Source organism: Scyliorhinus torazame, chromosome 16 (assembly GCF_047496885.1).
Source record: "Scyliorhinus torazame isolate Kashiwa2021f chromosome 16, sScyTor2.1, whole genome shotgun sequence".
Taxonomy (NCBI): domain Eukaryota; kingdom Metazoa; phylum Chordata; class Chondrichthyes; order Carcharhiniformes; family Scyliorhinidae; genus Scyliorhinus; species Scyliorhinus torazame.
In genome coordinates, this window is record NC_092722.1 from 25,330,497 (window position 1) to 25,432,902 (window position 102,406).

A 102,406-nucleotide genomic window follows, 5' to 3' on the forward strand; every position below is an offset into this window, starting at 1 on the left:
TCCGCCCGTTGACTCTCGTTTCCCCGTCTCGCGGGGAACGGCTGAGTATTTCCAGCATTTTCCGGTTTTTAATTCAGCATCTTCAGGGATGTGCCGAAAGGCGCGATAATAGAGAAGCGTCTTTCGTGCGCGCCACCTATTCTTCTCGCTTTGATCTCGGCGCCGCCGGCAGAGGGCAGCGCCGGCGGGAGGAGTGAGGCGGCCCGCGAGGTGGCGGTGGTGGAGGAGGTGGAGGAGGAGGGAGTCTCTTGGCGAATGGTGACCTCCTTGGCGGGGCTGGCTGGCTGCTGGCCGGTGCCCCGCTGCGGGGGGGGGGGGGGAGGGGGTGCCGGGTGAAAGGTGACAATGGCGGCGGCCTTGGTGGATGAAGAGATTAATAACGATGACTTTTACGCGCTTTTGAACGTCAGGAGGGAGGTGAGGGGGTTCCTGTTCGCGTTCTCCGCCGGGTTCGTGGCCGTTGTGGGGGAAGGAGGGAGGGAGAGGACGGCACCGTCTTTAAACCGCCGCTGTGGAGGCCGGCCGGCGGCTTTCCGTTAACGTGCGTCGGGGCCCAGCCAACACCGTGTACTTGACGGTGCAGCGGGGCGAGAGCCAGCCCCGTTAGTGTATTAAACAGGCCTGTGCTTGGGTGGAGAAGCCGAGTTCAGTCACTATTAATCAGGCTGTTCAGTCTGTTATAAAGAACCCAATCGTGTGTTCAGGGCTCCCTGTGTGTCTCGTTTTATTTCAATTGTCTGGCGACCAGCGTCTCAAACCTTTACGCTTTGTCCCCTTTGCTACGCAACCGTCGATTTTTGCCCTTGTAAAGGTGTGACACGACAGGGACTGGCATCCGTCCAGATTCTGGGACAGTTTGTGCCACTTTGGACTGCCCTGTACTTATCCAGCCCTCCCCTCTCTCCCTGACCACTGAGGCCGAACTGGACTGTTGGAAATCCTTGCTGCCCTTTTTTGACCCCGAGCAGAGCTTCTGACCCCCTCCCCCATATCAACCCCTTTGCTTCAGTGCGGAAGGAGGCTGTTCGGCCCACTGTGGGCACCGGCTCCCCGAGCGAGCAATTCGCCGAGACCCACTCTCCCGTCTTCTCCCCGTATTCCTCTTTTTCAGATAACAGCTTAATTCCCTTTTGAAAGCTTTGATTGGGCGGCATGGTGGTGCAGTGGTTGGCACTGCTGCCTCACAGCGCCAGGGACCCAGGTTCAATTTTGGCCTTGGGTCACTGACTGTGTGGAGTCTGCACATTCTCCTGTGTCTGTGTAGGTTTCCTCCGGGTGCTCTGGTATCCTCCCACAGTCCAAAGATGTGTAAGGTAGGTGGATTGGCCATTATAAATTGTTCCTTAGTGTCCAAAAGGTTAGGTGGAGTTACTGGGTTATGGGGATAGGGTGGGCCGTGGATCTAGGTAAGGTGCTCTTTCCAAGGGCTGGTGCAGACTCGATGGGCTGAAGGACCTCCTGCACTGTACTGAAGTGACTCTGCCATACTCTCAGGCCGTGCATTCGAGACCTTAACCTCTTGCTGCCGAAGAATGTTTTTCCTCATGTTGCTTTTGCTTCTTTTGCCAATTATTTTAAATCTGTGTCCTCTCGTTCTCGATCCTTTCAGGATTGGGAACCATTCTCCACACCAGACCCCTCATGATCATGAATTCCATTATCAAATCTCCACTTGGCCTTCCTTTATCAAAGGAAATCAGTCCCAAATTATCCGATCTACCTTCTTAACTGAAATTCCTTATTAGAACCATTCTCATGAATCTTTTCTGCACTTTCTCCAATGCCTTCACATCCTTTCTAAAATTATCACCCACCTCTGCCTCATACCTGCTGCAGAAACCCTAATCTATACCTTTGTTACTCTAGACTTGTCTACTCCGAAACTCGGCAACCAACCAGCTATCACCCTGTACAAACGTCTACTTACCCAAAACCAGACTGCCCATATCCTAACCAGCACTGCTTCAATATTCACGAGAGAGGGACCTTGTTGCTCTTGGGAACAGCGTGAACCAGGTTAATAGGCTCAAACAGGTTGATATTCTGAAGGAGGACATGCTGGAAATTTTGAAAAGCGTCAGGATAGATAAGTCCCCTGGGTCAGACGGTATATACCCAAGGTTACTACGGAAGCAAGGGAGGAGATTGCTGCGCCATTGGCGATGATCTTTGCGTCCTCACTCTCCACTGGAGTAGTACCGAATGATTGGAGGGAGGCGAATGTTGTTCCCCTGTTCAAGAAAGGGAATAGGGAAATCCCTGGGAATTACAGACCGTCAGTCTGTGGTGAGCAAAATACTGGAAAGTATTCTGAGAGACAGGATTTATAATTATTTTAGAAAAACATAGTTTGATTAACAATGGTCAGCATGGCTTTGTGAGGGGCAGTTCATACCTCTCAAGCCTCATTTAATTCTTTGAGGATGTGATGAGACACAATGATGAATGTCAGGCAGTGGATGTGGTGTATATGGATTTCAGTAAGGCATTTGATAAGGTTCCCGTGGTAGGCTTATTCAGAAAGTCGGGGGGGCATGGGATACAGGGAAATTTGGCTGTCTGGATACAGAATTGATTAGCCAAAAGAAGACAGCGAGTGGTAGTGGATGGAAAGTATTGCGCCTAGTCGGTGACCAGTGGTGACCCACAGGGATCTGTTTTGGGACCTCTGCTCTTTGTGGTTTTTATAAATGATTTGGATGGGGAAGTAGAAGGGTGGCTTGATGATGACACGAAGATTGGTGGAATTGTAGATAGTGTCGAGGGCTGTTGCAGGTTACAGCAGGACATTGACAGGATGCAGAGCTGGGCTGAGAAGTGGCAGATGGAGTTCAACCTTGATAAATGTGAAGTGATTCATTTTGGAAGGTGAAATTTGAATGCTGAATACAGGATTAAAGGCAGGATTCTTGGAAGTGTGGAGGAACAGAGGGATCTTGGGGTCCACGTACAAAGATCCCTCAAAGTTGCCACCCAGGTTGATGGGGTTGTTAAGAAGGTGTGTTGGCTTTCATTAACAGGGGGATTGAGTTCAAGAGCTGCGAGGTTTTGCTGCAGTTTTATAAAACCCTGGTAGAATATTGTGTCCAGTTCTGGTTGCTTCATTATAGGAAGGATGTGGATGCTTTGGAGAGGGTACAGAGGAGATTTACCAGGATGCTGCCTGGACTGAAGGGCATGTCTTGTGAAGAAAGGTTGAGGAAGCTAGGGCTTTTCTCACTGGAGCGAAGAAGGCAGAGAGGTGATTTGATAGAGGTGAAGAAGGCAGAGAGGTGATTTGATAGAGGTGTACAAGGTGATGAGAGGCATGGCTAGAGTGGGTAGCCAGAGACTTTTCCCCAGGGCTGTCATGAGGGCACATAATTTTAAGATGATTGGAGGAAGGTATAGGGGAGATGTCAGAGGTAGGTTCTTTACACAGAGAGTGGTGGGTGTGTGGAATGCACTGCCAGCGGAGGTGGTGGAGTCAGAGTCATTAGGGACATTTAAGCGACTCTTGGACAGCCACATGGACAGCAGTAAATTGAAGGGGTGTAGGTTAGGTTGATCTTAGATTTGGCTAAATGGTCGGCACAACATCCCCTTTAATGAAACAACATCATGGGCTGAAAGGCCTGTGCTGTACTGTTCTATGTTCTATGACCCACCTTTTCTATGATTTCTGATCTCCATTAGCAGCCAGTATGGAGATACCTCTTAAAATTCAAAACCTCTCGTGGCTTTCCCTCTCCCTATCTCTGAAATCTTCTCCAGCCCTGCAAACCTCTGCGCTCCTCCAATTCTGGCCTCATTGTGCCATCCTGATTTTAATTGCTCCATCAGTGGCATTCATTTTCCATTGCATCCCATTTATTAGCGGTTTGGATTATTAATTTTTTAATTAAAGGGGATGGTAGTGAAATTGCCTCCATGCCTGAGGAATCTGTCTTTTAACTGTTTTGACTTGGCAGAATTGATAAGTCTCTTCTGTCTGACAGCTGCATGTGTCTAGTGTGAAATTATCCTGAGTGGAGCTCAGCCCAGTTTCAAATGGGCATGAACCCATAAACTGACTGTTGTTGGTTGTATTCCAAGTCAATGAAGTACTGACGTTTCAGTTTTGTTGCTGGTGATGGTTGTGATTTGTATCAATGAATTAATGCATTGTACAAGAAGTGTGTTGCCACAGTGCATTGGTATCAATGTTCATACTAAATAAATGTAGCGACAATCCCGAGAGTTATTGCCTTTGCCAAGTCCAAAAAGGATGGGGGACAATGATTTAAGACTCTGTTTTCTTTCCTGCTAACCAGAAGAAAAAAATCAATAGCCTTAATAATTAAAACCTCCATATCATAGGACACAGAAATGAGTGGAATAAATTGATTCCCATAATATACGATAGGCTTGGCACCTATTTATGTTTTAGAAATTTCTGGTGCAACATTTTGTAATAGCAAGCCTGTCTGCTCCCAAATCTGGACAAGTGGCGACCCCGACACCTCGTGGCCCTGCCATTAGTGACACGATCACTTAGAATGCTTTGACCTGAACCCAGTTTCAAATGGGTATCAATCCAGGGGTTGTAACTCGCCAGGGGACTGGTGAATTCATAAGATGCAATGCCTGCACGGGATGGAAATGTTATATTGATGCACAAGTTGCATCCTTCTGGTTTAAAAATGCACTGTTTCAATATAAGTAAAATATTGCAAATCTGCACCATGTTAATGGTTGCCCAACCATGTTGAGTGGGCAGAGAACTCTGACAGGAGCCAAGTGTATTTCCCCATTTAGTAACAAATCTGGCTAACAACCTCATTTGAGTGGATGGGGTGCTGGGAATTAGTGGGATGAGGAGGTAAAAATATATGTTTTAATTTTTTTCTTACAAATGCTCCATAATTTCCAGATCAACAATTATGAGAAATGGTGAACTTCTGTTTCACAGATGGTTGTCAGAGTCCAGCAGACGTAAAATACTGAATGTATTCTTGATTGAAAAATTGATATTGTAACACACGCATAATGACGTTCCCCCATCTTTTTGTGATGTGCCTTCTTCAAACAAGAAAAGCACTCTGGAAAAAAGTTACCGATCCTGCCTTCAAGATGGGATTGTGCCTGGAGCAATCGCTAGGATCCCAGCAAAATTAAATGGTCGAGGTGTTAAATGTTTCTGCTCGTATATATCCACTCAAACTAAAAGGCATCTAGCGATACAGTTAAAGAATTTGACAAATGTGGGCTGTATCTGGAAAAAGTGTTCTGATTTGTATAAAGTAGAGTAAAGTACAGGGGAAAACAGTCTTGTCACTGGCAATGAGAGCAATTTGAGATGAATGAAGAGGAGAATTACATAACATATTTGCAAGAGCACGGCATATTGGTAGCAATCCATTAAATCCAGTAGTGGATTGTTTAAAATATCGGAATATCCCTTTAGGTTGCTATGCTTGATATCTCCTGTGCTGCCTTGTGTGTAATGTTGCTTTGATTGGTCAAATTCTATGCTATTTTGAAAATGATTCAGTTTTGTTATCATTAAATGGTTTTTTTTCTGTTCTTTACTGAAGGACCAACTCTGCATGTGAACCTCGGGTTCAGGTTTTTGCCCCGTAGTTACTCCCTGAGGTCTTGTCGGTCATTTATAATGCGTCAAATTTTAATTGAAGAGAGTGGCAACTGTTTTAAAGATCGAACATTTCATATGCTGAATGCAGTAAAGGGAATGGAACATTCCCATGTGCATTACATCAAGCCCACACTGTCCCAGCAGACACTCCCAGGTCAATAAAGCATGGTTCAGATCAATAGCTCCCTCCATTCTACCTTCAGGAAACAGACTTACAAATTAAAATGGAAGACCAAACTTTGTTTCATTGCCAAACATGAAGTTGGTTAAGTTTGCAACTGGCCTGATGGGTAACCATACGACCATAGGACATAGGAGCAGAACCAGGCCACTCGGCCCATCGAGTCTGCTCCGCCATTCAATCATGGCTGATATTTTCTCACCCCCATTCTCCTGCCTTCTCCCCATAACCCCTGATCCCCTTATTAATCACAAACCTGCCTTCTCCCCATAACCCCTGATCCCCTTATTAATCACGAACATATCTATCTCTGTCTCAAAGGCATTCAGTGAATTGGCCTCCACAGCCTTCTGCGGCAAAGAGTTCCACAGATTCACCACCCTCTGGCTGAAACAATTCCTCCTCATCGCTGTTTTAAAGGATCGTCCCTGTAATCTGAGATGGTGTCCTCTGGTTGTAGTGTTCCTGCAAGTGGAAACATCCTCTCCACGTCCACTCTATCCAGGCCTCGCAGTATCTTGTATAAGATCCCCCCTCATCCTTCTAAACTCCAACGAGTACAGACCCAGAGTCCTCAAACGTTCCTCATACAACAAGTTCTTCATTCCAGGGACCATTCTTGTGAACCTCCTCTGGACCCTTTCCAAGGCCAGCACATTCTTCCTTAGATATGGGGCCCAAAACTGCTCACAATACTCCAAACCATGTGAACCCTAGCTCAACTGCTTGCGCACTGTGCAGGAAATCTTATGTTTACAGTTTTTTTTTAAACCAAACCAACTCTGACAAACAAAGATCTTTAAAACTGCTGATACTGTCAGCCACTACCCAGTGGTCCTCCTTTTTAAAAATTTTATTTTATATATTTTATTCAACTTTTTCGGCCAAACAAAACAGTACAAAGGTGTTTCTCCTTTTTACAACAGCAAAACAATATAAATAACCGTGACCGTATTTTAACAAATAAATAAATAATATATAAACTAAATGGCAACTGCCATAACAAAAATAATAGCTCTCCCAAATAATAAAATCAGCAATTCAATATACATAACCAAGTACCAATATCTTTACAATAACACCCCTGAGGACCCACCTGGGCCCTCCCCCCTCCCCTGGGTTGCTGCTGTTACCTTCCCATTTCCTTTATCGTTCTGCGAGGTAGTTAATGAACGGTTGCCACCGCCTGGTGAACCCCTGAGCCGAACCCCTTAGTGCAAACTTTATCCGTTCCAGTTTTATAATCCCTGCCATGTCGTTTATCCAGGTCTCCACGCCCGGAGGCTTGGCTTCCTTCCACATAAGCAGTATCCTTCGCTGGGCTACTAGGGACGCAAAGGCCAAAACATCAGCCTCTCTCGCATCCTGCACTCCCAGCTCTTCTGCAACCCCGAATATAGCCAGCCCCCAGACTGGCGCGACCCGGACCCCCACCACCTTTGAAAGCACCTTCGCACCCCCACCCAGAACCCCTGCAGTGCCGGGCATGACCAAAACATGTGGGTGTGGTTTGCTGGGCTTCTCGAGCATCTCTCACACCTATCCTCTACCCCGAAAAATTTACTGAGCCTTGCGCTGGTCATATGTGCCCTGTGCAAAACCTTAAATTGTATCAGGCTAAGCCTGGCGCACGAGGATGAAGAGTTTGCCCTACGTAGGGCATCTGCCCACAGCCCCTCTTCAATCTCTTCCCCCAGCTCTTCCTCCCATTTTCCCTTCAGCTCATCCACCATGTTCTCCCCCTCATCTCTCATTTCCCTGTATATATCTGACGCCCTACCATCCCCCACCCATGTCCCTGAAATCACTCTATCCTGAATCTCCTGTGTCGGGAGCTGCGGGAATTCCCTCACCTGTTGCCTCGCAAAAGCCCTCAGTTGCATGTATCGAAATTCATTCCCTTGGGGCAACCCATATTTTTCCGTCAGCGCTCCCAGACTCGCAAACGTCCCGTCCAGGAACAGATCCCTCAGTTGCACAATCCCAGCTCTCTGCCATGCTCCAAATCCCCCATCTATTCTCCCTGGGACAAACCTATGATTATTTCTTATCGGGGACCGCACCGAGGCTCCCGTCATTCCCCTATGCCGTCTCCACTGCCCCCAAATTTTCAGTGTTGCCACCACCACTGGACTTGGGGTGTATTTCTTCGGGGAGAACGGCAGCGGTGCCGTCACCAGTGCTTGTAGGCTGGTTCCTTTGCAGGACGCCATTTCCAATCTCTTCCACGCCGCTCCCTCCCCTTCTCCCATCCACTTACACACCATTGAAATATTGGCGGCCCAATAGTACTCACTTAAGCTCGGTAGTGCCAGCCCCCCCCTCTCCCTGCTACGCTGCAAGAACCCCCTCCTCACTCTCGGGGTCTTCCCAGCCCACACAAAACTCATGACGCTTTTCTCGATCTTCTTGAAAAAAGCCTTCGTGACCATCACCGGGAGGCACTGAAACACAAAAAGGAATCTCGGGAGGACTACCATTTTGATCGCCTGCACCCTCCCCACCAGTGACAGGGGCACCATGTCCCATCTCTTAAAATCCTCCTCCATCTGTTCCACCAATCATGTTAAATTAAGCCTATGCAAGGTTCCCCAACTCCTGGCTATCTGGATCCCCAAGTACCGGAAATCCCTTGTTACCCTCCTCAGCGGCAAATCTTCTATTCCCCTGCTCTGCTCCCCCGGATGTACCACAAACAACTCACTCTTCCCCATGTTCAATTTGTACCCCGAGAATTCCCCAAACTCCCCGAGCGTCTGCATTATCTCAGGCATCCCCTCCACCGGGTCCGCAACATACAACAGTAAATCATCTGCATACAATGATACCCGGTGTTCTTCTCCTCCCCTGAGTACTCCCCTCCACTTCCTGGAGCCCCTCAGTGCTATGGCCAGGGGCTCAATTACCAATGCAAACAGTAACGGAGACAGGGGACACCCCTGCCTCGTCCCTCTATAAAGACGGAAGTAGTCAGACCTCTGCTTGTTCGTGATCACACTTGCCACCGGGGCCCTATATAGCAGCTGTACCCATCCAATGAACCCTTCACCAAAACCATATCTCCTCAACACTTCCCACAGGTAGTCCCACTCCACCCTGTCAAATGCTTTCCCGGCATCCATCGCCACCACTATCTCCGCCTCCCCCTCTGGTGGGGGCATCATCATCACCCCTAGCAGCTTCCGTATGTTCGTGTTCAGCTGTCTCCCCTTAACGAACACAGTTTGATCCTCATGGACCACCCCCGGGACACAATCCTCTATCCTCGTCACCATTACCTTGGCCAGGAGCTTAGCATCTACATTCAAAAGGGAAATGGGCCTGTAGGACCCACACTGCAGCGGGTCTTTATCCTTCTTCAAAAGTAACGATATTGTCGCCTCCGACATAGTCGGGGGCAACTTCCCCCTTTCCCTGGCCTCATTAAAGGTTCTCGTTAAGAGCGGGGCCAGTAGGTCTATATATTTACTATAAAATTCCACCGGGAACCCATCCGGTCCCGGGGCCTTCCCTGCCTGCATGCTCCCAATCCCCTTTACCACCTCCTCCACATCCATCTGTGCTCCCAGTCCTGCCCTCTCCTGTTCCTCCACCTTCGGGAATTCCAGCTGATCCAGGAAATGTATCATTCCCTCCTTCCCTTCCGGGGGCTGAGCCTTATACAACCTCTCATGGAATGTCTTAAACACCCCATTCACTCTCTCCGCTCCCCATTCCATCTCTCCCTCACCCCACCTATCTCCCTCGCCGCTCCCCTCTTCCTCAATTGTTGGGCCAGTAGCCGACCCGCCTTCTCTCCATACTCATACTGCACTCCCTGTGCCCTCCTCCACTGTGCCTCTGCCTTACCCGTGGTCAGCAGGTCAAATTCCACATGTAACCTTTGTCTTTCCCTGTACAGTCCCCCCTCCGGTGCCTCTGCGTATTGCCTGTCCACCCTCAGAAGTTCTCTCAGCAATCGCTCCCTTTCTTTACTCTCTTGCTTCCCTTTATGTGCCCTTATGGATATCAGTTCCCCTCTGACCACCACCTTCAACGCCTCCCAGACCACTCCCACCTGAACCTCTCCATTGTCATTAAGCTCCAAGTATCTTTCGATACACCCCCTCACCCTTAGACATATCCCCTCATCCGCCAACAGGCCCATATCCATTCTCCAGAGTGGGTGCTGTTCCTTTTCCTCTCCTACCTCCAGATCTACCCAGTGTGGAGCGTGGTCCGAGATGGCTATGGCCGTGTACTCCGTCCCTGTCACCTTCGGAGTCAGTGCCCTTCCCAGTACAAAAAAGTCTATCCGTGAATATACCTTGTGAACATGGGAGAAGAATGAGAACTCCTTACTCCTAGGTCTGATAAATCTCCAAGGATCTACTCCTCCCATCTGCTCCATGAAGCCCTTAAGCACCTTGGCCGCTGCCGGCCTCCTCCCGGTCCTGGACCTTGACCGGTCCAGCCCTAGATCAAGCACTGTATTGAAATCTCCCCCCATTACCAACTTTCCCGCCTCCAGGTCTGGGATACGCCCCAACATACTCCTCATGAAGTTTGCATCATCCCAGTTCGGGGTGTATACGTTCACCAGAACCACAGCCTCCCCTTGCAGTCTGCCACTCACCATCACGTATCTACCCCCCCCCCGTCCGCCGCTATGGTCTTTGCCTCAAACGGTACCCGTTTCCCCACTAAAATAGCCACCCCCCTATTCTTCGCATCCAAACCCGAATGAAACACCTGTCCCACCCATCCTTTACGTAGTCTGACCTGATCTGTCAATTTCAGGTGCGTCTCCTGCAACATAACCACATCTGCCTTTAATTTCTTTAGGTGTGCGAGTACCCGCGCCCTTTTAATCGGCCCATTCAGCCCTCTCACGTTCCACGTGATCAACCGGGTTGGGGGGCTCTTTACCCCCCCCTTGTCGACTAGCCATCCCCTTTTTTACCCCAGCTCCTCACCCGGTTCCCACATACCCGTATATCCCACCGACGGTGCCCTCCCGCCTCGACCACCCCACCCCATAACAGCTCCCCCTTCCCCTTAGCAGCAGCAACCCAGTTAGCTCCCTCCCCCCCCCCCTCCGCTAGATCCCCCTTTAGCGTAATTACACCCCCCCCCATGTTGCTCCCAGAAGTCAGCGAACTCTGGCTGACCTCTGCTTCCCCGTTTGCCCTCGGCCTCTCACTGTGCGAGGTCCCCACCTTCCTGCGTCCCTGTTCCCGCCTTAATTACCATAGCGCGGGAACGAAGCCCGCGTTTCCCACTCAGCCCCGCTTTCCTACCCACTGGCGCCCACAGTTCCTCATACCCCCCCCCAAAACGAGGGGAAGAGAGAAAATTTACAGGCTTAAAGAGTTAACAATTGAAAAATCATCTCCCCCCCCCCCCCTTCCTCGTCCCACATAGTCACCCCACCACTTTGCCCCAGAAGCTCTTTCTCTCGCCAGACTATTCCAGCTTCTCGTCCACTATGAATGTCCACGCCTCTTCTGCCGTCTCAAAGTAGTGGTGCTTCCCTTGGTATGTGACCCACAGTCTCGCCGGTTGCAGCATTCCAAATTTCACCTTTTTGTGAAGCACCGCCTTAGCCCGATTGAAACTTGCCCTCCTTCTCGCCACCTCCGCACTCCAATCCTGGTATACGCGGATCACTGCGTTCTCCCACCTGCAGCTCCGAGTTTTCTTCGCCCATCTTAGGACCATCTCTCTGTCATTATAGTGGTGAAACCTCACCACTATGGCTCGAGGTATATCTCCTGCCCTTGGTCTTCCCGCCATAACTCGATAAGCTCCCTCCACCTCCAAAGGGCCCGTCGGGGCCTCCGATCCCATTAGCGAGTGAAGCATCGTGCTCACATATGCCCCGACGTCCGCCCCCTCTGCGCCCTTGGGAAGACCTAAGACTCTTAGATTCTTCCTCCTCGATTTATTCTCCAGGGCTTCCAACCTCTCCACACACCTCTTGTGCTGCGCCTCGTGCATCTCTGTCTCCACCACCAGGCCCTGAATTTCATCTTCATTTTCAGCAGCCTTTGCCTTCACGACCCGAAGCTCCAGCTCCTGGGTCCTCTGCACCTCCTTTAGCCCTTCAATTGCCTGTAGCATCGGGGCCAACACCTCCTTCTTCAGCTCTTCCACACAGCGCCGCAGGAACACTTGTTGCTCCGGGCCCCATATCGAACTGCCACCCTCCGACGCCATCTTGCTTCGAGCTTCCCTTCCTTGCCGCTGCTCCGAAGGATCCACTGCAATCCTGCCGCTATCCTCTCCTTTGTCCATCAACGTCCGGGGGGGGTTCCCTTCTATTTCACCGCACAGCGATTTTGGCCGTTTAAAATTGCCGTTGGGGCTCTTATCAAGAGCCCAAAAGTCCGTACCAACGGGAGCTGCCGAAACGTGCGGCTTAGCTGGTCATCACCGCACCCGGAAGTCGGTCCTGCCCCTTTTGATTAGGAGCCCTGATAGGGGCAGCACGGTGGTGCTGTCGTTAGCACTGCTGCTTCATGGCTCTGAGGTCCCGGGTTCGATCCCAGCCCCGGGTCACTGTCCGTGTGGAGATTGCACATTCTCCCCATGTCTGCGTGGGTCTCACCCCCACAACCCAGAGATGTGCAGGATAGGTGAATTGGCCACGCTAAATTGCCCCTTGATTGGAAAAAAAAGAATTGGGGATTTAAAACTTTAAAAAAAAGATTAGGAGCCCTGATGCTTCCTGATGTGCTGCATGTTATGAATCGAGGCACTGAAGCCCCTGTTATCTTAGAACCCTGATGCAGAAGGAAGCCATTCGGCCCATCGACTCCATACCGACCCTCTGAAAGATCACCTTACCTAGGCCCACTTCCCCATCCTTGTGACCTCGCTTAACCTGCACCTCCCTGGACACTAAGGGACAATTTTATCATGGCCAACCCACCTAACTTGCACATATTTGGACTGTGGGAGGAAACCGGAGCAGCCAGAGGAAACCCACAAGAACATGGGGAGAAAGTGTAAACTCCACACAGACAATGACCCAAGGCTGGAATTGAACCGGGGTCCCTGGCAGTGAGGCAGCAGTGCTAACCACTGTTGTAGTCTGTGTAGTGTACCCTCCATTTGAAGTGGCTTTACTACTGTGTCTAAAAGCTTATCTACTTGTTCTTTAGCTCTGCTTTTTTGCCCAGAAACTGCATTGCCTGCTGTGGGTCAAGCACATCCCTGGTCTCTGCTGGCCTGATGTGATGGGATATTACCATTAGTCTTGCTGCTGCTGGACAGAATCTAGTTGCAATGTCTCCTGCAGATCAACAGGCTGATTTGAATAAATGCTGCTTGCCTGAACATCGGGCTAAAGTCCCAGCCAGGCCCCAGATGGAAATTGAAATGAAACAAAATGAAAATCGCTTATTGTCACAAGTAGGCTTCAAATGAAGTTACTGTGAAAAGCCCCTAGTCACCACTTTCCGGCGTCTGTTCGGGGAGGAAATTGGAGGAAAGATGAAAATATGTGGAAGAAGGAGATGAGAAGAGAAAATGTCATACATCCTCCATTATCCTCTATTGAAAACCAATGACAATATGGTGTTGACTGATGCAGCTTGCTCCTGAGCTAGATGGTGGCAATACCTTGTACTTTATAACCACTTCAGGCGCAAGTCATCACTCATCGAGTATTGAACACCTGACCTTAAGGACCCGACTGTGATGGACGATTCAGCCTGCTGTCTCAATTAATTCAATATTCACAAGAAATGAAACTGTTCACTTTTATCACATAATCGATAGATTATTAAGCAATTTGTCAAATAGAGAGTGAAGGTCATTCGTGAAGTTGCCTATTCAGGGATCTCACTTCTAATTTAGTTTTATATTTATAACTGTGTGTAATGTGATTGGCTGCATCAAAGGTTCAGGTGATATTTTACTTTTCGTCTTTGATTGCCCTTAATGAAAGCTGTCACATTTCTTGTATATTTTGACTTTGTGGATGAACCCCTTCGCACGCGTGATGGGTGCAGGCAAAATAATGTAGGCCACTTTTTCCCCTGTGCTGTCTGAATTAATTGTCAGATATTTCATGGTGACCTTAACATTGACACGTCCCTTCAAGATTTGCCCTGGTGTGATGCCTTGAGCCCTGGTATTCCATGGTGTGGCTCGATATTGCAGAGTGATTTGTTTTGTCCCAGTCAACCTTTTTGGTCGGGTAGGTGAGCAAGAGGCAGAGCTTATGAAGGGCAATTGTCAGCGTTGACTCCGATCCAGACTGCCTCCACGTGCCCCGTAATGCTGACTAAGCAACCTTGGCTGGGAATACTGCTTGGTGTCAGGTGGGAGAGAACGAAAATCTTGAGAGACAAACCTTTCCAAATAATGACCTATCATTTTTTTTTAAAAACTATAACTACTGGTTATTTAACATTAGAGAGGGAAGATGGAATGATATTTTGGGGTGTGTATCGTTGGTTAGAACTGGAAAGTTAAACACCCAAAACAGGGTAAGATGGCTTCTGATTTTACAAATGCTGACTAGCTTCCAGGGATTACAGTTTCTAATTAATTATTTTCTTACAAAAAGTTACTATTTAATGCAGAAAATGGTCTGTTGGGAAACCGCTTGTTCAAAATCATTTTTACAAACAAAAAGCTTTGCAACAATATTCCTATTTGTCCTCTGATGCGCCTTTACTGAAAATGTTTATGTTGACGACCAAAGTGCAAACCAGTGTCTCGCTAAAGGGTTGTGGACGAAAGATCTGCAGGGTTATGGTGAAAGGGCAGGGACTGTGACTTGCTGGACATGATGGACCAAATGTCGTCCTCTTGTGCTACAACTGTCTATGACCTGATAACACTAGCTCTTTTACAGCTGAATCTTCAACTCCAATGTGGAGACAGCTGGTAAAAGAATCCTCCAATTGTTGCTCAGACATCCCTCTTGAGATATTTTGTCTTTATAATGGAGGCAGCCTTTGAAGCATGAATGAATTGTTTCTTGGGGTTTTCGAATATTTATTATTCCAACACACTTAGTAGATAAAGTGTGAACGATCTTTTTTTTGCTTTTGCCATTTGACCACTGCACTAAACTACTTGTGGTGATTAACACACATCTGCATGCGCACACATTTGAAAGCAGAGATTGGCAGAGAGACTGCTTTAGATTCTAACTTTTCAAAAATATATTTTATTAGGTTTCTCAAATTTTTAATGCAAACATTTTCAATGCAAACCAAGTCCAGTCCAGACCAAGAATTGTTGCATATATAAGAACAAAAAGAAACATTTCCCAAGAAACAAACAAAACAAAGAAAAATAACAAATAACTTAAAGTCTGTACCCCAAATCCCTAACAGCCCGAACAGTTGATGGTGTCTAGATCTTTGAAAAAGGAGATGAATAGTTGCCATTCCAGGTAGAATCTCTCAGTGGAACCCATGGTGGTAAATTAATTGTTTTCCAATTGCAAAAGGAAGCGAAGTCCCCATACCAGTCTAGGCACTAGGCACGAGACCTCCTACCGAGTAGCGCCTGCCTTCCGACTATCGATGAGACAAAGGCAATAACATCAGCCTCTACTCCAGAGTGAACTTTCCACCCACACAACCCAAAGATGTGCAGGTTAGGTGGATTGGCCATGCTAAATTGCCCCTTAATTGGAAAAGAAAAGAATTGGATACTCTAAATTTGAAAAAAATAGAAAATGCTGTGAAAACGCAGCAGGTCTGGAAGGATCTGCAGGGAAAGAAAATATAGTCAGCGATTCGCACCAGTATGACTCCTCTTCAGATGTTACCAGACCTGCTGAGTTTACCCAGCAGTTTCTGATTCCGTCTCTTGACTCCATTATCTTTCGCCTCACTAAGGTAATGCTCAAGGTAGTAAAAACGTACAGAAATGGCTTTTTTTGAGATATGGTAATGGCCAGTGTCTCTTAACATGCTGCATAAGAGCTGGGGTAGCCTTGACTAATAGCTTACTTTTACTGGAGGACAATATTGTTTATATGTCTTCACACGTCTCTTCCAGACCAGTATGAAGCAAGGGAAGGTTTGTGGACTGACTAACGGTCTGACAGGCCACAATGTGAAAACTTCTGCCTTGGCCACAACCATCTTTATACCAATTGATATTTGTCCTGTATGGTGGGAGGATTTCATGGGCTCCTACAACTTGTGTGGGGAGGGGGGGGCGGCGTATCCGCACTTCACCCTCCTGCTGTGATTATCTTGTTGGATGTTAACCAAAGCATGAACCTCTTGGTTCCGATCTCCATTTGCCATTGTTGTCTGGAGTGGGGGTTTAAATCTGGTATCTTCTTGCTCCTTGGTAGGAATGTTACCAGTTAACTGGAGTCACACTGCATCACACTGGTGTCATAGCTGGACAGCCAGTGAATGGAGTCCAGAGACACAAAGAGCAATACATTAACTGTAAGCTGCAGTCACAAATATTCACTTTATTATCACAACCAAAGGGTTTTTGAATAAGATCATGAAATGGGTATTCTTGATGGCCTAGTGAGTGGTGATCATAACAGAATTTTCCAGGACTGAGTATCCCCCATACTAAGATACTCATACTTAGTAGAATATCCCCCACTAACCCCGTCCAATCTCACCCATGAAAAAATAGTCGCTGGGTGAGGTTGCTGAAGCACATGAAGCTGCATCCTGACAAAATGTAGCCTGTTCTGGGAAAGGGGTAAATTATAGAAAATCACACTTCCAGTTTTATGGTTATTGCTGTGGAGGATTAAGAAAGCAGTGTTCAGACAGTTACTGTGACTCTGCTGATGCACTCCTCCAAGAGAAAAATGGTAGAAGAACAGTTTGTCTCTCAAGCGTCTGAGTTTTAAACTACTTATTCTACCAACAGGTTCCACACTCCAAATCATTAAAGGGGAAACTTTGTTGCAAAAGGTTACAAAAAAACTTAATTCACAGAATAACTGCAAAAAATAAATGTTACCAATATCTAAGCAGTATTCCTTTGGATCCTATTTCAGTCAATGTGTCAGGTGCCTGGAGGTGTATTTAACCTTCTTTAAGCTTTTTTAGTGGCTTGTTAGGTTTATTGAGTGGGAAGATGGGCTACCCAAGGATCATGGCTGGGGAAATTAGTTTCCAATGAGTACCAATGAGTTTGGATACTCCTGTAGTAGGGTGAAGAAACTTGAGTGTTTGTTTGTAAATCTGTGACTTATAACTGGAAAGTGGTCATCAGGCGAAGGCAAGATCGAGCTGGTGATTTTTAAAAATTCTTTCAGGGACTGGATGTTTATTGTCCATCCCTAATTGCCCTTGAGAAGGTGGTGGTGTGCCACCTTCTTAGACTGCTGCAGTCCATGTGGTGTAGGTACACCGTCAGTGCTGTTAGGGAGGGAGTTCCAGGAATTTAACCCAGTGTCAGTGAAGGAATAGTGATGTAGTTCTAAGTCAGGATGGTATGTGGCTTAGGAACTTGCAGATGGTGCTCCCATGCATCTATTGTCCTCGTCTTTCTAGGTGTTGGAGATTGTGGGTTTGGAAGATGCTGTCGCAGGAGGCTTGACAAGTTGCTACATATTGTATATGCTGGACATTGCTGGCCCTATACGGCAGTGGTAGAGGGAGTGCATGTTGAAGGTGATGGATGCGGTGACAATCAAGCGGGCTGCTTTGTCCTGGATAGTGTTGAGCTTCTCCAGTGTTGTTGGAGCTGCACGCATCCAGGCAAGTGGAAAGTATTCCATCATAGTCCTGGCTTATGCCTTGTAGATGTTGGCAGGCTTTGGGGAGTCGGGAGGTGAGTTACTCACAGCAGAATTCCCATTCCCTGACCTGCTCTTGCAGCGACTGTATTTATAAGTCCAGTCCAGTTACATTTCCGGTCATTGATAGCCACCAAGATGTTGATAATGGGAGAATTCAGTAATGGTAATACCATTGAATGTCAAAGGACGATAGTTAATTTCTCCCTTGTTGGACATACTCATTGCCTGGCCCCTATGTGGCACACATGTTACTTGCCACTTCTCCGCCCAAGCTTGATTGTTGTCCAGGTCTTGCTATGGACACAAACTGCTTCAGTGTCTGAGGAATTGTGAATGGTATTGATCATTGTGCAATCATCAGCGAATATCCCCACTTCTGACCTTATGATGGACAAAAGGTCAGCTGAAGATGGTTTGACCTAGGACACTACCCTGAGGAACTCCTATAGGAATGTTTTGGGACTGAGAGGATTAATCTCCAGCAACCAAAACCATCTTCCTTTGTATGACTTCAACCAGTGGAGAGTTTCCCCCTGATTCCCACTTACTTCAGTTTTGTCGGCGCTCCTTGATAACCCATTCGGTCAAATGTAGCTGCACTGGAGCAGCTTGGCGGGAATGGCTAGTTCTGAAGCACAAGACTTCAGGTGGATTAGTGAGGATGAGTTCCTCTTGGCTCTCTCACTCCCTACCACAGGCCCAGTTTAGCAGCTGTATCCTTCAGAACTCAACCAGCTTCGATCCAGTACTTTGTGTCCTTGCCTACTTGGTGCTTCTTCTCAGGGGTGTTCAGCATGGAAGAGTACTGATTCAGGAGGACAGTAGGTGGTTTCCTTGCCTATGTTTGACTTGATGCTGTGAGACTACTTGTAGTCAGGAGTCAATGTCGGGAGCAGCTTCCTCTTGACTGTATACAACTGAGCCGAATGCCACCTCTGCTGGAACTGTCTTACTGGTGGGACAGGATGTACCCAGTGGTGGTTGCGTTGGGGGCATTTGTAAAGCATGGCTCGGTGGCTGTGACTATGTTAGGCTGTTACTAACCTGTGGGCCAGCACTCCTAATTTTGGCGCAAGGCCCTAGGCATTAGTAAGGTAGGCTTTGCAGGGTCAATGGGGCTGGGCAGAGGGCATTAAGAATCAACCATATTGCTGGAGACCAGGCCTAGGCAAGACCAGACAGGAAAGCAGATTTCCTTCCTTGAAGGGTTTTTGTGAACCATATGGGATTTTACAATGGTTTAATTGTCACCATTGCTGAGATGAGCTTTTAATTCGAGATTTATTTTAAATTCCACCAGTTGCTGTACTGGGATTTAAACCCAAGTCCCTAAAGCATTAGCCTGGGTTTCTGGATTACCAGTCCAGTGACATTACCAGTACTAAACCAACTTTCCATGTATATGTATAAAACAGACTCCCTCAGGAAGCAACTGGTATTGATTCATTCAAATGTAAATTAGATGGACTTTTCTTGGAACATAATATTTGTGGGGGACCAAATGTTGTGATGTTCTCTGTTTTGTAAATCAGGATGTCTTGAGAACGTAGTGTGGAACAAAGAACATCAAGCTAAGTAAATGAACAAAGTTGATTTATTTACACTACTTGAATAAGATTTGAATAAGTTACCAAGGTAAAAGTTATTAAATTAAACTGTACGATATCTCTAACTACAGATCTCTCAACTATGCAACTAATCTTTCTCTCAGCTAAACACCTTCTCCCAGAATCCCAGGAGCCACGCAATATTTATATGAGTGTTCCTTATCTCCATCTGGTGGTGAGAAGTGTTAACGTCAAATTGTTAACCCTTTGTATTCCTTAGGATATACATATTGTTACATATGTGAATTATTTGAGACATAACATCGTAATTGTAGCATACTAGGAAGGAACAGATGACTTTGGTCCTTTGGACCTATGGTTCCCAAAGCTCTCTTCCAAGGGGGTATTCCTCACCACATGTCTGCGTTTGTTGTAGACTAATTGCTAAAGGTTCATTGTTGTGACTCATTAACAATCCATCATTGTGTATCAAGCAATTAGCAGGATGGTCAAAGGCAATTAGATAAACCATGTTTTCTTTTGTCCCAACAATTCCCATGAATGACCTGTCAGACTCTCTGTCCAGGGCCATACATAAAGCATGGCCCCTTGGATGAAGTCCCAGAGGATATTGGTTCCACGTGGAGCAGTAGCCCAGCAAAAATATGGTAGAAGGAGTAGAGATGAAAAGAGAAAAGTTGACAGAAGTCTGAGGAGATAGCTCCTGAGATTACATTTAATTTCAAGTCTTCAGAGATGTTAATTATGTGCCTGAACTTCCCTATGTTTCTAAGAATAGATTTGCCACATCCATTATACAATAAATGGCCTGACCGCCTCTTTAAAAGTGTTAGTTGAGAGGGAGCTAGCAAGTGTCAGCTGGCTGAGAGATGTGTCCCATCCAAGCCTAATTTTATTCTTGCGCTTCCCCTAACAGGCACTGAAATTGCTACTGTGGGGGACCCCCAGGTCAAACTTTGGATAGTTCAGATCAATACGCTTCTATAGCACACAATGTGTTACATTGATCCAAGGAACGCTGGAGAATGAATAGGAAGTTTTTATTCAATGTTCAGCTTTTCAGCGAAGTGAACAGTGTCATAATAGGTCTCCCCTGTCACCTGCCCTGCTACCAACCCCAGTGATCTTTACACAGATTACATAGAACCGAGTGACATACCTTCCAGCAAAATGTATCTGGAGAGCTAAATTAAACTCTTGGATCAGACAACAGTGCTGTCAGCTTGACTCCATACCAGGTCACTTTGGAACAACCTTTGCTTCTAGCTGCTTTGTGTTTAAATGTTGCTGATTTATCTGTTGATTGCAGGCCACACAAGATGAGCTCAAGGCTGCTTATCGTCGGTTGTGTATGCTCTACCACCCAGACAAACACCGAGACCCAGATCTGAAACAACAGGCAGAGACTCTCTTTAACCTTGTGCACCAGGCATATGAAGGTAAGTACCTTGGGTGGTAGAAGGAAAATGAAACGCACAGCTTTGATTTCCTCTTTCCATGTCCCCATCAACCACCCTTTTTCTCAGTTGACCTATTACGTATCAAATAATCCCAAATGATTTGCATCTTTTTCTTCCCTTGGTGCGCAGGTTGTTGTGAACCAGTTAGTGTGGCATGCCAATAGTCCATCTTTCCTGCGATCAATCCTCTCTGAAGGCTGTTATCGCTCTATTCTGTTTGTCGTCTTTTCTCTGCTCCCCTCCTATTCTGTTCATTCTATTGTGATCAAAATGCTTTCTTTTCTCATGCTTTCAGTCTTTTCTCTCTCACTGTCTTTCTCTCTCTCTCTCTCGCTGTCACAGACTTCCATGCCACAATTTTGTTTACAGAACCACATATCCTATGAATTGCAGAGTAAATCTAATAGTAATAATGCTGGGAATATGGTTTGGAACACTGTTGTGGTTAATATCTAATGATAGATTATACACATAACCGATAACTGCCTTTTGAAGTATAGACCAATGGATGAAACTTCTGAAAATATTTCAGAGCAAGCAAAATTGTGAAGTACTAAAGTTACACTTGGAATAAAAGGGGTTATGGCCAGGAATAAAAGAAGATGGTGATTTTGTGGAGAAACCTCTCAAACTGGGCAGCACGGTAGCATTGTGGATAGCACAATTGCTTCTCAGCTCCAGGGCCCCAGGTTCGATTCTGGCTTGGGTCACTGTCTGTGCGGAGTCTGCACATCCTCCCCGTGTGTGTGTGTGGGTTTCCTCCCACAGTCCAAAGATGTGCGGGTTAGGTGGATTGGCCATGATAAATTGCCCATAGTGTCCAAAATTGCCCTTAGTGTTGGGTGGGGTTACTGGGTTATGGGGATAGGGTGGAGGTGTGGACCTTCGGTGGGTGCTCTTTCTAAGAGCTGGTGCAGACTCGATGGGCTGAATGGCCTCCTTCTGCACTGTAAATTCGATGTTTCTATGACTCGTTTTTAAAGATCAGTTCATTCTAAATCTTTGCTATTTTTCCTGTTTTTCTTGACAGTACTTAGTGATCCCCAGAGCAGAGCCATCTATGACATCTATGGTAAAAAGGGCTTGGACATGGAAGGATGGGAGGTAAGACAATATTCTATCCCAGCACTTCTCCCCAAAGGTTGGATTTAAGCTCAAATTGAAATTAGATGGACTTGACTTTGCTGAGTCTTGCGTGAAAAGAGTTGGGGTGTTCTCAATCTGGTTCCTGGTGAGCATGAGGCCACAGCCCAAACTGTTCCCTAAACCAGCAATAAATTAATACGCTCACAGATTTGCTGGTGGGAGAACTGGTAAAAATTGTCACAAGAGGTGCAGCAGAATAAACCAAAATCTTGGCGACATTAGTGTTCAGTCTTAAATACATATTGCAGAAGCTTAAATCATAAAATCGTAGAATTTGTAGTGCAGAAGGAGAGCATTCGGCCCATCGGGTCTGCACCAACCCTTGGAAAGAGCACCATACTTAAGCCCACACCTCCATCCTATCCCCGTGACCCAGTAACCCCACCTAACCTTTTTGGACACTGAGGGCAATTTAGCATGGCCAATCCACCTAACCTTCACATCTTTAGACATAAATATTGCTCCCAGAAATGATTAATTAAACTGTTGTGTACAAACTGCTGCTTGAACGATACAAGATCCAGAAATTTGGAATAATTTTATTTTGTATTTTTCCCCTGCAAGTTATGGTTCAAAATTCCACTTAAGGAGCTAATAGTATGGAAGAGCGTAACAATCTTCTTTCAACCATCTCCATTTTGTAAAATATCACTCTCTGCTCAGAAACCATGTTCCCTGATCTCTGTGACCACTGTAGGTAAATTGCACATCAGGCCGACTTTAGGTCAACTTTAACTCTTAGATTTCTCAACTCTGCCCTTCCCTCTGTTCTTTTTTCTCAGAAAATATTTTATTAAGGCATTTATAGTTTTAACGTTTTAAACAAAGAGATCCAACACACACAACATACCCAATCCCCCCCCCCCCAAAAGCATAGATCCTAACTACCCATACATTAGATTCCCTGCCCTTATTCAACACTTCCATGCCCCCCCCACACACCTTGCTGACGGGTCAATCTTCCTTGAAGAAGGTGAGTGGCTGCCACCTCCAAGCGAACCCCTGTAGTGAACCTCTTAAGGCGAACTTCATTTTCTCTAGCCTAAGAAACCCTGCCATGTCACTGACCCAAACACCCGACTTTGGAGGCTCCAAGTCCCTCCATCCCAACAGAATCTGTCTCCGGGTCACCAGGGAGGCAAAGGCCAAAACGTCGGCCCCCCTCCTGGGCTCCCGGATCTTCAAACACTGCAAATATTGCCACCTCTGGACTCGGAGTCACCCTCCCTTCCAGGACCTCTGACATGACATCTGAAAATGCCTGCCAAAATCCCCATGGCCTTGGACACGCCTAAAACATATGTCCATGGTTCGCAGGACTTCCCCCACACCTGTCCTCCACCTCCTCAAAACTATTCATCCGGGCCACATGTCATATGAGCCATGTGGACCACCTTGAATTGGATCAGGCGAAGCCTGGCACACGACGAGGATGTACCGACTCCTCAGGGCCTCCTCCCATAACCTGACTTCCAACTCCCCTCCCAACTCTTCCTCTCGCTTCCTCTTCACCTCCCCTATTGGAATCCCTTCCCACTCCATCAGTTCCTTATTTATTTCCGAGAACCTCGCCTCCCCGACCCCTGTTTTTGACATCACTTTATCCTGTATTCCCCTTAGTAGGAGGCAAGGAAAGCCCGGAATCTGCCTCCGGACAAAATCCTGCACTTGTAAGTACCGGAACCTATTCCCCCCTGGCAACTCGAACTCCTCCTCTAGCTCCTCCAAGCTCGGGAAACCCTCCTCAATGAAGAGATCTCCAAATCTCTCAATCCCTGCCCGCTACCACCACCTGAAGCCCCCCACCCTGAGCGAACCGATGATTGTCACAGATCGGTGACCACACCAATGCCCCCTCCAGTCCCATGTGCTGCTCCATTGCTTCCCTCTGTTCTTAAACATACCACCTGACATCTCGGTCGAAAATTCGCCTGGTTGAGCTTCCCTCTCTTTCCTAATCTTCACCTCTGACGCACTTGACTCTATATGCTGATATTGTGTAGTTTAATGTATGTTATACTACCTTGCTTCTTGTTTGAGCCGATGCTTTGGGTGTTGACATGTATCACTGTCCTAATTGATGTGTGTGTGCGCACTTGCCATCAGGTTTAACCGGATCACAATCTGAAAGAGAACCGGTTCTTTTTAAAATATGTGCCCATTGGATGTACTGTCGATACTGACGAGGCGTTGGCTCCTATGCATCTGGAGGTACCTGAGAAGGTAGTGGTGGGCCATCTCCTTTAACTACTGCTGTCCTTGTGGTGATGATGTTTCCACAAAGCTATTGGGTAGGGAGTAACAGGATATTATCCCATCAATGATGAACAAATGGCAATATAAAGTCAGGATGGTAATGCTCTTGTCCTTATTGATGATTAGGTTTGCCAAGTAGGGGGAATCTTTCAAAGCTATCTTGATGAGTTTCTAATTCTCTCCCCCCCCCCCCTCCCCCAATTGAGGCTTTGGGCTATTAAATTGGCCCTTCCAACCCAGCTGAGATCGGCTACTTCCACATCAAAGTACAGAATCCGAGACCTCTCTGGTCTGGCTCAGATAAAGCTCACTGCCTCCCAGCTGAGTCATCGAGGCGTGGAGCTTATCAGTTCTGAGTGGGAGGGTAGTAAGTTATACAGGGCTGTTTTTTGACTCGTATAGAAAATTGCAAATAAGCCATGTAATGTGCAAGAAACTGTAATTCTGCAGCTGCTTGATGTATTTGTTTTACAGTTAGTGGAAAGGAAAAAAGCAGCGGTTGAAATACGTGAAGAATTTGAAAGGCTACAACGCGAAAGGGAAGAGAGGCGACTACAACAAAGAACAAATCCCAAGGTACATCAGGACCTGCTGGGTCATTTGGTAATGACCCACAGCATCCCAAGAGGAGAGAGGGGGGAGCCAGCAGCCAAGGCTACTGCTCCAGTTGGTGGGAGGGAACGTATGGGAGAGATCAAGGTCAAGATTGTCTGACAGCTACCACACTGGAATGCAACCAAAGTTCACCATCCAGGCTTATTCAAGGAGATTGTGAAATGAGTATGAAGCTACAGAACATATGCCATTTCTTGTGCGGTGGAATCTGGGTTTTTTTATTTTTAAAAATAATTTTTATTAAAGATTTTCATAAAATATCAAGAACAAAATGAAAAAGGAACCCAACAGGGTTAAGTACAAAACACAGTCCAGAAAAGCACCCCATCATACCCCCTTCCCCCCTGTACATAAATAATAAATTAACATTAACACCCCGACTTAATACAACAAGTATATACACCCTCTCAGACCCTCAGTGTAAATAACAAAAAAAACACAAAATTAGTTAAACCCCCCCCCCCCCCCCCCCCCAGCTGCTGCTGCCATTGACCAATGTCTACAGTTCTGCCAGGAAGTCTAAGAACGGTTGCCACCGCCTAAAGAACCCCTGTACTGACCCTCTCAAGGCGAATTTCACCCTCTCCAACTTAATAAACCCCACCATATCGCTGATCCAGGATTCCACGCTTGGGGGCCTCGCATCCTTTCACTGAAGAAGAATCCTTCGCCGGGCTATCAGGGACGCCAAGGCCAGAATTCCGGCCTCTTTTGCCTCCTGCACTCCCGGCTCCTCTGCCACCCCAAATATTGCGAGCCCCCAGCCCGGTTTGACCCCGGATCCTACCACCCTCGACTACGTCCTTCCAAAATTCCTCCAGCGCTGGGCATGCCCAGAACATATGGGTGTGATTTGCTGGGCTCCCTGAGCACCTAACACACCTGTCCTCACTCCCAAAAAACCGGCTCATCCTTGTCCCGGTCATGTGTGCCCTGTGCAGCACCTTAAACTGTATGAGGCTGAGCCTCGTGCACGATGAGGAAGAGTTCACCCTCCCAGGGCATCTGCCCACGTCCCTTCCTCAATTTCCTCTCCCAACCCCTCCTCCCACTTACCTTTTACCTCCACCACCGAGGCCTCCTCCTCCTCCTCCTGCATCACCTGGTAAGTTTCCGAGATCTTCCCCACTCCCACCCACCCCTCCGAGAGCACCCTGTCCTGTACTGTGTGTGGCCGTAGCCGCGGGAATTCCACCACCTGCCGTCTGGCAAACACCCTTACCTGTAAGTACCTGAAGGTGTTCTCCGGTGGGAGCCCGTACTTCTCCTCCAGCTCACCCAGGCTCGCGAACTTCCCGTCCACAAACAGGTCCCCCAACTTCCGTATCCCTGCCCTGTGCCACCCCGCAAACCCTCCAGCTGTTCTTCCTGGGGCGAACCGGTGGTTCCCCCGTAATGGGGTCCACGCCGAGGTCCCAACTTCCCCCCCTGTGCCGCCTCCATTGCCCCCAAATTTTGAGGGCAGCCACTACACCGGGCTCGTGGTATACCTCCTTGGAGGGAGCGGCAGCAGCGCCGTTGCCAGCGCCCCCAGACTCGTACCCACAAAAGACGCTGTCTCCAGCCTCTTCCATGCTGCCCCCTCCATCACCCACTTGCGCACCATCGTCGCATTGGCGGCCCAGTAGTACCCATAGAGGTTGGGCAGCGCCAGTCCCCTCCTATCTCTACTCCGCTCCAGGAACACCCTTCTCACCCTCGAAGCCCCTCGCGCCCACACAAATCCCATTATACTCCTGTTAACCCGCCAGAAAAAAGCCTTTGGGATAAACACTGGGAGGCACTGGAACAGGAACAAAAACCTTGGGAGCGCCGTCATTTTGATTGACTGCACCCTAGCCGCCAAGGACAGCGGCAACGTGTCCCACCTCTTGAACTCCGCCTCCATTTTCTCCACCAGCCTTGTAAAATTAAGCCTATGCAGGGCCCCCCAGCTCCTGATCACCTGGACTCTCAAATACCTGAAGCTCCTCTCCGCCTTTTTTAGTGGGAGCTCGCCAATCCCCCTCTCCTGGTCCCCTGGATGAACTACGAACAGCTTGCTCTTCCCCATGTTGAGCTTGTACCCCGAAAAGTCCATGAATTCCCCAAAAATCCTCATTACCTCCGGCATTCCTCCCACCGGGTCTGTCACATACAGCAGCAGGTCGTCTGCATAAAGTGACACCCTATGCTCCTCCCCACCCCGCACCAACCCCCTCCAGTTCCTTGACTCCCTCAGTGCCATAGCCAGGGGTTCAATCGCCAGCGCGAAGAGCAGGGGGGGGGGACAAGGGACACCCCAGTCTCGTCCCTCGGTGCAACTGAAAGTACTCGGACCTCCTCCTGTTTGTGGCCACACTCGCCATCGGGACCTCACAACAGCCTGACCCACCTGACAAACCCCTCCCCAAACCCGAACCTCTTCAGCACCTCCCACATGTACCCCCCACTCTACCCTATCGAAGGCTTTCTCAGCGTCCATCGCCACCACTATCTCCGCCTCCCCCTCCCTCGCCGGCATCATGATAACGTTCAAAAGCCTCCGCACATTCGCGTTCAACTGTCTCCCCTTCACAAACCCCATCTGGTCTTCATGGATGATCTGTGGCACACAGTCCTCAATTCTCGTGGCTAAGACCTTCACCAGCACCTTGGCATCTACATTTAGCAAGGAAATCGGTCTGTAAGACCCACATTGCAGGGGAGCCTTGTCCCGCTTCAGGATCAAGAAGATCAGTGCCTGGGACATCGTCGGGGGCAAACCCCCCCCCCCCCCCCCCCCCCCCCCCTCCCTTGCCTCATTAAAGGTCCTGACTAACAGTGGGCCCAACAGGTCCATATATTTTTTATAGAATTCGACCGGAAACCGTCCGGCTCCGGTGCCTTCCCCGCCTGCATACTTCCTATCCCTTTGATCAGCTCCTCCAGCCCAATCGGGGCCCCCAATCCCGCCACCAGTCCCTCTTCCACCTTTGGAAACCTCAATTGGTCCAGGAAGCGGCCCAGCCCTCCCTCCTCCTGTGGGGGCTCGGATCGGTACAATTCCTCGTAAAAGTCCCTGAAGACCCCATTGATGCCAACCCCACTCCGCACCACACTCCCTCCCCTGTCCTTAACTCCCCCGATCTCCCTAGCTGCGTCCCAATTCCGAAGCTGATGCGCCAGCATCCAGCTTGCGTTTTCCCCATACTCGTAAATCGCCCCCTGGGCCTTCCTCCACTGCACCTCCACCTTCCTGGTGGTGGTTAGGTCGAATTCCTCAACAATCCTTCCTCGGGCTCCTCCGCATACCTCCTGTCTACCCCCACCCCCACCCCCCCCCCCACCCCCCGCTCCCTCCGCTCCTTATGGGCCCTAATGGAGATCAGCTCTCCCGTCACCACCGCCTTCAGTGCCTCCCATACCATCCCCACTCGGACCTCCCCGTTGTCATTGGTCTCCAGGTACCTCTCTATACTTCCTCGGACCCGCTTGCTCACCTTGTCCGCCAACAGCCCCACCTCCAAGCGCCACAGCGGGCGCTGGTCCCTCTCCTGTCCCCTCTCCAAGTCCACCCAATGCGGGGCGTGGTCCGAAATGGCTATTCTCAGTATCCTCTACTCTCGCTATCAGCGCCCTACTCAAAATGAAAAAGTCGATTCGGGAATAAACCTTATGGACATGTGAGAAGAATGAAAATTCCCTAGCCCTCGGCCTTGCAAATCTCCAAGGGTCCACCCCTCCCATCTGGTCCATAAACCCCCTCAGCACTCTAGCTGCCGCCGGCTTCCTACCCGTCTTAGACCTGGAGCGATCCAGTGCCGGATCCACCACCGTGTTAAAGTCTCCCCGCATTATCAGGCCCCCCACTTCCAAGTCTGGGATCCGACCCAACATATGCCGCATAAAACCCGCATCGTCCCAGTTCGGGGCATACACATTGACCAGTACCACCCTCTCTCCCTGCAACTTACCACTTACCATTATGTACCTACCGCCATTATCTGCCACAATGCTCGACGCCTCGAATGACACCTTCTTTCCCACCAAGATCGCCACCCCTCGATTTTTGGCATCCGGCCCCGAGTGAAACACCTGACCTACTCACCCTTTCCTCAATCTTACCTGGTCTGCCACCTTCAGGTGTGTCTCCTGAAGCATAACCTTGAGCCCCTTCAGGTGCGCGAACACGCGGGCCCACTTAACCGGCCCATTCAGTCCCCTTACATTCCAGGTTATCAGCCGGATCAGGGGGCTTTGCTGCCCCGGCCCCGCCCCCTCCAGTCTTCAACGCAGGTAAAAGCCTGCGCTTTCCACCTACCAGGCCCCGCCACCTCTGTCGCAGCTCCGTTTACAGGCCCGGTCCCCTCACCCCTGACCCGGGCCTCCCTCTCCGCCGCGGGGCCCCATCTCACCGCCATCCACCCCCCCTGTTCCGTTTACCTACCCCCCCTCCAATAGCCCCCCCGACCAACCCAACCAAAACAGTGCCCAGCCCGCCCTAGCCACCCTTACCGACCCGAAAGAGAAAAACACAGAAAAAGAAACCCGGAGCAATACAAATTTCAAACAGGTGTTGGTGGTGAAAAATTGAAAGTGCTTCAAAATGTGTATGTATGTCTGAGTTTACATCCGTAGTTATGCTAAAAAATGTGTGGGGGAATTTTGTTAACGTTTTCCATTATAAATTCTTGTGTGTGCACTTAAGTGAAGTATCTTATAAATTTGTCATGTTCTAGTTGCTATCCCCCACCACTGGAGGTGCTGCAGTGCCTCAACTGGTATGGTTGGAGTGTGACTAGTGTACGTTGTTTCCTTTACAAATGTGGGCATAGGAATTTATAACCAGATCATAAAACTACAGATTTGCTGGCTAACCCTATTTCCTCTGGAGATAAGACTTGGATTTAAGTACTTGTGCATCATTGCATGAAATGGACAGGTACATATGTCAGTTTAAGACCTGGGGTAGTTCTTTTGAATAGTTTCAGGAGTTGAACACATTATTTGATGCACTGTCACTTTAGAATTGCACATAAAACAGCAATAACTTGTTTAATCTTCTTGCAGGGTACGATAAGTGTTGGTGTGGATGCCACTGATCTGTTTGACCACTATGATGAGGAGTTTGAAGAGCCAGGCAATCGCTTTCCTCAAATCGAAATTAATAAAATGCATATATCACAATCTATTGAAGTAGGTGGCAATAGTCAAAAGTTTCTCTTTGTCACTTGGTGCCCACCTTGTGTTGGTATATGTTGTGGGTTAGCATCAAGTTATAAATGTGAAGTTTAATTGATTTAATTGACATTCATTTCACCCAGGCTCCATTAACCACGACGGATACAGCAGTACTGGCAGGGAGCCTCTCAACACAGAATGGCAATGGTGGTGGTTCGATTAACATTGCGTTGAGACGAGTCACCTCTGCAAAGGGATGGGGCGAGGTAAGGGCTGTATCTTTACTCCTCGCAGTAGCAAAGTGTAACCTGCCACTCTTGGGGTTCCTTTGCAGTTATTGTTCAGAACCTCACTCCCGATCTAGGATGCGTTTGCTAAGGATTCTTGAGCTTGGATCGTGCTCGGATGTCAAGGTTGCATGAAATTCTCATAGGGACAGGACGGATAGGGCAAAGACAGACCGACTGATCAAGGAGATCTTACGGATAGATAGGAGGTATGCGGTGACCCCGGGGGTGGAACTGTTAAGGGAACGCCGGAGGCTGCAGGCTGCGTTTGGAGTGCTGTCCACGGGCAAGGCAGTGGAGCAGCTTAGAAAGGCGAGGGGGAGGTTGTATGAACATGGGGAGAAGGCCAGCAGAATGCTGGCACAGCAGTTGAGGAAGTGGGAGGCGGCCAGGGGAATTGATAAGGTGGTCGACGGAGATGGGAACCTGGTAGGGGATTCGGCTGGGCTAATCAGCGGACTCTATCGCTCGGAACCCCCCACGGGGCCTGAGGAGATGAGACGCCTTCTGGAGGGGCTGACTTTCCCAAGGGTGGGCAGGGAGCTGGTGGATGGGTTGGGGGCTCCGATTAGGGCCGAAGAAATATCTGAGGGCTTGAAGGCAATGCAGTCGGGTAAAGCCCCAGGGCCGGATGGGTTCAGGGTGGAATTTTACAAGAAATTTTCGGGGATATTAGGGCCGTTGCTGGTCAAGGTTCTTAACAAGGTGAGGGATAGAGGGGTGCTGCCCCGACGATGTCACAGGCCACCATTTCGTTAATGTGGAAGCGGAATGGGCAGCACGGTGGCGCAGTGGTTAGTGCTGCTGCCTCACGGCGCCGAGGTCCCAGGTTCGATCCCGGCTTTGGGTCACAGTCCGTGTGGAGTTTGCACATTCTCCCCATGTTTGCATGGGTTTCGCCTCCACAACCCAAAAGATGTGCAGGCTAGGTGAATTGGCCACACTAAATTGCCCCTTAATACAAAAAGATGAATTGGATACTCTAAATTCATTTTTTTTTTTATTTAAAAAATCGAAAAAATATTGAAGTGGGTCAAGAACCCGGAGCTGTGTGGGTCCTAGAGGCCGATCTCGTTGCTTAATGTGGACGCTAAGCTGCTGACCAAAGTGTTGGCCTTCAGGATTGAAGATTGTGTACCAGAGGTGATTATGGAGGACCAAACCGGATTTGTCAAGGGTAGGCAGTTGGTGGCCAATATAAGAAGGCTGCTTAATGTGATTATGATGCCCCCGGACAGAAGGGAAGTTGAGGTAGTTGTGGCCATGGATGCGGAGAAGGCGTTCGACCGGGTAGAGTGGGACTATCTATGGGATGTGCTGGGGTTTGGTTTGGTAGGGGCTTTATCGACTGGGTCAGGCCATTGTACCAGGCCCCGGAAGCTAGTGTAAGGACGAACAGGACGACCTCGGACTATTTTAGGCTGCACCGGGGGACAAGACAGGGATGTCCCCTTTCCCCACTTAGCCATAAAGCCACTGGCAATTGCTCTGAGAGCTTTAAGTGGTTGGGTTGGGTGGGGTGGGGGGGGGTTGGAGCATAGGGTATCGCTGTACGCGGATGACCTATTCCTATATGTAGCAGATCCAGGGGCAGGGACGGGGGAGATTATGGCGATTCTGGGGGAATTTGGACGGTTTTCGGGATACAAACTGAATATGAAGAAGAGTGAGATGTTTGTAGTCCAGGTAAGAGGTCAGGAGGGTCGGCTGGGGGAGTTACCGTTCAGGTTAGTGGGGGACAATTTTAGATATCTGGGAATACAAGTGGCGCACGACTGGAGCCGGTTACACAAGTTGAACTTGTCCCGGTTGGTTGAGCAGATGAGGGGCGAGTTTCGGAGATGGGATGCGCTTCCGCTGTCACTGGCAGAGAGGGTGCAGATGGTTAAGATGAGATTTTTTATTTGTGTTCCAATGTCTCCCGATTTTCATCCCACGGTCTTTTTTAAAGAGGATCGATAAAATCATTTTGGGCTTTGTTTGGGCGGTTAAGTCCCCACGGGTGAAAAAGGTGATGCTCGAGAGGAATCGGAGGGAGGGGGTGCTTGCCCTGCCAAATTTAGTAATTATTACCGGGCAGACAATATTGCAATGGTAAGGACGTGGGTGGTGGGGGCGGTTTGGGAGCGGATGGAGGCAGCGTCATGCAGGGGTACCAGCTTGGGGGCACCTTTGCCGTTCACGCCGGCAAGATATTCCGCCAGTCCCGTGGTGGTGGCGGCCCTGAGGATCTGTGGTCAGTTGAGGAGGTACGTTGGTGCAGTGGGTGCATTGGTTTGGTCCCCAATATGTGACAACTATCGGTTTACTCCTGGGAGCTTAGATGGGGGGTTTTGGGTATGGCAAAGGGCCGGAATTGAGAAGATAGGGGACCCGTTTCTGGAAGGGAGCTTCCCTAGCTTGAGGGTGCTGGAAGAGAAGTTTGGGCTGGCAATGACTTCAGATATCTACAGGTGAAAGACTTTCTGCGCAGGCAGGTATCATCCTTCCCACTCCTGCCATTAAGAGGGACTCAAGATAGGGTAGTGTCTCGGGGCTAGGTGGGGGAGGGGAGCGTCTCAAACACCTACAAAGAATTAATGGGGGCGGAGGAGACCCCTATAGAGGAGCTGACGTGTAAGTGGGTGGAGGAACTGGGGGGTGAGATGGAGGACGGCCTGGGGGTGAGATGGAGGACGGCCTATGGGCGGAGGCGTTGAGCAGGGTCAATGCGACCACTAAATGCGCAAGGCTTAGCTTGATCCAATTTAAGGTGGATGACAGTGGCCCGGATGAGCAGATATTTTGGGGTGGAAGACAAGTGTGTCAGATGTGCGGGTGGACCGGCGAACCATGTCCACATGTTCTGGGCATGCCCAAAACTTAGGGGATATTGGCAGGGGTTCACAGATGTCATGTCAAGAGTATTGAAGACCAGGGTGGAAATGAGTTCAGGGGTAGCGATTTTTGGGGTGTTGGAAGACCCGGGTGTCCAGGAGGAGAAAGAGGCAGATGTTCTGGCCTTTGCCTCCTTGGTAGCCCGGCGACGGATATTACTGGCTTGGAGGGATTCTAGGCCTCCGAAGCCTGAGGCCTGGTTAACCGACATGGCGAGCTTTCTCGGCCTGGAAAAGATCAAGTTCGCCTTGAGAGGGTCGGTGTCAGGGTTCGCCCAGAGGTGGCAACCATTCATTGACTTCTTGGCAGAGAATTAATCGTCATCAGGGTGGTGGGGGTGGGGGGGGTGGGGGTGGGGTGGGGGTGGGGGGGGGGGGGGGGGGGGGGGAGGGGGTTAGGGTAGCATAGAGTAGGGGGTTAAATAGGCGGGCCTTGGAGGGACGGATGTCGGCGGTTGCATTATGACTATTGTTCTTTGTACTCTATTTTTTTATACTGTGGTTGTTTGTAATGCCAAAAATACCTCATTAAAATTGTTTGTTTAAAAAAAGAAAGTTGCATGAAATTGACAGTTTGCAAATGGTTGCTCTACAGACCATTCAAACACTCCAATCAAAATTCTACAGTGATAGTGAATTGGAAACGGTTTGATCCTTCGGAATTTTACACTTGTACCAGGATTGTTTGGGATACACATGAATTTAGTTCGCGTAACCTGCATGTTTCTTTTATTCAAATGCAGCATGTTTTGTGAGGCTATGACTCATGCAAGAATGCAACATAGCTTGCTAACGTGAGGCAACGTATCTCTGCAGTCCATATCAAACTACCTTGCCATCAAACACAAGTTGAAATATATATATCGTGTTCCCAATATCTTTTGATCCTTAATTGGCAGGTTGATTGTGTCAGTTTGAGAATTTGCAGTTATGGCCCCCAGGAGAGCCCAATACAGTGTAATGCTCCTTTAACTGATTCCTATCCCTCTGTATTGATAAAGATTGAGCGCTCACTAGTATTTATCCAAATAATGCACATCAGTTAGTAGCAAGAAGTAACTATTTTCCACGACCAATGCCTGTCAGCTACTTGACAGAGATCTTCAGGTGGTGCAGCCACATAGTTGCTGTCAGCTGCAACTCGGGGTCATGCAGCAACAGGTTGTGTTTTAAGGTCAGGTGCAATTATGGCCATTGACGCATTGAAAATGGTTCTGGTGTTTAATTGCTGTAAAAGGATTTTCATCATAAAGCACTTGTGCTCTCCAACACCTAGCAGAGTACTCTGCAGATGAAAGTTTTGCATTTGTGCAGTTCCTTATTACAGTTCACTAGACTATTTAAAGCAGCAGCTGACTGTTGTGTAACCAAACATCACAGCCTTTTATGCAACCGTACAAAAAGACAAACAGCAAATGAGATGAATGAGCAGCTTTTGTTTTTTTCTGAAAGATGGAATGTTATCCAGGTCTCAGGGAGAACTCCCTGATCTTCACATAGTGTCCCAGGATTTAATGACAGCTTCTGCATAACAGGTAGACAAATCATAATTTATCATCTCATCCTTCTGCCGAGCTTGTGCATTCAAGCTTCAAGTGGTGCTAGAATCTGCAACCATTAACTGAGGCAAGAATGCTGCTGATACAACCGTTATTGAAAATGAACATGATACAATCCTGATATTGAAACAAGTCATGTAAATTAGCACAAGGCCTGTAAATGTTCCATTCATTCTTAAATGCTCATTTTGTGTTTCCCAGTTGGAATTCGGGGCGGGAGACATTCAAGGGCCTTTATTTGGGCTGAAAATATTTAGAAACCTCACATCACAAAGGTAAGTGACGTGTGCAGGTTCCAATATTAATTTCCAAATGGACATGACTGTTGTTGCTGGTGTTTTGTTCTGTATTCACTAGAAGGTAAAATGACCAGCAATACATTTATATTTCCATCCTCCTGCAATTGCTGCATTCCAATCCTCCATCACCCTTTTGTGAAAAAGAGCTACTTGGTTTTGCTCGTGAACAACCTTACCGTGATTATGAAATTATCTGCCCTTGTTCTGGATTCTCTCTCGCTCACTCTCTCTCGCTCTGTCTCTCTCTCTCTCTCGCTTTCTCCCCCCCCCCCCCCCCCCCCCCCCCCCCCCCACACACACACACACACACACAACTCCCTTCACATTGAGGGAAGTTTCTTTTTATCCACTCTATGAAATCCTTTAATCATTTAAAATATCACAATCATCTGTCAATCTACAAGCAATCTGTCCTTGTAATTTATCCCTTTAAGCCTAGGTCTCAGTCTGGCGAATCTGCGCTGCACCTCTTCCAAGGCCAATGTATATTTTCTGAGCTTCAGGCAATGCACACCACAAAATTAAATGACTACCAATGTGCTACATGCACCAGTGGTGACATGGAATGATTGCAACTGGCTCCTCTTTATAAAGGTTACTCCAAGGCGATGGTCAATTGGAAAATGCTTGGGGTTCTGGCAGGGGGGTCAGAGAACAACAGAAGTGAGCTACTCGCCAACTTGCTCTCTGTCAGGAAATGATCTTCAGTATTGAAAATAAAAATGAAATACAGAAAATGAAAGAGATCTGGGGGTCCTGATTGACAAATTGAGCAATAATGCTTGAAGGCAGTAAGCAAAGCAAATCAAATGCTGGTACATTTAAAGGATCAGTATTGAGTGGAAATAGTGAGGTCACCTTACAACTTTGTAAATTCTTGCTCCAGCCTCACTTAGAATGTCGCATAAAGTTCTGATCGTCACGCACAAAAAGAAAATTTCAGCTATTGAAAGGAAACGGAAGATAGCAATGGTTGAGGAGATAGTGGGATTGGATTATGAGGTTAATTGGGCATCTACTCACTACCATAGGGAAGGTTGAAAGATGATTTGATATTTTGGATTCTAAGTGGACTGCATAATGCAGACTATAACCAGTAAATGCAGAACTGATCTGAGGAACCATTATTACAACAAATGTGCGATTAATCTGTGGAACAGATGCCACAGGGTGATGGCTGGGACTGATAGTGTTGATTCGTTGGTGTCCGAATTAGATACTATAAAATGTTGTTTCCTGAAAGAAATGTATGAGAGCATTTTGAAACTTGACATGGTGAGTATGGCGTGCTCTGGAGAAACAGATGACATTGGGCCTATGGTTCTCAAAGCTCTCCACTACTTGAGATTTTCCTCGTCTCATGTCTGGGATTGTTTGGACTGTTCCATAGAAATTGCTTACTCTGATTAGTTAACTCCATGCCTACTAGAATGGAGGAAGGTAAACTGAAGGGACCGAGGCTGTGGTTTTTGTCCACAAATTTCTATATTTCTAAATGCAGGGGTGTGTGGGAAAGAAGGTATCATTGTTATTTAAACAAGGACCTCCAACCTTTAGGCTCACATTCAATTGAAACTGAGTCAATGAGGATTGTTGCCCTCCCTCCACAGTCAGCACCATTTCCCATTTGAGAGCACTGGTCATATGGCCTGTAAGATCCAATTAGCAAAGCCAAAATGCTGCAATGCAACTTTGCTATTGGGGAATTGTCCTCATTAGTTGAGAATTTTGCAAACCGACTTCATCTTAAAAGTTTTCAGCTTTATGAGTCAGTGAGTGAGTAAATATGCAGCCAAAAGAATTGTACAAGAATACTAGGCACAATCTGACCAGTTGCTGAGCTAGCTGATCTGGGATAGACGGGGCTAGGTCTATGGATTGGGAAGGGGAAAAAAAGTCAGGCAGAACTCCCACACCCAACCACTTGCATTGACAACCCATATCTGCCACTCGTACTTTGCAGGTACATAAGATATGAAAATTGGGGGTGGGCAAGGTCAGACGAGGCTGATCACTCATTTCTTCAGTTTGCTCCTGATGAACAGCTACTCGGGAAACCTATAAAGGAGGAAAAACAGGGATGCTTAGCTTTTTATTTAAACAAAACACTGGACTTCCCCAACAATTGTTCTCTGTTCTCCCTGATCCTGTACAGTTTTATCACCACTCATTGTGGGCTACAGTTTTCATCTCGTGGAATCCGTCCTGGCTTGACCACAGTCCTAGCACGAAACCTGGACAAGAACACAATGGGTTACCTGCAATGGCGCTGGGGGAGTCAGTCCGCCATGAATACCAGTCTAGTAAGGGACACTAAAACCAGCCACCTTACAATAGCAATGCAGGTAAGGGAGATTTAAACATTTTTATAACAAGTGCTATTGTTGGATCATAATATTTCACCACCCTTCCCAGCAATTAGTGACTTTTATTATGATCATCATGATTGGTGTGAAGGGTTGGAACATCTCAGTCACCCGTAAACTATTTCCAGGCCAGGTATAGCAGTGGTTAGTTACAGAGTGAAGGAGACTGAAGCAATTGTGCAGCAAGGCCTGGGCAACATTCAGGTTTGGGCTGATAAGTGGCAAGAAACTTTTGTGCCACTTAAGTGCCATGAAATTACCACCTCCAACATGAGAGAATCTAACCATCTCCCATTGACATTCAGTGACAGTACAGTCTCCCTTTATCGACATCCTGGGGGTGACCATCGACCAGAAACCGAACTGGACTAGCCCTATAAATACTGTTGCTACAAGAGCAGGTCAGAGGCTGGGAATTCTGTAACTTACCTCCTGACTCCAAAACCTGTCTACCATCTACAAGGCTCAAGTCAGACGTGTGATGGAATATTCTCCACTTGCTTTAATGACTGCAGCTCCAACAACATTCAAGAAGTTTGACACCTTCAGGGACAAAGCAGTCCACTTAATTGGCACCCCATCTAGAACCTTAAACGTTCACTTGCTTCACCACCAATACACAGTGGTAGCAATGTGTACCATCTACAAGGTGCACTGCAGCAACTCGGCAAGACTCCTTCAACAGCACTTTCCAAACCCGTGAACTCTACCTCCTTGAATGACAGGGGCGGAAGATGGATGGGAGCACCATCAATTGCAAGTTCCCCTCCAAGCCACACACCATCCTGACATGGAACTATATTATCGTTCCTTCACTGTCACTTGGTTAAAATCCTGGTACTTCCTCCTTCACAACACTGAGTGTTACCGACCCACATGGACTGCAGCGGTTCAAGAAGGCAGCTCATCACCACATTCTCAAGAGCAAAGAGAGATGGGCAATAAATGCTGGCCTAAGCCAAGGATACCCACATCCCAGAAAGTAATATTTAAAATTTTGCTATCTCAGTATATTAAGGAATCTGGGGAGCAGACAGGAAAGTGGGAGTTGGAGCCGAATTAAATGGTGGAGCAGGCTCAAGGGACCGTATGGTTTCTATCTCTTGTAAAGTTTCCTTTGCACCGTCACGTCAAACACTCCCATGGGCTGGATACAGACAAAAAGTTTCATCCACACAGTCCCACCAAACACTTTCTCAGCACAGGTACAACACTAATTCATTACCAAGTAAAACTCCCTCAACACTGCCCCATGAAACACCCCCAAGACCGGTACTCCACGCACCACAGGTTAGATACAAAGTAAAGCTCCCTTCCACACCACCATCCAACACTCCCAGGGCAGATTTCTGTATGCGTTAGAAGTAAACCCCAGAGCATTGCCCTTGGTTTGGGGATTAACCAGTTCAGTAACCGTACCACTGAGCCACAGGAAGGACCACTCATCTTTGACTAAGATTGGCAACTTGTGTCCAAGTATAGGTTCTGTGGCTTGATAGTCCGGATTGTGTTGAAACTGTCCAAACCCATTTTACAGCCTGCAGATGGAGGGGGCTTTCATCCCACCAGCCTGCAAATGTTTGAATCCAAATTCCAGGAAGTATATCTACTGCACCACTCAGCCCCAACTCTGTTGTTAAAACCTTTTAAGTGAATATTTTAAATAATGTATTCTGATTTGTTTACAGCTAGGAATTCCTCATTCATTTGTATTAATGAGCTACCAATACAAGTTCCAGGATGATGACCAAACCAGAATAAAGGGGACAATCAAGTAAGAATCATTTGGTGTAATTTTAAATATATAGTGATTTAAGCTGTACAAGGGACAGACACTTCTAATACACTGTATATGATATTAAATATTATGTGTTAAAGCAAGGTTACGGTAACGTTGATGTAAAAGATCATGATGTAGAGAGTTCAAGTAATCCTAGGAATACATGTGGGTAAGTGAGTTACAGGCTGGCATCTAACCAAGGGATTGAAGGAGGGGGTTGGGTACTGTATAAAGTACACCCATGAATGGGTTCTAGGTTGCAGGTTAATCAGAATGTTAAGGCGGTTAACATATAGAGTAGCACATATCTGGAAGTAAGTTACAGGGTAGAATCTTATCAAGTTGGGGGTTCACGTGTAGAATACCGGATATTTCAGAGTGAGTTACAGGCTGGATTGGAATGTTGGATAGCTAGGAATTAAAGCTGCACAAAAGTGACAATGTTTCATGGAGCCTGTTGCGGTTCTACCTACAGGACAGGATTCTTTGGTACTCTGGTTGAATATGGTGCTGAGAGGAAGATCTCCAGACACAGCATCCTCGGAGCAACTGTCAGTATTGGAGTTCCCCAGGGAGTGTCCCTCAAAATTAAGTATGTATTGAACAATGTGTTACATGTGTAAAATTCTTTAAAGGAGCATTCTTTCTCTTTGCCCAAGCTAAGGAGCCAGAGTTGTTGACTTGAGGGGTTTGTTGCAGCTTTTCCATTTCGGGTGACCTGGATGCTGGATGGGTGCAATTGTTGAGCCACCGAGTGGCCCAGTGTAGCTTCAGCCCCACTGCTTCACCCTGCAACTCACCAGCAGACTGTGTACCCATGGGGAAACTGCCGAGATTTGCGATGGCTTTTCCAAAGGAAGGGCAAATAAAATCAGAGGAGTTGGTTCCACTTCTTCCTCCTCGTTCTGCTTTCAGCAACTCATTAACACAATGTCTTGGCCATTGGGCATATTGTCTGCCTACCTCTGAGAGTACGGAGAGCAGGGAAATGCATTGAAGAATATATTTTCGGAAAACGTATTGTCCTATTCCAGACCAGGCACCTGACAGGTGACTCAGTGTTGCATATCCTCTTCTGTAGTTTTTCGATCAGTACAGGTATTGTGGGATATGCAACCAAAGCAGGTAGATGGAGTTGCGATACAGATCATCCACGATCTAAATGAATGTCGGCTCAAGGAGGTGAATGGGTTTATTCTGTTCTTGTGAATCATTGTAACCATCTTGCAGTGCAGTGGGACACTTTACAGAAGTGTTCAGTTTTTAATCTCAGACCACAAGATCATACGATATCGGAGCAGAAATAGGCCATTCTGCCCATGGAATCTGTTCCTCCATTCAGTCGTGGCTGATGTGTTTCTCGCCCCATTCTCCTGCCCCCCCCCCCCCCCAATAACCCCTGATCCCCTTATTAATCAAGAACCTAAGAACCTATCTCTGCCTTAAAAACACTCAGTGACTTGACCTCCACAGCCTTCTGCGGCAAAGAGTTCCACAGATTCATCACCATTTGGTTGAAGAAATTCCTCATCTCTGTTTGAAAGGATCATCCCTTCAGTCTGAGCCTGTGCCCTGGGGTTCTAGATTTTCCTTCTAGTGGAAACATCCTGTCCATGTCCGACTCTATCTAGGCCTTTCAGTATTCAGTTAGTTTCAATCGGATCCCCCCTCATCCTGCTAAACCTCATCGAAAACCGATCCAGAATCCTCAACTGCTCCTCATATGATAAGTCCTTCATTCCGGGGATCATTTTCGCGAACCTCCTCTGGACTCTCTCCAAAGCCAGCACATCCTTCCTTCGATATGGGGCCCAAAACTGCTCAGAATATTCCAAATGGGGTGTGACCAGAGCCTTGTACAGCCTCAGCAGTACATGCCTGCTGAATCGCAGCTGGAGCATTAGCAATAGCAGAACCTTCTGAAACATTTTGCACATGCAGAATGGGCCATTACTGAAGACATCGTTTCCAGACACCACTCCAAACTCCATTCAACCCCATCCCTCTCCCTAGCAACAGTCAGTCTGTTCACAACATCAGTATCACATTCAACTCTTAAGATGCGCTGCCATCCTCCGATTCATGCCATCATTAAGTCCATTGATGTCCTTTTCTCAAACATCGCCAATCTTTGCCACTGTCTCCGCTCATCTCCTGCTGAAACCCTCATTCATGCTTTTGTTGCTTCTAGACTTGACTGTTCCAATACACCGTCTCGCTGTTTCCCACATTCTACCCCCCATAAACATGAAGTCATCCAAAGCTTTATTGCCCGCATTCTACCTCCCAGTAATTCCCATATTCGTATCACCCCGGTGCTCACTAACCTCTATATTGGCCCTCTGTGGAACAACATCCTGATTCTAAAATTGTTATTCTTGTTTTCACATCCTTCCATGACCTTATCCCTCCCTATCTCTGGAATTGCCTCCAGCCCCACAACACCGTACCCCTCTAATTTTGGCCTCTTGTGCATCTCCAATTCTAATCGCGCCACCAATGGCAGCCACTCCTTCAGTCACTTTGGTCCCAAGCTCTGGAAAACCCTCCCTGTACCTCTGCACCTCTCCTTCCCCCTTTAAGAGACCCCCCCCCCCCCCCCCCCCCCAAAAAAAAGCCCCGACCAAGCTTTTGGGCATCTGACCTAGATTTCCTAATGCGACTCAGTATCATACTTAGTTTTAGAATGCTCCTGTGATGAACCTTTAGGTGTTAACGGTGCTTTGTAACAATCAGTTGTTGTACAAGCCATACCCCTGCGATGTAATGGAGGCATCCAATGGTTGAGTCAGTGGAACTGCCTGCAGTATCTACTAATAATGTCTAATGGTTGTTTAGCAAGCTGGAGTCCTGTAAGCAGTGGGAAAACCTGCATCCATGGATTTTACTTTTCCCTTCTGAATTCTGTCTTTAAAATTCCTTTCACTGCAGGTTGAATCGAGCCAGTCAGACTTACTTCTTCCCTATTCATCTGACAGACCAACTCTTGCCCAGTGCCATCTTCTATGCTACTGTCGGACCCCTTGTCGTCTACTTTGCCATGCACCAGCTCATCATCAAACCCTACCTCCAATTACAGAAAGAAAAGTGAGTCTTGCTTTGAGTGGGGTGAAACGCTGTCTTGTATTTTCCTCCAGGTCGCCCCCCCATTTTGCATTCCCCCAGATGCACCTGATCCAGCTGTTCGCTGCCTCGTGTGCCGCTGAACCATTTAAAACAGGAAGCCCCGGACATATGCAAATAATGCCTATTCGACTGAGGGACCAATGAGCATCTGTACAACTGTACCCCAAAAAATCAGTGTCTTTGGGAGAGAAAATAAACAGAGAAAGACAAACATTTGCTATTTAATTCTGAAATTCTTTGTGCACTTAGCAATTTTCAGTAATTACTAAATGCACTGGTATAAACTAGTAAGACAACATCACTGCCACATCACCCTTTCACAAACTGTTTATTTTTTAACTTCATAAATTTAGAGCACCCAATTCATTTTTTCCAATTTAGCGTGGCCAATCCACCTACCCTGCACATCTTTGGGTTGTGGGGGCGAAATGCAAACACGGGGAGAATTTGCAAACTTCACACGGACAGTGACCCAGAGCCGGGATTGAACCTGGGACCTCGGCGCCGTGAGGCAACAGGGCTAACCCACTGCGCCACCGTGCTGCCTCACAAACTGTTTATTGGACACTGGCGGCGGATGCTACTCCCAGCCAGTGATCTTATTCTATCTACTTTCTTGATCCCTTTGGTTTGACACCAACCTAACTCCAAAGTATCCATTATTCAATTTCTAAACCTTTCAAACCCCTCTAGTAGATTCCAGTCTGTCGCATGCTCTTCTGTCTCTGACACTTTATTAATCCAAATGATACAAACCTGTGACAGAGTCTAGCCTGTAACTCCTTCTGCTACCTACTACATATATCATTGACCGATCGGACAGAAAATCCTTGCGCACAAACCTGACTTGTTGTTTTCCTGATTCATATTTTTTTTAATGCTCAAGCTTCCATTGTAAATAACTATGTCAACACCTCAATTTAACTGTGGCAGCTCCCGTAGTATAGCCACAGGCTCTAGCCACTAGATGGCTCTGTGAAGCAAGTTTCTGATGTGCCTGCCCAAACTACGCTACTGTCTTGTAGAGAAACATATTCATCAATTGATAGCCATAAACACCACTGGAAATGTTTTAACTATTCCTATAAATTTTACTTATCCCTCTGTTAGAATTTGCCCTGTAGCTCACTCTTGGCTATCTGTCATTCTCTCTATAATTTCAACTGTGTTTCTAATCCCTATAATACAGCTTTCTCTTTTTTTTAAGATATTACATTTTTGAGGCTTTGGGTAGTCACTGAGATAACTTGCCATTTTGTATTGTGTGCGTCTATGTAACAGGGAATTAGAGAAACAGAGAGAGAACTCGTCGAGTGCTGTAGCAGTGAAGAAGCAGGAAGCTGAGGCAGCGGTAAGTGATGTGCTTTCATCAATTAGCAGCTTGGCACATGCCCTGTATGCTGTAGTGAAAACTAGGAGTGATAGCAATATAAATCTATCACAATCTGTGAGGGGGTAAATGCAGCACTCTTGTGCAATAGGAATATAGAAACACAAGACCATTAAACCCCTTGAACATTCCATTGTTCAGTGGTGTCAGTGGTTGTTTGGTATCATAATTCTGTCCACCTATCTTGGCTCCGTATCCCTAGTTTTATTTAACAAGCCAAGGGTATTTCGATCTCCAATCTAAAATTATTAATTGAGTTAGCATCTAAGGCTATTTATGGAAGAGGATTTCACACCTCCACCACTTCTTCACACAAAAGATGTTTCCTAACTTAATTGCCTTGCTGACATTTTTAGACTGTGTCCCCTTGTCTCAGACTCTCTCAGTAGCATTCAAAGCTTTCCTCTATCCTATCAACGCTTTTCAAAATCATAAAAAATATATCATCTATTTATTAACTGTCCATATACCAGGGAATATTACCTGGGTCTGTGTAATCTCTCCCTGTCTGAAACTTTAAAAAAATATATATATATTTATTCAAAATTTTCAACAAAACCGCCCCCCCCCCCCCAACAAGAAAAAAGAAACAAAAACACAACAATCAGAAATTATACATTGGATTTCCCCCATATACAATAACCCCCCCATATGACATTTAAGAGCACAAATAGGGGGGAAAAAACACCTTCACCCAAACGCCGCCCCAAAAGAACTCTTCCCCCCCCCCCCCCCCCCCCCCCCCCCCCCCCCTGGGCTGCTGCTGACGACCTCCTCCTCGCGCTCCGAGAGATGGTCTAGGAACGGTTGCCACCGCCTGGAGAACCCTTGCACAGACCCTTGCAAGGCAAACTTTATCCTCTCCAGCTTGATGAACCCTGCCATGTCATTGATCCAAGCTTCCACACTAGGGGGCTTTGCATCTTTCCATAGTAGCAAAATCCTCCGCTGGGCTACCAGGGACGCAAAGGCCAGAATACCGGCCTCTTTCGCCTCCTGCACTCCCTGCTTGTCCGATACCCCAAATAATGCCAATCCCCAGCTCGGCTTGACCCGGGCGTTCACTACCTTGGACATAGTCCTCGGAATAACCCATCCAGCGCCGGGCATGACCAGAACATATGGACGTGATTTGCCGGGCTCCCCGAGCACCTCCCACATCTGTCCTCCACCCCAAAGAACCTACTCAACCTCGCCCCTGTCATATGCGCTCTGTGAGTAACTTTAAACTGTATTAGGCTGAGCCTGGCGCAAGAGGAGGAAGAATGAACCCTACTCAGGGCATCAGCCCACAGACCTTCATCTATCTCCTCCCCAAGCTCCTCCTCCCACTTGCCCTTTAACTCCCCCACCGAGGCCGCCTCCTCTTCAGCTCCTGGTAAATTGCCGAAACCTTGCCTTCTCCACACTGTCCTGAATACCACCTGCCGGAAGCAGCGGGAATTCCCTCACCTGCCACCTCACAAACGCCCTCACTTGCATGAACCTGAAAGCGTTTCCCGGGGTTAGCCCAAACGTCTCCTCCAGGCCCCTAGGCTCGCAAACGTCCCATCGATGAACTGGTCCCCCATTCTTCTAATCCCTGCCCGATGCCAGCTCCGAAACCCCCCATCCATCCTTCCCGGGACGAACCGATGATTTTCCCGAATCGGTGCCCAATCCGAGGCCCCCACCTCGCCCCTGTGTCGCCTCCGCTGCACCCAAATCTTCAGCGTCGCCGCCACCACCGGACCCGTGGTGTACCATGTCGGCGAGAGCGGCAACGGTGCCGTCACCAGCGCCCTTGGGCTCGTGCCCACACAGGACGCCATCTCTAGCCTCTTCCACGCCGCCCCCTCTCCCTCCATTACCCACTTACGGATCATCGCCACATTGGCAGCCCAATAATAGCCACACGAATTCTGCATACCTCCTGTCCACCCTTAAAATCTCCCCCACCAACCTTTCCCTCTCCCTCCCCTCCCTCTTCGCCCTGTGGGCCCTAATGGAGATTAGCTCTCCCCTGACTACCGCCTTCAACGCCTCGCAGACTACCCCCACCTGCACCTCCCCGTTGTCATTGGCCTCCAAGTATCTTTCAATACACCCCCACACCCGCCCGCACACCCCCTCATCCGCCAACAGTCTCACATCGAGGCGCCACTGCGGGCGCTGGTCCCTCTCCTCCCCCAACTCCAGCTCCACCCAATGCGGGGCGTGGTCCAAGATGGCTATGGCCGAATATTCCGTTCCCTCCACTTTCGGGATTAGCGCCCTACTCAAAATTAAAAAGTCTATCCGGGAGTAGGCTCTATGGGACCCCCCCCCCCCGGGCGCCCATCCTTCCCTAACGCGGGAAAGAAGCCCGCGCTTTCCTGAGCCGCCCCCTCTGGCGCAGCTCCTTTTTGCGGCCTTACCCCAACTCCCCATCCCCGGGCCTCCACCCCCCCCTTCTTCCTCCGTGGGGCCCTGCCCCTCCAACACCGACGCCCAAACTCTCCCACAGCAAATCCATTCACCCATCCCCACCCAGCATCAAAACAAAAAGAACATTCCCCAAACGCAGTAAACACAGTAAACATCCCCCCACGACAAACCCTCAGTTTGAGTCCAACTTTTCAGACTGGATAAAGTTCCAAGCCTCATCAGGCGTTTCAAAATAGTGGTGCCGATCTTGGAACGTGACCCACAATTGCGCTGGCTGCAGCATCCCGAATTTCACCCCCTTCCGATGGAGAACCGCCTGAGCCCGGTTAAAACCAGCTCTCTTCTTAGCCACCCCCGCACTCCAGTCCTAGTAAATTCGGATCTCCGTGTTCTCCCACCTGCTGCTCCGCTCTTTTTGGCCCATCTCAGGACACACTCTCTGTCCATAAAGCAGTGAAACCTCACCACTACAGCCCTTGGCGGCTCATTGGCTTTGGGTCTCCTTGCCAGGACCCGATGAGCCCCATCCAGCTCCAGGGGCCTCGGGAACACTCCTGCGCCCATCGGCGAATTGAACTTCGTGCTCCTGTATGCCCCGGCATCGGGCCCCTCCACTCCTTCAGGGAGACCCAGAATCCGAAGATTCTTCCTCCTCGACCTATTCTCCAGGTCCTCAAATTTTTCCACCCACCTCTTGTGCGCCTCCACCTTCACCGCCAGGCCCAAGATCTCGTTCTCCGAGGCTTTTTGCCGCACCTCCAGGATCGCCGCCCCTTGGGCCTTCTGGGTCTCCACAAGCTTCTCAATCACCGCCTTCATTGACGCCAGCATTTCTGTCCTCAGCTCCTCAAAGCAGCGTTTAAGAAACTCCTGCTGCTCCTGCGCCCACTGCGCCCACGCTGCTTGGTCTCCACCTGCCGCCATCTTGCTTTTCCTCCCTCGCACTTTCCGCTGCACCAGGATCACTTTTTTAACCGCTCCACTCCTGGTCTAATCCATATACTGTCGGTGGGACCTTGCTGTCACCTTCCCACACTGGAAGCCGTCGAACAATTGCCGTTGGGGCCCCTCTGAAGAGCCCAAAAGTCCGTTCCCGACGGGAGCTGCCGAACGTGCGACCTACCTAGGCATAGCTGCAACCGGAAGTCTCCCCGTCTGAAACTTGACATACTGGTCAATCTGCTGCATTCCTTCCATGGCTACTCTATTCTTGGTCATGAGCTATATAGCCCAGACTCGCCCTGATTTGATCTTGGCTGCGATAAGTGATCTGATCTCCGTTGGGGAGGCAGAGATCCTTTCTGTGGCCAGGTATCCATCCAGTCCACACTCGTGCAGTAAAAATGGTAATTTAAGCAAGAACCCAAACGTGAACTGCCTCAGCAAGGATTTGAGAGGAAAGAAAGATTTATCCCCCAAAATAATTTCCTTGCTATCTTGCTGGAATAAAATAGCTCTTATGTGGGTGAGTGGTGTGCAGAGAAGTCCCTAACTTAGCAGTGACACAAGTTTGTTTAAAGGTAAAGTTTGCAATTGGCAGTACCTTCCCCCTGCTGTGAAGTCCCAAATTCTGAAGTTGGAAATTATGAGGTGCCTTGGGGAATCAGCCAGGGGAAAACATAAACTGTGGAATGTTCTCCGAAATTAATCCATATTTTAAAGACAGGAAAAACAACCTGTCAGTATTGAATTGTAGTACCATATTTCTACCACTGCGTGGCAGCGTAGAGCTTTGCACCAACCCAGAATGGGGTCTGGCAGGACCTGAAGCTGGGGAGGGCAGGTTAATGATTTGGGTTGAAGCACTTCATCTGAACATCGGCAGATGCTCTTAACACAGGTGGACACGTTTCGGGTGTTTGTTAAATTTCTGCTTTCTATAACTGCATTTCCCTCTGACACCCTTTTGACTCCAGCCGCACACTCCCTCTGGCAGTACCTTCGGTCACCGCAACCTGCTCCCTCAGATTCATCCTCATCATTTCTTTCCACCCTTTTGATCAAAACCTTTCCTAAACATCATGTTCCGCCAGCTTCCCAGCTCCCAATGTCTCTTTTGATATTGTATTTCTCTGTGTTGACCTGTGAAATGCCTTGGAAAGCACCTCGAGTTAAAAGCACTGCATAAGGCAAGTTATTGGGACAGGGAAATGTGGGAAGTTGTGTCTAATGGCCTGTGTCTGTGGTGCAGGATTTCAGCACACTGACTGCCTGTGTGGTTTCTGAATTGTTTCCCTGGAGATTTCTAATGCAACTCCTAATTGAACCTGTTGCTTTTAGCAAATAAAGTCAGTTTTTACTCCTAGGCCTCTTGATGTAAAAAAGTTTGTTATTAAGGTTATGGTTTTCATTTGAATTTGCACAAAATGTGTATTTATGTAGTGACTTTAACATAGTAAAACACCCTAAGATGCTTCATTCCCGTACCAGCCTCCCCGAACAGGCGGCGGAATGTGGCAACTAGGAGCTTTTCACAGTAACTTCATTTAAAGCCGATTTGTGACAATAAGCGATTTTCATTTCATTGTCATTGGAAATGGGTCCTGGCAACTGTGAAGGCATGGCCACCAAAGGTTGAGCAATTTAAAATGGTGAAATGTTCTATTGGGCGTTAGTCAGGCAGTCTGTTTTTTTTTGTATCATGTGTCAATCTGAATGGTAGAAGCTGAACCGATTGACTGATCTTTTCTCACCCTCGACTCCCATGTTTTGTTATTGCAATTATTTAGTGCCTTTATTGTAGAAAAACAAAATGCCTTAATGAACTACGTGGACATTGTTGACAAATGTTCTTATCACTGTATCGATTAAGAAAGTTAACCTAAAGCATGTGCACTCTCTGCTGTTTAGGTAATCTGTGTCCCGAGGCTCTTTAACAGTGTTTTGTTTTAGGTTCGGTTGATGCAGGAGTCTGTGAGGAGGATTATAGAAATAGAGGAGTCTAAACTAGGTGAGAGTCTGTTTGTGTTGCACATTTGTTTTAAATGTCTTTTTTTTTGCATTTTCTTTCTCGCTCATTAATGCTGCATTGCCCAGTCACGCACACCGTGAACTGCCCAAAGGTAACCTGAGCTATAAAAATCGGTCATTGGGGCTGGGGAATATGCAGGCAGGGAAGGCCCCGGGTTACAGGAAATATGTGGACTTGTTGGCCCCGTTGCTGGCGAGAACCTTTAACGAGGCCAGAGAAGGGGGGACTCTACCCCCGACAATGTCGGAGGCGACGATATCACCGATCCTGAAGCGGGATAAAGATCCGTTGCAATGCGGGTCATATAGGCCTATCTCACTCCTAAATGTAGATGCCAAGCTGCTGGCAAAAGTGCTGGCGACGAGGATTGCGGACTGTGTCCCGGGGGTGGTGCATGAAGACCAGACAGGGTTTGTAAAGGGGAGACAACTGAATGTCAACGTTCGACGGCTGCTGGGGGTGATAATGATGCCCCCAGTGGAGGGGGAGGCAGAGATAGTGGTAGCGATGGATGCGGAGAAGGCATTCGATAGGGTAGAGTGGGAGTATTTATGGGAGATGTTGAGGAGGTTTTGGTTCGGGGAGGGGTTTGTCAATTGGGTCAGACTCCTAGATGGGGCCCCAGTGGCAAGTGTAGTCACAAACCGGCAAAGATCGGAGTATTTTCGGCTACATAGGGGAACAAGGCAGGGGTGACCCTGTCCCCACTACTGTTCGTGTTGGCAATTGAACCACTGGCCATAGCGCTGAGAGACTCTAAGAAATGGAGGGGGGTGGTTAGAGGGGGAGAGGAACATCGAGTGTCACTCTACGCAGATGACCTACTGCTATATGTGGCGGATCCTGTAGAGGGGATGCTAGAGGTTATGCAGATATTGAGTGAGTTTGGAGATTTTTCGGGATACAGACTAAATATGGGGAAGAGTGAGCTTTTTGTAATACACCCTGGGGACCAGGGAAGAGGAATAGACGTCCTGCCGTTAAGGAGAGTGGAAAGGAGCTTCCGGTATTTGGGGATCCAGGTAGCTAGGAGCTGGGGAACTCTACACAAACTTAATCTGACGCGGCTGGTGGAGCAGATGGAGGAGGATTTCAAGAGGTGGGATATGTTGCCGCTCTCACTGGTGGGCAGAGTGCAGGCGGTAAAAATGATGGTCCGCCCAAGGTTTCTTTTCGTGTTTCAATGTCTCCCCATTCTGATCACGAAGGCCTTTTTCAAGAAAATAGACAGGAGCGTTATGAGTTGTGTGGGCAGGGAAGACTCCGAGGGTAAGGAGGGGGTTCCTGCAGCGTAGGAGGGGGACTGGCGTTGCCGAACCTGGACGACTACTACTGGGCCGCCAATGTGGCGATGGTTTGTAAGTGGATGAGGGAGGGAGAGGGGGCGGCGTGGAAGAGGCTGGAGATGGCGTCCTGTAAGGGAACGAGCCTAAAGGCGCTGCTGACGGCGCCGCTGCCGCTCTCCCCGAAAAGGTATACCACGAACCCAGTGGTGATGGCAACCTTAAGGATCTGGGGGCAGTGGAGGCGACACAGGGGGGTGACGGGTGCCTCGGTGTGGTCCCCGATCAGGAACAATCATAGGTTTGCCCCAAGAAAGATTGACGGAGGGTTCCAGAGCTGGCAGCGGGCAGGAATTAGAAGACTGAGAGATTTGTTTATAGACGGGGCATTTGCGAGCTGGAGCAAAAATATGAGTTGCCCCCGGGGAACAATTTTAGATACATGCAAGTGAGGGCGTTTACGAGGCAACAGGTGAGGGAATTTCCGCTGCTCCCGACACACGGGATCCAAGATAGAGTGATTTCCGGGGTATGGGTCGGGGAGGGCAAAGTGTCCGAAATATATCAGGAGATGAGAGACGAGGGGGAGACGCTGGTAGAGGAGCGGAAGGGAAAATGGGAAGAAGAGCTGGGGGAGCAGATTGAGGAGGGGCTGTGGGCTGATGCCCTAAGTAGGGTAAATTCCTCTTCCTCGTGTGCCAGGCTTAGCCTGATACAATTTAAGGTTCTACACAGAGCACATATGACGGGAGCAAGACTGAGCAGGTTTTTCGGAGTGGAGGACAGGTGCGGGAGGTGCTTGGGAAGCCGGGCGAACCACACACACATGTTCTGGTCGTGTCCGGCACTGGACGAGTACTGGAGGGGAGTGGCAAAGGTGATCTCAAAGGTGGTGAAGGTCCGGGTCAAGCCAGGCTGGGGGTTAGCTATATTTGGGGTAGCGGAAGAGCCGGGAGTGCAGGAGGCGAAAGAGGCCGATATTCTGGCCTTTGCGTCCCTGATAGCCCGGCGAAGGATCTTACTCATGTGGAAGGAAGCGAAACCCCCCGGCGTGGAGGCCTGGATAAACGAGATGGCAGAGTTCATAAAACTAGAACAAATGAAATTTGCGCTGAGAGGATCGGCTCAGGGGTTCTCCAGGCGGTGGCAACCGTTCCTTGACTATCTCGCGGAACGTTAAGGGAAAATAGATCGTCAGCAGCCCAGGGGGTGGGGGGGCACTATTTTTTGTTACCTTGTTAGTTGACTATTTTATTTAAATAATGTTATTTATCAGTTATTGTACTATTTTTATGTTGATTTGTAAAGTGGAAAAATTCTGTTTGAAAACTTTAATAAAATATATATATATTTTTTAAATCAGTCATTGAGGCTGCAATTCTTCCCCGCAATGAATGGAAAATTAGAGATTCTTTAATTTTTTGTTAATCTCAAACTGAGAAAAATGGTGTGCGCCACAGCAGGAAGTAATTTATGAAAATCGTAAACCAATTTAGGCCCGGATTGTTTATGGAAAGGGAAGGAAGAATTCTTTTGGTCTTTGTCCTGTAAGGAAATCACACCAACCAAAGTCTATTTCTTCGGATTGTGTATAGTGCCTAAAGAGAATGATAGTCATGAATCCAAACGCCTGTGTGGACATCTCCAGCTAATTTTGATGTACTTTCAGGGAGAAATTCTGACCCATATCTACTCATGGACCAAATGGCCTAATTCTGTACTTTAAAACTCGATGACTCTGTATTCCAAGGCCAATAAACCCAGCTAAACCTACATACTACGAGGGGACCACGTGACCCGTATCTATATCACTCACAAGGGTACCATGCGACCCATATCCACATGGTCCTGGGGTGCCCCTGTACTAACTGGCAAAAAAGTGGTTCAGGAATCTAAGGAAAAGCAATGCTATAATTACCACAGATCTTCTATCACTGGTATTTTGCAGTAAAGGCAAAACCCGAGTAAATTAACAAATACAAACTCTCTGTTCGGTATGTGCTCTGTGCCAGACCTGATATAGACAGGACTCTACTTACCCCATGCCTTCCTCAGGACCATTGAGAACTCCTCCAAAGTAAAGACTTCATTTTTAGAATCTCTGTTTTAGAGTCTCACTGTCTTGTACGGTAATACTGGGTAAGTCTGGTGTGAAAGCGGTATTGCTGGAACGTGTGTAAGTGTTCACTTGTCATCTTCAGGATTAATTATAACCAACGCCTGGTATGGGAAGTTTGTGACTGACAGCAGTGGGAGGAACGAGAGGGCGAAGGTGATTGACGTGACTGTTCCTCTTCAGTGCCTGGTGAAGGAGTCAAAACTAATTCTCACTGAAGCCTGTAAGGTGAGGCTGAATGTTTCCCTTCACTTCAACTCTCCAACATTGTATTGTTTACACTGCTTTCATTCTGGCCCAGGAGTGACTATCCAATCATTTTCCTTTTTCTCCCTGTTGCTTCACCTCCCCTAAAACCATCGTCCACCTCCTGCTGTCCGTTCTTCACTTCATCCCTTGACGTTTACCTGACCTGCATTGACTCGCTCCACACAAATATCCCAGTCTTGCTCAGGAAAGAAAAGAAACACCTTTTACAACCTCGGGTGTGCTGAAGCACTTTGCAGTCAATTCTTTTGAAGCTTAGTCACTGTTGTAATGTAGGAAACACAGCAGCCAATTCGCACACTCTCAGATCCTACAAACAGCAATGTGATAATGACCAGATAGTCTCTTTCACAACATTAACTCTGAGGGATAAATATTGGCCAGGACATCAGAAGAAGAGGAGTAGGAGCTGAAACACCCATTCGGCCTTTCAAGCTCCTTCACCGTTCAATGAGTTCATCATGGCTGAACTTCCAGATAAACTCCTCTGTCCTGCCCTATCGCCAAACCTTTTGTTTCCCTAGTGACCACAAATCTTTGGGTCGCAGTCATGAATATACCTATCGATTACACATCCTCCGAAGCAGGCAATTCTAATGATTCCTAATCCTTTGAATAAAGAAATTTCTCCTCACCTCAGTCCTAAACCAGTTAACTTGGCAAACCACCTAACCTGAGTCTAGGACCTGAGTTCATGAGAGGTGAAACATTTTCTCAGCATCTACATGGTCAAGTCCTCAAACAGTTTTATACATTTCGATTAGATTACACCTCATTCTTTTACGCTCCAAAGAATATAGGTCTATTAAATAAGAACATAAGAACTAGGAGCAGGAGTAGGCCATCTGGCCCCTCGAGCCTGCTCCACCATTCAATTAGACCATGGCTGATCTTTTGTGGACTCAGCTCCACTTTCCGGCCCGAACACCATAACCCTTAATCCCTTTATTCTCCAAAAAACTATCTATCTTTATCTTAAAAACATTTAATGAAGGGGCCTCTACTGCTTCACTGGGCAAGGAATTCCATAGATTCATAACCCTTTGGGTGAAGAAGTTCCTCCTAAACTCAGTCCTAAATCTACTTCCCCTTATTTTGAGGCTATGCCCCCTAGTTCTGCTTTCACCCACCAGTGGAAACAACCTGCCCACATCTATCCTATCTATTCCCTTCATAATTTTATATGTTTCTATAAGATCCCCCCTCACCCTTCTAAATTCCAACGAGTACAGTCCCAGTCTACTCAACCTCGCCTCGTAATCCAACCCCTTCAGCTTTGGGATTAACCTAGTGAATCTTCTCTGCACACCCTCCAGTGCCAGTACGTCCTTTCTCAAGTAAGGAGACCAAAACTGAACACAATACTCCAGGTGTGGCCTCATTAACACCTTATACAATTGCAGCAGAACCTCCCTAGTCTTAAACTCATCCCTCCAGCAATGAAGGACAAAATTCCATTCGCCTTCTTAATGCACCTGTTGCACCTGTAAACCAACCTTTAGCGACTCATGCACTAGCACACCCAGGTCTCTCTGCACAGCAGCATGTTTTAATATTTTATCATTTAAATAATAATTCCTTTTGCTGTTATTCCTACCAAAATGGATAACCTCACATTTGTCAACATTGTATTCCATCTGCCAGACCCTAGCCCATTCACTTAGCCTATCCGAATCCCTCTGCAGACTTCCAGTATCCTCTGCATTTTTTACTTTACTACTCATCTTAGTGTCGTCTGCAAATTGGACACATTGCCCTTGGTCCCCAACTCTAAATCATCTATGTAAATTGTGAACAACTGTGAGCTCAACATTGATCCTTGAGGGACACCACTAGCCAACCAGAGAAACACCCATTAATCCCCACTCTTTGCTTTCTATTAATTAACCAATCCTCTATCCATGCTACTACTTTACCCTCAATGCCCTGCATCTTTATCTTATGCAGGAACCTTTTGTGTGGCACCTTGTCAAAGGCTTTCTGGAAATCCAGATATACCACATCCATTGGCTCCCTGTTATCTACCGCACTGGTAATGTCCTCAACAAATTCCACTAAATTAGTTAGGCATGACCTGCCCTTTATGAACCCATGCTGCGTCTGCCCAATGGGACAATTTCCATCCAGATGCCTCGCTATTTCTTTCTTGATGATCGATTCCAGCACCTTACCTACTCCCGAAGTTAAGCTCACTGGCCTATAATTACCCGCTTTCTGCCTACCTCCTTTTTAAACAGTGGTATCAGATTTGCTAATTTCCAATCCGCCGGGACCACCCCAGAGTCTCGTGAATTTTGGTAAATTATCACTAGTGCATTTGCAATTTCCCTAGCCATCTCTTTTAGCACTCTGGTATGCATTCCATCGGGGCCAGGAGACTTGTCTACCTTTAGCCCCATTAACTTGCCCATCACTACCTCCTTAGTGATAATAATCCTCTCAAGGTCCTCCTCACCTGTCATAGCCTCATTTCTATCAGTCACTGGCATGTTATTTGTGTCTTCCACTGTGAAGACCGACCCAAAAAACCTGTTCAGTTTCTCAGCCATTTCCTCATCTCCCATTATTAAATCTCCCTTCTCATCCTCTAAAGGACCAATATTTACCTTAGCCACTCTTTTTTGTTTTATATATTTGTAGAAACTTTTACTATCTGTATTTATATTCTGAGCAAGTTTACTCTCATAATCTATCTTACTCTTCTTTATCGCTTTTTCAATAGCTTTCTGTTGCCCCCGAAAGATTTCCCAGTCCTCTAGTCTCCCACTAACCTTTGCCACTTTGTATGCTTTTTCCTTCAATTTGATACTCTTCCTTATTTCCTTTGATATCCATGGTCGATTTTCCCTCTTTCTACCGTCCTTCCTTTTTGTTGGTATAAACCTTTGCTGAGCACTGAAAAATCGCTTGGAAGGTTCTCCACTGTTCCTCAACCGTTTCACCATAAAGTCTTTGTTCCCAGTCTACCTTAGCTAGTTCTTCTCTCATCCCATTGTAATCTCCTTTGTTTAAGCACAAAACACTAGTGTTTGATTTTACCTTCTCACCCTCCATCTGTATTTTAAATTCCACCATATTGTGATTGCTCCTTCCGAGAGGATCCCTAACTATGAGATCATGAATCAATCCCGTCTCATTACACAGGACCAGATCTAGGACCGCTTGTTCCCTCGTAGGTTCTATTACATACTGTTCTAGGAAACTATCGCGGATACATTCTATAAACTCCTCCTCAAGGCTGCCTTGACCGACCTGGTTAAACCAATTGACATGTAGATTAAAATTCCCCATGATAACTGCTGTACCATTTCTACATGCATCCGTTATTTCTTTGTTTATTGCCTGCCCCACCATAATGTTACTATTTGGTGGCCTATAGACTACTCCTATCAGTGACTTTTTCGCCTTACTATTCCTGATTTCCACCCAAATGGATTCAACCTTATCCTCCATAGCACCAATGTCATCCCTTACTATTGCCCAGATGTCATCCTTAAATAACAGAGCTACACCACCTTCCTGACCATCCACTCTGTCCTTCCGAATAGTTTGAGACCCTCGGATATTTAACTCCCAGTCGTGACCATCCTTTATACCATGTTTCAGTAATGGCCACTAAATCATAGTCATTCACGATGATTTGCACCATCAACTCATTTACCTTATTCCGAATACTACGAGCATTCAGGTAAAGTACACTTATGTTGGCTTTTTTTCCTCTCTTTTGAATCGTAACACCTCGATCAGTAACCTCTCCTAAGTTATATTTCCTCTTAACTTTTCTCCTAATTTTCCTTGTCGTTGATCCCATATCTTCATGTAACAACCTGCCGCGTCGCTTACCATTAATGTTTTTACTTCCCGTTTTATTCCTTTCAGTATTACTGGGCCTATTTACTGAGCTCCCCTCAGTCACTGTACCTTGTACTGTCGCCCTTTTTGATTTTTGACTATGCCTTCTCTGCCTTACAGTTTCCCCCTTATTGCCTTTTGTTTCTGTCACTGTTTTACTACCTTCCAACTTGCTGCATCGGTTCCCATCCCCCTGCCACATTAGTTTAAACCCTCCCCAACAGCTCTCGCAAACACCCCCACCTAGGACATCGGTTCCAGTCCTGCCCAGGTGCAGACCGTCCGGTTTGAACTGGTCCCACCTCCCCCAGAACCAGTTCCAATGCCCCAGGAATTTGAATCCCTGTCTCTTGCACCATCTCTCGAGCCACTCATTCATCCTATCTTTCCTGACATTCCTACTCTGACTAGCCCGTGGCACTGGTAGTAATCCTGAGATTACTACTTTGAGGTCCTACTTTTTAGTTTCACTCCTAATTCTCTGAATTCAGCTTGTAGGACCTCATCCTGTTTTTTACCTATATCGTTGGTGCCTATGTGCACCACGACAGCTGGCTGTTCACCCCCCCTCCCCACCCTCCCCACCCCTACCCCAGAATGTCCTGCAGCCGCTCCGAGACATCCTTGACCCTTGCACCAGGGAGGCAACATACCATCCTGGAGTCTCGATTGCGTCCGCAGAACCGCCTGTCTATTCCCCTTATGATTGAGTCCCCTATCACTATAGTCCTGCCATTCTTCTTCCTGCCCAGCTGTGCAGCAGAGCCAGCCACGGGGCCATGAACCTGGCTGCTGCTGCCTTCCCCTGGTGAGCAATCTCCCTCAACAGTATCCAAAGCGGTATATCTGTTTTGCAGGGAGATGACCGCAGGGGACACCTGCACTGTCTTCCTACTCTTGCTCTGTCTTTTGGTCACCCATTTTCTATCTCCCTCAGTAACTTTCACCTGCGGTGTGACCAACTCGCTAAACGTGCTATCCACTACGTCCTCAGCATCGCGGATGCTCCAACGTGAGTCCACCGCATTACCAGAGCGTCAAGCGGTCTAACAGGAGCTGCAACTGGACACACTTCTTGCACGTGAAGGAGCCAGGGACAGTGGACGTGTCCCTGAGCTCCCACATCGCACACGAGGAACATGACACGGGTCTGGGATCTCCTGCCATGTCTTAAACCTTACGTAAACTTATACGACTACAATTCCAAAAAACTAAAGAAACAATAAATAAGTTAGACAATGAAAAGAAAAACTACTTACCAGTCACTTACCAGAGATAAAAAGCACCCCCCCCCCCCCCCCCCTCAAGCTTCGAATTCCCACCTCAATTCAAATTCCCAAACTCACTCTTGGTTGTGTCTCACTCTGGCTGTGTCTTCTCTGGCTCACTGGGAGAACTCCAGTCTACTCAGTCTATCCTTATAGGACAGTATGCTCATCTCCGGAATCAATCCAGTGAACCTTTGTTGCGATCCTTCTGAAACTAGTTTATCCTTCTATGCATAAGGAGACCAAAACTGCACACATTATTCCAGATGTGGCCTTGCCAAACCCTATATACTTTCAGCAAGGCTTCCTTATTCTTGTACTCAATTTGCAATAAAGGCTAACATACAATTGGTCTTCCTAATTGCTTATTGTAGCTCCGGATGTGCAGGGAAATTCAAATTTGTCTATCCACCAACAGTAAATAGTCACTCTCTCCTTTTAATAAGATTATTTTCCATTCTCCCGACAAACATGGCTGATTTCAGCCTTTCCCACATGGTACTCCGTCTACTGCTTTCTTTTCACTCACTCCACCTGTCTCTAGCCCTTTGCAGGCTCCTTGCGTTCTCCTCATCGTTTACTTCCCCACTTAACTTTGCATCATCGGCAATCTTGGTCATATGGCACTCGCCCCATTATCCAAGTCATTGACATGGATTGTTAATAGTTGAAGCCTTAAGTATTGATCCTTGTGACACACCACTAGTTATGCCTTGCCATCTAGAAAACAGCCTGTTTATTTCTACTGTTTTCTGCTAGTTAACCAATCCAAACTAATATGTTACCCTTAGTCCCATGAGTCTATCTCATGGCAACATTCTCTTCTGGTATCTCCTGAATGTAAAAATATACTACATCCCACTGGTTTCCCTGTCATCATCTAAGTAATGTAAGGATGTGATCCCTGTGGTGATATAACACACCCCACAGTGTGATGAACAGTCGCTTCCATTTCCTATATGACCACTCCATCCTCTCCTGACTCTTTATAATCTACCATTTTACCATCCTCACCATTTTAATCAAACATTCAGTCACTTCCCCCAATTCCCCTCAGGACCCTTGGACTCGATGTACAATTCCTTGGGTTGCTTCACACATTAAACATCTAATTTGTATTAAAGATCAAAAGGAGTTTCATTTATGCTGTCTTTCATGACATCAGGACAAACCAGACCCAGAGTATCTCAGCCAATGAAATACAATTACAATTGTGACTTCGGGAGATGCAGTGTCAATTTGTACACAGCAGCCTCCTACAAATCACAGTGTTAACCTGCTTTTCATGCTGTTGATTGGGATGAACGTTGGCCTAGAAACGGGTAGAATGCACAACTCTATTATATCCACCTAAAGACGCCTTAATTTAATATCTCATCTAACAGTGCAGCACTTCCTCAGGATTGTATCGTACTGTTGTGGCAGAATTATGTACTGGAGTCCTGCAATGGTGTTTGAACCCGTGACCACCTGTCTTGGAAATCAGTGTGCTCGCAACTGAGACAAGCTGCCACCTGCCAGTGATAACGCTTAAAGTTCAAAAGAAAAAGAAAAGTACAGCACAGCTGTACTGGGGCTGTTTAGCACAGGGCTAAATCGCTGGCTTTGAAAGCAGACCAAGGCAGGCCAGCAGCATGGTTCGTTTCCCGTAACAGCCTCACCGAACAGGCGCCGGAATGTGGCGACTAGGGGCTTTTCACAGTAACTTCATTTGAAGCCTACTTGTGACAATAAGCGATTTTCATTTCATTTCAGCAATGGGCCCTTTGGCCCTCCAAGGCTGTGCCGACCATGTTGCCTGTTTAACCTAAAACCTTTTACACTTCTGGGGCCCGTATCCCTCTATTCTCATGCTACTCCTGAATTTGTCAAATTACTATCGTACCTGCTTCGACCACCTCCTCTGGCAGCGAGTTCCAGGCAGCCACTACCCTCTGTATAAAAACAAAAACTTCCCTTGTACATCTCCTCTAAACTTTGCACCTCGCACCTTAAACCTATGGCCCCTAGTTATTGATACTTCCACCCTGGGAAAAAGCTTCTGACTATTCAAAATAAAAAATGTAATTAAACGGCACATATGAAAGGATCGTTCTGTTCTGGGTTGCAGGATGCTGGAATTGATAACTCCCCAAGATAGTGAGCCTACCTGAGTTGTGGCTCCACAGATACCATACCTGACAACAATTGACCATTCTGCATAAAACCAAAACAGGATTGTCAATTGAGTATTTGACCATGGGTGGCATCACAGCGAAGCATTCATCTTTTCCTTGACCATTTTACGATCCCAGGTGTTAATCCTGGGCAAGTCAGATCCCAGAGCTAAACCTGGCTCGATAGAATCACACTATTGTTCGAGATACAGAAAGGGACCATTTGGCCCAGCGTGTCTGCACAGGGATCTCCAAATGAGCATTATGACTTTGTGCCATTCTCCTGCCTTTTCCCCGTATCCCTGCACATTGTTTCATAGAATTTATAGTGCAGAAGGAGGCCATTCGGCCCATCGGCTCTTGGAAAGAGCACCCTACCCAAGGTCAACACCTCCACCCTATCCCCATAACCCAGTAAACCCACCCAACACTAAGGGCAATTTTGGACACTAAGGGCAATTTATCATGGCCAATCCACCTAACCTGCACATCTGTGGACTGTGGGAGGAAACCGGAGCACCCGGAGGAAACCCACGCACATACGGGGAGGATGTGCAGACTCCACACAGACAGTGACCCAAGCCGGAATCGAACCTGGGGCCCTGGAGCTGTGAAGCAATTGTGCTATCCACAATGCTACCGTGCTGCTAATACCCTCTTGAATGATTTGATTGAACCTGCCTCCACCACACTTCCAGGCAGTGCATTCCAGACCCAAACCACTCGTGTAACGTTTTTCTCATGTTACATTGGTTTCTTTTGCAAATCATTTTAAATCTGTGCCCTCTCGTTTCTGATCCTTTTGATTCTACTTGATGTTATAAATGGACAGGAAGATCCCAGAATTGAACCCTGACTCAAAAGACGGTAACTTTTTTAGAAAGCGAGGAACAACAGAGTCACAGGACAGCTAAATAGTTTTAATAGCAAGAAAAAAATACATTTATTAAATATGAGAGGGCTGATTATGATATAATACTCTTTCATTCCCACTTATCTTCACGAATATACAGAGATTTTAAGGTTAACACTGGTTACAAAGGATATCTTGGACTACAACAGTCTCAGTAACACACAGTCCCTTTAAACACACAGGCTGGCTGTGGCCTGACACACTGCACTCTGAACCCAAATGAATTTCTGTGCATTTCTCCCCAAAATTCCCCCAGATGATTGTTATACCGTGAGCCGCATTGTCTCACTGAACTCCAGCTTCCGCACGAGTGATTTCAAATTCCACTTTCTAAACAACACACTTTCAAAGCCTCTTTTAAACAATGTTTTTCCTTATCTGCTTCCATCAAGGTTTGGCTTTCAGGTTTTACACCACCATCTTCAGCATTTCTTTGTCTTGACTGTTATACAAACTCCTTACAATTGCTTTAACTATCAATTTCCAGATTCTATTAAGATGGCAACAAACCTGTGATTGACCTCTGAAGTCTGCTTTTCCACTTTAAATTTGGTTACTGCAGCTGCCTCTTCAGAGCACTTTGTCTGCTTTTCCCTTGGATTCGCCTGAGCAGTTCCTTGTTCAACTTCTTGGGTCTCTGTTCCCTTAAACTTCAGTCTGCCTAAGACATTCCTTCTGTCCCAATCCCCTGGTTTACTGGACTTTATCTGGTTCTTTGGGAAGTCTGCCTTTTTTCAGCCCCTTTGTCCTGACCAGTTTGTTCTGGCAGAGTTGAGAGATTGTCACTCCTCAGCGTCTTATTTCCAACTGCCCTGGCTTCCAGTTAAACTAAGAACAAAGGAAATCTCTTCTCTTTGAAAAGTGGCCCTAATCACTAAGCAAATACTTCTACTTCTGCCAACTTTTATTTTCATGTAACTTCTCTGAGCACAATAGAAACACAGTTTGAATTACAACCAAAACGGCCACATACAAACACCATTGTCTGTCATGAATCTAACTATAGCTTTACTCTTCCTTACAAAAAAACTCTAAATTAAACCCACTTAAAACTCTATCTTATTTCTAATATTTACCAATGCAAATAATATTCAGGATACATGTGCAGTACATGTGAATCAGCAGGTGATCTGTGGTCAAACGTGTCATTTGCTCTGGAGTAAGTTATGTTACCAAAGCTGATTCCATTGATTTCTCAACAACCTACCCAGATGCTTGTCACATTGTGAGCCAACTAGTTTCACTGAAACTCTGACTTTGTCAGGAGGGCTTCCAATCTCCACGGTTGAAGAACTCACCCTGAAAATGGTCTCCCAGTGTCACTTCCACTCTGTCGGCTTCAACAAGGATCCATATCCAGGATTTCAGTCTCCGGCCAAGATTCCTTTCCTGTGGATCTCCAAGTACATTCCTGTTTCACCTTCTAAACATGCTTTTAGATCTTCGGCCATGCCAAGCAGGACACCACTGCTACAAAAAGGATACCTTTGTCCCAATGCCCACAGTGTGGACTCGCCAAACTCAGCTGCCCTCTCATCTTCTGTATTTCTATTCAAGTCTATCCCCGCAGCACACTCTTTAACCTGGAACCTATTTAACTGCTTCTTTCTCTCAACATTAATTTACAGGATCAGTCTCTGATGTCTGTCCTTGTCCCTTACCTGGGACCTCTTGCGGCCCCACTCCTTAGTTTTGAACCTTCTCCCTGTCCCTTTTCCCCTGTCCCACTCCCATCCTAATGGCGCTCCGGTTCCAGGTCACCTGACCTGCTTACTCACCATTTCTGTGGAGACGCACAGCGCCGGTTCATGGCATAAAGAAAGTAAAACCCACTGACTGCATGTGCGCAGCCCTTTCCCAGCCAGTCGTGTGCAGAGATCCCAAGACCCACCAGGGACTGTAATTCTGGAATTGGATCTGCCGATGAAGTATTTTGCATTTCATCACAACCAGGATTTGCAGTTGTGCCCTTCGCAACAGGAATCCCGACATGATATTCAGGGGCGGGAACTTTGGAGAATTTATTCTAATTTTCCTTATCTTGACTTCCTCTTGATGGTCCCTTTCTGTTACCCCGACTATGATTCAGCACTGACTGGGGTGAACCCTGGGCTGTAAGACTCCATGCTGCGCTAACAACCTCCCACAGCAGTGGGGTGTGCTGTTTGAATTTCCTTGGGAGCCTGGTATTCCCAGATTTTTCCTGCTGTGTTCAGTCGTGTATGTTTTGTTTGTATAATTCCTCATTCACTCTGATTATCACAGATCGGGGTACCAGGATTCTATGACCCATGTGTTGGAGAGGAAAAGAGTCTGAAAGTGATCTATCTATTCCGAGGGGTTCTGCACCAGGTCATGACAGCAGACAACGAGTCCCTTAGGATACCAAAGCAATGTGAGTTAAGTTCAAAGAGATCCCCATGCCACCACCTGTTCACTATCAGTTTGTTAGTTAAGGAGATCATGAGTTTGACCATGCAGGATAAATAACAGTGTTAATAATGTACACCATTAGTAATGTACAAGCCAGCCATCAAGCGCAGGGCATTTAGGGGTATGCCTCGAGTTATGAAACTCCAGGACTTGCTGGTTGATTTACAACACATTGAATGATGAGGGAATGTTGTTGCAGATGGTCAGTGCTTGCACTTTAAGCAAATGTTACTTTCCACTTATAACCCAAGCCTGAATGTTGTCCAGGTTATGCTGTGTAGGCACGGGCTACTTCATTCTCTGAAGAATTGTGGATGGAACTGAACTCTACAGATCAGTCAGTTTGACACCAGTTGTAGGAAAATAATTTGAACTGATTTTGCAAAGGCGTGGTGTGAAAACACCTGAGTATAAGAAAGAGATTAAGCTGTTTTAACATTTAATTTGCTTCTTGTGGTTGTATTCCCGTTACCCCATAGATATTAATGACCTAGTGGGCAGGAGCATTTGGAAAGCTCTAGGACAGGTTCTGTATGAATGACTGATATGGAATTACAATACAGGAGTACAGTACAATGTATGGAAGTGAGGTCTGCAGCTGAAGTATTGGAAACTGGCTTAAAATGGGAACTGGATCCTACCCGTGTCATCAAACACTTTTCAGCATCTCCCATATCCCCAGTTCCACATGGAGAATAAATCCATTGTAATCAAGACTGTGGCCCATTTAGTAGTTTTTAGTTACTGCTGCAGGAGCGGATTTTGTTCCTTTTCCGTACTTTTCCATTATGAAGATGATGGAAATGTTGGATATATCTGCAACTATATATTACAACTGCTATTTCAGTCTAACTTTGTGTCTAATAAAGATTAGTTTTGCTTCATCAGCTTTTTTGTTTTGAAGTTGTAGCCAGCCTGATCTATCTTTGTAAATTGTGTGATCTGTAACCGTGGAATCACCGTTCCTCTGATTCCCTCCACAGCACACAGGGTTGACACAGATGGTTGAGAAGAAGTGATGTGCAGACAGTGATGGAGAAGTTGGACCCGAACAGAGACCAGCTGCTAAAAATCTTCTCCTTGTCCCATAAATTAAAGAGAAAGTGCACATATATAATTATTTTTATGTATGTAGAGTTTTTTGGTTCTTTTCCATGTATAAAAGATTTAAAAACTGCTTTTACAGATCACTAAATAGCAACATTCAGTTGTGGTTTTCTCCATGTCATACTTGTCACGGGAATCTGTAACAATGGGATTCAGACCTTTTGTCAGTGATTCCTGTGCCCTGGAAGAAGATTCCGTTTTATTAAGTCTATTTGATGTATAATAAAAAAAATAAAACCAGACACAATTGCCATAAAAAAACTTGCACTTGTCTAAGAAATTCCCTCCTGCTTTGTCCCTACCCCATCACACCTAACACTACTTCTGCAAACTCCTCAAGCTCTCCGTTAACCTTTGGTGTTCCAACTCATACCTCCAGTACCAACCCCACATGCTGCAACTTAGCCCTTTCTCCCTCCTCAGAAATGTGCAATCAGGGCATCTCTCTCCACTCCTCTTACTGCTGAGTGCCCTTTGTCCATTTATGTGACATTGCTTTGGAAAAGGTTTCCTGTTAGTGGGCCAATATGAACACTAAAGTAGAGGATTTTGACCCTGTGCAGTATTTAAAACAGGTGACGGCAAGTCACAGTCTGATTTTCATCTTTTTTAAATTGAAAAATCGAAGAGAAGTGAAACAATTAGCTAACTCTCCATTTACACCATTGCACAAACTCCAGATCAGGAATTCCTTTTTGTTGGGTCTTTGAGTTGGAAATAGTCTGCATTGAATCTGCACTGAGTGTGATCCCACTGCTGAACTGATTTTGTGTGGAGAAATAAAGATTGAGCATGGGGACAAGGTGCAGGTGTTCAGAGTATCGCTTACATGATTTGGGGAGCAGCAAGCAGGCTGTTAAAGATGGATTGAGTGGAGAGCTCGACAATCTTGAACGAAACTTACTTGAGGAACATTTGTAACAGAACCTCAGTGAAAGCATTTGTGCTTCACGGACTGAATTCACCAAGTAAGGAGTGTTTAAATCTCCAGCTGTGAACAGAATTGGCAGTCACTGGGTGCACTGCTTTTTGAAGATAGTTCTAAGGAAATTTGTTGAACAATGCAGCAGGAGGAAGGGAAATAAATAAACATTTACTTTTTTTTTAATTTGTTTTTATTCAAAATTTTTCAATAATTTTTACAAACCACTACAAAAAGAAAACAACAAGAAACATAGTAATAATTAAGAAAACAACTTCACAAATTAGCAAAACAAGGTGGGGTGTCTGCCCTTTACAAATAAAATCTATCTGCCAACCCCCCCCCCCCCCCCCCCCCCCTCCGCTTTGCTGCTGCTGCTGACCTCTACTTAACTTTCCACGAGAAAGTCAAGGAACGGTTGCCACCACCTGGAGAACCCCTGCACAGACCCTCGCAAGGCAAACTTTATCTTCTCCAGCCTGAGAAACCCCACCATGTCATTGGTCTAAGCCTCTACACTTGGGGGTTTCGCGTCCCTCCACATTAACAAGAGCCGCCTCCGGGCTACCAAGGGGGCAAAGACCAGAACTCCGGCCTCTTTCGACTCCTGCACTCCCGGATCGTCTGACACCCCAAATATCGCTATCCCCCAGCTCGGTTTTACCCGAGTGTCCAAGACCTTGGACATAGCCTTTCCAAAATTCTGTAAGTGCTGGGCATGCCCAAAACATATGGACATGGTTTGCAGGGCGCCCTGAACACCTCACACCTGTCCTCCACCCCAAAGAACTTACTCATTCTCACCACTGTTAGATGTGTCCGGTGCACCACCTTAAACTGAATCAGGCTAAGCCTGGCGCAAGATGAGGAATTGACCCTGCCCAGGGCTTCAGCCCACAGGCCCTCATCTAGCTCCTCACCCAGCTCCTCCAACCACTTGCCCTTCAGCTCTTCCACCGAGGCCTCCTGCAGCTCCTGGTATATGTCCGATACTTTGCCATCCCCCACCCATACCCCCGAGACCACCCTGTCCTGTATCCTCCGGGCAGGTAGCAGTGGGAATTCCCCCACCTGCTTTTTCACAAATGCCCGAACCTGCATGTACCTAAAGGTATTCCCTGGGGGCAACCCAAATTTCTCCTCCACCGCCCTCAGACTAGCAAAAGTCCCATCGAGTCCCCCATCCTTTTGATACCCGCTCTGTGCCATCTTAGGAACCCACCATCTATACCTGTAACGAACCTGTGATTGTTCCGTATCGGGGTCCAGACTGAAGCCCTTGCCTCCCCCTGTGCCGTCTCCGCTGACCCCAGATCCTGGTGGTGGCTTGTGGTGTATCGTGTCGGCGGCAGCGGAGCCGTTATCAATGCCTCCAGGCTAGTATCCCTGCAAGACGCCACCTCCAACCACTTCCAGGCCGCCCCCTCCTTCCTCTACTACCCACTTCCGAATCATGGATATATTCGCTACCCAATAATAGCTGCAAAAGTTCGGCAGCGCCAGCCCACCCCCACCCCGACTGCGCTCTAAGAATAGTCTCTTAACACGCGGGGTCTTGTTTGCCCACACAAATCCCGTAATCTGTTTACCTGCTTGAAAAAGGACTTGGGGGTGAGGATGGGAAGGCACTGGAAGACGAACAAGAACCTGGGGAGGACCATCATCTTCACGGACTGCACCCTGCCCACCAGGGAAAGTGGCAGCATGTCCCACCTCTTAAAGTCCTCCTCATCTGATCCACCAGCCGCGCTAAATTGAGCTTGTGCAGGGCATCCCAACTCTTAGCCACCTGAATGCCCAAGTAGCGAAAGCTCCTCTCCACCATCTTAAGCGGTAGCTTTCCCAGTCTCTTTTCCTGGCCCCTCGCATGTATCACAAACAGCTCGCTTTTCCCGACATTTAGCTTATACCCCAAAAAGTCCCTGAAATCTCTAAGGATCTGCATGACCTGCACCGGATCCGCAATGTACAGGAGCAGGTCATCCGCATACAGTGAAACCCGATGCTGCTACCCCCCCCCCCCCCCAGTTTCTGGACTCCCTCAATGCCATGGCCAGTGGCTCGATTACCAGGGCAGACAGCAGGGGGGGACAGGGGCACCCCTGCCTCATTCTTTGATGTAACCTAAAGTACTCCGACAGCAGCCGGTTTGTCGACACAGGGCTAAATCGCTGGCTTTGAAAGCAGGCCAGCAGCACGGTTCAATTCCTGTAACAGCCTCCCCGAACAGGTGCTGGAATATGGCGACTAGGGGCTTTTCACAGTGACTTAATTTGAAGCCTACTTGTGACAATGAGCAATTTTCATTTCATTTCAATAAAGTGAATCCTTCCCTCATTCATTACGTTGGAAAGTTAGGAAGCAGATGAGGCCATTCAGCCCCTCAACGCTATTTCACCAGATCACAACTGATCTGCGTCTCCATTTCATACCTTTGATCAGTACACTTTGGCACCCTGACCCATCCAAGATTCTCTTTGTGGGCAGCACGGTAGCATAGTGATTAGCACAATTGCTTCACAGCTCCAGGGTCCCAGGTTCGATTCCCGGCTTGGGTCACTGTCTGTGCGGAGTCTGCACGTTCTCCCCGTGTCTGCGTGGGTTTCCTCCGGGTGCTCCGGTTTCCTCCCACAGTCCAAAGATGTGCAGGTTAGGTGGATTGGCCACGATAAATTGCCCTTAGTGTCCAAAATGGCCCTTAGCGTTGGGTGGGGTTACTGGGTTATGGGGATAGGGTGGAGGTGTGCGGTTGGGTAGGGTGCTCTTTCCAAGAGCTGGTGTAGACTCGATGGGCCGAATGGCCTCCTTCTGCACTCTGAATTCTATGACACACTCGCTACCGGGGCCTGATACAACAATTTAACCCACCCTATAAATTCCTCTCTGAACCCAAATCTGCCTAACACTTCCCACAGGTACTTCCACTCCACCTGATCGACAGCTTTCTCCGCATCCATTGCCACCACCACTTCTGCATCCCCTCCTTCCAAGGGCTTCATGATCACATTCAGGAGCCTCCGCACATTCGTGTTCAGCTGCCTGCCCTTCACAAACCCCGTCTGATCCTCATTGATCACTCCCGGGACACAGTCCTCAATCCTAGTGGGCAAGATCTTGGCCAACAGTTTGGCATCTACATTAAGAAGCAAAATCGGCCTATAGGAGCCACATTGCAACGGGTCCTTATCTCGCTTAAGTATGAGCGAGATCAGAGCCTGCGACATCGTCGGGGGAAGGGTTCCCTTTTCCTTAGCCTCATTAAAAGTTCTCAACAATAGGGGACCCATCAGCTCCAAGAATTTCCTGTTAAATTTTACGGGATAACCATCCGGTCCCGGGGCCTTGCCCGACTTCGTACCCTCCAACCCCTTAACCAATTCCTCCATCTCAATCGGGGCCCCCAATCTCTCTACCCGCCCCTCCTCCACTTTAGGGAACCTCAGTTGGTCCAGGAATTGCTTCATCCCCTCTCTCTCTCTCTCTCTCTCTCTCTTCCCCCCCCCCCCCTTCCAGGTGTTCTGACTCATACAATTTGCCATAAAGGTCCTTGAAGATCTCGTTGATCCTTGCCGAGCTCAGCACCGTGTTACCCCACTATCCCTCATTCCCCAAATCTCCCTGGTCGCCTCTCTCTTCCACAGTTGATGCGCCAGCATCCTGCTTGCCTTCTCCCATACTCATACACCGCTCCTTGTACCTTCCTCAACTGAGCCTCAGCCTTCCCAGTGGTAAGCAGGTCAAACTCCGCCTGCAGACTCCGGCGCTCCTTTAACAACCCCTCCTCGGGGGATTCCGCGTACCTCCTGTCCACCCTAAGTATCTCCCCCACCAACCTCTCCCTCTCCATCCTGTCCCTCTTCTCCCTGTGGGCCCTGACTGAAATTAGCTCCCCCCTGATAACTGCCTTCAGCACCTCCCAGACCACACTCACTGAAACTTCCCCAGTATCATTGGTCTCCACAAAGCTTTGGATACCTCGCCGAATCCGCCCACAGACCTCCTCATCCGCCAATAGTCCTACGTCCATTCTCCACAGAGGGCGTTGGCCTCTATCCTCCCCCTGCCCCAACTCCACCCAGTGTGGGGCATGGTCCGAGATCGCAATGGCCGAATATTCCCCCTCCATTCTCGGGATTAGCGCCCTAAACTGCATGATTCCAGATCCGGAATCCTACTCAACATCCGCTTCATGAACCCTGCATCGCCCCAGTTCGGAGCATACACATTCACTAGCACCAACCGGGCCCCCTGCAACTTGCCACTCACCATAATATATCTCCCCCCTTTATCTGCCACAATACCCGCCACCTCTAATGCCACCCGCTTGCTCACCAAAATTGCGACCCCCCTGGTCTTCACATCCAGCCCTGAGTAGAAAACCTGCCCCACACATCCCTTCCCCAGCCTGGTTTGATCCGCGATCTTCAGATGCGATTCTTGTAGCATAGCCACGTCTGCCTTTAGCCCCCTAAAGTGCAAAAACACACGGGCCCTCTTCACCGGCCCATTCAGGCCTCTCACGTTCCACGTGATCAGCCTGGTCGGGGGGCTAATTACCCCCCCACCCCCCACCCCCACCCCCGCCGACTAGCTGTCTCCTTTTTTAGGCCAGCCACGTGCCCGCGTCTTCCGCACACTCCAGCCCCCCAGCCGGAGGCTCCCCGTCCTGACTCTCCCCTTTAAAATCGATTCTCCTTCAGTCAGCAAAGCAGCATCGCAGCCCCCCCCCCAACCCCCCCACCCCAGTCCAGCATCCGCTTAACCCCCCTACCACCCCATTGCACTCCCGCAAGTCAGCTGACTCATGCTGACCCCGGCAGCTCCCGCCTACACATCCAATCCCACTGTCGGCTCCCCTTACGAGTCTCCCACCTCCCCCACTAAGTGAGGTAACGAGAGTGTGTCGTCGTTCCCCCCCCCCCTACACCCCGTGTGTACAGAGAAAGAAGAAAAAAAAACAAGGCACAATCCTCTCAAACCCCCCCCAGCTTCGGGTGCTGCCCCCACCATTGAGCAGATAAACCGTTCTCCCTGTCTGGGCCAACCCCACCACCTGTGACGCAGCTCTTCCCAACTGCAACCTCGCCCAAAGCCTTGAGGGCCCAGGGCAAAGGGGGCAACAAAAACACAAGAGAACACAGGGAAAACCCCAACATAACACCGCCCCCACCCCACCCACCACCCCAACAGCAACCCCCACAACATACCACAGTCCATTAGCTCAGGTCCAGCTTCTCATTCTTGATAAAAGTCCACGCCTTGTCCGGCGATCAAAATAATGGTGCCGGTCCTGATATGTAACCCACAGCCTCGCCGGTTGAACAGCCCGAACTTCACCCCTTTGCTGTAGAGGACCGCCTTGGCCCCGTTGAATCCCACACGCTTTTTGGCCAGCTCTGCACTCCAGTCCTGATAGATACGGATCTCGGTGTTCTCCCACTTGCTGCTCCGCTCCTTCTTCGCCCATCGCAGGACACACTCCTTATCGGTGAAGCGGTGGAATCTTACCACCATAGGTCTTGGCGGCTCGTTCGCCCTAGGCCTCCTTGCCAGGACTCTGTGCGCCCCATCCAGCTCCAGGGGCCGCGGGAAAGCCCCCGCGCCCATTAGCGTACTCAGCATCGTGGTCACATACGCCCCAGCATCCAACCCCTCCACGCCTTCAGGCAGACCCAGAATCCGCAGGTTCCGCCTCCTTGACCTATTCTCCAGGTCCTCCAGCTTCTCCTGCCATTTTTTGTGCAGCGCCTCGTACGCTTCCACTCTGACCGCCAGGCCCAGAATCTCGTCCTCATTATCCGAGGCCTTCTGCTGCACCTCCTTTATCGCCGTCCCTTGCATCTTCTGGGTCTCCTCCAACCTCTCAATCGACGCCTTCATAGGGGCCAACATCGCCGCCTTTAACTCCGCCAAGCAGCTTCTCAAAAACTCCTGCTGCTCCCGTGACCACTGGGCCCACGCTGCCTGATCCCCGCCAGCCGCCATCTTGTTTTTTCGTGCCCGTTCTCTCTTCTCCAAAGCCGCTTTTTTGACCGCTCCGCTCCTGGTCCACTCCATACAGTGCTGGGGGACCCTCACTGTTTCCTTCCCACACCGGGAATCGCCGTCAAAGTGCCGCTGGAGCTCCGTAAAAGGGCCTAAAAGTCCGTTATCGGCGGGAGCTGCCTCGGCATAGCCGCAACCAGAAGTCCATAAATAAACATTTACATTGATATGGGATTTATTTCTTGAAACATCAGTTTCAGACAATTAACTTTTTAGCATTAGGCTAAAATAATCGCTTAGGGAAATTGGAGAACCATTTTAAAAGGATAAGATGAACGAACAGTTAATTTTTTTGACAGTACTGACTTAGGAACAGCCGTGGCTTATTGTGCCATTCGAGTCTGCTCCGCCACCATTCGATAAGATCATGGCTGATCTGGTCTCAGCTCCACTTTCCTGTCAGCCCCCCATAACCCGTGATTCATGTACAGATACTGATGTAGTCGGAGCTTGGAGCTTATTCTCGATGCTGAGCAATAAGGCTGCATCATGTCAGAGCAGAATAGCACACCTTTGGGATCCACCTCCAGCAAGATGGTCCTTCCTACATTATCTGTGTACCACGACTGGGGATTTCCTATTTTCAGACAATAGCTGAAGCCTGAAGTGGGTGGACAAACCAGGCTCCGGCATCGCTCCCAGCAACACACAATTGGCTGGAAGAGCAAACTTGTAAAAATTAGCTGAGAGACAAATCCATCAAATGAAGGTGGATCCCAGCAGCTGATGTCCCACTCAGCGTGGGTGAAATGCACGTTGAATAACAGGTATGTTGTCAAGATCCAGCTTGAACTTTATCTCTCCTGATTAGACTCACTTCCAGAATCACCAACTGCTCCCAGGTGTCTGACCCAAATCCCCATTCTCCATGTGTCAATCTAAACCAAGAGGTGCCAGATTATTCCATCGTGGAAGAATGTAAGATTGGGATATTGAAAATCAAAAGACGAGAAGGAGCTTTGCTCCAAAGTATGAATGTTTATTGTATTTATAGAAACTGCATTTGAAGAAACATAGCTAAAATGCAATGATTATGCTGACTGAATAGTTACACATTGAATAAAACATTGGTACACAACATAATATCACGAGGTTCCAAGGTGATTAGACTCAGATTATCTGGTTCCGTTCTGAAAATGTTCTGAAAATCTATGCTTCCTCCAATACTTTAAGAAAGTGTTATTCCTACTTGTCCTTCTTCCCTTGAGAGAACTCCCATCAGTTACTTTCTTTGTCTTTAGTCCGTCCTAGTACCTCATCCTAAATCAGCCCACGTACCCAACCTCTGACTCTCCCAAGATTTTCTTAAACCATTCTGTAAAACGTATGATAACCAGAATGGATGGATAACTCAATTAGTCATAGTAGAGTCTTGACTACATCAGATTTCAGTCTTCAACCATCTAATTTAGAATTGAGTCTTAGGGTGTAGGCATCACTGACAAGGCCAGTATTTATTGCTCATCCCTCACTTATCCCTCATCCCCCTCAAGAAAATGGTGATGAACCTTCATCTTGAACCACTGCAGTACCTAGAGTCACCGAATCATTATGGCACAAAGGGGCCATTCAGCCCATTAAATCCATGCCAGTTCTCGGTAGAGCAATCCAATCAGTTCAATTTACCCACTCTAGCCCAGTAGCCCTTCAAAGTTCCCTCAGTGTCTATCAAATTTCCTTTTAAAATTATGCAGTGTTTAGCACTGCTGCCTCACGGTGCTGAGGACCCGGGTCAGATCCCGGCCCCGGGTCACTGTCCGTGTGGAGTTTGCACATTCTCCCTGTGTCTGCGTGGGTCTCACCCCCACAACCCAAAGATGCGCAGGGTAGGTAGACTGGCCACGCTAAATTGCCCCTTAATTGGGAAAAAAAAAAGAATTGGGTACTCAAAATTTATTTTTAAAATAAATTATTCATCATCTCCACTTCCACCACAAAGCAAATACATGAGCAAGAGCAGCATAGGGCGTCGTGAACAGTGTTCTTACAGGGAACAGATCAGTCCGAGGGGGAGTCGTTGAGGAGTTTTGTAGCTGTGGGGAAGAAGCTGTTCCTATGTCTGGATGTGCGGGTCTTCAGACTTCTGTACCTTCTGCCTGATGGAAGGGTCTGGAAGAAGGCAATGCCTGGGTGGGAGGGGTCTCTGATAATGCTGCCTGCCTTCCTGAGGCAGAGGGAGGTGTATCCTGAGGCAGTGGGAGGTGTATACAGAATCAATGTGGGGGTGGCAAGCTTGTGTGATGAGCTGGCTGAGTTCACCACACGCTGCAGTTTCTTGCGATCTTGGGCCAAGCAGTTGAGTCCAGTTAAGGCTTCTGGTCAATTCCTATGTGCGCACATCACCAAAAATCAGTCCTGGTCCACCCACGTCGACGCTACCACCAAGAAAGCACAACAGCGCCTCTACTTCCTCAGGAAACTAAGGAAATTCAGAATATTCACATTAACTCTTACCAACTTTTACAGATGCACCATAGAAAGCATCCTAACTGACTGCATCACAGCCTGGTATGGCAACTGCTCGGCCCAAGACCGCAAACAACTTCAGAGAGTCGTGAACACCGCCCAGTCCATCACACAAACCTGCCTCCCATCCATTGACTCCATCTACACCTCCCGCTGCCTTGTGAAAGTGGGCAGCATAATCAAAGATCCCTCCCACCCGGCTTACTCACTCTTCCAACTTCTTCCACTGGGCAGGAGATACAAAAGTCTGAGAACACGCACAAACAGATTCAAAAACAGCTGCTCCCTCACTGTTATCAGACTTCTAAGCGACCCTCTTATGGACTCACCTGATTATTACTACACTCCTGTATGCTTCAATGGTGTCTATGTATTTTCATTGTGTACCTTGTGTTGCCCTATTATGTATTTTCTTTTCTTTCCATGTACTAAATGATCTGAAACCAAAGAGAAAATGCTGGAAAATCTCAGCAGGTCAGGCAGCATCTGTGCGGAGAGAAAAGAGCTAACGTTTCGAGTCCAGATGACCCTTTGTCAAAGTTAAAAGACCGAGAAAGTGGGAAATATTTATACTGTGGAGTGAGAGAATGAAAGATGCGTCAGAGCCACAGAAACCAAGGGAACAGGGTGTTAATAACCACAGAAACCAAGGGAAAGAGTGCTAGTGGCAGTCCCCAGAGAGAACAAAAGGTGTGAAAGGCCAAACAGCAGAGAAACTAACATCAGAGGGTAAACTCTGACAGATGTAGATGTGGGGGGGGGAGGGGAAGGTTTTATTTTTTCCCAGGTCCGGACTAGAGCATGAAGCAGCACCAACATAGTCATCAATGTACCGGTAAAGGTGTTGTGTGAGGAGGTCCAGATATGCCTGGAACAAGGAATGTTCCACATACCCCATTAAAAGGCAAGTGCAGCTAGGACCCATGCGGCTACCCATTGCTACACCTTTCATTTGGAGAAAATGGGATGAGTTAAAGGAGAAGTTGTTGAGAGATAGAACCCTCTGATGTTAGTTTCTCTGCTGTTTGGCCTTTCACACCTTTTGTTCTCTCTGGGGACTGCCACTAGCACTCTTTCCCCTTGGTTTCTGTGGTTATTAACACCCTGTTCCCTTGGTTTCTGTGGCTCTGATGCATCTTTCATTCTCACTCCACAGTATAAATATTTCCCACTTTCTCAGTCTTTTAGCTTTGACAAAGGGTCATCTGGACTTGAAACGTTAGCTCTTTTCTTGCCCTTCAGATGCTGCCAGACCTGCTGAGATTTTCCAGCATTTTCTCTTTGGTTTCAGATTCCAGCATCCGCAGTAATTTGCTTTTATTATTTAATGATCTGTTTGAGCTGCTCACAGAAAAATACATTTCACTGTATCTCGGTACACATGATAATAAACAAACAAATCCAAATCTCTTCTTAGAAATGCTGATTGTCTGGCCCTTGTGCAGCAAGGACTTGCCGTTTATCAGCTGAAACCGGAATGTTGTCCCGGTCTTGCTGCATGAGGGTACAGACTGCATTGAAGGAATTGCAAATGGACTGAGCATTGTGCAATCATCTGCAGGCATCCCCACATCTGACTTCATGGTTGAGAGAAGGTCATTGGTGGAGCAGCTGAAGATGGTTAGGCCAAGGACATTATCCTGGGGAACTCTTGCAGTGATGTCCTGGGGCTGCAATGATTGGCTTTCAAACGACACAACCATACTCCATGACCAGGAGAGGAATTAAACACATTGCCAAATGTATAATATTTTTATGGAAAATGTTATTCGAAAATGAAAGCCTATAAAAGTGCTTTGTTTGCAATAAACATCGCAGGCCAGCACCCGCAGTGGAGGCTGGATGTAGGACTGTTGGCGGATGAGAAGGGGTATGAGCGGCTTAGGGCCGCCATTCGGGGGTATGTAAAGCTCAATGACACGGGGGAGGTCGCAGCCACCACGCTGTGGGAGCCACTCAAGGCGGTGGTTCGGGAGGAGTTTATTTCAATTTGTGCGCATAGGGAGAAGGCGGAATGGGCAGAGACGGCAAGGCTGGTGGAAGAGATTCTAAGGGTGGACAGGAGGTATTCGGAGACCCCGGAGGCAGGGCTGCTGAAGGAGCGGCTGGGCCCCAGATGGAGTTCAGATTAGTGTCCACGGGGAAGACGGTGGGGCAGTTGCGGAGGGCCAGGGGGGCAGTGTGAGATCTTCTTATTTCTCCTCGGAATAAGGTACTCAGTTCATTTGAAGAGGTGTCCAAAACACTCTTTATTTTTCAAGAATTCACTTAATACAATTGCATACAATTAAATCGAAACTCAGATCAAAATAACACATAAACTTTTGAGACTACAGAGAAAAATCTTCTTAGTTTTGAGATAAAAAAAAGTAAAAGAAAAAGACTTCAAAATAAAAGTGGTCTTAACAGATGCTTGAAAATGAAAGTCATTTCCACGATCCTTCGAGAATCTCAGAAGGGTAAAATTCTTCTCATAATCAGTCATACAGATCACACACTTAAGGAAATTCTTATCTATGGTTTAGCCCCTTATTTACTTTCATTGGTTCTAATTCTCAGCTGAGACCCACTTGATTCATTCAGGGAAGTGTCAGTCACTTAACAGGTGATTGATTAATTAGACATTAATCACTTACTCCAAATTAATTATTCTTTCTCTGACACAGCACCGTTCTCATGCAATCTATATCACCTGTCAAACTCCTTCCGTCATGTCTAGTCACAGCTATACCATTGTTACTAGATTGTTGCAAATTCATTGAATGTACCTTCGTATCGCTTCTTTAGACATATTTGTACAGTACACCTTTTGAAACATTTGTCAGTATCTATAGACAGTCATGGTCAGGGTTCAATGGTTCAGTCAATCTTTTAGAATTTTATCATGCTCCTGCAGATTCAGTCATTTTTCAAGATTCATTTTATGCTCCAGCATAATTGTTCAGTCAATTTCTTAAAGGACCCCCTAAATAATTGTTGAATCCAATAGGCAGTATATGAAATGAAATGAAAATCGCTTATTGTCACGGGTAGGCTTCAATGAAGTTACTGTGAAAAGCCCCATGGAGAGAAGGCGGGCAGGATGCTAGCCCACCAGCTGAGGGGGCAGGAGGCGGCGAGGGAGATTGGTAGAGTAAAGACGGAAAGGGTGGTGCCGGACCCGGTGGGGGTGAATGGGGTGTTTGAGGCTTTTTACAGGAGATTGTCTGACTCAGAGTCCCCAGCCAGGGGGAGGGAGGGGCGTGTTCCTGGACGTGTTGGAGTTTCCCAGGGTGGACGAGGAGTCGGTGCAGGAATTGGGGACCCCAATTGGACTGAAGGAGGTGATGGAGAGTATGGGGGCGATGCAGGCAGGGAAAGGCCGGGCCCAGATGGGCTCCTGGTGGAGCTTTAGAAAAATTTTGGGGGTTAACTGGGGCTGTTGCTGGTGAGGACATACAATGAGGCTAGGGAGATGGGGGAGCCCCCACATACACTATCGCAGGCATCCATCTCCCTGATATTGAAAAAGGACAAGGATCCGGAGCAGTGTAGATCGCACCGTCCAAAATCGCTATTGAATGTGGCCAGGTTGTTGGCGAAGGTGTTGGCTTCGCAAATTGAGGGCTGTGTCACGGGTGGAGTTGCAAGATATAGTGCTGTTGAAAGGGGAGATGGGGAGGGAAGGTGTCCGCGATTTACAAGGAGCTGATGGATTGGGAGGAGGCCCCAGTTGGAAGTGGGAGGAGGAGCTGGGTGGGGAGGTGGAGGCCGGGACGTGGGAAGAGGCCCTGAGAAGGGTGGATGCATCCTCATCATGTACAAGGCTCAGTCTTATTAAGTTCACAGGGCACACATGACGGTGGCTAGGATGAGTAGGTTCTTTGAGGGAGTAGAGGACAGGTCTGGGCGGTGTGCGGGGAGGCCCATGAATCATTTCCACATGTTTTGGGCATGTCCGAAGCTGAAGGGGTCCTGGCAGGGGTTTGCGGATGTAATGTCCGACGTGTTGGGCGTAAAGGTAGCCCCCGAGTCCAGTCATTCGGGAGTCCAGGGGGTGGGAAAGGCCGATGTCTTGGCCTTTGCCTCCGTGATAGCCCGGAGACGGATCTTACTTGGATGGAGGGACGCAGAGCTGCTGAAAGTGGGGGTGTGGGTGAGTGACGTGACAGACTTCCTGAGGCTGGAGAAGCTCAAGTTCGTCTTGAGGGATTCGGTTGATGGGTTCGCCCGGGGGGTGGAAACCTTTCATTGACTTCTTGAAGGAGGATTGAGAGATCAGCAGAGGGGGAGGGATGAGGGTGAGGGGGTTAAAATGGGGAGGGCAGGACAGGAGGAGGGAGCATGATTGGGGAGCAGAGGGGGGAGTGGGTGTTGGTTATTTATAATGTTGTAAATTTTACTTCTACTTTGGTTTGTTTTTATGAAAATGACTGAATAAAATATTTTTTTTAAAGGAGTTAAGTTCAGAAGGAAATAGACCTCCGACGTTGGGAGCCTGGTATAGGCAGAGATTGTACCCTGTCAGGCAAATCTCTGTCAAACGCATCAATTAGTACTCGCTGTTTCATTTCTTTCAGAAGCGTGAGTTGTTCTCGATTTGGGAGAAGAGGGGTGGTTTCACTGGGATCAGTGATCTCCCGTATACTGTACAAACTGTTCAAATACCCATAATGTGTCAGCATGGATTGATTCTCATTCAAATAGTAAAGGATTACACCCCAGGCACAAGAACACTTGGATCGAAATTTCAATGATACATAATTGTAATGAGGTATAATGTTACGGTTATAAGCAGCTAAGAATGAGGTCCACTTGGAATTTATATTAAAGAGAGTATAAACCAAAAGAATAAAAATGGTCAGAATGCTAATTAAACTGCAAACAATAGCTATTATTTGAATAGATTTTAAAGTTTTATATTCTGGAACGGTGCACGAAAGGTTTCTGTTCTCAATATTGCATTTTTCAGATTCTTCATTGTAACTGTGAACCATTGAATTAAGAAATTTACTGAGTGCCACCGCGACACCACAATAAGCGGCATTCTTTGTGACGAATAAACATGTAATCCAATTGCATCTGCGGCTGTTCATGGGGGAGATATCTTCGATATGCAGTGTCAGGATCTTCTTGTAAATGCTAACGTGGAAGGAAAATAGATTCCTATTAGTGACATTAATTATTCCGGGAACCACATCAGAACGGAACCATTGCAGCTGCTGCTATCTATCTATCCTGCATCGGTGGTCCTGAGGAAATGCACAAAAGAAATGACTGTCTAATTTGGACCCAGTTGAGAACAGGACAGGATTCAAGCATTAAAACAAAAAGGTAGCCTGCAGGTACAGAATGGAATTTAACGCATCGCTGATCCAGCTTGGTGATGATGTCCTCATCGCTGATCCAGCTTGGTGATGATGTCCTCATCGCTGATCCAGCTTGGTGATGATGTCCTCCAATATCAAATAACCACTGGTTCCTAAACCCATGAAGAATGAAGAATGTTGACCTCAGAGGGAACCTGGAGGTCTGTCTAAACCACTCAAACTACGAGACAGCTACGAACCAAATGCACCAGATAACCAACAGTTCATATCCAGAAAAAGACATTATTAATAATTACCTAATTCTGTGTGCAGGCCGTTCAGTGTTTTCACTAATGTTCACCATCATAGCCCGGTAAACACTATCGTTCAGCTCGTAGATCATCTCCTCCACATGTTTGCGGATCCAATTTTGGAAGCACAATTCCCAGATTCTGTTGATGAGGAACATTAGTCCAAGAAAGATTCCTATTTGCAACATCAGGAACTGTAGAAAGGATCATTTAAATTTTTGTAATGATTGATATATCTGCTCCAAACACATTCAATAAATCTTAACTGAACAGGTTGTTAACATTGATATAGTTAAATCAGAATAAAGACACACCAGTAATAAATATAATTGCGTTGTGAATGATCTTAGAGCTTGTTAGAGCGAACATGTTGGCGCAGTGGTTAGCACTGCTGCCTCACGGCGCCGAGGTCCCAGGTTCGATCCATGCCCCAGGTCACTGTCCGTGTGGAGTTTGCACATTCTCCCCGTGTCTGCGTGCGTCTCAATCCGCAACCCAAAGATGTGCAGGGTAGGTGGATTGGCCACGCTAAATTGCCTCTTAATTGGAAAAATAAATAAATAGAAATAGAGTGAATATGAGGGGTGATGGTGGTGTAATGTCACTAGACATGTAATTCAGAGACCCAGGTTACTGCTCTGGGGACATGGGTTCAAATCCCACCATGACAACCTCTGGCATTTAAATTCAATGAATAAAATCTGGAATTGACAGCCAGTCCCATCAATGGAGACCTTGAAACTATCATACATTGTTGCAAAAAACTGTTTAGTTCACTGATGCTCTTAATGGAAGGAAATCTACTGTCCTTACTAAATGTATCGCCAGGCCAGCGTCTTGTTCACTTTTAACTGCCCCTCTGATATGATTCAGTTCAATGGCAATTAGGGATAGGCAACAAAAGCTGACGTCGCCAATAAAACCCACATCCTTAGAAAAGATCAGGAGGCCCGAGAAGGTAAATGAAACAACAGGGATGAAGTTTAAGACCAGGGAGGTTATGCTGCAATTGTATAAGGTGTTGGTGAGGCCACACCTGGAGTATTGTGTTCAGTTTTGGTCTCCTTACCTGAGAAAGGACGTACTGGCACTGGAGGGTGTGCAGAGGAGATTCACTAGGTTAATCCCAGAGCTGAAGGGGTTGGATTACGAGGAGAGGTTGAGTAGACTGGGACAGTACTCGCTGGAATTTAGACGGATGTGGGGGGATCTTATAGAAACATATAAGATTATGAAGGGAATAGATAGGATAGATGCGGGCAGGTTGTTTCCACTGGCGGGTGAAAGCAGAACTAGGGGGCAGAGCCTCAAAATAAGGGGAAGTAGATTTAGGACTGAGTTTAGGAGGAACTTCTTCACCCAAAGTGTTGGGAATCTATGGAATTCCTTGCCCAGTGAAGCAATTGAGGCTCCTTCATTAAATGTTTTCGAGATAAAGATAGATCGTTTTTGGAAGAATAAAGGGATTAAGGGTTATGGTGTTCAGGCGGGAAAGTGGAGCTGAGTCCACAAAAGATCAGCCATGATCTCATTGAAAGGCACAGCAGACTCTAAGGGCCAGATGGCCTACTCCTGCTCCTAGTTCTTATGTTCTTATTTGATGTATAAACATAAAGTAAAGGCCGCCACGCAGATTACAGCTCACAGGCCCCAGTCGGGACTACCAGAAGTGCCGGGTCCAGTCCAGGCCGACTTTTAAGGGACAAGTTTACGAGCCCCAGCTAGGTGGGCCTCCACTCACAAGAGCGAAAACAGCGCGGGAGCAGAGAGAGCCGGGACAGCGAAAACAGTGCCGGAGGAGAGAGCCGGGAGATTTAAAAAGCACGGGAGGAGAGAGCCGGGACAGCGAAAACAGCGCGGGAGCAGAGAGAGCCGGGACAGTGAAAACAGCGCCGGAGGAGAGAGCCGGGAGATTTAAAAAGCACGGGAGGAGAGAGCCGGGAGATTTTAAAAGTGCGGGAGGAGAGAGCCGGGACAGTGCTGGGAGAGGTGAGTGCACAAAAGGTGTGGCAGGAGTGCCTTTAGTCACGGAGTGCTGATTGGAACAGAGTGCATCTGAGTTTAGGTGAGTGACTGAGTTCGGGCGAGTGGCGAGAGAGGGCTGTGTTTTTGTTGGTGTTCGGGTTTATCCTTGAGGTTCTATAAAGAAATTAAAAAAAAAAAAATATTTAAATTAATTAACTAGTTGAATATGGCTGGACAGGTGACGTGCTGTTGCTGTATGATGATGGAACTGGTGGATCCCATTGAGACCGTCAGTGACCACATCTGCAGCAAGTGTTGGCTGCTCGAGGAACTTCAGCTCAGAATTGATGAGCTGGAGACTGAGCTGCACACACTGCGGCACATCAGGGAGAGGGAACGCTTTGTTTCAGGAGGCAGTCACACCCGGTAGAATAAGTTCTGTTAATTCGGACAGTGGTCAGGGACAGCAAGGGAGGCAGGTAGGGGGATCCTGAGTTTAGGAGTTGAGGAGCCTCGGCCCTTGACCTTGTCCAACAGGTATGAGGTACTTGCTCCCTGTGTGGATGAGGAAGAGGGCTGTAGGGAGGATGCGTTGACTGACCACTGCACCGTGGTACAGGAAGCCATTCAAGAGGGGGGAGCAAAAAGACAAGTGGTAGTTGTAGGGGATTCTATAATTAGGGGGATTGATGGCATCCTTTGTAAGCCAGATCGAGAGTCCCGCATGGTATGTTACCTGCCCAGTGCCAGGGTGAGGGACATCTCTGATCGGCTTGAAAGGATTTTGGAGAGGGAGGGGGAGGATCCAGTTGTTGTGGTCCACGTTGGGACTAACAACATAGGTAAGACTAGGAAAGAGGACCTGTTTGGGGATTATCAAACACTAGGGACTAAATTAAAGAGCAGGTCCTCCAGGGTTATAATCTCTGGATTACTACCTGAGCCCCGTGCCAATTGGCATAGGGTTGAGAAAATTAGAGAAGTTAACACGTGGCTAAAGGAGTGGTGCGGGAAAGAGGGATTCCATTTCATGGGGCATTGGCATCAGTACTGGGGCAGGAAGGACCTGTACCGTTGGGACGGTCTTCACCTGAACCATTCTGGGACCAGTGTTCTAGCGAATAGGATAAATAGGTTGGTCACAAGGACTTTAAACTCGCAAGTTGGGGGGAAGGGAAGTGTAAAGCTATGGACAGTATAATGGTTAATGGAGATCAATGCAGCAGGTTACGTGACAGGTTATTATATAGAGATATGGGTTCAAAGACAAGGAAAATTAGGAGAAAGGGTAACAGGAAAAATAAATTGCGAAAAGTTACTGATCAAGGTGTTAGGATTCATAACAAAGACATAAAAAACAGCATAAGTGTACTTTACCTGAATGCTCGTAGTATACGAAATAAGGTAAATGAGTTGATGGCGCAAATCATCGTGAATGACTATGATTTAGTGGCCATTACTGAAACATGGTTAAAAGATGGTCACGACTGGGAGTTAAATATCCAAGGGTAGCAGACTATACGAAAGGATAGAATGGACGGTAAGGGCGGTGGTGTAGCTTTGTTGTTTAAGGATGGCATCCGGGCAATAGTAAGGGATGATATTGGTGCTATGGAGGACAAGGTTGAATCAATTTGGGTGGAAATCAGGAATAGTAAGGCGAAAAGGTCACTGATCGGAGTAGTCTATAGGCCACCAAATAGTAACAGGATGGTAGGGCAGGCAATAAGCAAAGAAATAACGGATGCATGTAGAAATGGTACAGCGGTTATCATGGGAGATTTTAATCTGCATATCGATTGGTTTAACCAGGTTGGTAAAGGCAGCCTTGAGGAGGAGTTTATAGAATGTGCCCGGGATAATTTCCTGGAACAGTATGTAATGGAACCCACAAGGGAACAAGCGGTCCTAGATCTGGTCCTGTGTAATGAGGCAGGATTGATTAATGATCTCATAGTTCGGGATCCTCTTGGAAGGAGCGACCACAATATGGTGGAATTTAAAATACAGTTGGAGGATGACAAGGTAAAATCAAACACTAGTGTTTTGTGCTTAAACAAAGGCGATTATAATGGGATGAGAGAAGCACTAGCTAAGGTAGACTGGGAACAAAGACTTCATGGTGAAGCAGTTGAGGAACAGTGGAGAACGTTCCGAGCGATCTTTCACAGTGTTCAGAAAAGGTTCATACCGACTGTGGTAGTATGCAATAGGGGTCATGTGGGACTGTGAAGCTGTGATGTCATTGGCTGACAGATCCCGGGTCCTGGTTGGCTGTTGACCTCTAGCTCCGCCCTGAAGGCGGAGTATAAGAACCAGGAGTTCTCCCCCGCAGGCCAGTCTGTTACTGAACTGCGGGGAACAAGTCACGCTTAATAAAGCCTCATCGACTTCATCTCTATTCGTCTCTCGTGAGTCTTTGTGCGCTACACCGACAAAAAAGAAAGACGGTAGAAAGAGGAAAAATCGACCGTGGATATCTAAGGAGGTGAGGGAGAGTATCAAATTGAAGGAAAAAAAATACAAAGTGGCAAAAATTAGTGGGAGACTAGAGGACTGGGAAGTCTTTAGGGGACAACAGAAAGCTACTAAAAAAGCCATAAAGAAGAGTAAGGTAGACTATGAAAGTAAACTGGCTCAGAACATAAAAGCAGATAGTAAAAGCTTCTACAAATATATAAGACAAAAAAAGAGTGGCTAAGGTAAATATTGGTCCTTTGGAAGATGAGAAGGGAGATTTAATAATAGGAGGCGGGGAAATGGCTGAGGAGCTGAACAGGTTTTTTGGGTCAGTCTGATGGAAATAAGGATATGATAGGTGAATCACTAAGGAGGCAGTATTGGGCAAGCTAATGGGGCTAAAGGTAGACAGGTCTCCTGGCCCTGATGGGATGCATCCCAGAGTGTTAAAAGAGATGGCTAGGGAAATTGTAAACGCACTAGTGATAATTTATCAAAATTCACTAGACTCTGGGGTGGTCCCAGAGGATTGGAAAGTAGCAAACGTGACACCACTGTTTAAAAAAGGAGGTCGGCAGAAAGCGGGTAATTATAGGCCGGTAAGCTTAACTTCGTTGTAGGTGATTAAGAAGGCTAATCGAGTTTTGTCTTTCATTGCTAGAGGGATGGAGTTCAAGACTAGTGAGGTTACGATGCAATTGTATAGGGTGTTGGTGAGGCCGCATCTGGAGTTTTGTGTTCAGTTTTGATCTCCTTACCTGAGAAAGGACATATTGGCACTGGAGGGAGTGCAGAGGAGATTCACTAGGTTGATCCCAGAGTTGAGGGGATTAGGTTATGACGAGAGGTTGAGTAGACTGGGACTGTACTCATTGGAGTTTAGAAGGATGCGGGGGGATTTTATTGAGACATATAAAATTATGAAGGGAATAGATAGGATAGATGCAGGTTGGGGAAAGCAGAACTAGGGGGCATAGCCTCAAAATAAGGGGAGGTAGATTTAGGACGGAGTGTAGGAGGAACTTCTTCACCCAAAGGGTTGTGAATCCTCAGAGACTTGACTTATGAGTTTTACAATGTTGGACTCTTTGATCTGTTCTGTTATCCTGTTTCATCGTTCCAGTAGTTTGTACATAATGTTCATTTCGTTGTTGGTGTGACACCCTATTTCTCTGCACCAGGCACCTTCTCGTGTAAATAGATTAGCCTCATGTACATAGTCATGTAAATAACACGCACACACATAGTCAGGTACATTCACTACACAATATTTATTGTCACGCAGGCACATGTTCTTTATATAAAGGGGGGTGATGTCATAATATACATCAGTATATTATGGTGCAGACACACACACTGATGGACATGCAGTGGGACCAATCAGCATACACAACACCGCAGCCAATCACCAGTGAGAGCACACGCACTATAAAGACAGGGGACAGGAGAGTTCCCGCTCATTCTAGTAGCAGTCAGCTCGGAGCACAGAGCTCACAGCCTGCAACACAGACATTCACCATGTCCTGAGTGCATCGACTGGTTAGGACTAGGCAAGGGTCAACAGTTAAAGCTGGTATTGCATTTACCCACAGTTCAAGTATGTTAATATAGTTAACCTTATAATAAAATAGAGTAGCACCACTTCCAGTGTTGGTGACCTGTTTGTGATCCAGAACACCCAACACATCACACCCTGCCTGCCAGGGAGTGTGGCAGCACATCCCACCTCAAACTCCTCCTCCATCTGCTCCACCAGCCTCGTGAAGTTAAGCTTATGCAGGGCCCCCCAGCTCCTAGCCACCTGGACCCCCAGGTACCTGAAACTCCTCTCCGTCCTTTTTAGCGGGAGCTCACCAATCCCCCTCTCCTGGTCCCCCAGGTGCACCAGGAACAACTCGCTCTTCCCCATATTAAGCTTGTACCCGGAGAAATCTCCAAACTCCCAAAGGATCCTCATCACCTCCGGCATTCCCCCCACCGGGTCCGCCACATATAGCAGCAAATCATCCGCATAGAGCAACACCCGATGCTCCTCCTCACCCCGCACCAGCCCCCTCCAGTTCCTCAACTCCCTCAACGCCATGGCCAGGGGTTCAATCGCCAGCGCAAAGAGCAGGGGGGACAGGGACCACTCTGGCCTCTGACCTCCTTCTGTTCGTGGCCACACTTGCCACCGGGGCCTCATACAGCAGCCTCACCAACCTGACAAACCCCTCCCCGAACCCGAACCTTTTCAACACCTACCACAGGTACCCCATTCCACCCTATCAAAGGCCTTCTCCACATCCATCGCCGCCACTATCTCCGCCTCCCCTTCCATCGCCGGCATCATTATAATATTCAAGAGCCTCTGTACATTAGTATTCAACTGCCTCCCTTTCACAAACCCCGTCTGACCCTCGTGTATGACCTGCGGCACACAGTCCTCTATCCTCATGGCCATAATTTTTGGTATACATGATGTAGATGTGGGAAATGCTGTTCCTATCAAACAACATCCATATAGACTTAATCCTTTAAAATTGGCACAGGTTAACAGAGAGATTGATAGTATGCTGAAGAATGGCATAAATGAAGTGGGTTGCAGCCAATGGAGCTCACCCAGAGTGATGGTACCTAAATCAGATGGTACCCAACGGTTGTGTGTGGACTATTGAAAGGTGAATGCAGTTACAAGAACGGACTCTTATCCTATCCCACGTTTGAAGGATTGCATTGAGAAAGTGGGACAATCTGCTTTTATTTCCAACTTCCAGACATGGAAAGAACATTTAAAACATCGTATGGAGTTCTTTGATCGACTTCAGGAGGCGGGTTTGGTGATGAACCTAGCCGAAAGTGAATTTGGAGAAGCCCGAATCACTTTCCTTGCGGAGTTTCCAATATCCTCAAGACGAAAGGGAAATAATGCGATTTCTTAGCATGAGTAGATTTGATCGAACATTTGTGCAAACGTTTTTGTGGCGTGATTACTCCACTGATGGAATTGCTGAAGAAACGTAAAAAATGTCAATGGACAACGGACTTTCAACAGGCATTTGACTGCCTGAAGGCTGTGATTACCAATACTCCTGTATTGGAGAATTGCAAGGGACTCAGTGCTCAGATTGAACTAAAGTATCTGATTCTAAAGAGAAATGCCGAGGAGTAGAGGAATGGATGGATCGTGCAGAGACTTTGTTCAAAGAGACTGTCAATCGAGAAGGATTTCGGTTGGAGGGAGAAGAACAAAGAAAAATGGACTATATTATTATACCGATTTGCATGTGTTGTTTTTTTTTAAAACGAAAAGGTATATTTACTGTGTACATTTATTAGTGGATGGTGCAAAAGTGAAAAATGAAACCATCTTGAAGTTGGTGGTTTATTTTTTTTTCTTGTGGGGAGGTGTCATGTTAGAGTACCTTTAAGACATGGATGTTTAAGCAATGTACCTTTAAGAAAACAGTAATGTCAGAGTGGGTGGGGCTGAGGTCAGGTCAGCCATTTTGCAGTTTAGTTTTGCAGTTTGAAAAGCAGCTTGTGTGTGTCTGTGTTTTGCAATGAGCTGGATCTCTGCCATGAAAGACTATCTCTGGATCATTTGGGTGATTTAATGTAAAGCCTTTAACCTGATGTGATTTTGTTTAAAGGTGTTAAGTCTCTTGGAAGTTTGAAGGAACATTTTAAGGAATTATTTACTTTTGCAATATTTTCTGAAGTAAGGGGTGTTAAGAGCTCCAATGTTTATTTAAGATGTTAAGTTGAGTTCATGGAATAAACAGTGTTTTGTGTTTAAAAACCCACGTGTTCATAATTGTAATCCCACACCTAGGGGAAAAGCCGTGTGCTAGAAAAAGCAACAAATCCATTAAAGGGAGAGGTTGGTTGAACTCCATGATACATTTTGGGGTTCTGAAAACACCTCGCCCATAACACTAACAAGGGTTAAATTGGGGTCAGGACAGACCATACTGGGTATTTTTGGAGGAATCTTTGATCAGAAATTGGAGAGGGGCTGGCAACACTCCAAGATTTAATACCAGGTCTGTGGGACGAGTAGTCCATTCCAGGAAACTGGGACAATTTCAGATATGTTGCTGCCATGGATAGAAGAGGAAAATGATCAGCTGGACCTGTAATAAGCAGCAAAACATTCATAAAGACCATTTCAGTTGCTTTACTAATTTCACCAAAACAACGAACATGGTCAGATGAGCTCAATGGTCTGAGAGGTTAAGTTCCCAAGACATTGCCATGAACTGCTTAACAAGTTACTCACCATCACTGAGCTGATCAATACAAAAGCTGAATTTTCTATCGACGGAGAACATTGATGTCACCACATTGAATCAAACTGAAATATTCCTGGAAGGTTAGGAGATTGATAGACATCGATTCAGACCAGACGCTGAGAAGCAGTGAACCGATGCTTTAATAGGCTAAGTATGTGCTGACCTGTAGCTCCTCCCGCACTGCAGGGCTGACCCAGGTCAACAGGCTTTATACCTCCTCCGCTGGGCGGAGCCACAGGCGGAGCCAACAGCAGCACCAATAATAACATTCCAACAGTACAACAGCAACAACCAATAACAGAACAGCAATAACAATAAGTATATACAACAGTGGAGATAACAATACTAATAGAATAGTAGAACATATATACAACAGCCTTACGTAGCCATACATGGCTCACCACAGAGACTATTGAACTTCATGAAGTGAGGGGGTCTGGAATCTCCAAGAATTGGAATCCAGTGATTCCAGGGAGCCATGAAGAACAGAACAGGGATCAACAACTTGGATTTTTATAGCACCTGCAACATAGTGAAATGTCCCAAGGTGCTTCACAGGGGCGTTACCAGAAAATAATTGGACACAGAGGTACACATAGAGATATCAGAGCAGGTGACCATGAGCTTGGTCAGGGAGCTGGGTTTTAAGGAGGTGAGATTTAGGGAAAGAATTCCAGAGCTTTGGGCAAGGCAGCTGGAGACATGGCCGCCAATAGAGTGAAGGAAATGGGCAAACTAATAAACATTTTGTACTGCATGTTTAACAGAAAATGTAAAAGAAAAGGGAAGAAGAATGAAGGGAAGATTTTAAAAATTCCATCAGGTTCTGACCTCGGGGGCTTGTGTTTCATTAGGCCCCTTCATGCTTTCCACACAGATGTTGATGTCCTTTTGTTTAACAACTGTACTGTTTTCATAGCAGACAACGTAATGTCCAACTGTAAAGAATAGGGGGAAATAATTAAAATTTGAAGTAATGTTCTCTCAGTATTTGCACATTGGGACATAAGCTTCCAATAACTCTCTGGTCCAAGATATTGCCCAGTGTGGTTGTGAGCTTTGAACAGCAGCAAATCCCAGGTTCAATCCCCCATCTATACCATTAGCTGATTTCAACCTTTCAGCAGTTTGACAGTATTGCACAAATCCCAGGGTCAATTACATGAAGCTGAACCTGAATGAAAATTACATGAAAAATGTGGTGAGTGCAGACTTGCTGTGTTTCCTGGGATGAAGATCATGGGCAGCATTCTTCATTTGGGAGACTATGTGAAAAATGAAATGAAAATGAAATGAAATGAAATGAAATGAAAAATGGCTTATTGTCACAAGTAGGCTTCAAATGAAGTTACTGTGAAAAACCCCTAGTCGCCACATTCCGGTGCCTGTTTGGGGAGGCTGGCACGGGAATTGAACCGTGCTGCTGGCCTGCTTGGTCTGCTTTAAAAGCCAGCGATTTAGCCCAGTGTGCTAAACCAGCCCCTATGTCCTCCCCCTGGAGATGTATCACCACTGATTTGCGCTCGTGCAAGGGAGGGGGGTTTATGAACACCTTGGGAAGTACGGAAGTGTGCACCACCCGGTTCCCATTAACTCACAACTAGTATGAACCCGCACCACCCCCCCCATTCCCGGTAATTGTGGGCGGAACTTCCCCCTTAACAGGGAAGGCTCCACAGTATAAAAACCCTGACCTGGGTGCAGGTCAGAGAGGCTGGCACTTTGGGGCGTGGGAGTTTAGAAGTGCATCTTAATAAATCTCTTTCTTTGTATCCTACCATGCATCCTGAGTGTTTCTTTCCCAACAGATTCAACACGGGGCTCTGGTGGGGGGCTCTTTTATGGGGGGTTTCTGGTAGTGGCCACTGTAATGGTGGGGTTTTCTGGAGGTCTCTTGTGGGAGTCTCTCTTAGGGGGTGCCTGGTGAGGGACAGTGGGGGAGGGTCTTGTGGGGGTGAGTTGGGCAGGGTTTCCATTGTGGGCAACTTCCTTAAAGGGTTAACCCCTTGGCCCACCCCAAGGGCCACCACGTCAGGCCACCGTGGGAAAAATACCTGCATCAATTCTCACCCATGTGAATTCCAGCCCAGGTGACCGGAGGATCCAGTGCACACCCTGTTAATTGGATGCAAATTAATAAATGTGACTCATTTACACCCTCCTGCTGGTGAGGGGCACGAATCTCGGTGCCGTCGGCTGCGGGGGACTGGAGCATTGGATGAGCTCTGATGCCATTTATTGCCCGACACTGGATTCTCCACCTCGTCGGGAACTCTGCTACCCACAGCAGAATCCAGCTCCATTTCTTATAAAGTCTGGATACAACACACGTTGTTTTATGCATGGTCCATATAGTCTGCTGGGGTACTTCATATTGTTCAGCAGAGTTGGAGAGGAATTATCCAAATTTTGTTCCCCCGATTGGCCTTGGGTCTTTTTTATGTATGTTTAAAGAACTCAGCTCTTATACAAATGATGCAGAAAGTGGCCGGAAACAAGGCAAACATTACCAAAAACAGAAAAAGCCAAGCAGCAAGAAAGAAGGGAAGCTGTGTAGTTCTGTAGTACAGGCTTAGACTATCTGGATTCTATGTTGAGCGCTGGTTTTACATGTTCAAAAACCACAGTGTAGTGATATGTATATAGAGAGATATATAAAGGGTTAATGACTACATCACAGTGTAAGACAACACTAGATGGCAGCACTAGATTCATGTATATATATGTGGACTCAAAGGATCTTGGGGCTCTTCGAACCAGGAGTGACTAGACAGCAGAGTGATAGAGAGATAGATAATAGCATAGTTACCACATGTAGCTAAAATAGTTAAGACTTTATTTTGAATTACCTAATCAATAGTTATAGTTCTGTAAGAGTGAACAAACTCAACATTAATCAATTTGTTATTCACGACACCTATTTTGCTTTGAGTTAATTATTGATGGTTTCTTGAGAATCACACCATCAGACCATTCTGGAAGTATAAAGCAAAGAGTAACGGCATATTACTGACAAGTAATATAACACACAGTTCTCATAAACGATGCAAAAAGCAGCTCAGATTCTGGACAGACAGGAAACAATGCAAAGAGAATTAGAAGGACCAAGACGAGCAACAAAGAACACCACACCTACAAAGTTAACAACTTTTAAATAATCAGGTTTCTCACTAACCCTCACTGCTGCTCAATATCCAGCAACTAACAGGACTCGGATTGCACAGCAAAGGATTTGTGGCAATTTACAAAGACTTTTCTCTTAATTCATTGGTGCTGGAGCTGTGGGGGGAGGGGGGGTTTAGTGAATTGGAAAAATCAGGGGTGGGATCCTCTGCTTCACCGGCAGCGCACTCACGCCCGCAGGTATCCCGAAGGCGTGAGGGAGCCCGCAATGGGAAACCCCATTGGCCAGCTGGCGGGATGGAGAATCCCAGAAGGGAAAGAACAGGTTGGGCCAGTATTCTTATTTCCCTGTTTTACTGGTGTTCCACTTTAACGTGTACAAGACCAGTTCAGACCAGTAATCTTGGTTGGGATTACTCTGGTCTGCCAGCCGAGTGTTCCTTGGCCGCGTGCCGTTCACTGGAGGCGGAATTCTCCACTCCAGCCGCTTGTCAATGGGATTTCCCATTGAAGCCACCCCATTCCGCCCGGAAACCCATGGTCGGGGACACTGCTGGCGGGAACAGAGAATTCCATCGGCCAGAGAATTCTGCCACGTATTTCCCCATTTTATTTATTTTTCCTTCTAGGCGGTTACAATCTGAAAGATTACGCTGGGGCTGAGTGTCGAGTACTCTTGTTGCTGAGTTAATAAATTGTGGGGTTCAAATCCACTCCAGAGACTTGAGAACAAAATCAGTGTCACCCATTCACTCGCATTAACATGTTCCGGGACTCCTGTCAAGATATTTAAATCAATCTCTTACTTATCAGACCTGACTACTACTTAAACAATCCTGTTAACATCTACGCCCATCCTTACAATCCGGGGGGGGGGGGGGGGGGGGGGGGGGGGGGATAATAAATTTAAATGGAGGAAGACAGAATTCAAAACAAAATGTAATTCTTACCGTCGAAAACATCATTGGCAAAGAGGACCAACACAAACACCATGGTAATTATTAAAAGGTTTTGCGCCAGGCTCTCTAGGTGACTGTTGCATTTAAAATGTTTCTGACTCCCAAACGTTGAAAGCAACGGTAACATAGGAACAGCCCGTTCAAATAAATCAGCGCTCACCACACCCGGCATTATGGCCTACGACACACCTGGTGGAAAGAGAAGATATCATTATTGATTATGTATTCTTATGTTCAAAAATGGAGTCGGAACAATTTGGGAAACTATAGACTCACTAATTTAAGGTCAGTGACAGGAAACATATTGAAATCTTTATAAATGTCATAGAAGAAAAATCAAAACACCATAACTATAATGGAGATTTATTAGCACTTTTAATAGGGAAGGTCCTGCTTGACTAACCTTATTGATTCCTTTGATGAAGTAACTGCAGGGGTAGGTTTGGATCGAAATGTGTCAGGACTGGGGTAGCAGAGTGGCGCAGTGGTTAGCGCTGTTGCTTCACAGTGCTGAGGACCCGGTTCGGCCCCTGGTCACTGTCCGTGTGGAGTTTACACATTCTCCCCGCATCTGCGGGGGTCCCACCCCCACAACCCAAAAAGATGTGCAGGGTAGGTGAATTGGCCACGCTAAATTGCTCCTTAATTGGAAAAAAAAATTGGGTACTCTAAATTTATAAGAAAAAAAAATGTCAGTACATCTGACTTGAGCAGCGCTTCTAGGCTTGCACGAACACTTTCTCACATTGCTCTTCCCACTTCCACTTAATATTTTGACACAATTGATTAAGCAAGGATTTAAGAATAGTTGCCAGATTTGGGCCAAACCTTCCGTAGGAATTTCTCAAGCCTGTGAGAGATCAAAGTTGGTTAACTTCAGAGGTATGGGTGCCTTGGTAATAGCTCTGACCTTCGAAGATGTCTTATGCGTCACGGTAGCACACTGTTGCCTCACAGCGCAAGGGACCCGGGTTCGATTCCCGCTTGGGTCACTCTCTATGTGGAGTCTGCACATTCTCCCCGTGTCTGCGTGGGATTCCTCCGGGTGCTCCGGTTTCCTCCCACAAGTCCCGAAAGACGTGCTTGTTAGGTGAATTGGACATTCTGAATTCTCCCTCTGTGTACCCGAACAGGTGCCAGAGTGTGGCGACTAGGGGCTTTTCACAGTAATTTCATTGCAGTGTTAACGTAAGCCTACTTGTGACAATAATTTTTTTTTTTTTAATTCTCCATTTTCACATTTTCTCCCACATTTACATCCATCAACAATAAACAATAATCAGCAAGATATGTCAGTCCCCATAATAACAACGATCCCATCTAGCCACCAACCTCCGAACCTCAACCCGCATGTTTACATAAACAAATGACAAAAATAAATCAGGGATTACCCGTAGTCACCCTTAATCTTACACAGCTCCCACCCCCCACCCCCCCACCCCAGGCCTCCAGCTCCTCCCGTCCACTGCCTCTTGTAAAACTCCTCCTCCCAACCTCGGTTCCTCCCCCCCCAACTTTCCACCCCGGCTAGACCACTCGGCCCTGTTCTGCCAGGCTCCGATGGCCGCAGCCCCTCCCCCCACCTCACTCCCATTCACTGGCCGGCTTAAACCGGCCAGCGTGGAGGCCCCCGCCCGGGTCCCTTTCCCACTTGCCCGGCCCCAGGAAAGCCCAAAGATCCCCTTTTAGCACACAAACCCCGCCTATCCACTTACACCCCAAAGAACTCTCATTTCGAGTGAAAGTCCCGTCCCTTCCCTTGTCCAAATATATACCACATTGGCTCCTTTAATCTCTACACCAGTGATACAAAAAAGAAGAAAATACAGTCATGAGGTTACATCGGCACATGGCCATTCCTCAGTTTGTCAGTTCTGCCACAGTCCTTCTGCTTTCGCAAACTCCTACGCTGCTTCCCCGTTAAAAATAAAAGTCCCTGAGCTTGTAAGTCACCCTCAGCTTCGCTGGATATACAATGCCGCACTGCACCTTGCTAATGTACAGTGCCCTCTTCACCCGGTTGAAGGCAGCCCGCCTCCTTGCCAGCTCCACCGTAAAGTCCTGGTATACACGTATACCAGCTCCAGCCCACTGCACCACCCACTTCTGCTTGGCCCAGCTCAGGACCTTCTCCTTTACCTGTACTTACGGAAGCACAGAGTCACTGCCCTTGGCAGCTCACTCGCCTTTGGTACAGGCCTCCACGACCGATGAGCCCGATCCAGTTCATATCGGGAGGGGTCCTCTCCCTCCCCCAGTAGTTTTGCCAGCATCGCAGCAAAATACTCAGTGGGCTTCGGTCCTTCAACTCCTTCGGGCAGCCCCACAATCCTCAAGTTCTGTCGCCTGGATCTATTTTCCAGGTCTTCCATTTTTCCTCGCAGATCCTTGTTAGTATCCATCACCTTCCGCATCTCTTTCCCCATCGAGGCAAGTTGATCACCGTGCTGCAATAACGTCTCCTTCACTTCCTTCAGCGCCTCCCCTTGCTCTCGCACCTCCGCCACTGCGCTCGCCACCTCCGTCCTCACCGGGGAAATCGCCTCCTCCACCAGCACACTCAAAACCTCCCTCATCTCCTTCCTTACCGTCTCCATGCATTTTGCAATCTGCGCCAACTGCTTTTCAAATTCCGCAGCCATCACCTTGGTTATTTCTTCAGCCGTAAGCAGTGCGGCCTTCCCTGGTGCTCCAGCCTCCATTTTTCCTGGTGACCCCGCGGTGACCTTTCCACTCCCCGACGGACCTCCAGCTGGTTTTTTTCCGGCCGTTTTTCTGCTCACCCTCGACATTTTTCTTTGGGTTTTTTTTCCCTCCTGTGTCTTCTCAGTGCCTCCTCCGTGCCTTCTCCCTTCTTCTGCCGCCTCCGCGGACCCTGGGACTGGGCTTAAAGCCCCGAAATTGCCGTTCCCGAGCGGGGGCTCTCCATTGTGCGGCCGCCTCCCGCCCGCCGTCCCCGGAAGTCTACTTGTGACAATAATAAAGATTATTTGGCATTGATTACATATCCCAGATATTTGATTGAAGATTGGAAAAATTCTCATTTGTCTATTTGGGCTCGTGTCGCATAATCTTTCCATCTCTAAAATGTAGGATTTAGATTGCAGAGATAATCTTCCTCATTCCTCCCAGTCACCGAGATGTAATCCTGGTAATACTGGACTCCATTTATCCTGCCGAAAATATTTGGTCCATAGTCCATTGGAACAATGCCGGAGCTAAGGTGATGCCAAATGGTAATCTTTTGTATCAGAATAACCTTTGTGTGTCACAATCGTCAGGAATCCTGACCTACTTTCATTTGTAGTTATGCTTGACTGAGGTCGATCTTACTAAAGTGTTAGCTTACAGCCAACCCAGCAAACAGATCATTAATCAGAGATAGAGGGTATCATTCTGCAAGGAGTACAGGACAAATAGTTATTTTGAAATCACCACAAATCCATATGGATCTGTCTTTTTTCATTACAGGCACGATCAGTGTAGCCCATTCACTCACGTTAACAGGTTTTAGGGTGCCTGCCTTGACCAGTTGCTCTAATTCTGTTTTAGCTTTAGGTCTGATTGCGTCAGACACCGACATAGCCTTGACTCCTGACTCTCTTCTTTGATCTTCAACATTATTAAGATATCCTTCATACGTCCCAGATCACAGTTGAAAACAGTAGCATGTTTCTTCAGCATTTTGGTACGGCCTAATTCAGGATCTATCATGAGGTTTACTTCAGCCCAATTTAACATAATCTTTTCCAATCAAGTTCTTCTCATTATTGCTGGATAATTTCCTTTGCAAAGACAAATCTGTCATCTGTCCATTCATAGAATCCTTAAGAGTGTGGAAAGACGCCATTCAACCCATCAAGTCTACACCGAAGCTCTGAAAGAGCACCCTACCTAGGTCCACTCCCCTGTCCTATCCATATAACCCCAAAACCCCACCTAACAGGCACAATTTAACAGGCCAATCCACCTAACGTGCACATCATTGGACGCAAGAGGAAACCTGAGCACCTGGAGGAAACCCACACAGACACGGGGAGAATGTGAAAACTCAACACAGGCAGTCACCAAGGTTGGAATTGAACCCAGGCCCCTGGAGCTGTGAGGCAGCAGTGCTAGCCACGGTGCCACCGTGCCGCCCATTCAATTGTACGGTTACATCAATACGGCCCCTCAATGGAACCACTTCTCCACTGAGCTGGATTCCCCATTCCTGAGGCTAAGTGCTGGAGCAAACGGAGAATCTGCGGGAGTTTCACGACGGGAGACTCAGCACAAATCCCTCAGCGATTCCGCTACCGGTGAGGGGCTAGCACCGGCACCACGAGAAACACCCATGGATCGCGCCACAAAGATCCCGGACGGGTGTGGCGGTGCTGGACACTGTCCGCAGCCGGCACACCGGGTTCCCGACCACTGGTACCACCCGTTGTCCATGCCGTTGGGAACTCGGCCCACCGGGGGGGCGGAGCATCGTGGGTGGTCCGGCTGATGACGTGCTGACGGCATTGCAACAGCGCGCGCCGTGCGTCCCATTGGCGCCGGTTTGGAGGGAGTGGAGCATGGCGGCCCGGCGTCAAACTGTCGCCTGCCCCAATTCCAGTGTCGGAATCCATTCTCCACCCGATCGTCGATCGCAATTTCGGCATCGGGCTACGGAGAATCCAGCCTGTTTAACATCCTTGCATGTCTAATGTGGTCCTTTTCCCCACAATTTCTGCACATGATGTCTTTGCTCCAACAATCTGCTGCTGAGTGTCTGGTGTTAGCAGACTTATGGCTAAGTGCGAGTTTGTTTGTCTGTTTGCATTCGAGTTTTGGCTGACGCCTTATGAATTCTTGTGTTTGAACTCAAGTATTGAGCTCCTTTGGCTGCTAATTCCATTGTCACAGAAACTTCCAAGTCAGGTTGCTTTTGGTTAACAACCACTTTTGAAGTGCCTTGCTCCTCAACCCACGGACTAGTCTGTCTCAGATGGTTTCGTCTAATACATCCCTGAATTCTCAGTGTTCAGCCAAACTTTCTAGGGTAGCTACAAACTGTGCAATCGATTTTCCTTCTTCTTGGTTTTGGTTATGAAACCTAAACCTTTCTGCAATGGCTAGATGTTTCAGTGAATCGTGGTCCTGAAAAAGACCACTATTTCTTTGTATGTTTGTGCGCCTGGCTTTTTGGTCTGTACAAGACTCCAAAGGAGGTTAAATGCTTCCCCCCCCCCAACCCATTGTGTTCAGAAATGTTGGGACTTTTATATCTGCTGCTATCTTGGTGGCTTGAACAAAATAATCAAGGCGCTCTGTATACAAGCTCCATCGCTCTGTATTCTCATCAAATTGTCCCAGGGTGCTAAGAACTCTTGACACTTTTCTCTATAGAAGGCCCTGTGTGCACAATGTGCCAAACATTTTTGCACTGCTTGCCTTGTTCCTTTCTCCGAAACAAGGCACAGCCCGAGCTCAGCCTGTTTCCCTTTGTGTTATACAACACCCCCAGCTGTATCTTTCTTGTTGCAGAGTAATTGCTACTCAAAGCTACCAAGTTTGTTTCGGGCGGACCACGTGGCGATCCTCTCTCCAAAGTTATTTTCATCAAATTTTCCGTGGTTTGTTCCCTCCAGGTGGCTGCAGCAATGTTTCACTCCCTTGCTGCCCATTTTTGTGTGATGACGATTTTTATTATTATTTTTTCTTCCGTGTTTCCTTTGACTGCAAGCATTGCCTGGTTTCCTCGTCGGCAGTTTTTTTGTGTGGTGTTTGCAGGATCGACTTTAGGAGGCTGTGGAGGGTTCAAAAAAAGTGAAGAGCTTTAGTCAGAAGATGTAAACACTAAAGGTTGGGATGTTACACTGCCCAGTTATCCGCACAAATGGCCAATGATGTCATCTCTGGTTAAGTCACAAAAGCATGCTCTAAAAGTGCCCCTGTTCAGCTGCAAGGCTGCTGGTAAGGAATTACTAAAAATACTGTAAATACACAACAGGTAATGCAATAGATGTGATGTATACATGGACCTTCAAAACTCTTTCAATGTGGTACCACACAATAGACTCATGATTAACGTTAAAGAACATGTCGTTCAAGGATAACTCACAGAATCAGTAAACAGTAAATAGGGGTTAAAGGTAGTTCCTCAGATTGTAAAAGTGGCATTCCACAGGGATCGATGCTGGGACCACTCTTACTCACCACTTACATAAATGATTCGGACTCTGGAATTGGAAGTGTGGTTTCAAAATTTGTACATGACATAAATTTGGAGGGTGTATTTCATATTGAGGAAGACAGTGTGGGAGATGGTACATTTCAGAAGGAGGATTAAGGAGGCCACCTAAATCTTGGAAAATGAATAAGGTGGAGACACAGAAAGGTTTCAGGGAACTGAAGCACAAAACATTAAAGGAAGGAAATGCAGGTTAGCAAAACCATAAAACGTGCAAGGGAAGCACAGGGTTAATTTCTCGAATGATTCAAAATGCTAAACTTACGTCAAATCTTACTTGAACCATCCTTTGAGAACTACATACAGTGTGATTTGCATATTACAAAAAGGATAGGGAAGCCCTGGGGAAAGTCCAGAAAAGATTTACAGAAGTGATACCAGATCTCAGAGAGTGCGGCAGCAACAATCACTAAAGACTAAACAAGCTGGGGCTTGAAAAGCGATGGTTGTGTGGTAATCTGATAGTGACCACCGAAAAAGGACACACTGATACGGAGAGAGAGAGAGAGAGGGGGAGACCCCTCCCCTCTCAGAGGGGGCACAGCTCAACCCAAAAACAGTTTCATTACACAAGAAATCAAAACAAAATACAGGGTAACCACAAAACAGCCACACAAAAAAAAACAACCAACAATCAAGAAGAAGACAAAGCTTCCAGCAGTCAAGCCAGCGCACAACCCCCCCACCCCCAAAATCCTAGTACACAGAAGCATGAGGGGCTGCAACTGGCGAGCACTCAGCCGCTAGGCACAAAAGCAATGAACAACAAGAATATAATAACAAACATACAATTCCCCGATGGTTAAACAAAACTCAACATCAGTGCAAAGAGTCAATTGGGTCACTGGTCCCACAGTACCAGCATCCGGTCTTCAGACACCATCCCGTCCAAAGACTGCAATAGCGAGTTCTTTCTCCTCCGCCTTCACCCCGGCAGCAAGCCAACCAGAATTTGCCCCTAGCTTCAATCCAAGCTGACAAGCAGAAAGGTAGTCATTAGCAGAAACCCAGTCCAAGGCGTGGCAGCTAAAGGCAGGCAGAATCTCTCCTCTCTCCCCTGCTAGCAACTTGCAGCAGCAGCGGGCACCTCTTCCATCCAACCTGTGGTGTTGGGTGCTCTGGTGCACAGATGAGCCAACACAGTTGTATGTGGTACAACTCTATTTTATTATAACTCTTATAATACAGTTCGTTCTGGATACTCTGCACGTGCTGTCTCCCTGAGTGTGTTTGGCAATAGATGTGTCCTGGTTCTCCTCTGCAGCTAATACTGACCACCGGGGTCGTGTCTGTGCTTTTATATCTTTCTGTCATTGGTTGTGGTGTTGTGTGTTCTGATTTGTCTGTTGGTGTGTCTATCATGATGTGTGTGTTTGAATATCATGACATCCCCCCTTTTTACAAAGATATGTGCCTACGTGGTTATAAATATAATTGTGCCGTGAGTGCATCGAAGAGTGTGTGTGTGTGTTATGTACAGCGTGTGTATATGACGTAACTATTTACATGGGGCGATGTCAGGTGCGTCACACTAACAAGGTTGTACCATAACAAACTTGGATGCGAGAGAAAAAAAAAAACTTGAACATTGGTCTGGTCAGACGATATCTGGAACAATAAACAACAACAGGTTATAATACAGAAGTGTTTGACTTTTTGAACGTATGAACAGCGTTATAAGTCCAGTCTAATGGGTGACCGCCTCAAGAATGGGCTGGTCCTCAAGCCGGTTCAGCTGTGGAGATTTGGTTCTGGTGGCGATGGAAGGGGCATGATCCGTGGCATCTCCACGAAGTCATCCTTGGGAACCAGTGGAGGATCCGGCGTGTGCGTACGGTGCAGTTGCGAGCGTGGAAGGCGGCACAAAGCCCGCTGATTGCGCCTACGCACCAATCCATCCGCCCTGCATGCCAGGAACAAGGTGGAGTCTGTTTTCTTTTTATGTTTGTGGTGGACGGCATCTTGTAGCCGATGGGTCGTTGCCATCGAAGTAGCACCATCACTAATATCATGCAAGGCGATGACTGTGCCAGATGTGGAAGTTGGCCGAGACCGTGTACGCTGGTTCCGGCCACCTGCTGTGCCGGAAGGGCGACTCCGCAGAGAAACGTCGAAGCATGTCGCCTTGGAGAGAGAATTGTTGCTCGCATCAACGTCTGGCGATGGCGCGAATTGGTGTGTCCATCTTGGACCGCCGGTGCTGGTTGCCACTGCCGACCCAGTGGGACTGCCACGCGATCCATTCCCTGTCGCCGTGGCATCTGCCGTCACCCTGAGCGTGCCATCACCGAGGCCGCGACACCGCCCGTCCGGAGCAAGGTCTGGCGTGCGCAAATCAGAGTCGGCGCTTGGCTGCTCCCCATCTGGAGTCCGGTCTGCCTTCCGTCGATGCCCCCCGTCCGGAGTCCCAACAGGTTCACTGGAGGCAGCCGAGATTCCCTGAAGCTGCACTTCTGGAGTCGGAACATGCAGGAATGCACCAACCAGTGGAGAGGCTCGAGCCATCGAGGGTGGAAGCGGTGCGCCGCCACCGCAGTCGTCAGTGGTCCCACCGTGATCGTCGAGTGCCTCGGTACGCACTAGGCGAGGTCTGTCAACTTGCACCTTTTGCATGGGAAGTGGGATGCTGTCGTCACTCGTCCCACATCCCGTGGATAGATCGTCATTAGCAGCTTGCTGTTCACTAGGGTTGGGTAAATTGTCAGAGTTTTCATCTGGTGGTGCACACCATGTCGGTGGACTGTCATTGTCTTGCCATTGTCCTTCATTTGGGCTTTTCTTCTTTGGAACTTTAAATCTTCCCCCAGACATTGCAGAACCTTGTTTATTACCCCCAAATTCTCCCATATGTATGGTCTCGAATATAGGATCCACTGTTTCTATCGACATTGTACCATTTTCCAAAGAACATTCCGTTTCACTTTTCTTCTCAGGTACCTCATATGTAACTTTGTTTAATGTACATGCCTTCATGGTCTCTGGGTCTGATTTTGCTGGGACTGGCATGGTCACAGTCTCTCTTTTACTGTTCTCAATTGCCCACATTATACTCCCCATACATAACTGCTTAATCACTGGGGTTAGTGTGGTACAATGGATAATCGGGTCGACCTTATCTGCATCTTCACCATTAGTGGAAAGCACACTTGGTTCACTTGAAACTGCTGTGGGTTTTAAATTCGTTATCTGGCTACTCGATGTCGGTGTCCTCAGGATTCTTGCTCCAATGTTCTGCTCAATAATCAGTGGAGTGTGTATAGGTTCAATGCAATTAATGTTCCCCTCAAGGTTTGAAGAGTCATTACTGACTAACTGCTGGTCTCCGAAGTTGGGATTTTGCGGCATTGTGTTGAAGGGAGACATTTGTCCCTGCTGTAGATATGATTCAGGTTGTGTTATTTCCATTACCTGAGGATCAATGTCTTGTCCATTTTTTCGATCCGTACTAAAACACTGGCAATTCTCAGTCTGCTCCTTGCAAGTTAAACATTCAATTAATTTCGTTAGCAAGTCCTCAGCATCCTTCTGTGGCCGTGCAGCATTATTAATCTCTGTTCGGCTACAATGATCCTGAAGGTCAGCGCATAAACCTTTTTTCTTCGGGCTTGGACGAGGCGATTCCTTTGGCTTGTCTTCAGTTGGGCTTGAACAGTCTTCAGTGCTGTGCCCTTCATTGTAGCATGAGAGACCGTCATGGTCATGCTGCTGTGTAGTGGAGCATGGTAGGCTGTTATAGCCTTCTTGCTGTTCACGTGAGCATGGCAGACTTGCATCGTCTGCCGCTGGTTGGTCAGGAGAGGTTGCTAGACCCTCATGGTCTTGTTCCTGCAAGGACTGCGCTCTGGAGTCTTGCGTTCCTTCCATCGTGGAGTCCGTCCACGAGCTCTCTGTGGAGGCTTGTGACACTGGAGTCACTTCTTGTTCGTGCAAGGACTGCGCTCTGGAGTCTTGCGTTGCTTCTATCGTGGAGGCTGTCCACGAGCTCTCTGTGGAGGCTTGTGACACTGGAGTCACTTCTTGTTCGTGCAAGGACTGCGCTCTGGAGTCTTGCATTGCTTCTATCGTGGAGGCTGTCCACGAGCTCTCTGTGGAGGCTTGTGACACTGGAGTCACTTCTTGTCCGTGCAAGGACTGCGCTCTGGAGTCTTGCATTTCTGCAATTGTGGAGTCTGTCCACGAGCTTGCTGTGGAAGCTTGTGACA

General features: G+C 47.3%; 1 protein-coding gene across 2 annotated transcripts; it reads left to right on the forward strand.

Moving 5' to 3' along the window:
- The first annotated feature begins 306 nt into the window (after positions 1–306).
- On the forward strand, positions 307–64,432 carry LOC140392633 (dnaJ homolog subfamily C member 11). Of its 2 annotated transcripts, XM_072478074.1 has the most exons (16): positions 307–417; positions 20,407–20,536; positions 21,588–21,661; positions 24,434–24,535; positions 29,606–29,731; positions 29,860–29,982; positions 34,640–34,713; positions 36,893–37,082; positions 38,792–38,877; positions 39,359–39,475; positions 41,815–41,970; positions 43,291–43,360; positions 48,698–48,755; positions 52,261–52,403; positions 62,897–63,026; positions 64,048–64,432. In XM_072478074.1, the coding sequence occupies exons 1-16, from the start codon at positions 346–348 to the stop codon at positions 64,071–64,073; spliced, it is 1,677 nt and encodes a 558-aa protein (XP_072334175.1). In that variant the 5' UTR covers positions 307–345; the 3' UTR covers positions 64,074–64,432. The 2 variants fall into 2 exon arrangements, with proteins under 2 accessions (XP_072334175.1, XP_072334176.1); XM_072478075.1 differs by lacking the exon at positions 41,815–41,970.
- Positions 64,433–102,406: the final 37,974 nt, after the last annotated feature.

Bases quoted from the DNA above. Each gene is read 5' to 3' on its own strand.
- LOC140392633 (XM_072478074.1), top strand. From the start codon at position 346: ATGGCGGCGGCCTTGGTGGATGAAGAGATTAATAACGATGACTTTTAC. The intron at 37,083-38,791 runs GTAAGGGAGATT...ATTTGTTTACAG, and splicing joins ACCTTACAATAGCAATGCAG to CTAGGAATTCCTCATTCATT. The intron at 39,476-41,814 runs GTATGTATTGAA...CTTTCACTGCAG, and splicing joins GGAGTGTCCCTCAAAATTAA to GTTGAATCGAGCCAGTCAGA.